We start from the raw sequence: 144179 nt of genomic DNA, 5'->3' as shown, positions 1-144179 counted from the left end.
TATATAAGTTTAATAGTTATTTTCTTTTTCTAAAAAAAAAAAAAAAAAAAAAAAACATTTAATTTTTAGTTGTAGGTGGCTCAGAGGTAGAACACTCACCTAGCAGGTGCAAGGTCCTGGGTTCGGTCCTCAGCACCACATAAAAATAAATAAGTTAAATAAAGGTATTGTGTCCAACTACAACTAAAAAACATTTTTTTAAAAAAGACAGTTAAAAAGTATTCATGAGGATATGAAAAAACTAGAACCCTCATAAAGTATTTATGGGATTGTAAAATGGGATAACAGTCAGGTAGGTCCTCAAACAGTTAAACAGATCTACCATACAACCCAGCTAGGAATATACAACCTCACCTAGGTATATATCCAACAGAAATGAAAATATGTCCACACAATAATTTGTGCATAAATATTTATAGCTGTATTTTTATAATGGTCAAAAAGTAGAAACAATCCAAATACTTATCAATTGATAAATGTAACTCATATCCACGTAATGGCATATTATTCTGCAATAAAAGGAAATGAAGAACTGATGTATGCTGCAATAATGAACCTTGAACACATTATGCTAAGGGCTACATATCGTATGATTCCATTTATGTAAAAGGTCCAAAGTAGGCAAATCTATAGAAACAAAGTAGATTAGTGGTTGCCTAGGGCGGGAGGTGATAAAGGGATTGAGGAATGATAGCCAAGGGAAACAGGGCTTCTTCGGGAGTCACGGATATTCTAAAATAAATAGCATTGGTGGATGCACAATTCAGTGAACATTCTAAAAGTCAATGAATTGTAAACTTTACGTGAGAGAATTGTATGTTATATAAATTATATCTTAATAAAGGTGAGCTTTATCTATGTGGAGCTTTCTGTTTGTATAGACATGACTGTCCCCCTCAGGGAAGGACTTACTGCCCAGCTGGGAGAGTTGCAATTGGCAGGAAGCCTCTAGCTGTCAGCTCCTTCAGACTCAGCCTTAGCTCCAAAGAGCCACCTTTCCAAGGCAGCCCACATCCAGGAAAGGCCCAGCCATTTCTGCTGGAAGGACAGTTCTGACCCAGGGCTGCACACTCCAGAGCTCCCTGCTGGGTTAGCCACAGCTTAGTCAGAGCTGCATTGCAGCTTGACTTCTCCCCAGGATCAATCTGCTCCCTCTGCCCTTCCTTTCACAACTGTTGATCTGCTTCCAGCGAGCACCATCTGCACCAATTTTTAAACATGGCAGATTGAGTGTACACGTATCTCCCATATCTCAGAAATACCACTAAAACGTTATGTTATGTGAATTATACCTAAAAGGTAATTACTATCTATCTGTAAAGGTAAAGTAATTTTATTCTTTAACTCATTGGGTTAGAGAAAATCAAAAAGAAACACAGTGGGTGAAGGAATAGCCCTCTTAGATGAAAAGAGGAAGAAACAAAAAAATGGTTGTAGAGGAGAATACCAATGAGTAGCTGGGTGATTTCTTTTGTAGAACCTCCAAAAGTTTCAGGACTTGAAAGTACAAGAGTCCCTGGGGACAGATGCAAAAGCGCAGTCACTGGATGCTGCCTCTATATGCAGAACTTCCAGTTTCATAGTTCCTCCTTCTTAAATATAAATGGGCAAGCAAAGACTCCACATATCTGAAAAAAAAAAAAACTTCAATATGAAAAACAGATCAAAACAAACATAAAAAAAGCATAGAGAAAAAAGGAAAACATGAAAGATGACATCTTTCCCAAGAACAAAATACTCATAATTTAATATCTGTGGGTAACAAAGAAGTTATTGCACTTTTCAAACAAAAATGCAAAGGAAAGAATAACTAGAGGCTAAGAGGGAACTTTTGGTAAATAAAAATATGATAATAAAAATGAAACAGAAGGCGTGAAAGACAAAGATAGAGAAAGCACTCAAATGTAAAATATATGACAAAGAGATGAATAATAGAAGGGAAAGGACAGGAACAAGACTCAGGCACCACGACTTATAGAAAATAATAGCATAAGAGAGAATTCTAAAAAACAAATCAAGTCATGAACAATTGAAAATCACTGGGTTGCAAGATGGTGTAGAAATACCTTCAAAAATCTAAGAGAAAATTCAGCCTTAAATTCTATACATAGTCAAATTATCAATCAATTACAAGTAGAGAATTTTTAGGCATTCCAGGACTCAGAACTGAACCTTCCATGGATCCTTCCTTAGAAAGCTTCTTGAGTGTGTGCTACACTAAAGGTAAGAGAGCAAATGGAGAAATAGGGGAAATTCAGGATACAGGAGACAAGAACTCCAGAACAGGAGAGAAATAGAGGATGTTAGTAGGGCAACCGGTCTAGATTGGGACAGGAGATAAGGGCAGAAATGGTTCTCATTGCTAAAACAAACAAGCAAAAAACCTGATAGGTTCCCCTATGCACTTAGCAATATTGAAATATTGTGAAGTGTTTTAAAAATCTGTGGGACATTTAGAAAAAAAACCCAACAGGTGTATAAGAAATGAAATCATTAAAAAACAGACAATTTCTTACTCCAGGAAAAACCAAACATTGTATAAGAAGGAAACATAATCAGTATGCATTACTACCTATACAGTGAACAGTATATTTATATTATCATCATAATACAAATGTTAAATATTAATTTGCTTAGAAATTATATAGCTTGAGAATATGGAGTGAAAAGGGGACAAAAGATAAAAGTATACAAAAGATAAATCCTCATTTATAAAAACAAAATATTAATAGTGTTTAAGACATCAAAACAATAAGAATCTAAGTATGTCATTTTGAAATATGAAAAATGCATTAGAATAAAAAAGGAAACTAAGAAAATGGACATGATTGCCTGCTAGGAGCAGTACCTGGAGAACAGAAGGAAAAGGTGGAGAGGGAACTGCTAAATTTTGTTATAAGTTTTATATTTGACTTTTAAAACTATATTCATATATTATTTTGACAAAAATAAAATTTAATTGACATATAAAACCTAGCTGGGCATGGTGACACTCATAATCCCAGCTACTCAGGAAGCTGAGGCAGTATGATCACAAGTTCAAGATCAGCCTCAGCAACACAGAAAGACCCTGTCTCAAAATAAAAAAAGGGCTGGTGATGTAACTTAGTGGTAAAGCACCCCTGAGTTCAATCCCCTGTACTGCAAAAATAATTAATTAATTTTAAATAAATAAAACGTATAAAGTTCCCCAACTTCCTAGCATAGCCAATTTAACCTACTTGCTATTCAAAGAATGGAAAAGAGAAAGAACATGAAATGTAGATTTATATATATTCTCCTATTAGCTGTGTGACTCTGGTCAATCTCTTTAACCCTTGAATTGTATCATCTCAAATAGGGTTCATAATACCTTTTCATATTATTGTGTGAAACTAAAATAAGATAATATATTATAATAAGTGTCCTAAACACAGAGTCCAACACACAACTGAGGATCGGTTAATGTTAGCTATCACTATTGCTGGTCTTCAGGAATCTCCAAGAGTTCACCCTTCTTTTCCAATCCCCACGTTAGGTCCTCTCTGCAACCCAACATGCCTTCCTTCTGTTTTAGCTGCTTCACTTTTGCCCATACTTGTTACTGGTTTTGTATAAACATCTATCTCCAACCGAAAAAATATCTCAAATTTTCTTTAAAATTCTGCATGTATTATTTCTTTTGAAAATCACTTCCCAGTATAGCTCCATGACTTCAAAATATGAGGAACATGGGTTATTTGGCAACATGGTCTGAAGGAAGTAGCCTTATCTTGAGGCTGAGGTTGCATAGTGTCCTCACTTTTTAAAATTTGAATTGCATTTTTATTGTGGTAACTTAGGTATGAGTGCTGATAGAGATTACTGGGCCTAAGCCCACCTAAATCACCACTGACACCATTTCTCTTCTTCCTGAAAACCATACCTATATATCCTCATCAATTCCTTTAGTCTCATGATTGTCCTGGATATACTGTCATATATAAATTTGGGACCTCATTAAAGGCTATTTTCCTTAGATCTTCTCATTCTTTGTCTTCCAAATCAATTTTGATGGCATAACTTTCTATTTATTTTGTATACCCCCATATTGTCTGATATAACCAGTACTCAAGAAATTCTTGATGACTGTTGCTTCTATTGAAACATGGAGAGTAACTAAGGACAGAGTAGGGACGAAGAGCAGGAGAAGAAGATTAACATTAATAGGGATGAGAGGGGGGAGGGAAAGGGAGAGAGAAGGGAAATTGCATGGAAAGGGAAGGTGATCCTCAGGGTTATACAAAATTACATACAAGAGGAAGTGAGGGGTAAGGGAAGAATAATACAAGTGGAAGAAATGTTTTACAGTAGAGGGGGTTGAGAGAGAAGAGGGGAGGTGAGGGGAGGGGAGGGGGGATAGTAGAGGTTAGGATAGAGAGCAGAATTCATCAGACACTAGAATGGTAATATGTAAATCAATGGAAATGTAATTGATGTAACTGATGTGATTCAGCAATCTGTATACGGGGTAAAAATGGGAGTTCATAACCCTTTTGAATCAAACTGTGAAATGATATATTAAGTTAGATGTAATGTTTTGAACGACCAACAATAAAAAAAAAAAAAAGAAACATGGAGTAAGGTCGTCCACCATATAGAGGAGAAAAAAAAATAGAAATTTAGGCATCTCCTTGGAAGAAATCCATTATCAAAAACTCATGGGAAAACACAGTAGGCCCTTTCAAAAGAGAAAATATATGGTTGGGAGAACAGGAAGGAGAGAACTAAGACAGGCAAATAGGGACAGCAGGGATCTGGTTGGAGCCACTCCATGAATGAGAGGGAGGGTGTGTAATCAGGAAAAGGACCACAGCTCTCCTTCAAGTGAAGCTCAGGTACTGCAGCAGCACTGGGGTTGGCAGCATCACCATAACTATTATTATTCAGATCCTTAAAATGTGCCCATCACTGAGCCCTGAGGCACATGTACAGAAACAAACACATGTTTCAATATTTACTCGCCAGGGCCTGAATCCATGATGGTACAGTTGTCGATCCTCCCACAGCCATCAGGCAAATACTTGACTAAACAGATGGCATTGCCAGCATTTTTTCATTTGGGTAGGAGGGTGGAGGTTTGCATAGCCAGAATTCATATTTCAATATGTCTTCCTAAGTATGATCTCTGAATAGGCCACCCTAGAACCACCTTGTGGAGTGGTGAAAGCAGTTAACAGCAGAGTGAAAGAAAAGATGGGTAACAGTAGTATAGCAACAACAACAAAACCCACAGGACTTGGAGACCAAAAATCTAGTTTCAAGTCATTTCTTGTCACTAAACCCCTTTGTGACTATGCAAACATCTCTTTGCCATTGTTAGTTTGGGTTTCCTCATCTGTGAAATGGCAGTAGTGCATCTCCTGCCTGTTTCTCAGACTCAGGCTAAGTTTAATTTGTGTCACAATACTTGGTAAACTGTAAAATATTATAGCATTATCTTACAGTACTCTCATGTCACTCAACTACTTAAACCTTAGTTTTTCCAAGGGAGAAAAAGAATTTTTTTTTAAATTTTAAGGATGTTATAAAAAATGTACTTAAATAAAAATATTATTTTACTGCCAAATATGTTTAAGTTTCACAATTATTAACATTAATGAGGAGAAAACTAATTTATTATTTTTTTAAAAAGATATTTTTTAGTTGTCAATGGATCTTTTATTTTATTTATTTACATGCGGTGCTGAGGATTGAACCCAGGGCCTCACACATGCCAGGCAAGTGTTCTACCCCTGAGCCACAGCTCCAGCCCCCTAATTTATTATTTTTAAATTCAAAAGAACATTCTGCCCCAAAATATTTTTTAAAATGAAATTGAACTGGGGTACAAATTTATGTAAGAATTTTTTTCATAATTCAATATTCTTATAACTGGTCCTAATGAAATGTCTACATGTGAATATTTTCATGCATGTGATTATTTCAAAATCATCCTACAGTTTAACCCATATATAAAAAGAACAAATGCATAAAAATTGATAATTGAATACTGATAAATATTGAGAAAAGATGAGAAGAAGGAAATCTTTTATGGAAGAAAAGATAAAGGACAGAGAAAATTTTCTTGTAGGCACATATTTGTTTAAAGTAGCTTCTGGAGACATTTATGCTATAGTCTGTACCCTCAGTTCCATAATTATTTGATACCTAGAATTTATAAACTGAAAGTAGTTTATCTCTTTGTGCTCTAAAATCAAACAGAAACCAGATTTTTCAAAATTAATGTATAACATGTATCACATACTACCAGGAACGAAACATCTGGATGGGCCTGGGCTCAGCTCGCCTATTATCTGAAACTCTGAATGAGCTCTGACTTCTCATTTATAAGAGTGAGGAATCCGTACCAGGTGCATGCACACTGCAGTTTCTTCCACCTAGGACTGTAGGCCATGAGGTTTCTTTTGACTCTGACAGCTTGTTTTCTAGCTTATTGCAAACCAGTAACAGTGCTATGTTAATGTTTCATTTCTGGATGGAAAGTGGGTCATGCAGATGTTTCTGAAGATTGGTATCATGTAGATAACAAAGGCATTTGGCTTTTTTTCATTTATAAGTTATTATGTAGACACCCCAGAAGCAGATAAGAGCCACCACAAATCATGGTACACATCAGTGATACCTAGGATTGAAATGTTTAACTCTTGTCATTTTATTGTGTGGCTTAACTCACTGACCTGAGCCAGGTCAAGTTTTAGCCACTCGAAAGATTCCTGTCAGAAAGTAATTTTTAGTTTTATCTCCTGTGGGCCAATAAAATTTTCTGAGAACCAAGGCAATTCACTTATATAAATACTGTTTGAAATAGATAAAAGATGAAATTTGGTCATGGTATTGAAAAACTAAGTTTAGTGTTTTTGCTTATATTGAGGAGTAAATATAATTTAAATGTGTTTGAATTAAAGACTATAATTTAATGATTTTTTTCTGTTGAGTACATTCCCCAAAGTAGTTATTCAATAGTTAAGTGACAAGAAAATAGGAAACATTCTCAAAATAGTCTGCAGGTGGGAATTTACAAAGTCTCACTGAAGGTGGAGCTTCCCTTTCTTTGTATATCCTTCCCCCTCTCTCTCTCTCCTTTTTTTTTTTCTTTCTCTATTGAGAGAAATGTGAATATTTTTATGCATGTGATTATGGCCATGCAATTTTGGCAATGTCTTCCTGACAAAGACCCTAGACTGTGTAGAACTTGGCTATTTTTTGTGGATAGGCTGGGGGAAGATGGCCGCTGTTGCCAGAAAGCAGTAACAAGGCCTGACATTGGGTGATGGAATTTCTTTTCTTTTTTTTTTCCTTTTCTTTCTTGCTTCCCTCCCCATTTAATATTCTTTTATTCTCACTCTTTTCATCTGGGCTTAGCCATTTAAATCACTGCTTCCTATTTCTCTTTTAAATGTTCAAGACACTAACCAAAAAGAATCAAACTAGGGAAGGAAAAACAACAACAACTATTTAATAGTTGAGGAAATAGGAAATCCTTAGTCCTAAAGGAGAACTGTTTTAAAACCTAATATATTACATACTCATATAGAAAATTACATATATCATAAGCATACAGTGTGATGAACTTTATCAATTTCAATATAACCATTTAACCAATACCAGGTCAGAAAGCAGAATATTACCAGCATTCCAGAAGCACCGGCTCTTCAAGGGGAACTACCACCCTTATTTCTAATAGCATGTATTTGCCTGTATTCATATTTTATATAATTTAAATTATATGTATTCTTTTTGTCTGTTTTCTGACTGCTCAATATTATATTCATGAGGGTTTTCTTTTCATTCTGTTGAACATAGTTTATATCTTAATTTTCCATGGATAATATTCCATTAGGTGAATATATCACAATTTCTTTTTCCTTCCTACTGTTATTGGACATGTGATAGTTTCCAGCTTGAGACTATTATAAATTGTGCTTCTATATGTTCAAATATAGACATATGCGTTTTAGGGGTATATACTTGGGAGTGGAATTGCTGAGTCACGTGATATGCACACATTTGGCTTGAGTTCTACCAGGCACTTTTGGAATTCTAAGGATTTCACACTCTGTAAGGGGAAGAAAACTTGTTTTTTTTTTTTTCTTTTTTGCTGTACACACATGACTTTTCTCTTTCCATACTCTTATAGTTACACTCACCCACATTCATATGTGTTGTTATTCCCTACATGAGACTTAATTGTTTTACCTAAGTTTACTCAAGTTAAATAATCTAAGCATAATGGAGACTTCTGAGAACAGAGACTGAAGATGTTATATAAAAGCTTCCACTGTGTTCCTGTTTTCCATTCTCACAACTGTAACAGAAAATTATCTTAATAATCTTCAGTGCTGTTTTCAGGGAGCTTTAAATATACAGTTATCTTCTCTAAGATCATGCAGAATTCCATTCCTTGATTATACTGGCTCTCCTTCTCCCTGTTCACCTTGTGGACCTCACATCTACTTTTTTAGCTGTACTGAAAGAAAAAGAAAAATCAATAGGTGACAGTCCTTTCAGTAATATACAGAAGCCACAGAAAATAATTTAAGGGCAGAGAGAAATCTTTCAAGAGACAGACAAAAAAAAAATGAATGCCTTACATTACCTTTGCAAACCATATGAACCAGGAGGCACTGCTAATCTTTAGTTTGTTAATCCAATAATTAATCATTTGATGTCTCAGGAGGGATTTCAGCAAAAACTAGGTCAAGGGATCAACCATGTTCAATTGCTGATTAGCCTTGAAACCCAGCTGGGATTTCTGGAATTATAGAACTCCACATGACTTCAGCTGGGTTGCACAATTTTAATGGAAAAAAATTAAATATAAATATTTTCACAGGCTTCCCATTCAGCCTATTTCAATTCAAAGTTTTGGCCTTCACCACCAATGGAAAGCCTTAAAACACTCTTTATCACACAGGTTTGTTGAGTTAATGCTGGCATATTTATCTTCAATTGAGGTTAGCTCCAATTCAAGCACCTGTTTACCAAATATTTATTGAAGAATATCTACAGTGCAATAATGTCAAATAATCAAACATACTTCCTTTGTCTTTTTAGAATTTACAGACTAGTGAAATAGATTATAAATAAATAAGAGGTAAATATACAAGTATATAAGCATAGTTTGCAATTAGACTAGGAAAAAAGCAAAAAAGAATAAAGTGAAAATAATGGAAAGAACATGGGGAAATGTCTTAGATGAAGATTCAAGGTCTCTGGAAGGTGATGCTGAAGCTAGACCTAAATGATAAGAAGGAATCATGGTGTAAGAAGGAACCATTGTGTAAAAAGGAGAAGGGAAAATGCTAGGCCAGAACAGTTGCAAAGAGGTCAAATTGTTTAAAGTTATTTAATTTTTTTTTAATTGACAAGTAAGATTGCATATATATCTATGTGTGTGTATACACATATATGTGTATACACACACACAATATGCACAATATGATGCTTTGATATATGTATACTCTGTGGAATGGCTAAAGTTTTTTAACATATGTATTACCTCACATACTTATCACTTTTTGTGGTGAGTACGCTCAAAACCTATTTTCTTAGTAATTTTCAATGAGGGTAGAAAGGGAGGATGAACAGAAGAGGAAAAAGAGAGATAGAAAGAAAGAAGGGGGGAAAGGAGGAAGGAAGGAAGGAGAAAAGAAAGGGCAAGCAGTTCTAAGGACCTTGTCAGGAGCAAGTCTCAAAGACAGTATTCAGACCAGAGGTAGATGCCTGAGAAAAGATTATCTAAGCCTAAAGAACCAAGATTAAAATTGGCTACAGGTTCTGTTACCAAAGGAAAGAGAAGACAAACAAAAGAAACAAGGTCCAAAAGAGCAAATAGCTGCATTCCATTAAAAGAAGCCAGCCCAGGTCTCACCAAAATATTTCCAAATATATAGAACAAACACGTTTGCTGTTTGCCTTTGTTTCTCTCAACCAACAGAATCCCTATGGAGCATTCCTATGAAGACTAGGTACCGGGCTGGGGATGTGGCTCAAGCGGTAGCGCGCTCACCTGGCATGCATGCGGCCCGGGTTCGATCCTCGGCACCACATACCAACAAAGATGTTGTGTCCGCCGAGAACTAAAAAATAAATATTAAAAAAAAAAATTCTCTCTCCTCTCTCTTTAAAAAAAAAAAAAAGTTAAAAAAAAAGACTAGGTACCGTTTCATAGAAGATAATTAGGGATCAATTTTGCAGAAGTCAGAAGCAATAGAGACTTCTGATTTCCTGCCTGTTTAACTTCATAGATCATTAGACCTTACTCTACACTCTTTTAGTCTATCAATTCTGAAACAAATTTAGATCCAGAACTTTCCATGACTTTAATGCATAAAAAGGATGCCAATTGGTAGCAGAGAGAAATTTATGGTACTTTCTGAGGAATTCTCAACTACTTTGAAGAATTTTGAAAATTGAGCAGGTGAGGACAGAGCTGGAGACAGAGTTTTATGATGAGTTTTATACCTTGAACTTTACCCTCAGGCAAGGATGATGTTATGGCTTAGGTGTGAGGTATATCCCTAAAATCTCCTGTGTTAATGTAGGGATGTTCAGAAGTAAAGGACTATGAAAGCTGTAACCTAATCAGTTCATCCTAGTTAGAACAGACTGGCTGGGACTGGAGTTGTGGCTCAGTGGTAGTGCACTTGCCTAGCATGTGTGAGGCACTGGGTTCAATTCTCAGCACCACATTTATAAACAAATAAATGAATAAAAGTCCATCAATAACTAATAAAAATTTAAAAAAAGAATATACTGGATGGGTGGCATAGCAAGGGTATGGCTAAAAGAGGTGGGTCACTTGGGTCATGATCTGGAAGGGTTCATATGCCCTGAAGCTGCTTCCTCAGATCTCTATCTGCTTCCTAACCCTGCCTTGAGCAGAGCAGCTTTCTTCTGCTGGGCCCTTCCTCCATTGTGTACTGGATTACCTTAAGCTCAGAGACCTCTGACACTGTGAACCCCAAATAAACTTTTCCTCCTCTAAATTGTTTTTGTTGGGTGTTTTTGTCACTGTAATGCAAAACCTAACTAAAACAAATGACTACATTAGCTTCATTACATTTATTGTAATTATTTGTTTGCATCACTATTCAATGGTCCTCTTTTCATCTTTGTATTCATAACACTAAGCACTGTTTGTATTGCAGAGAAGATACTTGATTCATATTTCTTTTTCTTTCTCTTTTTTTTGGTATCAGGGATCAAACCCAGGGATGCTTATCCACTGAGCCATATCCCATGCCCTTTTTAAATATTTTGTTTAGAGACAGGGTCTCCCTAAGTTGCTTATACCTTACTACGTTGTAGAGGCTGGCTTTGAACTCATAATCCTGCTATTCAGACTCCTGAGCCACTGGGATTATAGATGTGGGCCACCATGCCTGGCTCGTATTTCTTGAATAAAGGAATAAATGAAAGAATTTCCTCAATTCAGAGGTTTATAAAGTCAGGGGTCATACTCCAATTTGGTCCAACACCTGCCAATGAAACAAACAAACAGAAAGTCATTTCTGAAGTGGAGTACAATCAGGCTGAGAAGAAGGAAGCTTTGGAAATTGGTCCTAAATTTCCAGTTACATCCAGAGGTATCTATTTTAATGACACTAAAATTAAACAACTTAATGACTGTCCCCTTCAAAATATTTTACCTTCCTGTTATCATTGGTGATACCTGTATCCTCACTTTCTTTGAACACAATCCCAAATTTAATTTTCACTTTTTGTGTTTCATCCTAGTACAAAGTCCTGTGGTTTGTTTCAACCAACATCTTCCATATCTCCCCTTCCCTAACTAATCCCATGGACATCATTCTTACATGCCCCAGACACCTCACCATTGTATCTTCATGATGTCCTCCAGGACATTTTTCCTTCTGGTCTTTAGTTTTTCCTGGCATAGATTTCAAAACAAACTTTCCATCACATCATTCTGCTGCTTAAGAAATGTTAATTCAAGCCAGGCATGGTGGTGTGCAGTGTGGTCCCAACCACTTGAAAGGCTGAGGCAGGAAGATCCTTTGATTCCAGGAGCTTGAGGTCAGCCTGGGCAATATAGCAAAAACAAACAAACAAACAAACAAAAACCCCACTAATTTCAACTGCCTATTGTTTCAAATATTAGTAAATATGTAGATTCATGTGTATGTATTAATGTTTCCTCATTTCCTTGGTATTTTCTGCATGGTATGAATCAAAGTGTACCCTTATCGTTTTTCTTTTAACTCTTGATCATTCCCATTTTTGTCCAATTTCTTATGATTTTTCCTTTGCCCTGAGTTACTCTCAATATGTCCTCATCAATCCCTGGCTATCATTCAAATAATATTAAAGAGTTGCTTGCTACTGTCTTTGGTCAAACCTAGGACACACTGATGATCACCTTGATTTTCATTTCCATCTACTATAAGCTAAAATATATCTACATATATGAACTTATTTTTATATATGGTATAGTTTATTTTCTAAACTAATTTATATAAAATAAAAAGTATTTACTACTTTAATGTGTCCTCATTGGAAAGTGGGATTACATACAAACTAGATTATTACTAATCCTTCTGGAAGAAAGAAATTAATAATTTGGCTTTGAAAAATTGGCATTGCCACTTACTTTTTCTTCAAGAAGAGAGAGATTGCTTGAATCATTCATATATCATATATGCATTCGCTGATGAACTAGTTATTGAAAACCTACTTCTTTGTAAAACCTAAAGTGAGACCTGGAGATCTCAAGATGAGTAAGACACTGTCACCACCATCAAGGAGCTTACTGTCCAGCAAAGGAGATAGAAAAGAAATTAGATAGTTGCAATCATATCTGACACCTGGGAATCGGACACCTGGAATTGTCATCTTTTTTTTTTTTTTTTTTTTTTTAGAAATTGCTATTCTCCACTTACACAGTCAAAAAAGGCCATACAGCCTACCTTCTCTGAGGGCCATACAGCCCTCTCTGGTTTGTCAGTAAACAATTGTCTCATGAGTATTCTACATTTTTTTGAAGCAATGATTCTTCTGACCAATGAAACAAGGTTATATCTCCTGCATTTAAAATTTTATTTAGTTGCCAGCAAGCTAACTGCAGTTAGAACGAATAACTCACCAGTGGGGAAACTGGTCTAAAAAGAAACTAAAAGAGTTTGGGACTCAAAAAACAAGATTTAGTCTTTTGTTCTTTAAAAAAAAAATGTTTTGAATAAAAGAGCTCAAACTGAATTGTTCTAAACTGGATGGCCAGGAACTTCTAACTCAACCATTTGGTTATATAAGTTAATTCTGGATACCTAGCAACCATTTTTTTTTCAATAAAATCTATCTTTTCCTCTTCCCTGATGTTCTGTGGTGAGTGGCTCCTGTCTGGTTTTCAGTTATTGATTTCCTCAGGATGCCACAGTCTTTGTTCTTTTGCTTCTGTGCTCCTCAGTGAAACCTGGTTTCTCTCAGTTCCCTGTTGGAACATATGATTTAGTAGCGCCATGGTTTATGACTTTCTTAAACTGCAGTTTCAAGAACACATCTATTTGGTAAAATGAGATAAAAGAAAAAACATTGATAGTGACATTGATAAATGAGAAAAGAGAACAAGAAGATGAAATGCAATAAAAAAATTCCAGATAGTTGATTTGTAGACAGAGAACAAAGTATAAATACAAGATAGAGAGCAATACTGTGCCACTGTATAGAGCTCTGCAACTAATATGATGATTTGGAGAAAGGAAGAAGAGAGGGAGGATTGCATTCCAACTGCTTATGTACTTGAAAAATTTTAACAGAATGAGAGGGAGACAGAGAGAGAGAGAAAGAAGAAAAGAAAATTGGCTTAGAATCAAGAACATTATTTTTGCTTGTGCACCAATAAGACTGTCTTCACTATCAGAGAGATGAAATACTGAAAGGACATTGTGAAGTCTGTAGTCAGTCAATAAGATTTATTGCTGTCCTTGGGAAATCATCATAAAGAGAACAGAAAACGCCCTGAGCTGGAGGATTTGGTCCTTTGCTTGCTTGAAAAAAGGTAGCTGAGTAATCTTTCAGCATCTGCCTGATCCTTGACTACTTTCAAAAACATGATACAGGGGAACTTGGGAATCTATAATTTGAACTGTTTAGAGCTATACGTTGAATTAATCCCATGCTATTACCTAAATTTCTATGAAACAAGAGATATCTGTATTTTATATAGGCCCTCTTCCTAAATTTAAATTTGACTCTTCAAAATTTGCTAATCTCCATAATTAGCTGTGACTTGAGGAAATGGCTCCTATTTTACACAAGCATCACCCTCATTCACCTCTTAGGACAGACAGCTAACTCTTTTTTTGTCATTAAGTTCAGAATGTAGACAATGGACCAAAATAATGTATCTTCATTAGCAAAACAACTTAATCAAAATAGCCCATCTTGTAGTTTCTGAAATGTGCCCTGGTGAACCTATGCTCTAAGCCAGAACCTAAATTTATTTATTTTTCCTCCCCTGTCTCTTCCAAATTATATGCTAGTGATAGCCTTAAAGTATCCTGGATTCTAGAAATGTGAATACTGTGCTTGCATTCTTTGACTCAGAGGCCACAAAGAAAAGGACTTTGAGGAACACCAAAGGAAAGCCATTCAGCAAAGTAAGAACTGACTTACCTAGCAAGAAAGATTGACATATATTCTAATAGTTGGAACTCTCATTTCGAGTTCTAGATGTGTACCTCCTGGTAGACATATCATGTGAGTTATGTGTATAATTTAAATTTTAATGATAGCTGCATTTAAAAAAATCAAAATAGATGAATAAAGTTCATTTTAGAAATATATTTTGTTTAGTATTATCATTTTGACATGCAATCAATATAAAAGCATTTGAGATATTTGCAGTTTTTGAAATCTTATTACTTGTAGTTCATACTTACAAGATGTCTTGCTTTGGATATGCCTCATTCCAAGTGCTTAATAGCCATATATGGCTGGTGGAAACTGATTTGGATAAAGAAGTTCTAGGTTATATATCTGACTTCAACTGTAGGGAAAGAAGAGCAGAGTGAGAAAGGGTAGACTATCTCTGTGGTGTTTACTCCAGCACTTCTCTAATACTCTTCCCCTTTAGAACACAGAAAAAATACTTTGAGAGAGCATCAGATAGAGCATTGTCAAATCTGTTTAAATGGCAACCCTGACTACTTCAGATTGTAACTCATCCATCTCCTGATTCTCCTTTACATCGTGTTCCTTATGCCAAAGCACTATAACATATATATATAAAGGTTTCATATGTATATATATTAAGGTTTTATATATAATTATAAAATTATATTTATATAATTTATCCATTGTTATGTTTATTGTTCATTGTCTATCTTCCACTCCTATAGAATGTTAAGAGGAGGCCAGGAATATATGTCTGCTTAGGTCACTAATATCCTATATAACTGGCCCAGTGCCTTGCATACAGTAGGTACTCTAACAATAGCTGATGAATGTTGGAGGAATGAGTAGATCTTTTAACCTCATAATTTGAGGATACTGGATTCCACTGAAATAAAGTGACTGGTCAAGTTTAAACAAGCTAGTCAATGGCAGAGCCACTCATCTGATGATTTCACATCATTCCAAGTATAAAAAGAAAGATAGGCAGAAAAAAGTTGTTAGATATGAAATATAAGTTGTGCTTTCGACAGTGAAACAGATTTCTATTGGAGTGTAATTTCATTAAGGGCAGATGTTGTCTTGTTCATCTTTGAACTTTCCTCCCCAATCCCCATAGTTACAAAGAATGTTTAATAAACAGTAAGTGCTACAATAATCAAATAGAGAGTGGTCAATGACATCTGTTTGTGGTATGATATGTTTTTCTTTCACTGGGAAGACGATGGAAAGATGTTGCTGTTTTCATCAAGGTTTAGAGAGTTTGGAATGAGGTTGACATATCTTCTGTTGCTATTAGCCACCGACCTTGGAAGCCAAAACACTAATATCTTATAAAAGAGTAGAATATTCCAGTGGCAGATTTTGACAACTGTCTAGTGTCTAACTCTTCTTAAAGATTTGTCAAGGCCATGAGTTTTGCTAGCTTGAATCAAAATTGGTTTATGTTTCTGAGAATCTAATTTTTTAGACTAAAATCAATATGATGTTGATGAATGAGGCTAACTAAATAACAAAAACTTCCTATTGAATATACCTGTAATAAAACTCAGCTATTGTCATGACTTGATTTTATTTGTGAAATATTTGTGAAGTTTATGCAATAAAATATAATCCCCTTTTCAATAATGCTTACCAAGATGCTTAATCCTTTGATAGCCCTTAAAGAAGGGAAGTAGACTACTGTTATTTTCCTTTATTAGAGAAGAAAACAAAGATGAAAAAAGACATTTTTTTGGTTACTCAGCAAGTTACTAACCAAATCACAAATCCACATCTCTGCACTTTAAGGATCCCTAAGACACACTTTAGATAAGAGTCGAATAATCACTCATATCTGTTTGAACTAAAGGTCATGTCCTCATTTAAAAGCAGTTCTAGCAGAGACCCAGAGAAGTCCTATTTGCATAGGAAATCCACAATCAAAAGTTTACAGAAACATACTATTGGCATCCTAGTAACTTGCTCAGCTTGAACATATGCTATCTGATCCTTTTTTAGAATCAAAAAAAGAAAAAAAAAAACAGTGCTGGAACTTTGGATGCAGCTTAAAGTACTAGGGACAACTGGGAGCCATGCCCCAAGACTGAATTTGAAATTTGAGGGAGAATTTCAGTGCTTTTGAAATAAACTGTGGGCATCCCACTACCATTTTCTTTGAATTCTAAGTTTTCTTTAAAGAGCCACAGATGGAAAAGATATTAAAAATTGAACCATATTTTGCAGATTAATTTGGCTGGAGGTGGTAAAATGTCTTCATTTTCCCTGGCTGGGGTCCAGTACAAGGAGACAGTCACTCGAGGGCTAATGCTGGCCTGGGCTTGTAGATTTTTATTGGCAGGCAGGTGCTACACAGATGCAATCTGAGTTTCCATATGAATTCCATCCTATGTTAATATGACTCAGAAGCAAGCTGCTACAGTTAAGGGGGGAAAAACTATCTTGGGGATCAAAAGAATAGATTTAAATCCAGCTCAGTCACTTGCAGCATGACCTCAAGGAGATAATTCAGTTTCTCCAAGTCTTTGTTTTTCATGAGAAAGTGTGAGGGAGAAAATTCTAAATGAAGGGTCATATGAACAGAGACAGAAAGTTAAAGGTGACAGAAAACTCTGGGATTGACAAGAGCAGAGACTATAATTGAAGAAGAAAACAAAAAGAGGGTAGCATGGATAGAATTACATAAATAGGGCCAGAATAAGGATATGGGTCCAATTCAGTAGGACACTGACAACCAGGGTCTTAAGAAAGGGTGTGCAAAAGATTGGCCAAAGGTGGTGGCAGAATGAATCAAAGAACAAACTGCCTAGAATCAGGAAAGTTCCCCAGAAGTCAGCTGCAATAATTTGTGTGCAAGATGAAGAGGCCTGAAGCAGATTGTGGGAGAAGGAACAGAGGGAAGAAAACTCAGTATAACTTGATCTCTCACTTAAATATACAAATCAAAAATGACTAAAACGTTTAAGTCTGGGTGATGGCAAAGATGGTGATGAAATATACAGAGAAAGAAGGTGGGAGGAAAAAGTGGAAAAGGTTTCTGAGATGCTGAATTAAAGGGTGATGATGGCACCCTTCATCCGTGCGGAGACATTAACTGAGTTTTGGTGACGTGGAGACAGACAGATTCGGAGACTGAGTATGATGGTGATAGTTGACGCATTGGAACAGATGAGCTTCCACAGTGAATCAAGAAGAAAGCATAATTCAGGATTTAGGATGAAATATTGGAGAATTAAATGGGATGATGTATGGAAGGTACTTGGCACAGAGGCTTACATATAGTAAAAGATTTATAAATGGTACTTTTAAAGAATAGGGGATGGGGTATAGTTCAGTAGTCAAGTTCTTGCCTTTCATGTATGAGACTCTGGATTCAATCCCCAACAACAACAAAAAGAAATAAAAAGAAAAAAAGAAATGAAGGAAGGGAGGGAGGGAGGGAGGGAATGTTTACCTTGAAAAGATAAGGCAGAGAAAGAACTTCCTAAGGAAAGAGAGAGATACATGGTGATTTCCAATAACTCCTATTTCTGATAGGAGTGTGGTCTCAGTGGTAAGAGAGCCAGACCTCAGCATGAAAGTACTCCAGGGCTCCCAAGGATCATCTTCCACTAAACTCTGTACCAACTATAGAATAAAATGGAATATTAACAGCTTTATTGGTGGATTGAATTCCCAAGAGCTCTATCAATTGATCATTCAGGCATTAGCTAGGAGTGATGTGAAATATGACCCAATGATCTGCTTTTATTAAAACCAGAGTGTGTAAGAATCAACCATTACTCTTCTATTCACCATTTAAGATCTATCTTGGGACCACACAGTGTAGGTCCAGCTATTCTTGATTGGGTTCAGTCTATGGGTAGTTAGCATCAATTGGAATAAGGATCTATGCTATGTGATATTTTCCCACTCCAGCTTCATGGTCCCTTGACCTCAGATCTATGTATCTGGACAGCTCTCTAATCAAGCAGCCCTTACTTATAGCCTCTTAAATGTTATAATCCCCATGGACACCCTTATAGGAAAATACTACTATAAAATTATTCATCTATTTAACATATACTGAGTGTGTATTTTGATCCAGGACAATATCACCTGCACTCAAAAAAAAAAAAAAAAGAAGGGTAGAGAAAACAGAATGGAGAAAATATAGTTAATGGGGACTAAAGAAATACAGGCTGTTAATGAAAATGCCCCAAAGCATCTAACACTTCATCTGTCTTCATAAACTCTCTCCAGCTTACGGCACAGAAGACAATTAGATGTGCAGGCTACTCAATCCTAATTTCTGAATTCAGGAAGAAATTAATGGTTCCATAAAAAACAAGTTTTTCCACTTTTCCTGCACCAAGCCAGCATGAGCACAAATGTCTCTCTGTTAAGGCTGGGGGAGAGAGAGGGAAGGGAACATGACTACTGCCAGCACAAGCTCAACAGACAGGAACAGAAAAGAATTTTACTGGCAGAAATTAGAAATTGTTCTTTCTCACTCCACCAACACATAAGTAATAAACGCAGAACTACCTTCTGCTGCCTTTATAAGCTGTGTTACAAAAATGATGCCTCAAGGGATAGAAGTAGAATCTGCTATGCAATAAAACTCTACATCCAGAACACCTGAAATGATAACTATATATATATATATATATATATATATATATATATATATATATGATATTTTTTATATAGTCCCAATAGTATTAGTTAATAAATAAAGCTGAACATTTTTGGCCATAAACCTTTGCAAACTCTCCAGAACAAACTGAAAAATGTATGATGCAATCTTTAAAATGAATAAAAACTGTTACATGCACACCAGTTAAAGTGAGTGTTTCATGCATGAGACATGTAATGTTTCAGAGAGGACCAGCCATATATAACGTGATGTTAAAATGGGCCTCTGTTTCTGTTTGGCAGAGGCCCTAAGATAATGAATGCCAACCACTCCCACATTCCAAAGTGAGGTGCTAGATCCCCAGAGCAGAGCTTGCGGTTTTGTGACCATCAGTTGGTCATCCATCCTATAAAAATCCAGCCTATAAAAATAAGGCTAAAAATACTTACAGAATTTTTGTTTTGCTTTGATTTGTGATGTTGGGCATCAAACCTGGGGTTTTGTGCATGCTAGGCAAGTGCTTTACCACTGAGTTACATTCTCGGTCAATGAGAGCATTTTGGAGACTTAAAAAAAAAAAAATCCTTCTAGAATGAGTTGTGCAACTGTGGTGTTACTTTCTCTCCCTGTCTTGTTTACTTTGCACCAATGCAGAGCTCCCATTGTACCTCCAGTCCAGTGAGAGGGATATCAAGTAGAGGACCAGAGAATTCAGCTCGAGGCAACAGAACAGGGCACTGAATCTGGTAGATAACTATGTCTCCACCAGCAACAGGCCCAAGATGCTTGTTTGCCATAAATTAGTAGTGGTCAATGCTGGCTCTAGACTAGAACTGATTAGGACCAGAGGAGGTGGGTGGGACTTCTGTAAGAGCAAGACAACCTTCAGCAGAAGGAGGCTCAGAAGTCTCAAAAAGTGCAGAGAATGTAGCCATGGAAAGGAGCTTCAGTTATCACTATTAAAGGAATCCTTGAGGCAGTTCCAAAAGCACCCTTAGAGGGTTAATTTGCATCTCTGTCACAGCCAGAAGAGATTAAGACCTCCACAGTAGCGTAGATTTTTCAGCCCCATACCTCTCCTGTCTCCCTGTGCTTGAACATTAAAGGAGCCAGAGGGAGCCTAGTGAGGGAGCAGAAGAAAAGGAAACAGCCCACATGTTCCCACCCACACCCACCTGCACAGCAAGCCTCCAGCTGAAGCAAGTCCAAGCTGGGGAAAAGGAGAAGATGTAACTTTGAATGAAGTTCAGAATTTTTGCTTACATTGGATGAGATATATTAATTACTGAATGAAGACTGTTTTAGGAAATCAAATGGCCAGAGGAGACAGATTTTATTATCTAATTGTGAGTACATAAGCTGTGAGATCTGCCCAAGATTTCCTCTGAGAGCGGAGGAAGAAGTAACAGCACAGAGCACCAACAGAGAAAGGAAAGTACAAAGTTGTTTTCTAATTGCATCCTACTTTTTCACATCTGTTCACAACCTCTGCTGAAAGAAGCCATGTTTGTCTCTTGTGATTCTACTTCATTTCCTATTCCTGACCATAGGTGATTAGAATAAGGAAGGGGATCTGACCAAAGACGCAAAACTATAGACCAGCCAGAGACCTGTGAATACCCTTGCAGAAAAAGAGAAGGACAATCAGTTTCTTTATCATAGGAATATGAGAAAAACAAAGAAGAGAATTAGCACACTTAGGAATTGAATTAAAATATTCATTCATCCAACAAATATTTATTGAAGATACTACTATATTACAATGAAGAATAAGAAAAATAACATTCCTATTTTTAGTAAGGTAACATTCTAAGGTAGAAGAGGACAAAAACAAATGAATGGAATAATCCCAGATGATTATTGTTGCCATCAAATATTTGGATAAGAAATAGCAAGGGGGAGAGCCCTACTCTCTATATAAGGTGGTCAGGAAAGGGCTATCTGAGATACGATATTTAAACTTAGACCTAAAGAATGATATAGATCCAGATTTGTAAAGAGTTGGGGAAAGAGTGTTCCAACCCGAGTAAAGCAGATGTAAAAACACTGAGGAAGGAAATTGCTCAGCACATTTCCAAAACTGACAGACAGTCAGGACAGCTAGGAGTGAGCAAGAGGGAAAGATGAGATCAGAGAAGGAGGTAAGTGCCAGATCATGCAGAGATTGGGAAGCTGTTGTGAGTACAATGCTACCTATTGGGACAGGATGGAGGCCAGTGTGGACTAGGTGACATATACCTTTAAAAAGTCATATCTGAGCAGTAAACATGAGATTATCTAGTAAAATGTATAGCTAACAATACAGTCATCCTTGCATAATATCATTTGCGTATAATGCATGTTTTTTTTTTTTTTTTGGTACTGAGGATTGAACCCAGGTGTGCTTAACCACTAAGCCACATCCTCAGCCCTTTTTATTTTATATTTTTGAGATAGGTTCTAGATAAGTTGCTTAGGGTCTCACTAAGCTGCTGAGGCTGGCTTTGAAATTTCAATCCTCCTGCCTCAGTCTCCCAAGCAGCAGGGATTACAGGCGTGCACCACCCCATGCAAGGATCTTGTCCCATAAGATTATAATGGGGTGAAAAATTCCTATCACCTAGTTATGTTATTCATTACCATTGTAACATCATAGTACAATGTATTAGCCACGTGTTTGTGGTGATAGTGGTGGTAATAAACCTACTCCCTGCCTTTTACATGAAAATGTAGCACATACAATTATGTACAGAATAAAATACTTGATAACAATCATAAATGACAATGTTGCTGGTTTATGTATGTACTGTACTTTTTATTGTTACTTCAGGGGTACTCCTTCTACTTTTTATTGTTACTTCAGGGGTACTCCTTCTACTTGTAAAAAAAAATTTCACCACAAAACAGTCTCTGTGTTCTGCCAGCAGCAGACACATACCTCTGATTCTTACTGTGTGTCTTGATGGCATCAAGGGGTCATGTTGAGTTAGTGTAAGTATACTCTATGATCTTCACAAAATGAGAAAACTACCTAATGATGCGTTTCTCAGAGTGGATCCCTGTTATTAAGCAATTCATGATTGAATTGGAGTGACTTTTCTGCTCTACCCCATGTTCTAAGTCAGAGGTCAGCAAACTTTTTCTAAAAATGACAAGGTAGTAAAATAATTGAACTTTGTAGGCTATATACTTCCAGTCACAACTACTTATCTTTGCTGTGATAACATGAAAAATAGCCATAGACACTATGTAAATGAATTTGTGTCTGTGGATCATTAAAACTTTTATTTTTGGATACTGATATATGAATTTCATATAATTTTCATGTGTCAAGAAATAGTATTTTGATTTTAAAATAATTTAAAAATGTAAAAAACATTCTTAGCTCATGATAAAAACAAAAACAAAAACAACCCGGCAAGTAGGATTGGCCCATAAATCACAGTCTGCCAACCACTTTTCTAGATGCTTTACTTGCAGCTGGGCACAGTAACACTCACCTGTAATCCCAGTGATTTGGGGGGCCAAGGTAAGAGGATCCCAAGTATGAGGCCAACCTCAGCAATTTAACAAGGCCTTAAGCAACCTAGCAAGACCCTGTCTAATAATAATAATTCTACTGAGCCACATCCCCAGTCTTTTTTATTTATTTTTATTTTACAATTATTTGGACTGGGTTTAATCCCCAGTCAAAAAAATTAAACTAGATTCTTTACTTGCAAATAATTAATTTAATTCTTTCAACAATCATAAGAGTTACACTCTACTAATATACTCACTTCACATGAAAAGACAAAATTTGTGAGGCAAAAGATCACACAGCTAGAAATGGGCAGAACAAAGATTATGAACTCAAGCAAATATGGTTCTAGTTCAATGTTGATTTTGCAGCCCTGTCATAAACTAGTAAATAATTCAAGTGTAACATATTCAAAGAAACATTTCTGGAGAGGTAATGAGTAACTCCAAAAATCTGTTCCTACAAGCAATAAGAAAACTGCCAAAAAAAAAATAGTCAAAAATCAACTTTTTCAAAACCTCTGGAAATTAACCAAATATTTGCAATACCTAAAATGATATTTATTGAAGAAAAATGGTCAAAACTTGGTATGAACATTGGTTTGTATTGTTTTAACTAGACTATTGTCATCCCTCTCTAAGATAGTAGTCTTCAAAAGCAACAGTTGTACAAATATAATAACCATGAAAACAGCAGCCTAGAAGCCTATGGAAAGAAGCATAAATAGTTTGAAGCGTCCTCATTCCAGATTGTCATTATTTGACCCTATCTGGCTGCTCCCTGGAAATTCTACTCACAGAACTATTTGATATCACTTGGCACTCATTCAGTGTGACTAGCCTTTTCCCCTGGGAATTTGTCAAAAATAAACAACAGGAATTGTTTAATATCACTACTGCCTGAAGGAAAGAGAATTGTTAGAGTAAACAAGAATTTGACAAAAATAAACAAATTAAATTAAAAAGCTTTTTAAAATAAACTGGGGGAAAGAGCTATCCATAGGAAGTTTTAGAATGTTCCAACATATCCTCAAACATTGGCAATGTGATGTGAATGCCTAGGTAACATCTGAGATGGCCCTAATCTCTGGACCCTGGCTAACACTGGGGCTCTATCTATATACATAGTAAGTGATGGCTAAGGCAATGTTGAAAACTGCCAGAGAGGGCTGGGGTCATGGTTCGGTGGTAGAGTGCTTGCCTAGCATATGTGAGGCACTGGATTTGATTCTCAGTACCACATATCAATAAATAAAGTAAAGGTCCATCAACAAATTAAAAAAAAACTTCCAGAGAGTTGAAGGTGATCCCCAAAAGACACACAAAGCCTGTGAGCAATAGCTGGGAGACTTATTGGTTCAAGGCATTTAAGAAAATCATTATACAATAATTAGATACCTCTAAGATGACCAATCAGAGACTTCAGTGACTGAACATGACAAACAATGAAGAATTCACAGAATTAGTTCTGGAAAGTTAGTAAATAAAGAAATGGCAATAACAAGAGTAAAAACAACAAATTCCAGGAAAGGGAGCAATCTGACTTCCAGAGCTGCCATATTATATTATTTAAAATGCCTAGATTCCAACAAAAAAATTAAGACATATGCAAAAACACAAGAAAAGGGCAGTCAGTAGAAACTGTTCTTCAAGAAGTCCAGACATTGGGCTTTCTAAACAAAGATTTTATATCAGGTATTATAAATATGTTCAAAGAATTAAAGGAAACAATGTCTAAAGAACTAAAGGAAAGTATGATAACAAAGTCTTACCAAATAGGAAATACTGTTAAACAGATAGAAATTAAAATTTTTAAAGAAAGAATCAAATATAAAAAAATTCTAGAGTTGAAAAGTATAATAACTAAAATGAAAATTTTACAACTGTGGCTCAAATGTTAATCTGAACCGGTAGAAGAAAATAAAGTCAACAAACTAAAGATAGATCAATTGATATTACCCAGTTTGAGTAATAGTAAGAAAATAGAACCAAGAAGATGAACAGAGTGTCAGACACCTATGGGACACTGTTATAGTATGTGTCTAGAACATCCTCAAGAGGCTCATATATTGAAGGCTTGGTTCCCAGTGCAACAGTATTCCGAACTTTGTGGAAGTGATTAGAGCATGAGAACTCTGACTTCATCAATGGATTAATCCTTGAGAGTTTCATCATTTGAATGAACCTGTCAGAGGTAGTAGAAACTGTAGGAAGTGGAACTTATTTGAAGAGAGTAGGTCATTGGGGGCATGCCTTTGGGGTTCAAGATATCTGCCCTCACCTTTTTCCTTCTCAGCTGCCACAAGGTGAGAAGCTTTCTTCCATCATGCCCTTCTGCCAAGATGTTCTGCCACATCACAGGCCCAAAGTGAAGGAGCCAGATGAACATAGACTGAAACCTCTAAAAATATGGGCCAAAATAAATCTTTCCTCCTCTAAGTTGATTTTATCCGCTATTTTTCCACAGTAACAGAAAGCTTCCTAACACAGACACCAGCAAGCATATCAACATATATAGCAGAAATTCTAGAAGGAAAAGAGAAAGAAAAGAGTAGAAGGACTACTACTACAGCCAAGAAAAGAAAGCTAAAGACTAATAATAACCCCTGTGAACACAGAAGCAAAACTCTTCAACAAAATACTAGCAAGTCCAAAATTTGATGAGAAACATTAAATACAGCTAATAAGCTTAACAAACTCCAAGTAGATTGACAAATAAGACATATCAAAGAGATTGACAATAAGACATATCATAACCAAACTATTGGAAGTCAAAGACAATGTTGAAATCAGTAAGATAAGCAACTCATCATGTCTCAATAACAGCTGAATTATCATAAGAAACTATGAAGGCCAGAAGATAGCAGGATGATGTAATCAAAGTGCAAAAAGGAAAATAATGGTCAAAGCCAGGCATCGTGGCACGCACCTGTAGTCCCAGCTACTTGGGAAGATGAGGCAGGAGAATTGCAAGTTTGAGGCCAGCCTGGGCAACTTAGCAAGACTCTATCTCAAAATAAAATAAAAAGTACTGGGATTGTAGCTCAGTGGTAGAGCACTTGTCTAGCATGTGTAAGGCCCTGAATTGAATCTCAAGTGCTGTCAAATAAATAAATGATAAACAAGGATGCAAAAAATAAACCACACAAACAGTAAAAAAAAAAAGTAGAGCTGGAGTGGTTGTAATATTGTCAGTAAAAAGACAAAGAAAAATATTTTAAGTTATAAAAACATCAATCCAATAGGAAGACATAATATTTATAAATATATATATGCCCAAAAATAGAGCCCCCAAATACATGAAGCAAAACATATGAAGTAGAATTAATGAGGGAAATGGTCAATTCAGCAATAATAATTGAAGACTACAGTCCCTTATTTTGGTGGAGGGGGGGATACCAGGAATTGAACTCAGGGTCATTCAACCACTGAGCCACATCCCTGGTCCTTTTTTGAATTTTATTTAGAGACAGGGTCTCACTGAGTTGCTTAGTGCCTTGCTGTTGCTGAGGCTGGCTTTGTATTCATGATCCTCTTGCCTCAACCCCCCAAGCCATTGGGATTATAGACATGTACCACTGAGCCCAGCAGAATCTTATTTTTAATATTTTTAAATTTGTAGGCAGGGGACTGGGGTCATGGCTCAGGGGTAGAGTGCTCACCTCACATGTGCAAGGCCCTGGGTTTGATCCTCAGCATCACATAAAAATAAATAAATAAAATAAAGTTATTGTGTATAACTACAAATTTTTTTTAAAAAAAATTGTAGACAGAAGAAAAACAAGGAAATAAAGACTTGAACAAAGATATAAACCAACTAGACCTAATAGGCATCTAACAGCCAAACAACAGCAGAATACACATTTATTTGCAAGTGCACAAAGAATATTCTCTAGAATAGACCTTGTGTTGGGCCATAAAAGATTTTCAATACATATATAAAGGTTGATAACATGCAAAATATGTTCTCCATCCACAATAGAATGTAATTAAAAGTCAATAGCAGAAGGAAATTTGGAAAAATTACAAATATGCAGAAGTTAAAGAACATACTCATAGTTTGTGAATTAAAGAAGAAATCATAATGAATATTTGAAAATACTTTGATATGAATGAAAAGAAAAACATATACCAAAGGTTATAAAAATTTGGGGGGTATAATGAAACCAGTATTTAGAGAGAAATTTATAGCTGCAAATGTGTATTTTAAGAAAAACAAAAGATCATAAATAGTTTTCCACTTTAAACTAGAAAAATAAATGGAGAACAAGTAGAAATAAGGAAATAATAAATATTAAAGCATAAATAAATAAAACAGAAAAATCTAAATAGAGAGAAAAATCAACAAAAGTTTATCCTTTCAAAAGATCAACAAATTGAAAAATCTTTTGTCAGACTAACCAGAATTATTCAAACCACTATAATCATAAAACTACTAAATCATAAACAGAGAATATAAATTCTGACCCTACAGAAATTAAAAGGATTAGGAAGGAATACTTTGTAATATGAATGGTTGTATGCTAATAAATTATATAATGCAGATGAAAATGGAAAATTTTGGAAAGGACACAAGCCATTAAAAAATTATTCAACTGCAATTTGTATACGGGGTAAAAATGGGAGTTCATAATCCGCGTGAATCAAATGTATGAAATATGATATGTCAAGAGCTTTGTAATGTTTTGAACAACTAATAATAAAAAAATTTTTTTAAATAATAAAAAATGATTCAAGAAGAAATAGAAAAATAGAAATAGATCTCTAATCAGAGATTGAATTAGTAGTTTTACCCCCCTCCCCCCCAACACACACACACAAAAAGAAAAGCCTAGCACCAATTCTTGACAAATTCTTCCAAAAAACAGAAACAGGTGATCCTCTTCCAACTGATTATATGAAGCCAAGGAATGGAAACTGTAGACTAATAATACTCCCGGTGAATACAGATGCAAAACTCTCCAACAAAATACTAGCAATCTGAGTCATATATCATGACAAGATCGGATTCTTCTTAGGAACATCTGGGTGGTTCCACATATGAAAATCAGTCAATGTAATGCAACAAAGGACAAAACCATGAGACACTGAAGTACAGTGATTAAGAGCATAGACTCTGGGGTCGAATACATACCTTTTTGACCTAGCTCTACTACTAGCTGTGTGATCTGGGACAAGTCAGAAACTTTCCTATGCCTGTTTCCCCTTAGACTTTTTTTGAGCAATGAACTAATTCAATATATAGGACTTAGAACACTGCCTAATACATAAAAAAGTGCTTGTCAGTTATTATTTTACTATTTTTTATTACTGAAACTTGCCAAAGATCAGAAAATTATGACTAATGTAACTCCAAAAGTGTCTCAATTAACTTGCTTAATTTACTATCTTAAGTGCTATAGAAATGTCATTGAGATGAACAGATGATGCTTTCAGAGAATCAAATAAGCTAATCCATCTGAGAAAGTTTGACAAACTCAAAAATCAAATTTTTGATCTTCCCTACTTAAATCTGCTCTTCCCTAATGTTCTTCTCAGAAAATAACACCATCCAGTTTCTCAGGCCAAAAAAAAATTAAATAATCTTTTCTTTCTTATATCTCTTCATATTCAATACTGCATTAAAAGAAAAATCTTCAAAATTTATCCCAATCTGACCACTTCCTACCTTCCTTCTGCTCTGGACTAGCACCATCAACTCTGAATTACTATGCCAGCTTCCCAGCAGACTTCTCCTATCTGACTCCTACAGTCAGTCTCCACACAATAGGCAGAATGACACTTTTAAACTGTAAATTATATCTTGTTTGATTTTACCATGCCCCATAGGGATCTACTTAATCCGGTCCCTGAACAATATCTGTAAATTTGCCCTTCCAGCTGATTTCTGTGTTGATTCTAACACTACAAGCTTGTTCTTGCCTTAGGCTCATTGCACTTTCTGTTTCCTCTGCCAGCAACATCCTTACTCCATAGCTCCCTCTCTCAATTCATTCAGGTCTGTGGGATTTAGCCTCCTCCGAGAGGCTTTCTTGAACTAGCCTATCAAAAGTAACATCCTGCTATCCTCTCTCTGCTTTATTTTTCTTCCTAGCGCTTATTGCTACTTGACATTACACATTTATCATCTGTTTATTGCCTGTCTCTTCCTGTTAAAGTTTGAACTTCATGATTTTTTTTCTGTTTTATTCACTGTTTCATTCTTGGTGTCTAGAGCAGGACTCAGCACATGATAAAATGGGTATTAACCATTGATGGGAAAATACTAATGTAGAGCTGGAACTGCATCTTGCAGAGGTTGGAGAGTAGCAGTCAAGGAAGAGAGTCTAGTTAAAATGAAAGCAGGGGTAGACAAACTATGGCTGAGGGACCAAGTCTAGCCTTTAGCAACCTCAGACATTTCCAGCCATTTCGCTCTTTCTATAAATAAAGTTTTATCAGAACACAGCAGCAGTCATGGTACATGTCTGTGGATCCTTTTCTGCTATGATATCAGTGAAGAAGTTGCAACAGAGACCATGTACTCCACATGGCTGAAAAGGTTTGCTATCTGGGCCTTTACAAAATGTTTGCTATCCCTGGCTAAAATTAAGTGAGATGTTTCACTCTCTGACATTAATACAAGGATCTTAATCAATTTTACTTATATAAAATAAAAGTGGATTAAAAATTATCTAAGCTGTAATCACAAGAACTCAATAGCTGCATATTATTGAAGAAAGAACAATGTTGTTTTTCCAAAGTAAGAATTTTGACATTTTTCTCCAGAGACGTTCCTAGATTTTTGCAGTTTATTAAGTTTTCTCTAGAATCTGCTTTCTCCCTGTTATTATAGGACCCTTTCCTGGCTATTAGAGCCACTGAATGTGGACCTTAGCTCTGACAGATAATGGTAATATCCCCATCATCCATATTCTTGTTGCTATTGTTCTAATGAAAAGTGGAGAAATTTAATTTTCTTAAGTTAATGAATTTACTATTGAAATGAAGCATCAATGTGCAAAGCAAAGGAAAATAAAATAAAATTATCTTTCAAATTTCAGATCAAATGTCACCTTTTCTACAAAGGTTTCTGTGGTATGCTACATGGAATTAATCTTAACCTCCTTCTCCTATAGCGTATAGTCGGAATCTTTGTTGAATCTGTCACAATTTACCTTACTTTGTAGTTGTCTCAGAATAGATCTATCCCCTTCTCTAAAATATGAACTCCTTATTAAGATAACTTTTACATTGACAGCTTCTGATACCCAGGGTCCTGCACAATACCTGACATCTAACTGGTGCTTGATAAATATGGGTTGAATTCACTATTAGCAATCACCACATTTTTTTTCTTTTTTTTTCCATTATGTAGATTGTCAGGTCTGCCTCCACCCTACCTTGTTTGGGCCATCATGTTCTCTCCCTTGATGTGGTTTTAACATGTCCCTCAAAAGTTCATATATGTGTTGGAAATGTAATTCCCAAACTCAAATGCTTTAACAGTTTCGGGGGATTGGAAGACAACTTGAATTAGACAAGCTCATGAGGGTGGGACCCCCATAAAGCCATTAATGGCTTTATTAGAAACAGAAGAGAGACCTGAGCTGGCATGTTTGCTCTGCCTCAACATGGGAAGCCCTTCATTATGTTGTGGTATGTCAAAGAGGCTCTCATCAGATGCTGATCAGATGCAGGCACCATGCTCTTTGACTGCCCAGCCTCCATAACAGTGAGCCAAATAAGCTTCTATTATTTATAAATTATCCAGACTCAGGAATTTTGTTACAGCAACAAAAAATGGACTAAGACACTCTTCTTTCCCATCTCTATTGATTTGTTATTTATAGATTTACATAATATATTTATGTGTGAAGATGTATCTTTCACATTGAAAATTTCAAAATACTCGTTTTCTTCTATCTCTAAAAATTGTCATTCTGTGATACTTTCCTTCACTGGACGCTGTTTTCCCTGACTTCTGTCTCTACCCTAAGTTATGTTTATCTTCAAGCACTCTGTCAAGCAATGAAGCAGAAAAGAGGAAAAAAGAAGTTTTTTTCCCTACATTCCCCATCTCCCTTCCTCTATGCTTCATTGATCCAAAATACTTGGGATCTGTTTTGGCAAGAACCAACGGTCAGAAGCACAGCAGCATCCCTGCCCTGAATTTTAAGCCTCCTAACAAAGGAAGAGTCTCTATCCCCACCCTCATCAAAACATGGAGTCACCTACAAGGACATTTGATTTTTGTATTCAAGAAACAAACTCAGATAAACTTAATCATCATGAAACTAGAAACCCAAAGAACAGAGTCACCCATGATGCCTTTCCTTAGCCATGGACCAGCTCTGCCATTGTCTGAAAGGGGCCCATGGCAAGGGTCAAGAATGTGACCCTCTGGCTTCAGCCCTGTGTCTGTGGTCCTTTTTGCCTTTTATTGGTGCTGCTGCCAGGGCTGACTCTTGGCGTTATAGCTTCCCAGGCACCTACCAGACGCAACTGCCAGGCTGAAAGGGAAGAAGAATTGATTTCAGTTTCCAACTTGAGAATGTCTGTTCTGCTTTGACCTTGAACAGGGCTATTTCACTCTCTTGCCAATCCTCAATCCACAGCCAGAGTTTGCTCTCAGCACTGTTTTGATGCATTTCTCTAGAATTTTTTTATATTTTTAATTCTTCTCTGTGGCCTCTCATATTGCCTGGCCTTGTGCCGTGACCCTCTCCAAACCCAGCAGGGTCTCCTAGCCAATCAGGATAAGGATGGGTACTAAGAATCGTGGCTCTGACTTTTGGCAGGCTGACAGACTGAAGATAGGACCAGCACTGGAAGAGAACTGGGGCTGCCTGGTTCATCTTCCTGACCTGAGAATTGCTTTGACCCTTGTAAATGAAAAGAGACTGGTCCTAATTTGAGGTGGTGTGAACTTTGGCAGGATTTTTGCCTATTTGTGCCTCCTGGTTTTATTTATAAGATGAAAATAATACCAGGAAGGTACAGATATTCACAAGGAGAGATTCTCAATGTCAGAGCGATGGTAAATGCTCCTTGGGAGAAAGCAGTGACTGCTTTAGGCTAGTTCCATTAAAGATTTGAGAAAGTAGTGCAGGAGAACTCAAATTTGATCAGACTTTCCAACAATAAGATCCAAACTAGATTAGGTAACTCTGTAGTCAAGCAATTACACTTCTCTTTCCAATGAACATATCTTATTGCCAGAAGCTGGGCTTCTCCAGGAAATACTGATTCTTGCACAATACTGCTATTTTAGAACCTCCTATTTCTCCCATGGCCCATTCCTCTGCCCTGGGCTGCTTCCCAGCAAAGGTGGTTATGTGTCTCTCTCTGAGTAAAAATTCAGCCTTGCTGCTTGGAAGAGGCTTAATTTATTCTACAGAGTAGAAATCAGAAAGGGAGAGGCAGGAGATCTGGTATGGTTTGGATGTAATCTCATCTTATGGAGATTTGTGTGCTCAACCCTTGGTCTTGGGGCACAATGGTCCAAAGGGATTAATCTGGTCTTACAGAGTCCATTAGTTCCTGCAAGACGAGATTGTTATATAAAGAGAGAGCCTGGCCTCTCCTTACTCTCTTGATTATTCTCTAACTTTGTGATCTCTCCCTTTTGTATATGCTCCCTCCCTGATGTCATTCACTATGTTATGATTTACCCAAAAGATCTTCATCAGAGTCAAGCAGATGCTATCACTACACTTTTGGACCTCCAGAACTGAGAGCTAACAAACCTCTTTTCTTTATAAAATATCATCCTTGGATATTTTGTTACAGCAATGCAAAGTGGACTGAGACACAGTCCTACCTCCATTTGCTTCACCTGTCTGGGTCTCAATTTCTTTCCCCTACTAAAATAAAAAAAAAACAAAACAAGCTAAATCTTTCTTTAAAATTTCTTCCAGGTGGTACTAAAATAATTGATTCCTAACTGCATCAAGTACATCACAATTCTGAAGGCAAGAGGAAAATAATTCTCTGCTCCACTGACTTGTTATGATTTGGATATGAGGTGTCCCCCAGAAGCTCCTGCTAATGCAGTAATATTCAGAGGTAAAATTATTGAATTATGAGAGCTGCAACCTAATCAGTCCATCCTAGGTTGAATAAACTGACTGGGGGGAGGGTGGTAACTGTAGGCAGGTAGGGTATAGCTAAAGGAGGTGGGTCACTGGGGGCGTGCCCTAGAAGGGTGCATCTTCCCTGTAGCCCCTCCCACTTCCCCTCTCTGTGCTTCCTGACCCTGCCATGACCTAAGAAACTTTTCTCCACTGGGCCCTCTCCCCATGTCGTGCTGCCTCCCCTTGGACCTAGAGCAATGGAATCAGCTGTCTGCGGATTGAGACCATGAGCCCCCAATACCATTTCCTCCTCTAAGTGTTCTTGTTGGGTATTTTGGTCTCCATGACAAAGGCTGACTAACACTTCTCTTTGTAACCTGAATGGAAACTGTTACCTGCAGCCTTAGACACAGGAGGAAGGGGTTGTTATCAGAGAGCCTGCACTCCAGAGCCCCACACCCACTCATCCTGAGAGCAGAATCCCTGGAGACAATGTGTCTTCCTTAAGCATCATTCATGCCCTCCATTGACTAGCAAGCTTACTACACGAGGAATGAGCACTTTCATGTGCACTATTAGAAATACAAAAGTGAATTGGGTAGATCCTTCCCCAAATCAAGCTCACAATATTTGGCAGGAGCAAAGTCTCAGCAAGGCCAAAACCCAAGCATCTAGGCTGGACAGTCACTGGTACTTTTTCACCTACTCAGGAAGTAAATTAAGTAGAGGCTTGGAAAAAGACCTTTCAAAGCAGACACATTTGGATTCAAATTTGGTCATACAGGAGATCTGGTACAGTTTGGAAGGGATCCCACCCAATGGAGATTTGTGTGCTCAAACCTTGGTCTTGGAGCACAATGCTCAAAAGGGATTAATCTGGTCTTACAGAGTCCAGTAGTTCCTGCAAGACTAGATTGTTATAAAAAGAGTGAGCCTGGCCCCTCCTTACTCTCCTACCCAGTTTCCCCATCTTTATTTTTCTTTTAACTTTTGTGTGTGTGCAGGGTAAGAGGATAGTGGAGATTAAAGCCAGAGGTGCTTTCATGCTGAACTATATCGCTATTACTTCTCCTCCTCCTCCTCCTCCTCCTTCTTCTTCCTCTTTTTAATCTCACTAAGTTTCTGAGGCTCTTGTTAAGTTGCTGAGGCTAGCTTCTAATTTGAGATTCTCCTGCCTCAACCTCCCAAGTCACTGGGATTATAGGTACAAGCCACCATGCCCAGGTTCTCCATCTAATGGTAACTCTCTCAAAGGATTAATAATAAGATAATGCCCGTAAAGCTTCTTCACTTTCTTTCCACAAATACCTTTTGAGAGCTTCTTTTTGCCAATCATTTTGAAAAGTAACCGTGGATACAATTTTGAGCATAAATGTGGCCTCTCTTCTCATGGATTTTGCTTGTAAAGTCAACATTAATTAGACATTACACAAATAAATTTATAAGCTTAAACAGTGATAAGTGCTATGTGTCATTTGGGTGCCCCAGGGAGCAGATGCAGAGACAGAGTTAGAAGCATAAAATATTCATTGGGAGTTAATGTCTGAGAAAAGTTAAAGGTAGAGGAAGAAGGATTGGGCAGGAAGAGCCTCAGACCACAATGCTTTTGTCAAAGGCTTGGCCAATTAAAGAGGGACTTGGGAAAAAATATTACCCATTAGAGGAACCCCACACTGGGAAGTCATGACCAGGTGCTAGGACCCCTCATCATGCCTAGTCATTTTTTAGATTGGGGCTGCTCCAGAAGATTGTGGCCATGGCTGGAAAGCTAAGGCAGGTCCTGAAGGCACTGATGGCTGGAGGTACTCAGTCCACCATACTCCTTGCTGTTCATATCAAGGCCTTAGAGGGAGATCCACTCAGGGTACCTCCATGGCTGTCCATGCTGTGAAGGAAAATCAGAAGAGGGGAACATGCAGAGCTGAACTTGGGCTTCCTTCACAAAGTCATTTGAACAGAAACATGGGGGGACAAGGTGTAGGCAGGACCAGAAAGGGCACATGTGAAGCACTGAGCTGGAGACAGCAGGAAACTGAACTTCAGAGAGAAAGATTGGGTAGTGGGCAGAGGAAGGAACAGATGCTGCTAAGGAAGTGAGATTTAGAAAGAAAAGCTCACAAGATCATTGAATGAAGTTTCCTATGCTCCTTATTCATCTCCTTAAGAAACTCCAATAAAGACCTACATGTTGTTCTTCAGAATTTTCTGCTTTGAGTTTTCTTCAGTCTCCAAGAATGTGACTAATCTGGCCTCGAAATGAGAGCTAGATAGTTCAGCCCATTCAAATTTGCCCAGAGATAGAGTCTCCCAGGATTTTGGAGGGGTGTATGTGACAGGAATTAACTTTAGACAAAGAGTCACCAGTTTCTCAGGATCTAGTGAATAAGATGAGTGAAGAAAGAGGAGAAGGAAAGGGTTTTCTCTATGTTAAAGAGAAAAGGAGATTTTGAAAGAAAAGTCTTTTATGGAATGATGTCAATGTCATTTGCTGAAAATGAAAACAGGGACTTGGACCAGAAGCTTTAGAACCCTGAAGTTGATCAAGAAATCTGAAGGCTGAGGCTTAGCTAGACTAATGAGTGGAGGCTGTTCTGAGGCCACATTGAAGGGGAAGAGCTGGAATTGGGGCTAATTCTCCACTGTTCTTCCTCTGCCTTAACATCCTGGTCATTGATGTCTCCACCAACCCAGGGAACAGACTTTCCCTTTTTATCCTCAAGTTGCTGGTGGCAGAGAGAATGAGAAAGGCTTTGCTCAGAGAAGAGCTATGATAACAAAATAATTGTAATTAGTGTGTTAGGGCAGGTAGAAACACTCCATTCTCCTTCTGCAGAATTCAGGGCCTTGTTTGCATTTGAAAAAACAGTCTCATTAAGATAGCCTATCAGATTATAAAATATTTTCCAGGAAAATATTTCAGAAACGCCATAGCAATCTTTTGCGTTTGCACTTGTGCACACACAGAGATACACATATTCTTAAGGTTCCAATTAAAAGCATATACACACTTTGTCAATTAAAAAGCATCCAAAAGGTGAGAGAAATTGGTCACTAGAGGTTCCTTAATTTAGATATGGAAAGACTTGTGGGGGGTTAAAAAGAAAAGCTCTAGAAGCTGGAGGACTAGTCATTAGATAAAGTCATCCTGCAAGGTTAAGAGAATCATGGAATTAATGCTATTTTTAAATAATTGCATTAAAACTCTTTCTAATGAGAATGAGTGCATTCCATTGACTTGGGCAATTATAAAAGTAGCTCCTTTTTTCAGGAATTTTAATTGAGTGGCCACAACCAGATGCACACGAGGAGTCATTCCTGCTACTACCATTGCAATCTGCCTCCTCAATCCCCATTCAACAACCAGGCTCAATTCATCAATTGGGTCAATTCTACAGTCCAAAGGAGTTCCATATAGCTGCCCTGCCCATAAAATCATCCCCAACTGGTTTCCTTGCTTTCACATTCTACTCCTGAGTGTTTTCACTCTTGGTGAAATTCCTTCACATGTTACCCTGTCAGCTTCCATTCCCCCTCACCCTTACCTCTCAAAATATTTCAGTTTTCTCCCTTGGTTTAATAATTACAGAAAATAAAACTATTTCGATTGCAAAGGATTTTAATTATCATATCATCCCTTTATCTTGTGATATAGGTAAGAAAACAAAGCCCGGCTGGGTTAATTTTCCCAAGATCATGCAACTGACTGAAGGCAAGAATGGTAGAAGACCTAGAAGCCAGGTTCTTCTCCACCAGGCCTCCTGCTGTGCCACCTGCTCCTCAATAACTTTCATACAGTAGCTTTCTCATCTTCTAATTTTCTCTCCCTGGAGCCTTCACCAGCTCATTACAGTTCCCCAAGGCATGGAGATCAATATTACACACACACACACACACACACACACACACACACAATATGTTTATACAAGTGCCATCTCCTGTTCCCTGGTTTGTTTCTTTAACACATTTTGTGGCCTTTTGGCCTACTTTGTACATTGGGCATAAGTTTCACTTTCAGTAGGCTGGCCCAAATGTCTTCCCACTATGGGAAGGCCTAAAATAGGAAGTCAATAAGAAATCACTGATTTTTTTTAAAGAAAGTTTAAAATAATACAAACATAACAATTAGAAAGGTTCTGATACAGGTTAGAGCTATAGCTCAGTGGTAGAGCACCTGCCTAGCATGTACAAGGCCCTGGGTTCCATCCCTAGTGCTGCAGAAATAGAAGAAAGGCCATGACACCAACTCCTTACCCACCACTGTAGCTGTTATATGGTGTGCTTCCTCCAGGCTCTTCTCATAGGCATCCTTGCAAATAACATTGTTATTAACCCAACTCTGCTCAAACCCACTGTTGGAATGAACTATTAACTCTCTTTCCTGTCCTTGGAATCAATGAAAAGTGTGTTTGTCAGGTTTGCCTGTCTGAGACCAAAATACCCTACAAGAACAACTTGGGGGTACGTCTCGACTTTTCACATTAGGACCTTGGCAAAGCCAGAACCTCAGCCCTTGGACTCTGTGGGCTCACAGTTTTAGAGATTTAGTCCATGGTGGGCTGACTCCATTGCTCTGGGCCCAAAGTGAGGCAGAACATCATGGTGGAAGGATGTGGTGGCGGAACGCTGCTCCAGTTCATGGCTGGTGGAGAAGCAGAGAGAGAGAGAGAGAGAGAGAGAGAGAGAGAGAGAGAGGTGGGGCCACAGGGAAGATGATGCCCCGTGGCCCACCTCCTCCAGCCACACCCCACCTGCCTAAGGTTATGCTCATTTAGCCCAATCAAACTAGGTTACACCGATTAGATTACAGCTCTCACAGTCTAATCATTTTACCTCTGAATATTCCTCCATTAACACAGGATTGGGGGGGGGTCACATTTCATATCCAACACATAATAGAAAGACATCCTAAGAACACCAAAACTTCTAGAGGCTCACGTAATACAGAATTAGGAGTGGAAAATCTTTTTTTTTTTTTTTTTTGCCACTGTATGGTTGTGACAGAGATTACTATTTGCCTACTTAATATCCCTTTTACCTTACTGAAAGAACTCCATATTTAAGGAAATACAATGCCAAGCTTAAAAACTATATTTCCATACGGTGTTAGTCGACATTTTGTCATTATGACAAAATGCTTGAGAAAATCAACTTAATAAAGGAAAAGGTTTATTTTGGCTCAGTTTCTGTGGTTGCTTGGCCCTGTTGTTTGGGGGCCTGTGGTGAGGCTAAACATCATGGTGCAGAGCATGTGGTAGAGCAAAGTTGCTCACCTCAGGATAGTTGGAAAGTAAAGACAGAAAAGACCTGGGGTCCCAATATCCCCTTCCAGGGCACACCCACAATGGCCTAACTGTCCTCTACTAGGTCCCAACTCCTAACAGGTTCCACCACCTTATAATAGTGCCATCAATTGGGGAGCCTACAACACATGAGCTTTAGGGAGACATTTAAGGTCCAAATCAAACTCATATACTCTTTTAGTTAGAATTTGTCACATCATACAAAAGTGACAAAAAGATACAACTGGAAATCACATGGTGGAATACTGTAAGAAATACTCCTTAAAGGAGACTGGTTAACATAGTAGATAAGTATTTGTTTTCCTGCTGCTTCTTTCATTCTACCTACATGGTAGATGTGATGGTTGAAGCTGCAGCAACTAACTGTAACCATGAGTCAATCCTTAAGGTATTTGTATTTTATTTAGGGACTATATGTGAAGGATGTTGGCTTCTATAGGCTGGGGCATCAAAGATATTGTGGTATTACTATAGCTGCTCAGGACTATCAACTTTATGTTATTTGAAAGAAGATTTTATCTCCATCTTATTTAAACTAATTCTTGTTTAAGTCACTATCAGATTTCTTTTACTTGAAGCTGAATATTACTAGTTGAAAACAGCAGTCAAACAACCTTGAAACGTTCTCAGGGACAGCTTGCTTAGAATACCCTCTTTGGATGCCCTAATATTGCCTCTGAGTTTGGACCCTTTTGATAACTGAATTTCCTGATCCCCTCTGTGCATCTTGACTTTTCACATTAGGACCTTGGCAAAGCCAGAACCTCAGCCCTGGGACTCTGTGGGCTTGACTCTCTTGACTCCTGGTGCCGGGTCTCTTCCCCTGGCCATGCTGTTATTTCAGGTGTATTCCCTGAAAGTTCCCAGTGAAGCCAGGAATCGGCTGCTGTTTCTAAATCTCACCCCCATCCTAAATTAGTTGGTGCATCTTCTAAGGGTCATTCTGGTCAGCTTCCTACCAAATGCTAAACAGAAGATTTACATGTGATATTTGTTTGGAGACCCTCTTTTAAGAGATCCTCAAGATGATTTTTATCTAAAACTTTCAGATTTCTCTTCCTAAAAATATCTATTGAACTTAGTGATAGTCCCCCATAGTTCAGCGAGGGGCACCATGTCTGATGAGAATGAGCCCAAACTCTGTCCACAGGTGACTCATGAAGAAACTTCTGTTTCTGTAGAATTTTTTTTTTTTTGTGGGAGGGACCAGGAATTAAACTTAAAGGCACTCAACCACTGAGCCACATCCCCAGCCCTATTTTGTATTTTATTTAAGGACAGAGTCTCACTGAGTTGCTTAATGCCTTGCTGTTACTGAGGCTGGCTTTGAACTGCCTTAGCCTCCTGAGCCTCTTGGATTACAGGCATGTGCCACCACATCCAGCAGAACTTTTTTTCCCCCTAAAAGTTAGTCATAGAAATATGCCCTATTGGCATTATGTAAAATTGTGGATGTGTAACCGACGTGATTCTGCAATCTGCATTTGGGGTAAAATTGGGAGTTCATAACCCACTTCAATCTAATGTATGAAATATGATATGTCAAGAGCTTTGTAATGTTGTGAACAACCAATAAAAATTAAAAAAAAAATAAAAATTAAAAAAAAAGAAATATGCCCTATTGCATTTTATTCATTTTAACTTTTTTTTTTTTTTTTTTTGGTGGTGCTGGGGATTGAACCCAGAGCCTTAGTGCATGTGAGACCAGTACTCTACCAACTGAGCTATATCCCCAGCCCTCATTTTACCTTTTAATTTCAATCTTTTTTTTCTTTATTTTTTTTGGTGTTGCTAGGGATTGAATCCAGGGCCTTAGTGCATGCTAGGCAAGCACTCCACCAACTGAGCTACATCCCCACCCCCATTTTACCTTTTAATAAGTCTGAGTTAAGTTCCAGGCAACACCAAAAGATCTCCAATCTTTTGGTTCCAGATTTACTTAATAAATGATAATCCTCAAATCAATAAAAATAAGCTTGTGAATATAGAACTAGTGAATAGAAATAAGCAAAGAAACATAGATTATTAAATAACCATATTTAATCCTACTACTGGATCTTAATTGGTAAGTAAGGGTATCTTCCATGGGGGATATCTCAGAAACATTAACTGGTAACTATAAATTAGCTTGGTGTAGTATTTCCTCTTTGGATTCTGGTTGTCATCCTTAATCCGAATCGACAGGAAAGCAATCTTCTTGATCTAAAATCCTTAGGAATAAGGCATTTAGGGGATGTTATGGTTTGGATCTGGAATGTTCCTCAAAAATTCATGTGTTGAAATCATGGTCCACAATGCAGCAAGATTCAGAAGTGGAGCTTTTAGGCAATGATTGAATCATAAGTGCTCTGACCTCATTGGTGGATTAATCCATTTTGTAGATTCATCCATTTGATGAGTTCATCTATTAACAGCTGAATGGACTACTGGGAGGTAGTAGTCTAATTGGAGGAAGTGGGTCACTGGGGACTTGCCCTAGAAGGGTTTGTCTTTTCTCTGGCCCCCTCCTTCCTTCTCCCCCCACCCTCTGCTTCCCAGCTGCCATGAATTGAGCAGCTTTCCTCTGCCACATCCCTCCTTCATGAAGTTTCTGCCTTGGAGCTATCCAACTTATGGAATGAATCCTCTGAAACCGTGAGCCAAAATAAATCTTTCCTCTTCTAAATTATTCTTGTCAGGTATTTTGGTCACAGCAACGAAAAGCTGACTAACACAGGGACTAGTGATTCATGGGATTTAAGTTGGGTCACATGTATTCCCACTTTCAAAAGAACATGGCTGAGATAGAAAACATGGAAGAGACCACCCAGTTGCCCCTGGGAGGAATGGGTAAGAGGGAAGAATTACTTGGAGGCAGTAAAGGGCTGGATAAAGGGATCTTGGCATAAGCATTTCAGGATCAGCTCTCAGACACTTACAATTGCTCAGAATAAATTGGAAACTGGTAGGAAACATCACAAAGGTAATCAGTTCTAACAGGAGCAGTTCTCAGACTCAGGACCTTCCACAGCATCATTCTCTGAGAACTCCTCAGATCTAACCCAGGAGTTAAGTAAGTTCTCCTCTAGGGATTTTCATTTACCTTTTCCTTTTACTGTACAGAACAATTCTGCCTTGACCCACCTCCCTTTCTACTTTATCCCCCTACCTATGATGACTTGGCAAACTACAGGCATTCTAGCCACAAAGGCCTCCTTTCAAATCATAAAAAACAAAACATTCTTTTCTCTTATACATAGATGAAAGACAAAATGAAAATAGCTCGAAATCAGTTCAAGTGGTGAAACTATGGGTGATTTTTTTTGTTCTTTCTATTTTCAGTCTTACCATATTTTATTTGATTATAATACATATTAATAAGTACAAACATTTCCTGAGCATTGACTCTGGGCCAGGCACTCTGCTAAGCACAGTACATATTTTATCTCTCTTTATCCTCTTTTTAAAATCTGTGAATTTGCATATAAGGATAAATTAATTAATTTATCAGTGGGTAGCCTGCATGTGAGTTAAAACTCTTTGAGAACTACATTTATTTATCTAGTTGGTTAGTTATTATTTTTCCAGCATTAAGGATTGAATGCAGGATGCTCTACTAATGAGTTATATCACTAGTCCTTTTGAGAAAAAGTCTAGTTAAGTTGCCCAGACTGGCCTCCTGCCTCAGCCTCCTGAGTTGCTGAAATAATAAGTGTGTACCACTGTGCCTGAGTACATTTATTTATATAATGGAAAAAGTACATATAAAAAAGTTCATAAGATATTGAAATTAGAAACATTAGTCATGAGATTGTCTTAGGGAATTGAAAATTAGAGGATACATGGTATGGTAGTATAAATAGTATGTTGGTTAAAACCTGGATTCTAGAGCAAGAATTCATGAACTCAGACTCCAGGCTTGCTAGATCTGTGACCCTGAGCAAGTTATGCAACTTCTCCATGCTGTATTTTCGCAACCTATAAAATAGAAATAATAGCATCTATCATTGGGTAATTATGAAGATTAAATGATTTGCAATATGTAAAATACTTAAATAGGTCCTGGAACATAGCAAGTGCTATGAAGTAGTAGTTGTTGTTACTGCTGTTGTTATTCCAAGATATTTTGAAGATAGACTTATATTCTCCTTTGATATTGTGAAATACCAGGCTGGAGGTATAATTCAGTGGTGGAGTGCTTGACTAGCATGCAAGAGGTCCTGGGTTTTATCTCTAGCACCACAATAAATAAATTTTTAAAATATTATGAAATATATATTTAGTCTTCTTTCCCATTTTCTGGAATCTTTGAAGTTGAAAAGTGCCTTTTTGTACATTGATGAGCGATGGGTCTGTGTGTGTGTATGTGTGTGTGTGTGTGTGTGTGTGTGTGTAGTGGGATTTGGGAGATCCTGGATAGCCTCAGGATGGAGACTAGTTTCCAGGGAAATCAAGCATTAGAAGGCTGAACTTTCAGTACTACCCAAGTCCTCTGAGTGGGGAAGAGGGACTGAATGTTGAACTGGTTATTAATGGCCAATGATTTAATCAATCAATCATGCATGTAATGAAGCCTCCAAAAAAAAAAAAAAACAGAGAGACTGAGCTTAGAGAATTTCTGAGTAGCCAAACACATACATGGAAGCACTTGGAGAGGGCATGAAAGTTTCTCTTCCCTTCCTCTGTACCTTGCCCTATGTATCTCTTTAGCTATTTGTTCATTGGTATCCTTCATAAAATCCTTTTTAACAAGTGGGTAAATGTAGATAGCTGTTTCCCTGAGTTCTATGAACTGCTCTAGCAAATTAACTGAAACCAAGGCGAGAACTCCAATTTAACCAGTGGGTCAGAAGCACTGGTCACAGTGGCATCTGAAGTAAGGGGCGGTCTTAAAGGAATTGGCCTTTAACCAATGCTCTCAACTTGTAGGGGAGATGTCACTTTAATTTCAGGTAGTGTCAGAATTGAATTATAGGATACCAAACTTGTATCCACTGAAGAATTTCATTGTATGTGTGTGGGGGGGGGAAACCCACCCACATCTGGTGTTAGAAGTGCTCTGTTGAGTGTATAAGCGTAGGAAAAGTGCTTTGGTTTTTCTGATTTCTTTTCCTGAAAAGAAATTTGGGTTGTCATTCTCCTAAGCTGTTGGATCAAGGACTTTAAAAATGAGACTGCCTCCCTTTCCTAGCAGGAGAGCTTTAAGGTAAGGAAGATCTGGGACATAATGCTCAATCTTTGGGCCAAATAAATGCACTTTGCAGGAAGAAGTCTCCTGGTAACATTGTTAAGCCAAGCCTCAGAACAGAAATTTCCATTTTTATTTTTTTTATATTATCAAAGGTTTTTTTCAACATTTTTAAAAAACAGAGAAAAAATTATCTTGGAATTACCAAATGAATCTCAAAGAAACAAAAGTCTAATGTATGTAATAATAAAACCTTCTCTACAGCAGAAACAATAATTGCCTGATATTTGCCCCCAAAAGCAATGTTACCCCTTCTGTCATTAGGCAACAGATGAATACAACAGCTTAAATCCCACAGGGGGAAGAATTCCTAAGTGAAGAACTAGGTTGTAGGGTCAGGTGTCCCAGTATAGAGGCCTTTGCTCAGAAATTCATGGATTGTGTATCCTCAGGTCTGGCCCTTCAGGTAGCACTGGCAGCATCCAACTTGGGATACAAGTATATATATGTATTATCAGCTGAAAGAGAGCAATGGATCCAATCAGGGCACACCAGAGATGGTGGTGTTGCCCTTGATCCGGGGGAGCCTGCCTTCTTTAGCTTTTGCTCTTGGTCTAGTTCTACATCTTAACAGGGCAGAACAGATTCATTCTGTCTTTCACACACGAGCCTTTTAAATATTTGCAGACTGTGATCCAGTATTCATTGATTGAGTATTTCTATCAACTATTCCTGATTTCCTGACCCTTACCATCCTATTAACCTTACACTGGTTGGTCAATATTCCCCCAAGAATTGTGGTAACTACCACAGAACCCAATATTCTAGTGTGGTCTGACCACAGCCCACTGCAGTAGGACCAGGGTTGTCTGTAATCTTTGCCTCATTTCCCTTCATGCACTCATAAGATTGGTTTTTCTCTGCAGACACATTATAAAGTTGGCAAATACTCAACTGGTGGATAATTAAGGTCCCCAGTCCTTTCATATGAACAATCTCCGTCCAGGTAATCGCCTCCATCCTGAATTTATACGACTGGTTTTCTTTTTACCCTAAATATAGAATTCTGCAATTATTTCTGATATATTCTATCTTATTGAGTTAGACAAGACACTCCAGGCTGTCTAGACAATTTTGAAATCTGATTTAGCTCCATGGCTGTACTTTCCATCTTTGTGTCACCTGTAAGTTTAGTAAAAAATGCCATTTAACCTATTGATGCTTTGCAAAAAGTAAAGAAAACTTTTCTGACATTATTGAAAGTGTAAGCTTCGGTGTGTGATGCAGAATGACTTCTAAATTAGCTAGAGCAATTTATAGACAGTCTTTTTCAATTCTCTCCAACCCACCTGCGTGACATGTAATACAAAGCACACAAAGAAGAAAAAGAAGATTCTTTAATGCAGGTGGTGAGCACAGATGAAAACAGAAAGAAGTAGTGACACTACCTGCACTGCCTTCCCTCTTCTACCCCTGATCCCAGGACTGAACAGTTTTGCGATTTGGTCCAGGTATTATCCCTGGGATGATGTGTTTGTAGTTCCTCCAAGACCATGGCTCAGCCTTGCCATGTAGCTTCCCTGTCCAGGGGAATCAGAGGCAATAGGCTGCCATCAAGGTACCATTTGAAGAGTATGGATGTCAAAGGCAGCAGTCTCTGTCTCTACAGGACTTAACCCTTTGATGGTTCCCTATCTCCCTGTCAGTAACCATCCTTTCCTCCCTTCTCCTTAACCTCCAAGGGACTAGTAACACCCAGAAAAGGAGTTCTCTGTGTTGATTTCTTCTGTCCTCTTTAGACCCAGTCGAGAAACTGAAGTCTAACTTTTATGACCTTAATGTTAAGAAAACAAAGCTTACTACCAATAGTGAGGAACAGGAATCATGTGATGGCCAGGACTGTTAACCAGGATAATGTTTTCTCTGATACAGTTGGAATAAAAACACCCTCTGAACCTGAACACATACAGTAGGACTTACAGCCCCCCTCTGAAGGGAAATAATCAACAACAGACTCTAGAAAATCCCACTACAAAGGCTGAGCTCTCCTTTCTCCTCACATCCCAAGATCAGATCACTTCAAGTGGAACTTTAATAAATGTCCTATATAGTCATCACAGTAAGGGTCATAAAGCAAGAAAGTAGAGGATGGGACTCTATGGGACCTGGCCTAGAATCAGGCCTGGGTCTCACTACTGGCTTCTTCACTTACCAGCCACGTGCTCTTGGGACGATTACTTACCTCTCTGTTCCTAAGAAATGGAAAACAACAACAACAGTGGACGTATTACAAACTAGTCAAAATAAGTTAACTAGTTAGTATAGTCACTGTCATATATACAGTGCTCAATTAATAGTTATTATTAAATAGCCTTTCAATAAGTGTGTTCAGCTTTCTTTTTCTAGGCTTCAAATTCTATATTTGATCCATAATTAGGAAACAGTTGGTAACCGTTGTCACAGGTTCTTGGCATCCTAACATGTTAAAGACCTAATGCAACCCTTTTTACAGATGATGGAAATGATGTCCAGGAAGGAAAAAGGAATTTTCCAGAACATAGAACGAGTGAATTCCTAGTTGTGGCTGGAAGCAAAGCACCGCCTGGTGGCCTGGTGCTAGAGAGACGGGAACAGTGCTGCGGAGGCTTTGTCGTGAGTGGGATGGGGTCATGGTTCTTGGAGTTTCCCTCAAGGCCACTTGGGAGTATGAGGCTGTTTCCTAGAGCACATCAGCTTAGGAAGCGTGCCAAGACGCAGGCTTATTTACCTCAGGGAAACTGTGTCTGGATTGTTCAATGTCAGGCCTTGGTTTTCCTGGCTGGCCCAGGAGCTGTCTGTGCACCAGGCTTGTATATCCTAATCCTCAAAGTCTATTATCGCCTTACAGCAGCTTTTGCTTTTGGCACTTCAAGTGTCAACTGCCACAACCTCCTTTTCTTAAGCTTCTTTTTGCATTAAGTGTTTATAAACATTTATGGAAGGAAGGAAGGAAAAAAGGTAAGAAGAAAGGTTGGTTCAAGGATGTGACAATGATTGGCCCCTGAGAACTAGGAAATAACGTTTTGTTCTTAGTCAATCTATACAATCAATCCATAATGGATCAGATCAGAATATGCAAAGTCATCTTAAAGGGACAGTATAGGTTCTTATCCAAATAAGACTTTTATATTAGTGGTTCCCTGACCCGGCTGAAGAACAGCATCACTTGGGTTCCTTGTAAACATTCAGATTTCTAGACCCCTCCACAGAACTAATAAATTAGAATTTCGAGTAAAGCTAAAAAAGAAAAGTCTGCATTTCTTCACATGTGCCTGGGTGCTTTTGTAGCAAACACCCTCCCTGGTTGAGCAGACTGGCTTTGGAAAGCATAGTTCCATTGCACTCTGCAAAAGATTCATATATACAAAGAGCAATGTGTTGGTCAGAAGATTGTCCAGCAAAGAGAATGTGGGCAGTTGGCACTCTCTGGCCCACGCAAGCATGGTTTTAGAATGGGGCTCCCTTCCTGAATGCCTGAAACACCCAGACCATCTGGATAGTGGATTCCTATTGAGGAGACGGGCTCCAGATGAGGACAGCCTGATGTTATTAAACATTTGAATCATCTAACTTCCCCTGTCAAAGTTTCTTGCTCATTGAGCAACCTTTCAGTGATCTCTTCCCATATAACTGGTCTATAGGGAAAAAGGGGCAGATCAGGCCAAATGTTTCCCACTGTAAATTAATAAACTGGCGTGCCGATTATATATCAGTCTCTTGGGGGTTGGTATGAGTCAGCATCCCTGAGTCTGATCAACTCAGAGCCTCTGCCAAGATCAAGTTTCTGAAGCTGCAAAGCTAGGGGCTTGACCCTGGACCCCAGTGAATAGATCAGAGCAAATAGGTACCATTCAGGCCCTAGGAAGTCACTCAGCCTCTCCTGAAGAGGAGAAGTGAGAAGGAGGCCATTTCCCAGGGAAACACACTGTGGAAGACTTTCTTGATACTATGCATGCTCTATTGAGCACATAAAAACAGTTCTTTAAAAAAATATATATATATTTTATGTTCTTAAAGGCCTTTGATGTGTATTAGCTCATTTGATGCTTGTAACAATCTGGGAGGTATATTGGGCATATTTTTCCTAAAGATGAGGAATCTGAATACAAGGTCACTTACCAAAGATCCAAAGTAAATGGCACAACTGGGACCAGAATCCATATTTTTTGCATTCTTATACATATTCCTCTCAATGTCTTTCTTATTTAATAAAGAAAATATCCAAAGCAGATCCCTAAAGTAGCATTAGAAATGCTTGGGACAGAGTAGGACTGTGTTTGTATGTGTGCGAATGTGGGAGGGCTAGGTTAAGGACTCAAATGTGGAAGGGAAGGTTGACAGAGCAGCAGAAATCAGAGAACTTTTGGTAATAAAAAAAGCACAGTCAATTTTTCTTAGTTAAGAAAATTAGGAACTGATTCAATTGAGTTAAACAGTTGATTAACTGAACAACTATTGTGTGTGCAAGGCCTAGTGTATTGAATGCTACCAAGAGAAGCAGGGCTCAGAAAAGAGCATTTTAAACATGTATTTCAGTGTGGTGAGGAGTGACCCTGAAATTTTTGTCCTTCTTTAATGGTAAAGAGTACAATCTACCACCGTGACATTTAAGGGAAAGTGAGAAAGGAGAAAAGCTGTCTATGATTAGGACTCTGGCGGCCATGAGCATTTGGAAGTTAGGACTCAATGACAGATCATCAGGGATGAATGTTTGTGCACAATCCTTCAGGATGCACTTTCCCATTATTGTATTTTATCTTACTTCTTTAAGTCCTGGGCGACTTTACTAGTGACGGTTCCCCAAATAAATTGATTTTTAAAGTGCTTTATACAATTGCATGAAAACAAAAATCTAGATTCCAGAGGCCCAGGAACTGGGAGAGGGGCAAGTGTATGGAATCCTCTTTCTCCTGCTCTAACTTGAGGTTCAGCATGACCCACAGCTGGGACACAAGGCTCCAGCCAGACCTCTGTTAACAAGCCAAGACACTGCCCTAGGTCTCACTTCAGTCTTCATGTTTTGCTAAACTGGGTGATCTGTTTTTCTCTATAAATCTGTACATTCTGGTGTGAGCACTCTGGGGTGGCAAAGGGAGAGAGAGTTAGCTGCCTGTTCCCTACCCAATGGGTTCATGTCTGGCTAGATCAGCCTCCCACCTCCCTGACTGATTCATCAGGCTCAGTCTATTCAAACAGATGGAATTTCTATTTAGGTATTTTAATAGCATGTATTTAAGATACCCTATTGAGAATCTGATCTGACAGAGGTTTGATGAAGTGTTGATGTGCCGAGAAATCAGACTCACTAGGCAAATAACTTTGTCCCCCACACCCAAATAAATAATTTGAATCAACTCAACAAGTACTTATCTAAGGGCCTACTGTGCACCAGCCAGGGTGTGCTCAGCATTGAATTAAGAGAGACAGAAAAGAAGCAGAATGCTTGGTACATGAGCCCTTGGAAGCTTCTATTTTCTCTGGGGAGAAATAGTTCGTGGCTGACTGAACTTGCAATTTTATAAACATCTTTGACTGCTTACTACATGCAAGGGTTTTAAGTAAGTAAGCAGAACCATCAGTAGTGGCCATAACACCTTTTTTTATGTCAAACCTGCATCCATCAATTCAAGGGCAAATGACTCTCCATTGTTTCTTATGAAGAGAAAAATGAAATAAAAGGTCCAACATTTTTGAGCACCTCAGTTGAATGTACTGGATGCTCTTCATGCTCCTTCTTGACACCATGGTATTCCCTGTTATTGCCCTAACTTTAGGTGATATCTACTCCCCTACTCTGCCATGCTTATTCAAATCTGATTTTTCTTTTTTTAGGAATCAAATTCAGCCATCTCGGAAAAAGACTGCTCCCAGCCTTCAGGCAATAACACGATCTTTCCTTCTTAGCCTTTATTGTTATTACCATGCACTTTGGATCTTCAGTTTAGAACTAACAGCATATACTATCTCATATTGGTCTTAGTTCACTCAGGTTTGTGAGACTTAGATATTCACCAATACTGTAAGCTCTTTAAGGGTAAGCTCAATTTATATTTGCTCGGTTAATCAATATTTGTTCAACACCCACTTTGCACCATATCACAGTTGCCAGGGAAACAAAAATAAATAAGATTCTCATTTTCTTTTTTTTTTTTTAAGATTCTCATTTTCAAGGAGCTCACACATATAATATTCACTACTCTGAAATGGAATACAATCTCTTTCTAGAAAGTACTTAGCATAGTGTCATACACATAGAAAGTCTTTGTATATAGATACCATTATTCTTATTATTCCCTTGAGACAGGAAGGAAGAATGAGAAGTAGAAATAAATGTTGAGGAAGGAAGTTGAGACTGTCAAGATGCTTTTGAAAGCAGGTAACAGAAAATGCAGCTCCAATGGCTTAAACAATAAAAGGGATTTATTAGTTCTCCTAACAGAAAAGTCTGGAGGTAGGGTAATGATTGGTTATGTTTCAGTAGGGGTTTTGGCCTCATTTCTTTGTGATTGTTTTGGTACTATCCCTCTATGTTGGCTTTATCCTCAGGCTAGTAGCAATATGACTGTAGTAATTCCAGGCTTTGCATTTACACATAAGATCCGGTAAAAGAGAGAATTCATCTTTTCTTATGGCTCTCTTAAAAGAGAAAAACCTTTCTTGAAATCCCTACAAATTTGCCTCATCACCTCAGTGTACCAACTGAGTCACAAGCCTTTTTCTCAACCAATTCCATGCCCACTAAATGTTACAGACTGCTCAGCATAAGCTAGGTTCCAGGCACAGTTAAGAGGACACAATCACTGTACCAGTTAGAATGGTCTTAATCTGCAGTAATAGCCAACCCCCAAATCTCAGTGGCTTCATTCAGCAAAATTTTACTTCTTTCTCTCACTATGAGCCTGTAGAGGTCAGCAGGGGGAGCTCACCCATTAGCCGAGGTCCCAGAGTGACCTACGCTAATGGAGGCTTCATCTAGGCCCATGGCTTAGCAATCACTGAAGCAGAGGTGAAGGGAGCTGGTAAATTTAAAATCTTTTGCCTGGAAGTGATATGTATCATTTCTATTCACAGTTGATTGGTGGAAAACAGTCACATGACCATCCCTAACTTCAGCAAGGTGGGTAATGCAATCCTACCGTGTATCCAGGAGGGGAACTAGATTATTTGTGAATAATCCAAATTGTTACCATAATTATCCTTGACTCAATCAGGACCAACTATACAGAGGACTATAGAGTTAGCATCGCCTGAAGCATGTGTACTTCTTAGGAAGGGGAACCTTTAGCAAAAGTCAGGTATTATTAGTAAGGGAGTGATGGATTCTAGGTAGACAACCATAATGTTTAAGAAGTTGTATTAAAGCAAACTGTTCTCAGACATTAAAAAAATAGGAAAGCAAGATCATGAACAGATTGACAAAGGTCAAGAAGAAAACAGAAGCAGCCACTGTTAGGAACCACCTGGAGATCTGCAGGGCAGAAAGGGTCCAGGTGAAAACAGGCAGCCAGGATGGTAGAGTCTGAGGTAGTATCTTTGCTGCTGCATTCCCTAGCTCCAGAAGTGGGAACATAAATGCAGATCAGGAAGATATGAAGGGATGATAGATGATTTCAGGGGCTTTGTAGGACTTGAATTGTTAGAGTTGAAGAAGTCGAGTGGTTCTCAAATGAACACCAGGGCCAAAGTTAAATATAACTTGGAACAAAAGTCATATTCTCACACCAGATTGGTCCTTGAGAAGTAACACATACAAGTAATAAAGTAACACATATAAGTAATAAAGATTTGTGGTAGCTGGTACAGATGAAATGGAATCCAAATGGTGAAAAATGGAGGACAGCCAACCTAAAAGAGATATTGAAAGAAAGATGAGGCTTCTATCCCACAGGGCCAACAGGTGTTAGAGAACAGAGGTCTCCTCGGGAAAAGACAGTGTAAGTTTACATTAGAGCCATGTTTCTACCCAAGGGAAGCAACACAGTATCAAAGAAATAACTCCAGCTCTGCTGTCAGGAGATGTTGGGTTTGCATCTTAGCAGTGCCTATAAATAGCATGCTTTGGGCGAATCATAAAACTTTTTTGACTTGTTTCCTGAGCTGAAGAATGGAGATAATAATGCCCCCAGAACCTTCTTCAGAGCTTTATGTGAAGATTGTGTAAGATCTTTTTGGTAGACTAAAAAGCTCTAGTGTTTGTATGGCTTTCTAATACTGATGTGGGCTGGTGGGAGGAGTTGAGAAGGTTTAGGCTGCAAGGCATCTGCCACTGAATAGGGCCCAGAAGGAAAGACACAAGATGAGGTGGAAATATCTGTAGGCTGATAGGCATTGTTTTGGACAATACTTTTAATTGCAAGGGATGGAAACCCAAACTCAAATTGGCCTAAGAATAAAATAAAATGTATTGACTCATGTATAGAAATAATTGCAAAGGTAAAAATGGCTGCTGGTCTTGCAGGGTTCAGGGTCATGTGGGTGGCTACCTTTCTTTCTGTTGCTTTTATTTTCAGGCAGGTTGTCCTCAAATAGTGACAGAGACAGTTCCCAGGAGCTACCAGTTATGTCCCACCAGTTTAGTAATCACTGGGGAGAACGAGCACATTTTTCTTATTTCAACAAGAATCCTTAGGTAATTCAATGTCTGGCCTGGATCGATCACTAAGACAGGCATCAGTCCCAGATGAATCACATGGGCAGAGTGGGACAGGAATACAACTATGGGGAGCAAGTGAACCATGGAAAGCAGGCTTAAGAGTCTTGTTCCAGAAGTGATGATTGTGGAGAAGGGAATGCAGGACAGAGGAGGGGGAAATACCAGGGAAGGACTCAAGGCCGGAGAGTTATCACTTATAAAGACAGGTTAAGTTCAAAAAGGGACTTGAACTGTGCTTTGCAGGCTGAGGAGATGGCATCATGAGATAAATGGTGAAAGAAATCTGTGAGTCAAAGGGGAGGAGAGTAAGGGAATATTTAAAAATTCCCCAAATGGCTCCATATGCACTTTGAGAAATACTAGTTTTAGAGGGAAGAACAGCCACTGTCACATACTTCCCTTTAGTTATTTCCTTGGTGGGTGTTTTTGTTCCTGTTGTTGAGGGAGGGTGTGAGGGTGAGATGGGGGGGGTGAGAAGGCAGCATCAGTAGGAAGGAGCTAGACAGCTAGGCGGATGCCACAGACATGGACATTGGTGCCCATAGCACTGCAATAATTTTATAGCTTGATGAGTCTCAGTGGAAAAAGCAGCAGAGAAATTTTCCTAAATTTACTAGAAGTTACAGCCTGTCATAGATATGTGAAATGTGACTGACACACACCACATGGTAGGGCCTTTCCACCCACACATTAAACATAAAGGCCCACCATGTCTTGCCTTCTTTCCACCCTCCCACATGCACATTATGCCTGCACACAGGCACCTAACAGCAGGGAAGGATTCTCTTGGAACATTGTCAGAAAAAATTCTTCAGACCTCCCAGGTAGGTCACTACCCTGAAATGAAAAGCTACCAGCCTCCCATTTTTGAAGCCAGTGGAATAGGGCTGATTAAAGCTGATTTCATACTGAGCAAATACTGTGAGAAGCAATTTAGTTCTAGATCCATCCTCGTGATGCTGACAATTGCCATCATCCCCACCCCTGATCTTGGTACAGTTCCAAGCATGTTCAAACAGAATGGCCTCACCTCCATGCTTAACCAAATGAGGGTACTAGCCCCACCCTGACCCTGGACTTTAAGGCTTGACTATATGCCAGAGAACTGGAGCACAGACTTCACAGTTCCAGATTAGTCACTGGAAGGCCAGGATGAATCCATATTGTGACTTTACAGTCTGAATCCCAGGAATAAATGTAAAGGACAAATTAGAGAAGCCAGGAAAAAATGTCCAGAACTCCTGAATTCTTACCTCATATTCATACTTCCTATTACTCTATCCTCTGTAGTTATTGCCAGGAAAATTTCTCTAGTCACAGACCACAGAGTTCTGGTATTCTGTGGAGACTGCCATATCCAAAACAGACATCTTGGTTACCAGTCCCTGGATACTCCTCACTGAATGATAGTAATTATTGCAATGCAGGAAGAGATATTTCTTTCAAAAGAAATAGCACAAACCTAGAATAATTATGACCCAACAATTCCTAGGTATATACTCGCCTATTGAGTACTCAGTAGCATTATTCACAATAGCCAAAATATGGAAACAACTTAATTGTCCATCAGCTAAATGGATAAACAAATTGTGGTTTATGTATACAATAGAATATTATTCAGCTTTAAAAAGAATGAAATATGGATATATGCTATAGTATATATAAGCCCTAAAAATATTACACTAAGTGAAATAAACTAGACATGGAAAAGCACAAAGTGTATGATATCATTTATATGAAACATTAAAAATAAGTGAACCCATAAAGAGAATGAAGAGTGGTGATTTGGGGTAGCGGGGGAGTTAAGGGGAACCACTGCTAATGGGTACAGGAATTCCTTTTAGAGTAATAACAGCATTTTGGAAATGGATAGAGGTAGTGGCATCACAATTTTGTGAATATACTGGATGCCAGTGAATCATTCACCTTTAAATGGTTAATTTTATGTCACTTTACCACAATTTTTTCAAAAAAGGGAGAGGATACTGGCTCAGCTAACATATACAATTACCTCCTTCTCCCCTCCCTTCTTTCTGATGGTGAGGGTGGATCAGCCATTATGGTGCAACAAGCATTTGCTAAGGCAGGCTGAGCTTGAAGGTAAAAGTCATCTGTGTCTTTGATACCATGACTGTAACCCTGAATCACCAATTTTATTAGGAGAAAAATAAAACTCCTGGTTTTTTAAAAAATTAAAGAAAGCAACAGCACAATAGTTATTCTTTACAATTTTCCTCTGGTAAAAAAAAATGATCTTAGCATAAATGAAGTGAACAAATTCATGTGCAAGCCTTGGGTTACATGTATTTGTTAGATGTACTTTGGTTAGGTAGCTTCACCAGTTGCTGGGGAAAAAAAATGCCCTTTGCTACACAGATCAGCACTCATCTTCTGTAAGCATTTCAAACATGAAGTTCTGGAAAGATAATTAGCACAAAATAGCATCACAAACATTAGGTATACAAATAATGACAGGCAGTAAAAATAGGGTCACAGATAGCTCATGGTCTGAAGAAACGGTCACATAGTTGTTTATTTATTCAACAGATATGTAATGGTGACTACTATGTGCCAGGACTTGAGTCAGGAACGTGAACCAGAATATTACTGTAAGCAAAAAAAGATAAATCCTCTCCTGTTATGGAGCTTATACTCTAGCAGGGGTAGGGGAGTAAGCGCAAGATAGTAAACGCATGAGCTGTTCAGCAAATAATGTATATTAATATAATTCATACAGATCAACACATTGGGCTTCCAACTGTCCTCTGCTTTGGGACCAGCCCTTAGCTCCCCCATCTCTGGCATGGTTTCATAAGGTACACAGGTTCCTCTATTACCCAGAACTTAGCAATCTTTTTCAATATCATACCATTGGTCTCAGAAACTTAAAACTTTCTGGTTCCTTAATATAATCACTGCCAGTTTCCCTCCATTCTATTCTACTTCAGGAAAAAAAAAAAAACAAATGAACAAAACACCCCACCTCAACCACCCCCACACCTTGGCCAAAAAGAGAGAGAGAGAAAAAAAAAAAAAACCAACAACCAGAAGCAAAATCCATAATGGTTCCCAAGAACAAGGAACTTACCCACAAAATAAAAACTTACCCTCTGGTAGAGGGTTGGGGATAAGAAGAGGGTGGGCACAGCATTCAGGTCAGTAATGTGCATGTGGAGAAAAAATGCAAGTAATTATTAAGTCCAATACATAAGCTTACATGTGTAACCAGCCCTTGAGTTAGAACTGTCCAGTAGAAAAACATGATGCAATCTACAAATACGAGCCATTTATACAGTTTTAAATGTGCTAATAACCACATTAAAGGTAAAAGAGGTTAAAATATTTTTAATAGTGTATTTTCTTTAATCTAACATAGCAACAGTATTATCTTTTCAAAATAATCATTAAAAATTAAGACATCTTACATTCTTTATTTGCATGCTGAGTCTTCAAAAATTAGCATAGATTATATAGTTACAGCACACCTCAATTTGGACTAGATACATTTCACATACTCAATAGGCATATATGGCCAGTGACTACTTTATTAGACAGTGTAGCCCCAAAGTACTCACAATGGCTCCCAGAATTGAAGCTTCTAGATGTCTATCTGTGCTCTAGAAGCTATATTCCAGCACCCCCTGCTGATAGTCCTGGAGACACAGTCCTTGGTACCATGAACCACAAATGAATATGATTAACAGATTAAGAACATAATTAGCTAATTTGTAATTCAGGCAGGAACAAAATGATCAGCCTTGGTGGTGAAAAGTTTATGTTCCCCTAGTGCTAATTCATCTGTCCATCCATCCATTTCATATTTGAGAGCCTGCTATGCATCAGGATTAACTCTATATGTTAGTATCCTGCCTTCAAGGGGCTTATAGTTTTTTAAGGGGAGAAACTGATAGACATAAATAACTAATTAAGAAATTCTTTTCATAGAGTAGTTTTACAATAAATAAATAGCAGGAAAAAGGTTGGCCTATTTGAGAAACAGGGAGAATGTCAATATGGTGAGTAGTTAACAAGAATAATAGGAGATGCAGGTAGCCAGGGGTCAGGCCATGTAGAACTGTTGAAAGGGTAAACGTTTCAGAGGAGGGAGGGAGGGAGGGAGGGAGGGAGGGAGAGAGAGAGAGAGAGAGAGAGAGAGAGAGAGAGAGAGAGAGAGAGAGAGAGAGAGGAGGGAGGGAGGAAATGAAAGAGTTAGATCATCTGGTTTACATTTTTAAAAGAATCCTCGGTGGGGGGTGGGGGGCCGAATGGTTAAAATTCTGTATATAGGGTGGGACAGAAGAAGAGTGGCGGTGGGGAGACCAATCAGGGAGCTGCTGCAGTAGCCAAGGTGAGTTGATGAGGTTGAGATTGAGAATAGGATGGTAGTGGTGGAAGTAATGAGGGCAGATTTAGAATATATTTTCAATTTATCAGCAAGTTCTGTCAGCTCTATCTTCAAAATTAGGTTATATAAATTAGATTATATTTTGAGTCTGACAGGACTTGCTTATAAATTTGACGTAGGATGAAAATAAGAAAGGATGGCCAATTGTTAAAACATCTTAGCTGGAGCTTGTAGGTGAAATGGTAGTGCCATCTACTGAATCTGAAACAGGAACAAAATCTGCTTCTCCTCCTTCCTTTCCAGTCATAGTGAATGGAACCACCATCCAACTAGAAATCTGAGATTCTGCCAAGGGACTATCCTATCCAAAGTTACCAAATCCCATTCATTCTACTTCTTAAAAGTTTCTCAAATCTGTTCCCACCTCTCCATCCTCACTGACTCACACAGGTCTTTAGACCAAATTATTCAATAGAACTATTTATATGGCCTTAATAATCTTTGAGTTTAAACTGTAATCCAGTATCAATACAAGTTGTTCTTCCATTTAAAATTACCCAACAATCTTTTTGAAGAGCAATTTGGCAGTATCTACTGAAATTTAAATCAGATATGTCATTTGCTCTGGTTTGGATGAATGTGTCCCCATGGGTTCATGTGCTGAAAGGTTGGTTCCCAATGTGATGAGGTAGCAAATTTTAAGAGATAGGGCCTAGTGAAAGATTGATTAGGTCATCAGGGGGCATTGTCCTTGGCAGGAATTAATGCTGGTCTCTTGGAACAAATTAGTTCTTGCCAAGAATAGGTTATTATAAAACAAGTCCACTCAACATACTTGGCCTCCTGTGCACAGGGCCAAATACTTTCCACTTCTTTACCATGTTGTGGTGCAAAGAAGCCAGATCTTGGACTTTCGCCTCCAAAATGATGCATATGCCTATTTTTCTTACTGAAGTATCCAGACTTAGATATTTTGTTATAGAAACACAAAACAGACTAATATACCCTTTGTTCAGCTATTTCTTTTACGATTCTCTTACAGAAATAAATAGAATAAAAACATAAGCACAATTCTTATAGCACTGTAATAGTGACAATCCATCAATTAAGGGAATTGTTACATAAACCATCATACAACTACATCAAAAAATTCTATCTAGTCCTATTTTTTAAATAATAGGCATTTTACATCATGTTCATCAGCTTTCTGTTGCTGTGAGAAAATACCAGAGAAAACCAATTTTAAAAAGAAAAGGTTTATTTTGGCTCAGTTTCAGAGGTTCTAGTCCATAGTCACATGGCCTCATGACTTTGGGCCTTAGGCAAGGCAGAACATCATGGCAGGGAGCATGTGGTAGTGAAGAGCTCCTCATCTCACCATGGCCAGGAAGCAGAGTAAGCAAGGCCTGGGCCATGGAAGATACACCCTCTTCCAGGGTACTCCCTGTGATCTACTTTCTCCAATTGGGCTCTACCTCCCAGTTCCACAACCTCCCAATGGTCCAATTATGAACCTATCAATGGATTAACCCATTGACAAGATCAGAGCTCTCAATCCAATCACTACCCCAAAGGCCCGCCTCTGACCACTGATGCATTGGGGATAAAGCCTTCAACACATGAGCCTTTGGGGGACATCCCAAATCCAAACTATAATATTTTTGTAAATAATAATAATAATGTAGTATCTGTGCATGTGGGGGATCTAAAGGCCTAGAAGAGGTATAGGATAGTACATTAAACTATGTTTACCTCAGGGAAGAACATCGTGGCATGGTGGAAACTGGGGATTTCCAGTTTTTACTATATATATTTCTTATTGGATAAATAAGGACTGGGGAAGTGGCTTAGTGGTTAAGCACCCATGGGTTCAATCCCTGGTATCAAAATTATTTCAAAATAGTTAACATATTCATAGAAAAACAGCAACAACAAAGCCATACAACCATTTTGTATGTCATGATTCATGGCATTTTATAACCTGGCAGTAGCCTTCTTTCCTAATTTTGCACACGTATTTACATTAGGTGGGCAATGATACACTTCTGTATAATGGAATTATGGGTTGATTGTTGAAACTGGATCATGCACTGGTCTGCCTGCTTTGTAACTGGAATAGGAAAGGCTGTCTCTGGTTCTCAGAACGACATGAAGCTCTTTCTGAAGAGAAGCTAGGGTACTTGATCTTGCTCTCCAGGGCATGCCAAAATTAGTTCATCCCTTAATCTCAGAAGAAAATGAAATTGCTCTTCCCCAAGAGCAATTTTCTTTTCTTTTTCCTCTTCCCAAAGGAACATTTCATGATTCTTTTCTCTTCCAAACCCATTTTGATTTTACAAATTTTGAGAGTATCTGTACTTATCTAGTCCAGAGTTTGATTTTTTTTATAGCAAAAAGAACAAACAGAATAGATAGTGTATTTACCTTAGGGCTGGTTTCCTTCTAAAAATCTTCCTCATTTCCAAGATTTTTTTATTAAAAAAAAAATGACAGTAATCCACCTGTTAAAGATAATGCATGTGAGCCAGGCAAAGTGGCATATGCTTGTAATCCCCACAACCCTAGAGGCTGAGGTGGGGGGGGGGGGTTTGCAAATTCAAAGCCAGTCTCAGCAAGTAAGCAAGGTCCTAAGTAACTTAGATGGGGTGTCAAAAAAAAAAAAGACTGGGGAAGTGACTTAGTGGTTAAGCACCCCAGGTTCAATCCCTGGTACCAAAAATAAATAAATAAAGGTAATACATGTGAAATAGATTTGATGAAAACAAAATGCTATACAAATAGGTTACCCAAAATTATATCAGTTTCTAAATTCTAAAGAATTTCATATTAATCTTTTATCCTCATTTCCTAGATCTTTTTTAAAGCTCAGGAATAAAGAGAAAAAGAAATTGTCATTTCCTAGTTCCTTTTTTAAAACTTGGAAATAAAGAGAACAAGAAAGTACATATTTAAGTCTTTCTATTGTGGTCCTGGCTGGGAATCTAGCCATAGAGCCAACCAGTAGAACAGAAGAAAATGAACTTGCTCTTCCCAATCTTGTTCCCATTCACTGTCCAATTCTCTCAATACTAATAGAATCATAAAATATTCAATTATTTCTCCCTCATTCAGACAAGTAGAAGTGAAGTACTTTGGCAAGATGGGGAAAGAGAAACTTGAATTAACTGTTGTCTGTGCTTTAATTTGCTAGAAGTATTTCACCATGTTAGGATAAGAGTTCCATTTAATTTGGGCAACTGAGGCGGGAGGCTTACAAGTTAGAGGCCAGTCTGGACAACCTGAGACACCTCATCTCAAAAAAAAAAAAAATAGTGTTTCATTTAAATCATAAAGGTTTAAATTTAAATCGAGCAGCTGACATTTGAATTATACTAATATAGTCAACCATAATCAGAGAAACCATGTTCCTGGCTATTCATTATTAAAGGCTGTGGGGGATGATAATTTCAGTTGTCTTGGGGTAAAGAGACATTGCAACTACATGTATCTATCTCCTTGGTATATAAGTTTGCCCTTACTAAGAGCTTCAGAGTTTAATAATTGACAGTGTTACCATTTTTTTTGTTTTTCTGTCCTTGATTGGATTTCCTTATCAAATTACTGTCCAACTTGAGACAACCCTGACTGATAAATATCAAACTCTATTGTTTTATTATACATTATTGAAATATGGAGGTAACAGTCAAAATTTTACATATTAAATTGTATTTTCTTATTGAGTATAAATTCAGAGATGTTTATCTAAGGAAATGATTAGCCCAGGATCCAAAAAATATATAATAAAATAAAGCACACCAAAAAATCCTAACATTAACATAAAAAGAGCTTGCTTTTTACCACTCCACAATTTCTGCAGGTAATTTCTACATGAAATTCATTAAATGTCCTTTGATTCTTTTTTCAAAATGGAAATATCTTTTCCATTGTAATATTTAGATCACTGTAACTCTTATACCCACTGTAATTCTTATTTATTATTTTATATATATAAACTTACACACAAACCTCAAAGCTTTGCCAGAAAAGCTTAATTAACACATATAAAGGAGTTAAAACAGTGTCTGCACATAGCACTATGTTAGCTACATTTTCCTTTACACATACCCCTGCCCTGACCCCATTAAAAAAAAAAAAAAGAATCCCTATATTTAATACAGCATGAATATCTTTTCTTGTCAGTTCATTCTTTTTAGTGGCTATATGGTTTCATAGGAAAATATTTACTTCCTGATTAATGCACATTTAGTGAGTAAACTACTATAATGAGTACCCTTATTCATACCTTTACCTTCACTTATAACATTCTTTTACACTGATACAAAAAGTAAAAAAGACCATATAGTTTAAAAGTAACTATGTTTTAAAAATTAACATCTAGTTATCATTTTACTTAATTTGACTTCTAGAGCTATGAGAATTTAAAAAACAATTTTTTTTTTTTTTTAAATACTGGGGATTGGACCCAAAGGTACTAAACCACTGAGCTACACCCCCATTGGAGGAGGGGGAGGGGTAGGTACCAGGGATGAACCCAGGGGTGCTTAACCACTTAGTTCACATCCCCAACCCTTTTTATATTTTGTTTAGAGACACGGTGGTCTTGCTAAATTGCTGAGGCTGGCTTTAAACTCTCAATCTTCCTGCCTCAGCTTCCCAAGCTGCTGCATGTGCCACCACACTCAGCCATCAATTTTTAAATTTTGAGATAAGGTCTCACTAAATTGATGAGGTTGACCTTGAACTTGTGATAATCCTGCCTCAGACTCCTGAGTTGTTGGAACTAGAGTCACGTGACATTGCCATCCGGCATAAAGTTATTCTTATGGCAACTATTGCCAGAAAATTTTAGATTCCATACAATTGCACCTATTATATGAAACAATGATTTATAAGAGAAAAAACTTTAATAGGAAGAATACACATTTTAGTTGTACTCTAAAATGTTATGAGGCTAGAAAATAACAAATTCCAGTTAGTATAAAATAGGTTTATTGTCAATATTCAGTCATTAATACAACTCAGGTAAATGAAAGATCACTTCATACAAGGCTCAGATATTCTAAAATGCTGATTAATTTCACACATGGATTATAAAATGATAAATACTTACAAATTACAATGCAAGGAAAAATATTACAAAAAATACAATTGTTATAGATCCTTATATGAAAGTCCTTTATTTTAAAGTTCTGCCTTCAGGAATAATGCCATGCTACATATCAGAACCCAAATAAACTATGTTTCTTAAGGTTGTATTGCTCAGCAATATACTGAATGCACTCTAAAAATACCATATCTGACAAGAATCAAAAGCAAGACAAAGTCTTCAACGATGTTTACAAAGAGGGAGAGAATGTGTGTGAGAGAATAAACAATTATTCCATGCTTATTACTGGGGGAATGAACTTCTTAACTTACAGCAGTGGCTAGAGGCCTATAGAATGAAAAAAAAAATGGGACCAGTCTTAATTTTGTATAAATGATTTTCAAATCATAACAAACTCAGGCAGTTCTAAGGCACTGTTCCCAATACCCTTCACTCTTCGACCCTTTATGTGAAGTTTTTGTCCTTTGTCCATGTTTTTTTTTTTTTTTTTCTAATTTCTTAACAAGCATACTGTATTCTATCACCCAAAATCCAAACCAAAAGGCATTAAGCAAAACAAAAAAATCTACCAGTGTGGTCAATTCTAAAGACATGAATTCCAGATCAGACATTAATTACACAAGATTCAAGCACATCCTTCCCTCTTCTGCACACACATACTTCCTCACCTCTCCTTACATCTTGACCCCAACCTTATTTGGGGGGAAATAAGAAGTTTTGATATGTATCCCCTCATTAGTGGTTTGTCTACTAGCAATCTGCTCTGATTGGCAGCAATAAAAGGAATTGTTTGGAATAAATTTGGTCAGAATAGGTAAAAAGATGTCATCAGTAAATTATTGTAATTTATTGTAGTAGGCTTCTGAAGGCAGGTAAGATGAATTTACCTTATGAGCTTTCCTTACTCATTTCAAAAGAGAGAAAAATGTCTTTCAAAGGAAAGGAAAAAAATTAGAGAAGGAATACAGTAAAATATTAATACTGTAGTAATAGCAGGGAAGGGAATGCTTACAGCCAACCTACCTTTCTGAGAAGTTTCTGGTATAAAAATTGAACTTTTGTTTCTGTTATTCTTTGTGCAACATTAACAGTTGCTTAACATCAACAGGGACAGAAAGACTCTGAAACACTTTTCTTCAAGGGTGGGGAATTTCTTTTTGCAGTGAGCATTACAGAAAGGAGGAAAAGGTAGGGAAAGATCACTCAAAGAGGTCCTCAAACATGCGCTGTCCCATTGCTATGTATGCTTCCTTCTCTTCTGGTGTCATCTGGGCCACCAGCTCTGGCCGCTGGCTCACTTCACTGTAAGAGAAAGGACGGCCAGCCACCATGACAATGGGGTCATCTGCTACTTCCTCAAATTCATCTTCATCTTCCTCATCCTCTTCCCGTCGGTGTGCGGCCACAGCGGCTGATTGACGAGGTGGAGAGTCATCATCAGACTCACTGGTTTCACTCTCTGAGTCACTGCCATTGGCAGCAGACACAGGAGCAGCTGCCCCGACTGAGCCAGCTGTGGCAGAGGGAGTCTTTTTCTCATGAATGAGGAGTGCTCGCATGACCTCCTCATTATCATCAGGCCCTGAACGGCCTTCCTCACGCTCCTGAAATGCATCCATGTCTATGCCACCTGGGGGTAAAAACCCAGAAAGTTAACATCCTTAAATATAAAAAGAAATCCTTTATAGCTAATGAAATACATATTTTAATGTGTTATATTTAAATAGATAATAATATAATACCACAGACTTAACCAGTTTCATTTCTTGAGTTGCTATCCACAGAGTATTCAAAATGTTTCTTGCAAACTGCAGCTTAAGTAGTATAATGGCCAAGTACACAGATTTTATGAGTAATACACAATGGATTTGAATACTGGTTCTTCCATATGCAAGCTGTATCACCTTGAGCAAGTTATTTAACCTCTAAAGTTCAATATCTTTTCTGTAAAATAGGATGATAAAAGAATCTACCTTCTAAGACAATGGATAAAGATATATAAAATAATGTCTACAAAGAACCAAGTACAGTAGCTGGCATAACAGGATATCAAAACATGGCTTCTCACCTTGCTCAGAGTAAATGCCAAAGGCCTTGCAATGACCCATGAGGTCCTACACCATCTGGAACACCACCTGACCACCTACCTCTTACCTCTTCTTCCTCTTACTCATTCTGTGCCAGCTAGGGTGGCCTCCCTGGTATTCTTGGCATATACAGGCATACCTCTACCTCAGGGTATTGTAATGCCTGCTCCCTCTTTCCTGGAATAGTTTTCCTCTAGGTATTCATACAACTACTCCCTTACATCTTCCATGTTTTTAACTTAAATGTTGCTTTATCAAAGCTCTATTTTCTCCCAAAGCACTTATTTTCTAACATCATAAATAATAGGTATCTGATTTAAGGAATAAATATCCTCTCATCACAGATCTACTATTTTGTATGTACATTTTGACTGATATAATGTAGATGAAAAATTTAAGAAAGATATTTGTACTTTGCATTCTGATAATACCAAACAAATTATTTAAATATATAAGAGGATTAAAAGTATTGAATGGAACCTGATTCCTGATTCAAATACTAACAATTTATTAGCTGTATGATTTTTGGCCAACTCATATCAACTCTCTCTGCTTCACTTTCCTCAATACCTGAAGGGAAAAAAGTAATAATATTTACTTCACTGAATTATTGTGGCAATTAAGTTAATGTGAAGTACTTAGAATGGACCTGGCACTTAGGCCACCCTCAATAACTTAGTGAGATCTTATCTCAAAATAAAAAATAAAAAGAGCTGAGAATGTAGCTCAGTGGTAAAGTAGCACTGGGCTCAATTCCGAGAGAGAGAGAGAGAGAGAGAGAGAGAGAGAGAGAGAGAGAGAGAGAGAGAGAGAGAGAGAGAAAAGAAAAGAAAATAAGTCAAGTTTAACCACTTCAAAACATTGTCAAAGTTAGAATTTCTCTCCCAGTGATCTTATTTGCCAGTGTGGTATTTCAACAGAAAACAGTAAGGAATGCATTTAAGTATCTAAGGGAAAACTGCTAAGAAAAGAATGTTTCAAATAGTTACCAACACAGTGTTTTAATTTATGTTTAAAGTAAATATGAAATTAGCAGAATAACATTAGTTTCGTAAAAGTAAATGAAGTCATATCAAATCTAAGAGATTTCTAACAAAGTGGTTTGGAGAAGAAAGGAATTTTTTTTTTTATAGATAAAGAGAAAAAAGCAAGGATAAATGAAAGTAAAGTAAAACAGTCTTATTTAACAGTTATAAATTACTAAGATATATACTATAAAACAACTGAGATCACTGATGACAATAAACAATTCTGGGCTTAAAAGACAAGCTACAACAAAAAATATAGGAAAAGCCAAAGACTGTGTAAGTGAGCAGAAAGGCAGCAGATCTCTTTTATATAGAAAAGTGAAAAAGAAATGTTGTCTACAGAAAAATAATCTAAAATATATTGAAGACATGATCCAAGATGTAAAATACAAGAAAGCATTCTAAAAGGTACCTAAACATGTTTCTGAAGTTATTCATCTATTATATTTCCATAACCAAAGCAACAACCAAAATGTCAGGTAAAAATCAGAAAAATACGGGAAATAAAACTGAAATCATTAATGATTTAATCTATGTATTAATATTAATCTATAACATGTATCTGGTCACTACATCTCAAGTATATTAGAATGAAAATGGTATGAAAAAAACAAAGTAAAATAACTTCTGGCGGAGATGGCTCTGGGCAACAAGACTACTTGTAAGGAAAGTAGAATAGAAAGGAATTAGAACTTTCAGTACAGTAAAAAGGACATGATTGAAGTCTGTAACATTTGAAAAGATACCAACATGACTTGAAAGTTTAAAGAAAACTTAAGTATAGAATAAGCAGAACTCACTTCATACATGCACCAGTTAAGTCTGTTCTACATCATGAAAGTGACAGTCTAACTGCTATATAATCTAGAACATCCTAAATCAAAATAACTAAACACAGCAAACTAGTTAATGAGGAGGGAAGAGTAAAAAGTATGGTGGTCAAGGAAAACTTCTTTCTAACTGGAGTTAAAATATCAAAGAGAATCACACTAGAGGTACTACCCAAAACTCCATAGTACTTTTACAATCCCTAGAACATACAGTATACTAAATGTTCATTTTTAAAAGGAAAAGAGGTTAGGGGAAAGGCCAACATCAAGTGACTTTCAGTTACTGATGATTCTTCACCACTAAAGAACCATTCTCAGGTGATATGCTAACAACAATAAATAACCTGGGAATAGGTATTGATGAGATATAACCAGAGGTACAGAGACTTCCTGCCACCTGTTTTCCAGTTTTTGAGTAGTATTTGTGTCCAGTCTTAGATCCTCCCATTTTCTATATCACATTCTTGAATCCAGTACCCTAGACCCAAACTTAGAAAGCAAAATTTTGTAGTTCTCAAACTTGTGAAGATTATTATGCAATTCTCAACCCTTTCTGGCTCATGAAGATTTCCAAAATATTCTAGAATAAATTTTTATCAACATTGGACTGTGAGATATTCAATCCTTTACATATGTGACATCTTTGTATATATTTCAAATAGCACAAATACCTTGGTATTTTAGAGGAAATAATATTAAAATATTTGCACTAGTGTACAGTTATGGCTTTCAATTCAAAAAAATAAAAATACATATAAATTAGGGCTGTAGAAGATTAAAGGAGAGATGAATTTGTAAAACAAGTACAGTGAATTTTCCAGGTATTTGCCACTAAGTTAAGTTCATTTTCTACTGAACCCAAGACATAGACTCTTACCTTCCTTCATCTCTTCAGAACTATAGGCTCCTTGGACAGTACTCTCTCTCAACCAAATAGGTCTCTCCTTGGCAGATTTGCCCTCCAGCGATGTGCGATGAACATCATCTTGATCTTCCATGTTAATTACAACATTCTGAGTGTATAGGTCTTCGTAGGAGGGGCCTTTAGTAGTCCATGCTTCTCGGTGGTGCCCACCTGCCAATCCAGCAGCTCCAGCAGGAGTTGCTGAACGGTCCTTGCTATATAAGATTAGAGGAAAATACAAAAGAAGAAAACTTAAGTCTCAGTGTTGGAAAAGAAGAATAGCTGGAGATGGTCACTAAATTCTTATAAATAAATGCTTTTCAGCTTTAATAATTCTCAGGAATCTCTTCTGTAACTCAAGGAGAAAGCTGCATGGATTAGAACAAGACATCATATTTATTTTTTAAGTTCCTTAAACACCAAATCCTATGGTGTGTCAATGACTATGGTTTTATAGATTAAGATGGTTCAATAAATCTACTTAGGGGAAGCCAGGAATAATGGTGACATAATTCACTAAAAGATAAAAAAAATTAAAATTAAAAACTTTCCCAGTAACATCTTTCATTTTAAAAACAAAATATGTTGGAATTTAAAATATATTTTCTTAGCTCAACCCAGAATAATCCAAAATGATTTTGAGTGCTGACCACAGAGGTTATTAGAAAATTATTCTATAAAGTGAAACCTCAACTCAGAATTAAATTCTCCTTCTACAACTCACAAAGTATGATATATCCCTCTGCAAAGACCAGCCTATTTTCTATCAAGTTGAATTGTTCTATTTCCATACCTAATGCTGTCTCTTTGTATAGGTCCTCAACTGCTATTTCTACCCAACAGGGACTATGTTCTATTTTTCTCTCTATTGTTTGCTCTTTACCTCTACTTCCCTCTGACCTTTGTCTGTTAATGTAAGTGTGATCATTCCTCATCTTTTTCTCTGGTCACTTGTGTTCCCCCATTTCTGAGTTAGTCAAGTTTTCTGTCTTTTGGCTATTTCCTGCTTTCCCTACTTCTTGCAACCTATTCCAAATTCTTTTGACTATACTTGATTCTGTATTTGAGCTCAAACCTTGTCTTTCTGTCAACTACTACTGTTTTTTCTTTTTTGGCATCAATTTTTATGCAGGACTCCCCCTTCTCCTTCCTCTCTGTCTATGTGTCTACTGCAGTAGTGGGGATTGAATGCAGAACTCCTACATGCTGGCATTGTACCCTGAGGGACATCCTCAGCACCCCCTTGCTGTTTAGATAGCTATAACTGTATTCATTCTTTAAACATTCAGTTTCTTTTCTTTTTTTTTGGCGGGGGGGGGGGAAGTGGGAGGTATTTACTATGTATTTAATCTAGGGACTCTTTGAACACTGAGCCACATTCCCAGACCTTTTTATTTTGAGACAGGGTCTCACTGTGTTGTTAAGGGTGGCCTCAAATTTGTAGTCTTCCTGTTTCAGCCTTCTGAGTTGCTGGGATTATAGGTATGCACCACAGCGCCAGGCAAACTTCAAGTTTCTTGAACTAACTGCTGATTCTATCTATACCTTTTGCTATCTTCTTTTCAGTGTTCACTGACTGAATTTCTTGGCCTCATTTTTTTTTTAATTTTTTTTTTTTTTTTTTTTTTAGTTGTTGATAGACGCTCATTTCATTTATTTATATGCGGTGCTGAGAATCGAACCCAGTGCCTCACACATGCCAGGCAAGTGTGCTTCCACAGGGCCCAGCTCCAGCTCCAGCCTCATGTTTTTCCTTGATTCTCTGAGTCTTTTCCTTGGAACCTGGACTACTTTGTGTGTAAAGATTCTTGTTCTGATGATAATCAATCCTTTGTCTTCTATCCTCATAAGCCATTTCTTATTTTTCCTTCATTTTAGGCCCTTGTCTGTTCTGGAACTACATTGATCTACATTTCTTTCTGGGCCCACTTCATATCTACTCAGGCTTTCTGTCTTGTGCTTAGTTGAGGTTTCATCTCTGTCCATGTATCTGACTAGCCTGTTACATCTCTTTTGCAACACTGTATCTGACCTTCAAGAGGTACACTTGGACTTGTCCCATTCTTCCTGTCCTGACTCTGGATATTTACAGATCCAGTGAAACTTTTGCAATCAAATACCCACTTTCCAGTTGTTCAGTCCATCCTGACCCCATCATATAATTCATACCTTCCAGCTTCTGCCTCTTCTACCTTCTGCATTCTTTTCATTACACTAGTTGTACTCAGGACTACTTTGTAAACCTCTTTTACCACAGTCTTTTCTTTCTGGCACCTACTGTATCTGTTCCATGTCTCAGTTACTTGTTTTGCCTCCTTCCTATCTGCTTCCTGTTGCCCACATTCTAGCAGTTGCTTGTTCTCCCAACTCTGAGTCTTTCCAAATATATCTGATTCATCTATTTGTTTGCTGTATTCTGAGGTTTCATGCAACAGTTGTAAGTAACTGGTTTCTATCTTCTACTTCTTTCTGAATGCATGTGATATTACTTTTTGTACTATTAACTGTTTATCTCAATTGAACCATATCTGTCCCTAGTCATTTTTTAAAAAATTTTTTTGTAGTTATAGATGGACAAAATGTCCTATTTGTTTTATTTTAATATGGTGGTAAGGGTCAAACCCAGTGCCCCATACATGCTAGGCAAGCACTCTGCCACTGAGCTACAGCCCCAGCCCCAGTCCCTAGTCATATTTGTTCTGTTTTTTACCTATTCAATAGTGTCTTCTAAAAGGCTATGTAATCTGACTCTGCTTATTTTGGTGTGTTGGCTTTTTGAATTTTGGTTTCCCTTAGCATTCACTTTTCTTTTTCTTGGCCTGATCTGTTTGTGTTTTTGTGCTTACTCTACATTCTGAGTCTCTCCTCCCTCACCCATTTGTCTCCCTGAATCTTTTCAACACCTCTTCTATCCTCAGCCAACACCTTTACTCTGTTATGCTGAGCCTGTTCTCTATACCAGTCTACCCCCAAAATAGGTCTCTTGATCTTTGCTAGGTAACCCCACCTAAGAGAGACAAAGTTATCTTTCCTTCTCAAATGATTTGACCACTCTTTCTCAGTCTATTCTGTTTTTGTTTTTCCTTGCAGAACTGGGAATTGAACCCGGGGCACTCTACCACTGAGTTACACACTCAGTCTTAGTTGGGAATAAAGATATGAGCCACTGGGCCTGGCATCTGTTTCTTTATACATACTCAGGAACACATAATTTTCATATATGCTCCTCCTTTAGTGTTAACTCTGAAAACTATCTCATGAAGGTATAAGTAATACTTTAAATAGAGAAAAAAAAATAAGAAAGCTAGAAAGAAAGAACAAAATATTTAACATAAATGTTAACAAAAGACTGTGTTAAGAGTCTTGTTTTCAGTATTCTGTTATAGAAATTTAAACAGTGTGATACTCTAGAAAGACAGGTCACCATAGGCTAGCTTCCAAGAAGACAACCAGCATGTTAAGATCCTTTAGGATGTAACTGAGCTGTGAAATCAACCAATTTTGAACTGTACTGCCTCAGGGCTTCTGGTCATGCAAGACAAATTTTAGTACTGTTCAATCTATTTCTAGTTGGATTTCTGTTATTATAGGCAAAGGCCATCCTGATGTATGGTCTCAGATTAGAAAATTCACAATAACTGGTAGAGATGCAAAACTTTCTCTGGAAAACTGAATATATATTTTTTTACCACCCAAATGAAACTCAGGAACCTCTATCCTGTAACATCATGACCAGAAGGAATAAAATACTAAGAGTATTCCTAAAAGCTGTACAACCAGAACTTATTAAGCTCTACATCGAGTAGGTGGATAAAAATTTATCTTGATACTGGGAAGAGAGGAAAAGCACAAAGCAGTAGAATACTCACTGACACCAGTTCTTGTTTATGCTTTTTCAAAAAAGAATATAACCACTTTTTATAGTAGAACAAAGGCTGACTCTGCAATTCAGATATTAGTGCACAACGAAAAAAATGGGGAGCTATTGTCAAAGTATTAACCCATAGGTAACACTCAACTATACTTTCAAGGAAGTTACATTTAAAACTAAGGAAAGCAAGAAATGTGTAGCTAAAATGTCTTAAAAACAACAACAACAAAAAGAAAATGCTATATGGAAGAATTTCAGTCTTCAAAATCAGTCTAGGAAAATTCAAATATCCCCAAGAGGCACAACTAATTTAGGATTAGCTAACAACTGGCTGAGTTACTGCAGGCCTGAGCAGAGTGAGTAGCTGAGGTCAAACCTGAAATATTTAAAGATTTTTGCCTAAGGTCCACACTGTTCTGCTTTCAATACAAACAAATTTCATTATAAGCACAAGTGTACAAGAGCTTACTTGTACCCTTTCCCAACAACGGCCTTTTCACATATTACATACTTGGGACTACATCATAAGGAAAGCTTATGTAAAATTGTAGCCAGTAGTTTCCTGATAAATTACTTACCCACTCTTGCTCTCCAAAGTTAAAAAAGTGCAAGTTTAAGGGTCCTTGGTAAGGGCACAGGGCCTCCACTCACCTTTGTTTCAGGGCGGGGATTTCTGTGGGTTCTGGCTCAAGTATTTCATATGCCAAGTTCACATCCTCTGTCTCCCGAAGCAATTCATAAATGGGCTCAATTTGTTCATTAAACCTTGCCAAAAGTGTGCGAGCATCTTTTTTGGGCATTGCTGATTCATCCTCTTCTACCTCTGTATGGCAAAAAGTACAGCGGAAAGTTCCTACAGACAAAACAAAACTTTCAGGTCAGAGAGGTAAACTGCTTCAGAAGAGCCTTTAGCAAACAGTTTGTCTACACTAGTCCCCCAACATTTTAGTAAGACTTTCAAATATGCAGAACAGCTGAATGAATTTTACAGTGAACACCCATATACTCACCTTCTACATTCTACAATTAACATTTTGCTACATTTATTACATATCTACTCATCTCCCTATGCGTCTATCACTTTTCATGCATTTCAAAATAATTTCAACCACAATGGTTTTTAATCACGTTTCTAAGATATTTACATATATTTTAACTTAAAACCAAATTCTTTACAGCTTACCACTCTACTTGTACCCTTTCTCAACAACTTCTTTTTCACATCATATGGGTCTACATCATACAGAAAGCCAATAAAATACCTAAAACTAAAAGCTTCTGATCATCTTGTACATCACCACATGGCTATTCTTTCAAACTTATTAACCATTTATACCTAAACAAATTTAGATATAAATTAAAATTTCCAAAATTAAAATTCAAGAAACCTCTTATTTCTATATTCCTCATATCCAACTCAGAACTAAACTTCAGTAATTCCTTAGGAATGTCCTAGATTTTTCACATCTACTGTCATTATTCAAATCTAGGCCACCATTTACTCGTAAAAGGGCTTCCTAAATATGGCCTCTAAGTTCTCCCTTTCTAATTCCAAGTTTCCTATGCCACCACCTTTATCATCTTATCCTCTTGCTTTAAAGTATTTGATCGCTGGATTTCTAATGTACACAGCATAAAGCCTAAAATTTCTCATCCCAAATTCAGGATCTTACAGAATTTGGCCCCAAACCTCATAACAACCACCATCATCTATCTGTCAAGAAAATTAGTTTATTTGTACAGTGCTTTGTTTCAAAAATGCTTCCACATATTACTTTTGATCCTTCTATTAGTGCCTGTTATGGTTTGGATATGAGGAGTCCCGCTAAAATCTCATGTGATAAACAATGCAAGAAGGATACGAATCCTGGGAAGTGATATGAGAACTGAGTCTTTTAGGAATTTGGGATTTGCCAAAAGTCACATAGCTAATAGAAGAAAAAAACAGCAATTATTTTATGTTAAGATTTTATGAAGTGTCAGGTACTACCAACCCTCTGGATTTTGTATTATTATTGCCCATTTAAATCTATAAAATAAGCTGGGTTAGTGATGCACACCTGTAATCACAGCAACTCAGGAGGCTGAGGCAGAAGGATTGAAATTTCAAAACCAGCCTCAGCAATTTAGTGAAACCCTGAACAATTTAGTGAGACCCTGTCACTAAATAAATTATAAAAAAGGCAGGGGATGTGGCTAAGTGGTTAAGTGCTACTGGGTTCAATCCCTGGAACAAAGAAAGAAAGAAATCTATAAAATATAGTAGTTCTAAGGGGCTCAGTAATTTGCTCAAGATCATACAAATAAAATACTAGCTGGGAGGAAGGATAGGAATTAAATCAACCCAAACTGTTATGTTAAAACTCAAGCACATAAGTGTAATCTAACAGTCTACACAACTAGCACTGCACTTGGGTTTCCAGTTTATTCTACATAAGAACCATCCATCCTTTCTAACTCAACTTACCTGAGGGATTAAAACATATCAGATAAGTAATTAGTGCCTGTTATGGTTTGGATATGAGGTGTCCCGCTAAAATCTCATGTGATAAACAATGCAAGAAGGATCTGATGTGAAATGATTAGATCATAAACTGTGATCTAATCAGTGGACTAATCCATTTGATGGATTGATAATTTGAAAGGACACTGCACTGAGTAGTAAAACTACATGCAGGTAGAGTATGGCTGGAGGAAGTAAGTTATTGGAAGCATGCCTTGAGATTTTTGTCCATGGCTGCTTTGCACTCTGCTCTGTTTCCTGGCCACCACGAGCTGAGCAGCTTTCCTCTGCCATGCTTTCCATCATGATGTTCTGCCTCCCCTCAGGCTCACAGCAATGGAGTAGGCTGACCATGGACTGAACCTCTGAAACTCAGCCAAAATAAAGTTTTCCTCTTCTAAGTTGTTCTTGTCAGTGATGTAAAGCTGACTTACACAGTGCCTGGCACATGATTAGTAATCAAACATTCAGCTTTAAAAGGCTCCATATGTGATTGACATATAACCTCATACCTACCCTCTCTAGCCCAGATACAGAATAAACAAACTATGCATTTATGCTTTGATGGAACACTAAATTCCACCGATATATTCCTAGTGAAATAAGTTTCTTTACTGACCTGCCCTAGTGGCCAATAGCCTATCAATTCCTTGTTTACACACCCTTGTCTAAAACATTCTCTATCTTCCTACTATCTAAATACTACATAATTTTTCATGTCTATCCCAAATAAGTTAAAAAAAATAGGAGACTTCCTACTATCTAAATGCTACATAATTTTCCATGTCTATCCCAAATAAGTTAAAAAGAAAAAAAGAGAAAAGCAGCACTTCACAACTAGACTCACAGCTCACTAATATCCAATAAGATCCTGTGTAACCATGATGAAGTGAGGCAAAACAAACCACTGTGAAGTCCAAGGCAAGGACTTTGTACAAACCACTGGTGGGGGGAATGCCCAATGAGCCTCTTTACCAATTTCAGTTTTAGCTTTGTCCTATTCCTTGCACCTAGTAGGGAAGACTTATTAAGGTACCAAATTATAGAATTTCCCCACTTCTTGATAGCACCTAGTCTAGAGCAAACCCCACCACTTTCTAGACTCCTCCAGCAAACTACTCAACAAAAGCCCAAATTCTCTAAGTTTGTCCAGTGCCATCTTACTGAGACACTCTAGCTCCCCATGGGTCGTGACTACTCTTGCTGCAGAAAGCATCCAAAAAAATATCTTTGGTTGCTCTAGGTGCATATAGCATGATTCTGACTAAAGGTCATCAACATAAAGATTGTAGCATCATCAACTGCACAAGAACACCACTTACCAGGATAAAGAGAAAAAGAAAGTTATTTTCTTTTTGCAGGCAACAGATATCAAGGTGCTTTAAATTTCTGAATCCATGTTATACACTGGCCATTGAAATAGGTGTGTTAGATTCCCACTTTACAACTGCTTAGAGTTTCTAAAAGGGGAGTTTAGACTAGAAATTTAGATATGAGAACATAGAGATGATAACTGATGCCAAGGTAGATCAGAGTATTCAAAGAGAATGGGGAGAGTAAGAATAGGTTGTCAAGGTATAAGCCCAAGAAAATGGAATCCCTGAGAAACAGAAACAGTATCACCAGAGGGGCAGAATATGTTTAAAGGAAATGGTATGGTCCTAACTTTTCAAAGTCAACAAGAATGAAAACCAGCTTTAGTAACAAAGGTTAGTACTGAATTTGGTTAGAGAGGGTTTAGATGGCACACTATCTTAGATTATACTCTAATTCTTCTAAGGCTCTTCTCTTCAACAGAAACAAAACATAATCCATGTGGGATTCAAAAATAAATTATATAAAATAAGGTTGAATACAGCTCTCAAATACCTGCTGAATTAAAAAATAATTTAAAAAATCACATCCATATGGGATTTAAGTTGATTGTTTAAAGATAGGTACTAATAGAGATCACCAAGTAGGTGGTTGAAAAATTATACTACACTGAAATTTCAATAGTGAAAATATAGTCACCAGAGAGAATGGCAAAAAACAAAATTTATAAGAAATTAGGTGGTCATAAATGGGTCTTGAATGCTATGCTTCATTTTGACTTTATTCCTCAGTAATAGCAAAGCCACTGAAGAACATATTTACATACATTAATTCATCGTAGTGGAATTAATACTTGCCCTGCTCCAAATATACCAATTCAATTGGTCTGAGCAGGGCCCAGGAAAATAAATTTGAAGTATCACAAAGAATTCTGATGCACACGCTTGAAGGAGAATTACTGTTAAGTAATCAAAATGATAAATATTCCAAATCTTCTTGTAACTAAACTACTCTATGCTAAGATGTACATACAGAATTTACTACTCAAGAACAAGAGAAGAAATTGGAATTGAAGCTCAGTGCTCTGTACCATTTTTCTCACATATAAGATCAAGGCAAAAACCAGAAACAGTGACTCCAAGCCACATAAGGGAGTATATGTTAGCTATATTTGATGATGCAATAGCTGAGAGAAAATGAAAGCTACTAAGCTTCTGAAGCCAAAGACTGACAAATCATGGGATTGAGGGAAAAAATGAGTTCAAGGATAACACATTTAATACTCCAAACTACAAAAAAAAAAAAAAAAGAAATACAAATATTTTCATGTATTCATCAAAGACAAGTCTGACATATAAGGGAAGTTTGCCAGATCATAACTTGAAAACAAAATCCACTAAACCTGGATTCACATACAAATTTGTCTGACTCAAAATATTAAATTCATTTACCATCCTGAATTACACATCCCTTTCCCAACCTCCTCTCATCCTTGCCAGCAACTACTTAGCAAACCTTTCCCATATATATACTACAGGTCTCATCTTTTTGTTGTTGTTGTTTTGTTTTAATATGGAACAGGAAGAATTCACATGTCTGTATTTACTTTGCTGAGTCTTAACCTATCAGGTTTTCCAGAAAGATCAAAATATATCCAGTTGCAGATTAAAGGCACTCAAAATAGAGAGAAAAAAAAGACATTTTACAAATATACATTTTAAAACTATGTTATGGTTATATATTCAGTATTATAGAAATGCTCCTGTTCTATGGTTCAGGACTCTTCCAAGAAAGTTATCACTCCAAAGCAGAAGGAAAGAGATGGAGAACTAATTGTGAGGTGGGAGAGGGAGGAGTAGAGTGCAGGGAGAAAATTCTAGTCCATCTTAACTTTCTCCCCAAAAATGAAAAGTAAGGGGAACAGGTAACAAAAGAGAAAAACAACAAGTAAAGATCAACAAAATTGAGAAAACATAGAAATGGCATCTATAGTGTTGACCAAGGCCTTCAACTTCACTGCTTCTAGTACATTAATCATTTTAATAAATGTCACTTTAATTATAAAACAATACAAGACAAAGTGAAAAAACTGTTTATCCTTAGTTTGGCAAGAAAGTGCTTTGAAAATTTATAATTGAGAAAAGAGATACAAAATGAGACTGAGGATAGAAGACCTTAAGCATCAAGTCCTAAATAATCTTCTGAGCTGCTTTTCTAGAGTTCACATTTTAGTGAGAATCAGTCAAGACAAAAAAATAACATGGGGTGCTGTTAAGTATTATGGGGGTGGGGGGAAGATAGGAAAAAAGGATTTTTTTAAAAGGGTATGAAAGAAATTCATATATAGGAACTTCATGAGATGACTCTCTGAGACAGTCCTAATTAGTACTGTAAATCCTATGAGTAGGCTATAAGTTAATGCCCACAATACATTAATCAAGGATCTGTCAAAGATGTTATAGGTAACTGGAATATTATTCAGACATTTTATTCTTACAAATATAAAAATAATAATTAGCTGGATACAGTGACATGCTCCGGTAATTTCAGCAATACAGGTGGCTGAGGCAAAGGGTTTTCAAGTCCAAGGCCAGCGTTAGCAACTTAGTGAGACTTTTAAGCAATTTAGCAAAAACCCTGGATCAAAAAATAAAAAAGACTGGGTATGTAGCTCAGTGATTCTTACTATGGTAAAGCACCCCTGGGTTCAAACCCCAGTACCAAAAATAAAATGAAATAATTTTTCTTTCTTTTTTTTTTTTTTTTTTAACTGGGAATTGAACCCAGGGGCACTCCACTACTGAGCCATGTCCCCAGCCCTACTTTGTATTTTATTTAGAGAAAGGGTCTCACTGAGTTGCTAAGCATCTCATCATTGTTGAGGCTGACTTGAACACATGTGGACCACCCCAACCGCTCAGCTAATTAACTAATTTTAAGAGGACAACTGCTTTGTTATGAAGCAGTGCTGCAGTGCACATGGGGGAGAGTCAAGTTGCAGCCCAAGCCCTCAAGGCTGGCCAAGGAAATTGGAAGGATCAAATGTCTGTTGCTGCAGAGACCTCATCCCAGAACAGTGAGTAGTGGAGTCTCAAGTTTTCTGACATTCTGCTTTCCTAAGTCTAGCCAACCTTCTGACCTCCTTTCCAGAAGTGTACATTCTAGTGGAAATCAGTCAAGACAAAACAATAACATTAGGTACTGATAAGTATTATGGGGGAAAAAATATGAGTGGAGATTGAGTAGTGGAGTCTCAAGTTTTCTGACATTCTGCTTTCCTAAGTCTAGCCAACCTTCTGACCTCCTTTCCAGAAGTGTACATTCTAGTGGAAATCAGTCAAGACAAAACAATAACATTAGGTACTGATAAATATTATGGGGGAAAAAAATATGAGTGGAGATTTTAAAGTAAAAAACACAGAAAGCCATGCAGAGATCTGGGAAAAGAGCATGCAAAAAGACAAGAAGCAAAGACATGCCTGATGTTTGCAAGACATAAATAAGATGGCTCCTATGAACATGGGAGAGTGGTAGAAATAAAGTCTCTTAAGTTTGGAGGTGGTAAGGTTGAGGAGACTAGATAAGAGACCTTATAAAAGAACTATGTAATGTTTTGAACAACTAATAATAATAATAATAATAATAATAATAAAAAGAAGGCTAATGCAACAAATAATCTACGGGCACCAAGGGTAAAAACAGAACTGGCTAATGAAAACAAGGAGACTCCCTTAGAGTAGTTTAAAATCAAGCAAGACATAGTAGCTTGGAAACTTTTTTTTTTTTATTTTATTTTTTTTTTTAGTTCTCGGTGGACACAACATCTTTGTTGGTATGTGGTGCTGAGGATCGAACCCGGGCCGCACGCATGCCAGGCGAGCGCGCTACCGCTTGAGCCACATCCCCAGCCCAGCTTGGAAACTTTTCCAGACAAGATTACCAAAAAACCCTCGAAAAGCCAGGCACGTGCTTATAGTTCCAGCACTTGGGAAGCTGGGATAGGAGAATCACTTGAGCCCAGAAGCTCAAGACCAGCCTGGGCCACACAGTAAGACCCCAACTCAAAAAAAAAAAAAAAAAAAAAAAAAAAACCAACTATAAACTTTAAGACATAATATTAACATATATGATTAATTTTACTGCAATATAAAAATGCTATCTAATACTTTAGGAAACACATTTGGATACTGTTTCCACCTTACATTAGAATATTTTGTAAATTATGTATATTGGTAGTGAAGTGGGGAGCTTGGTAAAATAAGACTGTCTAAAACTGAAAACATCATTCTCCATTATGTCACAGTATGTTTCTGAAGATGCCATAATTAAACAGAGCATATTTTCTATATGAAAACTACTACATATGGAGGTTGTAGGTCCTAACCAAGGCTTCCAAATTAACTCAGTGATTACCATCATTCTCTAAAAGCAGGGATAAAAACAACCCAAGCTTCTCCATCCTTTTAAAATGTTAACTATGCTTCAAATTAGAGTAGTATGAAGTTAGAGTAGACAAAAACTATATATGGTATACAACAAACTGAAGTTAATTTTACACAGGCCTCTGAAATCCCAACATACTATTATTTTACTGTCTTAAAGCCACTGCTTTAAAAACAAAAACAACAACAAAAAAAGCCCTCTGGAAATGACATGTCTACTGAACACAATGATTATGCAAAAGGATGCCAGGTAATAAATGTTCTAAAAAAACTGATTCTGTGAGAAGTTGACCAAGTATAATAACTATAAGCTGTTATAACAAAATATTTCACTAAGAACCACTGCCTTGTTACATTTCAAAAGCGCTTAATAGAAGGTGGAGAAAGGTATGCAAGGTAAAAGTACTGGAAGAAGGACCACAAAACTTAACAGTTAAGACTGAGAAAGGTGGTAAGAATGGGGACTGGTTGAGTAGAAGAGCCACAGAAAGGAAAACTTAGATTTGTAATTTTAGTATACATTATTTCCTACCACTTCACATATGTAAACAAGTTTATATTCATATGTTACTTACATATTTTTGAAATGAAAACCAATTTTTGTTTGTTTTTGTGGTCCTGGGGATCAAAGTGCTTTCCTCATACATATTAGGCAAGCACTCTACTACTGAACTACATCTCCAACCCCAATAAATATTATTTTGAACAGTTCCAAAGCACTCAATTCCTTCTTACTATGCAGAAGTTATGTAGTTATTTCCAGGCTACTCTGCCAGAATTTCAAGCCCTTTGTTACAAGTTTTATAACTCAGAACATTCAAGAGAATATATGTTAAAATATTTAGTCAAATGCTAATTAAAGTCTAAGAAAGTCATCTTTTATTCTAATTCCCAAACTTTATTTTCATAAAGCAAATTTCTTCAGTTAAATTGGACAAAGGAAAAATATAAGGAGAAAAATTGCTATTATCTAATAGTATACAAGACAGCAACAAAGTTGTACATTCATATAATTATTTTACCTAAAATAAAATTTTGAAAAATTATCCCTTAATAATTCACTAAAGAACACATAACACTGCAATAATATTCATGTGTGCATAAAGGACAAGAACAGAGAAGGTTTAATTTGTGAAATTCATAAGATTTCGAATGTATTATTGATGTGCACAATATAACTCCCAATCCCTGCCACTGCAATTCAATTTATCAATGAAACTGGCTACTGTTCTGTTAAACTGGTCTAGCCATACATTATTCCTAGATCTTGAAATGTATCATAAAAGGAAAAAAATGTACTACACTTGGGGGCAGGGCAACAAATGATAAATTCAAGGAGGGTACTTGGATGAATACTTACTTGCAATAAATTCTCTAAGTTAGTCTTAAATCAAATTCATCTCAACATGTAGTAGACAAGCAAAAAGTTGGTTTTGATATGAATATTCGAAAGACAACATCAACTAAACATGTATGCCAGTATCAAAACTAAAAAGCAAAAGCAACTCTTCACAAAAAGTCTTCTTTTATGTCAGCACCAAAATACAAAAAAAAAAAAAAAAAAAAAAAGAAAAAAGAGAGAAAAAACACAAAAGTTAAAAAAAAAAAAAAAAAAAAGAAGCACTCAAATTCTCAAGATCATCGGTGGCAAAATTTAAGAAGCAGACCTAAAGGTTTGGGAGATAGAGAAGGGTAGATGAGGGAAGGCACATATTCCTTACTATCTTTCCATAACTTGTTTTCATATATTCATTTAACTTATTCTTCACCTCTTCCACATTTACTATCACCACCCAAATCTACAGTTTTCAGTTTTTCTATAATTTTCTAATTAACTCATTCTGGGCAAAATTCCAAAGATGACTGAGGAATCAGCAATTAACTAAATGATCCTAGATTTCTTTTTGTATTTGTCTCTGCTTTTAGCATTTTAGGGATTGAAAATATTGCTTATAAGATATCTCCTGTCCCAAATATTTGGAGATGAAGACAGGAAAAGTGGTCTGACCTAAGATGGCAAACATTATTAATAAGTCTTGAGAGTCTCACAAATGTAGGACTCATAGTTTGTAAATGTTACAAAAAAAGGAATGCAAAAAGAATTTCAATGATAAGGATTCAGATAGTTTATTTATCTAAACCAAAAAGCTTTACTTGAAGTCATAAATCAAGAAGGACCCATGATCAAACCCCATGCTTACATACAAATATCAAGTAGATACCAAGTTTACTTGAATATTCCAAGTAATTAGGAACTTATCACTAGAGATCTATTCCCTTTAGTGGTAATGTTTAAGAGTTATTTATTACAGACATAGTTTAGTTATTAAAGATTTCTTTATGCTAATCCTTAAACCTAGTATTTCCAAGTCTTTTCACTGGAAGCCACAAAGTAAGCTGAATCTCCATGAATGCTATCATACTCTTCCTTAATCAGTCTAAAGCATCCTAGCAATTTATATATCCCTAGACTTACATAAGATCATCCAAATCCAAGAACACAGACATGGTATATGTAGTAGCCACACATATCATTTGAGGAGTGGAACCAGATAATCTCTAAATTCCTATTTTTAAGACTTTATTAAAGATTTATGATTCCTTTTTCAAAAATTCAAAATTTCTCTATCACAGAGTTTACCTAAAATGGGATTTTGTGCACTCTAGATAAATTTAGTAATTTAGGTCTTCCAAACTATTTTTTATTCCATCTAACAATTTTATTTTATTCAATCCCCATTAAAACTACAGTACCATATATGCTTTTACAGAAGTTGTAAGACTACACTCTTTTGGCCAATATGTCAAATACTGAGAATTCTTAAGTACCAGTAAGTTATTTTGAATACCTTTGTACACATCATATTTTACCTTTGTACATATCGTAAGAAAAACTTAAGCAGAAATAAAATACGATATGTACAAAGGTATTCAAAATATCTTATATTGTTACCAGAAAAAAATAGATAAACTCAAAGTACCCAGAAGGGGTACAAAGGAAAACAGGGGAAATCATACAACTATTAAAACATATTTTGAACACTAAACAGAAACAGTTTGATAAAGAACCAGGAGAACACAAACTATTTTAGGCTATGATCACAATTATAGGTAATACATAAAAGGCTAGTAGTTTTGTGGGTGATTTTTTCTCTTCACAAAATTTTCTGATATTATGCTTGCATATTTTTAAATAAAAATGGAAAACATAAAGCTATTCCCATATTATCTAACCTTAACAACTAAAAAAAAATGTAAGACATGTTGCTGAGCTTAACTTAGAAGTGTCACTAACTATGTATCACCCATGGCTGAACTAAAATAGAAATACTAAGTCTATTTACATTGTCAGAAAGCTTGCTAAATCTAAAACATGTACTTTTGAAGCACAAGAAGCTATATTGCTGATTTGAAGGATTTCGTGTCCTATTGTCTCTGTTTTGATTATATAAATACCCATATTTCAGTAATAAAATAGTTGCTTTTTTCCGATGAAGCTTCTGAAACTATGGACTAGTAGGCAAAGACTAAGCTATTCTGTATTAATGAAATAATGAAAAAAATTATACATACCAAGTATCAAACATTTACAGAGCTGAACCCAGGAACACCAAATGCAAAATCTGAATGGCAAGTATGGAGGGAATCTACAATCTTTAGGAGAGGAAAGACAGGGTAGGGAGAAAAAGCTGTAAACTAAAAAAGGAAGACACTGGCCCATGCATGAATTAATGGTGATAAAATGATACTTGCTGGACATAGATCTCAGGTCCAGAATTTTCAGGTGCTCCTCAGGAAATCACTGCTCTTTGTCGAGTGACAGAACTTCTTATCAGAGAAATAGAAATCTTCAGTCTAATTCCTGAATGTTCCCCCAATTGTTAAGATAAAAGATAATCCAACCTAAGAACTGTGGAGAAAGAAATGGGGAAAGAGCCCAAAGTTGTCCCCATCATCTAGTCAGAAATATGGTTTTTTAAAAAATCAATTTTTTATAGCAAACTGGAAATAAGATACATTTGTACAAAACTAAGGTTAGAATGAAAACTGCAGCCTACCAATTCAGACTGTATTTAAGCATTACAGGAGAAGTTACCTCCTCCCCTGCTACATACACCAAATGTTTCCTAGATAAATAAATGCAGAGACAAAGAATAAAAACTGAATAATCAGGAAGCAAACAAAGAGAAAAAGACAAAAGATTTCTCAGGAGAATGTATAGCTCAAGAGAAGGTATTAGTAAAAGAAAAACAAAAACAACAACAACAAAAAAAACCTGATAAGTAGACTGGGGCCTAATATATCAACTAAGCAGCATATTTTGTCCTGAAAGGGAACTCAACAAAGGTCAAGTATATTCTCAGAAAAAGGTCACTTATAAAATTTTCAATCAAGATAACTCAAGCTTCATATAGGAGAAAAACTGCTAATTGGATAATAGCATCCAAGATGGTCAGGATACCCTCCTCTGAGTAACATCAAGGTTAAGTGACTTTTTCTTGCTTTCCTGCACCTCCTCCTTTCTAACTTCATGCTAACCATAACTCTCATGTTAAATACATTGTTCAGACTGGACACAACATACTTGTCTCAGTTGTAGCTTTCTTTCATAAAGTTTCCAGGCTCTTTTTTATCCTATCTCAACTCACTGACTCATATAACTCTGGCTATATCTGGATATTGGGCTAGCTCTTCTGTAGGCAACTGATTGATTATAGCTAGTTTTGTTCAGACACTAACCCTGGATAAAATTCAAAAAGCATCATGGATCAATTGCCTAAAAACTGATATATAAATAGGGGAATCACCTCCTTTTAGAAAGTTTCATAAAATTAAGAGACTCAAAATGATGAATAAATACAGTAGAAGCATATTACTTCTGATTATCCTCTCTGAGGGACTGGATAACACCTTCCACTGCAGTCAAGAGTGATGAAGACAGGACCACTGTAACACCAACATCTGCAGAGAATCACAAAACCAAAACCCAGAGCTCTTTTAAGAAATATGTTCGAGTAAGTGGCAAAAATCACAAGACTCGTTTAGTCTATTTTGAAAGAGCTCCAGATATAGTCTAAAACCTTCCTCTGTAGTATACTCAAGCAATTATACCAGGATAGTTAATCTTTTCTTATAATCAAGATCTCTCCTAGTTAAGCCCCACCGGGGTATAAATAAGTAGGTTCAGACAAGGAGAATTCTTTAAATGATTTTTCACCCAAAATAAACATCTCACAATAAGAATAAATAAATGTTACAGGCTCTCTTTGGTTTTATTTGCTAATAACCTAAATTGATGGTGGGATTATTTCCCATTTTAGGTTTTTAAATTCTTTAGAATGAACCATACATAACATACACAAATATTAGAAAATTAAGCACATATACAAATATGTAATTTTTCAAAACAAAAGGTTTCACATGAAAAGTTTAAAATTAGAAACTTCTCTCTAGTTATAAATTATAAAATGTAAAAAAAATTTAAACTAAAAAGTAATCTATGCTCTTGAATTCCAACATAACAAAAGAATAATTTAAGAGCATTAACTCCTTATATATACATTTTTATCTCTAGAAAATAAGACAAAATGAATCCATGGAGTAATTATTAAAACTAGTCTCTTTTCTAGTTTAAAAATAACTCTCCATAATCCAGTATGATAAAGTTAAAACTTCTCATGATAATGCTAGATACATTGTATTTTTGGAAAATACATGCTTTGTAAATTGTGTTAAGAAAAATTCTTAAAACCAAATGTTGGATTAAATGAAGTGAGTTAATGTTGTTGCCAACCCTGTTTTATTAACACGTGACTGAGACAATAATATCTATCCTTTAATTAATTTGGAAAGGACTCCCTTCTTATTTCATCTGGCTCTCAGCTGCTAACTTTTTATGGAGGCTTTCCTCAAATCCAGATTATACATCATTGTTATGTACTCCTGAGAGCACTTTATACTTCCACTAACAAAATGTTCAAAGACATTTTGTTAAAACTATGCACAGTGACTGGTTAGTGCTCAAATATTTTTTAAAAGAAGAGATCAAAAGTAAAGTTGTCAGAACAGCCTCAAAGTGGTATAAAAAAAATTAATCCTTTAGGCCACAACTGTAAGTCAGGGGTAGGGATGGGGGCAGAAGCAAAAGGGTCACTGGCAGGAAACCCCATGAATGAGTGTACTCTCTTGTGAAGGAGAAAGGTTTTGTAAAAGATTCTCAAAGTACTACAGACAGCCAACCAGGATAGCAAAACTACTTGCATGCTGAGTCACATTAATCCATTCACTTTTCTGATAAGGTATGATTGGTTTAAAATTTAGAGAAATTAAAAGAAAATGGGCACATATTTTAATTGATTCATAATCTGGAATAAGTCTCACCTGTCATTGGATCAAAGAGTTGATTAGCTTCTAAGTCTGTGAAAGTATTACTACAGACTGGACATTTGAAGGAAGCCCGGTTGGTGGAATCTCTCTCATCTGTTTCAATCCTCCTTCTCATGTGGTCCAACTTATATTTTACCACATTAACAAGAGTTCGATAATTGATAAAGTAGTAGTTATGGCGAGTGGTTTTCCCATCTGCAGCAGTCTCTACCCTCATTCTGCATTTGATGAATTTGTCTCCCTTTAAATTGTTCAAAACTGATCGAAGTTGCTTCCGATCAAACTTGAGCAACTCCAGCATGTCTTCCTCTTTCACACAGGGGTTCCGGATCAAAATGTCCAAGGCCAAAGCGTGCTCAATGCCATAAAACCCCCGAATCACGTACTTGGCTAACCTCTTCAATGCTGCTGGAACCTCAGTCAGGACATCTGGGTCTGCCATCTTTAGTTTAGCAGCAACCTTCAACTTTAAATATACTAAATTCAGAAACAAAACAAAACAGGATTAGTAGGGAAGAAGACATGGTAATCATTTTAAATGTAGAAAAATCAACCTGCTAGCCAGTACCTACTACTATTCTTGGAGTGCCTAAAGGTACTCAAACATTATCTTAAAAGGCTTCTAATACCTAGGCATCTAACAGGAAAGAACAGGATTTGATTCAACAGAGTACCCAAGATCATAGCTAAAAAGCTTGACATAGTTCCTACATGTTTACTTTCATGGCCAACAGTGCTCTTGATTCATAAAGAGTGACTTGTTATTCATAACAATGAAATATTACATTAAATCCACGTTATTTCAGAACAAGAAACACAAAAATGCTCAATGAGGTACTAACAATTCTTAATGATATAGATCTTTGGAAACCCCCTGAGAAACCCAGCTGTTAACACATACTTAAAGGGTCTTTATTTCTTGAGTTTAATTTTCTACTAATACTATAGGATGTTTGACTCAGTCATGCTTTCACAATGAAATCACAACGAATCAATAAAGTACAAGTAATTGCCCGTTAGAACGTTTGACAAAAATCTATTATAAATTTGAAAGAAATTAACCCTTAGATCCAGACAGCTTTACCAACCTGAAAAGTTAAATCTGACAGTTAAGTAAATAACCCCAGTCTTTAAAAAAGAATAAAACGGGGAGAGAAAACAGACCAACATACCCTACATGTTGAATCCATTATAAGTCAAAGGAGAAGCTAAATAGATCTAATGTCCATGGCATGGCCCAGAAAGCTGTCCTCTCAAAGTCCAAGCTGGCATTTCATTCTTACACTTATACTGTCAAAAAACCTGTGCTCTAGACATCCTGTGTTTGGTAGCTGTGTGAGCATAACCAAATCCTTTAAACAACTTCAAGCGACAATTTATTCTCCAAGAAGGGGATGTTGTGATTAATAAATGAGAATGTAAGTAGTGGTAGTAGGGACTTATTAGCAAGGAGAGTTTCCATATCAATTTGATACATTCCAAATTAAAAGTAGCCAGATTATCCACAACATTTTAGATATGGTGAAATTTCCTTATGGAGTAGAGAAATTTCTGACAGAGATATGCCACTGAATTATATCATCAAAGAATAATATTCTGCTATTAAAACTAGTTTCAACTGAACCTTTTATTTGAAATTATTATCAATACTTTCAGACTTAACATTCCTTTTATAATATTTTTATAGCCACAATCCTATATTGTTAAAAAATTCCTAAATAACCAATATACACACACATTTTGGGGAAAAAACATAAGGTTCTACCGTAACAAAGGAAAAGATTCTTACAATTGCAATAAAAGATATACTTTAGATGAATCTCAAGCCTAACTATATACAAGGTAAAATAAGAAAGTAACATCTCAATCCAAACCTGTGGTCCTAGGGCCTTCAGGTCACTCCCCAGGGCTTAAGAATGCCATAGAACCATGGCATATTCCTAGACATAGTGTTTTCCCTTCCAATTTGGTATATACACTGTACTTAAACTTAGTTCTGTTTTTTTGTTGTTTTGTATGTTCTACAATAGACAGACTACATTATGGCTTCAGAAACATCCAAAGACCAAAGAATGGCAGACAAATGTCAACATAACTCATTTTCCAATATTGCTTTCTATTACTGTTTTCTCCTTTCCCCTACCCCATACACTAGATCATTGATTCTCAACCCAGGTTGTAAAGTAGAATCATCTGGGGAGCATCTTAAGACTACCAATCCTGAACCCCACTCCCAGAAGTTTTGTTTCAACTGGTCTGGGAGGGCCAGGTTAGGCACTAAATTAATTTTAAAAGCAATACACACCAAAAGTCCCTAACTACTTACCCTACCAACACACATTTCACAATGGAGAGGTACCTGTGCCACTTATTTAGCCTGTTTTCTTTGCCTCAAACACTCTACTTAAAGTCCTAGAGATGACAGTAATTGAGTGTCTTGAGGACTCTGCAATCCAACAGACCTCAGTAAATACTCAGCCTTAAGTTCTGCATATATAAAAAGTGATTAACAATGCCTTTTTCATACAGATGAAATAAGTAATTAACATAAAGTGTTCTGCTTTCAGGACTAGCAGGAGGAGTTCGATTTAAGTATGGCATTCATAATAAAATCCCTTATTTATAAAATTGAGTCTTGGAGCAATATGAAGAATGATCTGAAATAAAGGTGGAGGCACTATGGAAGTATAAGGAGCTGTAGAAATAAAACTGAAACTCAGGAAGAAAGCAAAAAATTCCAAGGACAAGATGAATGTAATTTAATCACAGAACCAAAAGCAAAAGGACCCAACAGTACTTAGGAAACAGAATAGGAAAAATCTTAAACAGCTCTTTGCTTTGAGTCACTGTAACTAGGAAAAGTAGTACAATGACAAGTGGTAACACCTGAACCAGTGTTTGGAAAAAAAACGAGGCATTCACTTTTAGTAGCATGCCTTTGAGAAAATACCATATGCTAATGCTCTAATGATGGCCCAGCAAGTAGCCTGACAAATAAAATTAGAGCTCAGGAACAAGAACAAGCTGAGCCATCTTGTTCAAATCTCTGTATTTTGAAATCTTCCTTCCTGATCACCATCTTCTTTCCTCCATCACTTCCCCTTCCCCACTCAATGCTCAATCTCCTTACTCAATCGCTGCATTTTAGTTACTTATGAAATGCAAAGATTAGCCATATACATTGTTTCACCCAAAGAATGTTATGAACATTTTCTAAATTAGTTGTCCAAAAAAATTAGTCAACATTTTAAAAATCATGACTTCACATAAATTTCAACTTCCAGCTCCTCTGGAAAACTGGAAATGTCAGGGGGGGAAAAAGGAGACCATATCTGACCATGTCCTCACATAGGAACAAGCTGAAGCTGAACAGCAGTTGACACGTCTAGACAGGGAAGAAGCTTGGTCTCTGGAGACAGTTGAGTGTGTGCTCTCAATGCCCTCCTTTCCTTTTTTTATTTCATAGTTCATCAGTCATTTCCCAGCTTCAACTACCTCCCTACCCAGTCCAGACCCACATATATCCTAATTATGCACACATTTACGGACTATTAGGCCCCAGGCATGGAACTGGAGAAACAAAGTTGAAAAAACACTCTGCTCCACGTCTACCCTTGTAAACCTCATATCCAGCACACCGGCATACTCAGGACTGCAAGAGCCACACCGGCTTTCTCTACTTGCACCTATTGTTCACTTTGTGTCCACAGCTAAGCCCAAACCATTTTCTCCTAACTGTCCTTCAAGTCACATCCTTCTCGAGTCACATTTCCTCAGAGGCGTCCCAGATTCTCTACAGCAGCACAGAATGACCTCCTTTCATATGTTTCCATAGCTGTTCCCCTTCTAGTACTTTCTCCATGTCCAAGTCCAGGGACTTCATCTTGCTCACCAATTAATTTCTAGCATCTAGTCAAGTGCTTACATAAAACTTTCAATGCTATGCACGTGTTCTTCCCACATGCCTACCCTGCCAGCTTCCCCGTGATTCACTTCTTCCACAAAAGAAGGCAGACTCTTCACTATCTTTTTCTTAGAATGGTTTTAAGCAAGATATAACTAGATCAAATTCGCGACTGTGAAAGGTTATGCCGACTGGGTACAGAATAAAAGAAGAATGAATGCAGGGCGTCCAGCTAAATTATTCCAGCATACTACTGCTCAGTTCCAGAAGAACTTGGATTCCACACGTATACCTGCAGTTTTCTCAGTCACTGTATTTCATGGCACGCGCCACGCCTTCACGTAAAGCGGCACACTACCGGGAAACCTCGGGACCCCGCGGCCCTCCACGAGCCACGTTCAGTAGTGTTCAAACCTCCCCCCTGCGAGACCCCGAGACCCCACATTCCCTCAGGCTCTTCCTGTTGGGTCCAGGGCCACACTCGGCGCAGCCACAGCCGTCCTACCCGAGGTCGCAAACGGGCCTCTCCGGGGTCAATGGTTCTTTGAAAGATTAAAGATAAAAGGTGGCTAGGGAGAGGGGGACAGTTAAGAAGAGCGGAGCGAAAAGGAGAAGCTGTGAAAAACGACGCCGAGCCACAGGGAACAAGGAATAGGGAATTAGGTTTACCGAAGCGAATCCTCGAACACTCCCACTACAGCTTCCCTCAGCACCTGAACTACCGGCTTAAACAAGCCCACGCCACTGTGCGACAAAGAAAACGTCTTATTCCTGCGACCGGCGTAGGAAACCACTCGCTACCTTTAACCAGACCAGCCTATCAGCATAGGTTAGCCTTCAATCAAGAGAGTCACACTGCGACCGACCAATGAAATTGAAGGCCGTGCCCTCCCTGTGCCGCTGTGATTGGCCTAGAATCCCGGAACAGGCGTTGACCCCAGCGAAAGCAGTGACAAGATGGCGTCCCTGGATCGGGTGAAGGTACTGGTGTTGGGAGACTCAGGTGAGCGGCTAAACCCTCCTCTGTGGCTCCCGACACTTTTCAGTTACCCAATACCTCTCACCCTTCACTGCTGTCCCCAGCTTCCTGGCTTTTCGGTCTGTAGCTGAGTTCCCTTTCGGAGCCTAAAGACTACACTTCCCAGAGGACTTTGCTCCATTTGACGAATCGCCGTCGTCGCGTGGTGGGGGGCTGGTAGTGGAGTTCGCGCCTTGGTCTGCTGTTGCGGTTTTCCACGTCCGGCTTCCGAGCGACCACAGCTTAAGAGAATTGCTTTATTTAAAATAATAATAATTTTTTATCAATTGACTTATTTTAAAAAGTGCTGGCGCTGTTGTTTTATTGGGAGCCGTGTAAGGGTATAGAAGTTAGTAGGACAGTGCCTTCAGGATATTTTGTTAAGTCTGACGTGCACCAAGAATGACACTGGCGAGCGCTTTGGTATATTAATTCATTTAATTCCAAGATTAGTCCTTTGACCCCATTATAGAGGAGAGAAAAGCGAGTAGCGGAGTTGTAAATGACAACTGGTTTGAACCCATGAGCTTAAACACATATGTTACGCAATGAAATAGTGGTAATCCTATTTCACTTTTAATCCAAAAATGTATTTACATATTCTCATTTAATCTTAACTGAAAAACCTATTATGTTCTGAATTGTAGGAAATAGAGAAATTAAGATGAAGGCCACACTCAAAAAGTGACTAGGACTTAATCCTGAGCCCAACTTAATCCTAGTGTTAAAATACTTCTTTTGACTCCCTGGACATTTGAAGGTAGTTACCTTTGAAATCTGCACCATCGCCCCAACTGGACCCCGCAGCCTTACTCTCTTTCCCACATAACCTACGACTCTCCTAAAAACTTGAATAAATGCTGTTATAGATGTGCTATTCTGGATTTGATCTTTGTGTGCTGTAAGCAATGACATTATGTTACATGCTTGGAGACAAAGAGGACATACCCCAAAGAGCTTGAAAGCTAGCCTTACAGAGAGTATATCAAATTATGGTGGGAGAGGAACATCGTCACATTGCATGGGAACATTTGCAATTCAACATATCTTACAAAAAGTATTATTTAATATTCCTCAAGTATTATTTAATATTCCTGCATTATGAAAATCTATAAATATAATCCCAATGTATGTGAATTTCATTTCTTTTATTGTGGAGCTTAAATGACATTAAGTCAATAAAATCACTTGGTGTAACTGATGAAGAAAGTAATGGTGGCCTAAAGGGACTTGGCAATACTCATCATCAAATACAATTTAAGGCTACAATCCAGAGTTAACACAGATCTTAATGGTATATAAAGTAGATGTTCTTTCTACTAAGTAATTCCATTTTCTATTGTATCTAGCAGTCCCTTCATGTTACATGCTATTGGAGTTAGTTTATTTATTGTGTTTTTCAGTAGGTATATTGTATTAGATGCTGGGATTATAACTGTAGAATCAGTGCATTGCAATAACAGGTAGAAGTGGCTACTGCATTAAATGTGGAAAAGTAGTCAGGCAGTTAGTAAGTTTTGCCTCCACCCACCCCATTTTTCATTAGTTTTAAAAGAGACATCAGGGCCTACATAATGCCCACCTGGAAGGTGATTGATCCTGTCACACATTCACTATTAGGTTTTATGTGCAAAGTCGGTTATTGTCTTTTTATCAGTTTCCTCTTAACAGTGATTTTCTAATTAACAGGTCAGAATACACACTTTGCACTTCATGTTCAAACTTCAAAGTTAATTTTGAATAAAAGGTTTATTTCCTTTGTGAACTTTTGAGAGTTTTTCAAATACATAAAGGAATGACTTGAGATTCGGAGACTTCTTTTGTATCCTACAGACAGAAATATTTCATAATCTATTAAGAATCATGAAAGACTTAATAACATAAACATACTGTTTTCTCTTTGTTCTTTCAGAGATTAGGGATGAGCTTAATACATTACCAACAACTGTATTTGGAGCTGACATTTATTTGATTATATTGGGCCTTTTTTCCCCAAAGCAAATCAAGTTTATTCTTTTGATCTAATTTACTTCAATGGCAGAAATATAGAATCAGAACCTCCTAAAATTTTCAAAAGAAATAAATAATTGGCCTCTATGCCTAGCACTTCAGCCTTTCTTAACTATTAGTTTCATCCATTGTCACTAATACTTACCACCTAAAGCTGTTTGTTCATGGAGAGATATACAATATTACTGCATAGAGATATTTACCCTGACACAGTTAAGCTAAACAAGGACTTAAGCCTTGCATGAAGCTGTTAACTAAATGCTTTGATATGTGCCTCCAACATAAACATTTGTAAACACAATGTTAACAATATGCCCTAAAGATTAACGATAACATGCAATTCAGTAATGAACATATGCAATGAAATGAAGTTTGAGTACTCAGAAATCTTAAATGCTGATATGTTAAAAAAGAAGAAGAAGAAAAAAAGAAAACCTTGGGAAATTTTTCAATTATATTAGATTATTAATATCTTCAGTGCATAAAGAGGTCATATAAATTAATACTAAAACCCAGTAGATAAATGGGCAGGGGAAAGATGAACAGAGATGATCATGATTTATATCTTTCCCAGAAAGTAAAGCAGACTAAAGCAAGTCTCAGGTTTTTTTCTCTTATCAAAATAGCAAAGATAAAGAAAAACAGCTACATGTTCATATGTGTGACTGGTGACAGTGTAATCAGATGAAAGTAATTTGCCAACATGTATTAAGAACTTTTAATTTTTTTCCCTTGTATATGTTGATGTTCTTGGAAGACATACCAAGGAAATAATTTTAAACAAATATTTAATAGAAATAAAAACTCAGTGTAGTGAAATTTTTTAAACACACTAAATCTATAATAATGATAGAATAGTTAAATAAATCATTATATCTACTATATAAAGTACTATGGAAATATTAAAATGTTTATGAAGATTCTATAACAACTTGCAAATTGTCCCCTACCATGATATGGGGATTAAACCCAGAGGTGCTCTATCCACTGAGTTATACCCCTATCCCTTTTTATTTTTTATTTATTAATATACAGGGTCTTGCTAAGCTGCTAAGGCTGGCCTCCTAGTTTGATGCTTAAAGAGTACTTATGTATCACAGACATAATACAACCATACCCATTCACATAGAAACTTTTAGTCAATAAATACTGATTAAGGCCCTGTTCTGAGTACTGTGGATTAAAAAAAAAAAAAAAAAAAAAAAGGAGTAAAACCCAGCCCCAACACTCAAGGAACTTAAACAGTGAATAAAACCTAGAAATAAGAGTAAAACTGTTTAAAGTGCCCTATAGGAAAATATACAGGGTACAGTGGAAGTGCATTGGATGGTGTGCTTAGTTCTACCTGTATGGAGTCATACTTTTTAGAATGTTCCTGAGTCTTGAAAGAGTAATTGACCAGGTCAGTGGGGGAGGAGAGAGGATGGATAGGCTGTTTGTGGTACAACAAGCTATGTAAGCAAAGGCTTATGATATTTGTATTATTTTAAAGTATACCATGCATGTCATCACAATATAAGGAATAAACATAAGTGATGGATTTATACATAATAATTCACACAGAGATTATCTAAATCATTGAGGTAGCTAGTGATTCATAAAGATTCCCCAACTATACCTGTCATAATGGAATCCCAAGATGCTTTTAAATGAATGAGTGACTCCATAGAGGTATAGGGGAGTGTTCATTCCCTTTCTTCATACAGATCTCCCAAGTGCCATCCTTAGCATTAATAATTAGATTACCTTAAGACCAGAAGGAGATCTAAAATGAAATAAAATGCTGCTTCAAAGTAAAAGACCATGATGTAGAAGAAATTAGAGTTGCTCTTTTGATTCAAAGGGTAAATTTGTGCTGCTTTTAAAAAATTACTAACTGGGAGAATTGGAGTGCCTGAAAATGGATTTGTTAGATGGTAAGTCCTGCTTACTGACAGCATTCAGTAACAGGGTAACAGGGTGCCATGAAAGGGACCCTACCTCATCATGGGTGTACAGGGTAGATGGATTACCTCTAAAATCTGTTAACATTCTGCAATCCTAAAATAGGCTGAGTAGATAGTCAAATATTTACCAGGAAAGGGGTTAGTTATTATGAAATTGCCCTACTCCAGTGGTTCAAAGTGAAGCTCCCAAACTAGTAGCATCAATATCACCTGAGAACATGTTAGAAATTTAAAAATCCTGGATGCTATTATAGACATGCTATATTGGAAAGCCTGGGACCAGGATCCAGCTCTCTGATTTTGATGCTAAATTGAAAAGGATCACTGCCCTTAACTATCTTCACTTTCATTCTTATTTCAAGCATATATCGTTGATATGATCTGAACATACCTTTAAACATACTGCGCTTTAAATACCATTATTTCTGCATATTCTTATTCTTACTTTGAACATAGAGATTTCAGTATGTCTTTCATATTACTATAGTTCTTGTATCTTTTCCAGGTGTTGGAAAATCTTCACTAGTCCATCTTCTCTGCCAAAATCAAGTGTTGGGAAATCCATCATGGACTGTGGGCTGCTCAGTGGATGTCAGAGTATGTGTCTCTTATGTTTTATATTTTTAGTAGTCATACTAAAGATAATGCCTTCAAATTACATGATTAGATTATACTACAGTAAACATTAAGTAATAATAAAAGCTGGCATTTGTTAGGCAGCTGGTATGTGCCATGTATTATGCTAAATGCTTTACATGTCTTAGTTTCTATTTAATCTTTTTTTTTAAGCTGTGCTATATAGGTGCAAAATAGAAGGCATAGGGACTAACAGGTGTTGCTATTAATTAGAAATCTTCTGTCCACCTAATTACATTCTTAAGTTAATTTCTAGTTACTTATGAAAGATGTGGGTTTTGGGCTGGGATTGTGGCTCAGTGGTACAGCGCTTGTCTAGCATGTGTGTGGCACTGGGTTTGATCCTTAGCATCACATAAAAAATAAAGCAAAAGGTATTGTGTCCATCTACAACTAAAAAAAATATTTTTTATTTTTTTTTAATCTTTGATGTTGTGCAGTTATACTAACCTATGTTTAGGTGCAAATGAGTTTTTGTTCATCACTCTATTCAGTACGTCTCATATCTTCATTTTTCAAAATTTTAAACCATTATCTGTTTGTCTCTCCTCATTCACTCTCTTCCTTTTGAATTTTTATGTATTCCAGATGATGTACTCATATTTTTCTTTCAATTAACAAGAATTTCTTCAGCTATATTTAATCTATTTTTATCATATCTACTCAGTTTTTCAAATAAGTATAATTTTAAATTTCTAGGTGTTCCTTAGGTTCTTTATCAAATGCCCCAAATTTTCAAGCTGTACTATTTTTTTCAATATGGTTTACACTTTTAAAATAATCTTTATTTTATTTATTTATTTTTATGTGGTACTGAGGATCGAACCCAGTGCTCACATGTGTGAGGCAAGTGCTCTGCCACTGAGCTACAACCCCAACCCTGTACTTTATAAGGAAAAAAAAAAAAAAAAAATATATATATATATATATATATATATATATATATGTTAGTTGTCAATGGACATTATTCATGTGCAGTGCTAAGAATTGAACCCAGTGCTTCACACATGCTAAGGCAAGTTGCTCTACCACTGAGTCACAGCCCTGTGGTTTGCACTTTTTATTGTAATAATTTTCAACATACTTGCTTTATAGTTTATTTTGGATTATTCTATCTGGAGAGCTATAGGAGAAGATTCCTACTTGCTGTGTATACTACTCTACTTTGTAGAAATATACCTCCTTGTATTGTTTGTAATTCTTGGAAAATATTCACATTTTCAGCAGAATTTTTTTTTCTTCATCCTGCTGAAGTCCTACCATGTTTCTAAATTCTTAGATGTTGTAAAATTATCCTTGTATAGTGCCTTTTCATATCTTTTGTTCCTACGGCCCACTGGAATGTTCATGGTTCTTATAATTTCTCAGCTCAGTTTTCATGTCATGTAAATAATGTAGATTTCCCCCAACATCCATTTGTAGCTCAGGCCTATGATTTTCATTTCTGTTAGACCTTTTGCCTGTTCTCTACCACCCGCATCTGAAGTCCTTGACAAAAAGTTTTTTTCTGTTTCCCTGAATCTATAGACACAATTTTTCCAACTGTCTCTTTGACTGACTAGGTGGCTCATCAAGAGTCCAGATTTCAAGAAAGAAACCACAGTTTAGGGTTTATCACTTACCTGTACACATGCTTGCCTTAAAAGCTGGAAAATGGGCCTGCTATTCCTGGACAGGCACTAAAATCCAGTCACCAGTCCCTGAGCTACATCTGAATTTGTTTCAGTTCTGGTTTCTTACTCGTATTTATATAAGTGCTGTCTTCATTTCTAGCCTCTGAAGATATCCCTTTCTTTCTCTTGACTTTCTTTTGTGGTAATTTATCTCTCTTTGTCTTTATCTTTCTGAAAATATTTTTGTAGCATTTCTATGAGTTTGAAGTGGAAAGCAACCTATCTGTGTTATTTCAGCCTACCATGTTTCTAAATTCTTATGGAAGTTTTAGATCATGAATTCAATGGCAATTTTTTTAGGTTTAAGAGACCATACAGCATATGCTAAACAAAATTTTTCTTTAGACTTTTCTAGGTCCCTTTCTACAAAAGGTGTGGCACATTGAAAAGAAACTTAGATGTAAACAACCACTCCCTGGGTCAATTGCATTTGCTTCTTCAAGAGAGACTTTGGACTAATCAGTTTACTTCCTGAGGCTTAGTTACATCATCTACAAAACAGAAGTAAATAACAGTATCTGCTGTATCTAGTCTATAGACTATAGGTTTATAAAGAGAATCAGAGAAGCTTAATAGATACACATTTATACTCTAGTGCTTTACAATTTGAAGTTGAAATTGAACTTTTGTCAAATTTTGTCCCTTCCTTTATCCTTTACCCTACCCCCACCTGGAGCCCTGTCTGCACATATTCTACCTTTGCCTTGCCCCCTATCTTTGTCGTATTGAGTCAGCTAAAACTCAGTACCAGGTGAAATCAAAGTGTCAGTAATATGCATCTTTGTTTCATTTTCAATCTTGGGAAATTTTTAATTGTACCATGAAGTAAAGTGTTTGCTGCAAAATTTTTTTGTAGGTATAAGTTATTAAAGAAATTCCTTTTAGTCCCATTTTGATAGAAGTTTGTATCATGAGTGGGTATTGAATTTTATCAGTTGAATTGTTATGATAATCATGATTTTCCTGGTTAATTTTTTTGTCTTGGTAAATTATGTTAGTTGGTTTTTAAATGTTAAATCAAACTTGCAATTCTGGAATAAATCCAACTTGGTCTGATAAGCCTGTCTTTTGATGTATCACTAGATCCAGTTTCCTATTTTTTTTTCAGTTTTTTGCATCTAAATTCATGAGAAAGGTTGGCCTATTATTGTCCTTTCTATAATCTCCTGTAGAATTTTGTTGTTGTTGTTGTTGTTTTGTAGATGGACACTATATCTTTATTCTGTTTATTTTATTTTTATGTGGTGCTGAGGATCGAACCCAGTGCTTCACATAGCCTAGGGAAGCGCTCTACCACTGAGCCACAACCCCAGCCCTCCTTGTAGAATTTTGATATCAGGATTATATTAGCCTTATTAAAAAGTTGGCAAGGGCTGGAGTTGTGGCTCAGCAATAGAGCATTTGACTAGCATACGTGAGGCACTGGGTTTGATCCCCAGCATCACACATGTACAAAAATAGTTGACGAATATTGTCTCTGAAAGAGTTTATAAAAGATTGGTATTATTTTCTCCTTAGATATTTGAATTCACAGGTATAACCATTTGAACCTAAGTTTTTTTTTTTTTTTGAACCTAAGTTTTTCTATGTGGGAAATTTTTCAATAACATTTAGAAAAATGTATTTTTTCTTGTATCAGTTGTGGTGATTTATGATTTTGAAAGAATTTGTCTTGCTTGTTGAATACAGTGTTCTAAGTATGTCAATTAGCTCAAGATTGTTAATTATTTGTTTAATTGTTCTATATCTCTACTGATTTTTTTTCCTGCCTGCCTGTTTCAACAGTTACTAAGGAATGAGTATTATAACTCCTACTATAAGTATAGATTTGTCCATTTTTTAATTCTGTTTTTTGTTTATGTATTTTGAGCTTATATTACTAGGTGTATGCTAATTTAAGATTGTTTAAACTTCCTGAAGAATTTAATGGTGTATTATTGTGATATGGCCCTGTGTATACCTGGTAATACATTGTACCTTGAAATTTATCTTCTGTGATATTAAAATAGCAAAAACAATTTATGTTAGTTAGCATTTGTGTTGCATATCTTTTTCCATTTTTTCACTTTCATATTTCTGATGTCTTTATATTGATGGTGTCTCTTATAAATAGGATATAAATATATTTTGTTTCAATGACCAGTCTGACAGTTTTCATCTTTTCATTTGATTCTTGGACCTTGCCCCTGTATATTCTTTTTCAGAGTACCCTGGGATCTGCATTTTACAAAACATCTGTGATGATTCTGGTAGAGGTGAACAGTATTTTGAGGAACACTGGGGAGAGTGGGGTATTGGTTTTCCAGGTGGACATAAAAGTGGTTAATAGAAGGATTTAAAGCAGAGTTGCAAGACTAAGAATCAGATGCTGATAAGAAGCTGCAGGGTATTAACAATAAGGCAGCAGGAAAGGGGGAGTATAGCTGATTGTCCAAAAACTCTGAAGAGCAAGTTTCTTTTTTTTTTCTTTTTTTAAAGTTATTTTTAGATATACATGACAATAGAGTGTATTTTGACATACATATGTGGAATATAACTTCCCATTCTTGTAGTTGTACATGATGTGTTACACTGGTCATGTGTTCATAATGAACAAAGGAAAGTTATGTCAGATTCATTCTACTGTCTTTCCTATTCCCATTCCCCATCTTTCTTTCATTCCCTTTTGTCTAATCCAATGAACTTTTACCCTTCCTTCTCCACCCCCTTATTGTGTGTTACCATCCGTGTATCATAGAGAATATTCACCCTTTGGTTTTGAGGAATTAGTTTATTAGTTTATTAGTGTATTATTTATATATACTTAGCATGACAGTTTCCATATCCATCCATTTACTGGAAAATACCATAATTTCATTCTTCTTTATGGCTAAATAATATTCCATTGTGTATATATACCACATTTTCTTTATCCATTTATTTGTTGAAGGGCACCTAGGTTGGTTCCATAGCTTAGTTCTTGTGAATTGAGCTGCTATTAACATCGATGTGGCTTCGTTACTATAGTATGCTGATTTTAAGTCCTTTGGGTGTATACTGAGGAGTGGAATAACTGGGTCAATCTCCACACTGTTCTCCAGACTGGTTGCACCAATTTTTAGTCCCACCAGCAATGTATGAGTGTACTTTTTTCTCCACATTCTCACCAACATTTATTGTTACATATATTCTTGATAATTGCCATTCTGACTGGAGTGAAATAAAATCTCAGTGTGGTTTTAATTTGCATTTCTCCAATTGCTAGAGATGTTGAACACTTTTTCATATATTTGTTGACTCATCATATTTCTTCTGTGAATTGCCTGAGCAGTTCCTGTGCCCATTTATTGATTGGGTTATTTATTTATTTTTTGTTTGGTGTTTAGTTTTTTGAGTTCTTTGTATACCCTAGAGATTAATGCTCTATCTGAGGTTCAGGTGGCAAAGATTTTCTCCCATTCTGTAGGCTCTCTCTTCACAAGAACAGATTTCTTACATAAGGTGGAAGAATAATGTATAGAAGTAACGTTGGAGAGTAAGCAAGTCATTTCCTGTTTCTCAACTTGAAGGTAGAGTGTTGAAGAGTGAATGGCATATATCTGAGAGGCTCAAAGAGAAATGCATTAGGGGTAAAGGTAGGCACTAGAAATAAAATGAGGTTGAAGGTAGGATGAATTTTTTTTTAATTTTTTTTTAATAATGGAGTAAGTTTCCAGGAGAAAAACGGAAATATTTGGAGATAAGAAACCATTGAGGGTTAAATGATGTGTGGAGAAAGCAGAGAGCAGTTTGGGGACAAAAATGTGAGAGACCAATTGAGGACCCAACCCGAAGAGTAACTGAGGGTAACAGATATGTAAAATTTCCTAAGTATAACTAGTAGCAAAATTTTCAAAAGAAACTGTATCAGTATCCCCTTATGTTAGAATGGGGACTTGATTGTGTTTGCAATTAATACTTTTATGCAAATCCCGGAGAGCAGGCCAACATGAAATTAGTTCTCAAGACTGAACAAATTTTAGAAGCAACAATAGCAACTCCCTTTGGAAACCCCCTGCTTTTGAAGAAAGTAATTAGGGTTCCCTAGCAATTAGCTTACAGTAGACTGCAGATTTTTGAACTCTTCATGTAGTTCTAGGAATTCTTGAAAGGATATAAAATTAAACAAGAGGATACAGGAGTAAAAAGTACAAATAGTCAAAGAAAAAATGTTATATAATAGTGTGACTGATTTTGTTGGCATGAGTGTGGTACTAATTGATTCTTTTAAAGCCAGTCTCATCTGAATTACATTTGTGTAGATGAATGGGTCATGAGAAACTGAAAATGACCTTGAGTTCATTGTTATCTTAAGCTAGTTGATCTGTCTTTCTTCTTTGAAAAGAATACATTTTTGACAACATAAATAAAAACCATTTTATGATGGTGAGATATAGGTAAAAAGACACACTCATTCATTGTTGGTGGGACTGCAAATTGGTGCAACCACACTCTGGAAAGCAGTATGGAGATTCCTTAGAACACTTGGAATGGAACCACCATCTGACCCAGCTATCCCACTCCTCCGTCTATGCCCAAAGGACTTAAAATCAGCATACTATAGTAATGCAGCCACATTGATGTTCATAGCAGCTGAATTCACAATAGCTAAACTGTAGAAGCAACCTAAATGCCCTTCAGTAGATGAATATATAAAGAAAATGTGGTATGTATATACAATGGAATATTACTCAGCATTAAAAGAGAATAAAATTATGGCATTTGCAGGTAAATGGACAGAGCTGGAGAATATCAAGCTAAATGAAGTAAGACAATTTCAAAAAACCAAAGGCCAAATGTTCTATCTAATAAGTAGATTCTGATCTATAATTGGGGGGACATGGGAAAATGGAGGAACTTTGATGGGACAAAGGATGGTGAAGGGGAAGGGAGGTAGGAAACATGGTGGAATGAGATGGACATCATTACCCTAGGTACATATATGACTGGACATGTGGTACAACACTACATCATGTACAACCACAGAAATGTAAAGTTGTGCTCAAATAGTGTACAATGAATCAAAATGCATTCTGCTGTCATGTATACCTAATTAAAATAATTTTTTTAAAAAGCATTTTAAAATTAATCTTAAATTGTCATAGACATGTAAAACACTTTTACTGTTATTATAGTAAAATAAATAGTTCTTCTCCCTAGGGAAAAAAACTGCTTAAAGCTTATAAAGACTTTACCTAAATAGCTAGGATACTGTCTATGGCAGCAACTTTTATATTACAATTATAGTTCCTATATTATTGAGACTTGTGAAAGGGAATCTCCAGAACTAGTGTAGATACATGAATACCCCCTCTTCAAAACTCTTGGAAACAGTTGCTCAATTTAGCTTGTTTAAGATCTGGTAATAGCCAACTAAAAATAGAGATGATAAAGGTGATAATATAATTGTTTAATTTTAGGTACTGGTTGAAGCTAATGAGTTTATATGTAGGTACTCAGTAATTAACATTTTGGATTCAGTATTTAGCATAGAGGTGTTTATAAGTGAATTGAAGATAAAAGAAGGAAAAGTTGGGGCTGGGGTTGTAGTTCAGTGGTATAGTGCTTGCTTAGCTAATGCATGAGGCACTGGGTTCGATCTCAGCACTACATAGTAAGTAAATAAATGTATTGTATCCATCTACAACTTAAATTTTTTTTAATTTTTAAATGAAGGAAAGGTTTTGTTTTGTGGTATTTTTCATTCATTTCTCTTTTGTTGTTTTGTTACCTCAAGTCTAATGGAGTTATATAAATGCATGACTATTCCTAATTATAAAGACTTTCAAAGTTTAATTTTTTCACAGATTATAAATAAGAAAATTGATTTGCCATTTCTGATTCATTTTAATGGGATTTTAACTCTCTAATCACACATTGCATACAATCAATATATATTGATGTCCTCTTTGGACAACAATGCCCAAACAATGTACAAGCACTGGAGGGGAAATAAGAAAAGGCATAGTCTATTCTCACTAAGAATATGAAGTAGATCTAACAGAGGGAACAAGATAGATAGATAGATAGATTGATTGATTGATTGATTGATAGATACACACACACATATATATATATACACATACATATGTATACACACATGTATATTACATTTAAGATCATATGTATGATCATTTTAAAGATCAAAGTAAGGTTAACTATCATTATTAACATTATTTTAAAGTTATATATATGATATATTATCTGTAAAGTAGGGTACTATTAGTGTCCCATTTGACGCATGAATATGTTGAGGCACAGAGATGTTAACCTGACTTTTCCAAGGTCACATTGCTAGTAAATTATGGGGTTGAGATTCAAACCCAGGCAATCTGCTTCAAGATTTTGTATTTTTTATTATTACTTTGTACTTGATATTAAGAAATAGGTATTCTGATGGTATTTGATATAGTGACCATTGCCCCCATGTGGTAATTTAAGTTTAAATTAACTAAAGTTAAATGTTTAGTTCGTCAGTTGAATAAGGCACATTTCAACTGCTCAGAAATAATGTTGCTATTGGTTACTATATTGGACATTTGCTTCATTGCCGAAAGTTCTATGGGACAGCACTGATGTAGAATATAAATATTAAGTAGTTCCAAAAGGGTGGTGTGCATGTGAAGAATATAAAATTCTGCTAGGTATTAATGATTAAATGGGTGGCCTTGGTAACTGTTCCTCAGGAAGGGAGTAACATCATAGGTAAAAGAGAAGAAAATGATAAGTTCAGTGCTGGACTTGGTGGAGGGGAGGTATTTCTGAGTTTTTCAACAGAAATTGGCCAAAAAATATTTGAAAATAAAAGTTTTTAAAACTCAAGAAAGAACTCTGGAGTTAGAATCATCTTCATAGAAATAATTCTAAACCATAAGAACCAATGAGGCCTTTGTTTTTTTGTGTGTTGTGTGGTATTTTTGTAAGACAAAGTCACACTGTGTTGCCCACACTTGAGTTCACAAGCTCCTGGGCTCAAGCAAGCCTCCTGCCTCAGACTTCTCTGTAGCTGGGACTACACTCACGTGACATCACATGTGGCTACAAACGTGGTTTTCAAAAAGAAAATTTAGACAAGAAAGAACGTTGGAGTATATCTGCAGAGATGAGTGAAAGGGATCAGGGAATGATTGATCAGGAGTAGGAGGTAATGAACTACCACAAGAACAAAAAGAAATTAAAATCTCATGAAGGATAGATTGATTTTTAGTATGAAATGCTGTAGAGATATAGGATTAAGAGAGAGAAACAAATACTGGATTTGGTGATGATTAAGTTAATGTTGTTTCTTGAAAGAACAATTGTGTATTTATGACAGAACAATTGTGTATTTGTGATATATTTCACTGGCAACCTAGGCCAAAGGCCTGACGCTGGGGGTCTCAATAAATCAGGTCCAACCACTTACCCCAAAACCAAATGAAAAAAATAACAATACAAAGTGGGAAAGAAACATTAGTTAGTATGGCTGTATTGGGGAAGGCTAGTGAGATCAAGCATCTCAGCCCTGTATTCCTGGGTACTGACATGAGCTTCAGCTTTAACTAGAGGGAAAATAGAATAGGGGGCAAGAGGTATGCATACTGAAGTAGTCTTGGTCAAACTGTGATCTCGTTGATCATTATCTCATTTCTGGTCACACAAGACTTACAGGTGTCAAGGATAGGGAGCAATCTTCATTTGTTTCACAGGGCATTTATCAGATCTGTGATCCTGGAAGGGGGCACTTTGGTTCCCATGAGATAATTGTTTTTGCTTGGATTGGGGCGAAGGGCAGTTTAATCTGCCTGAAAGGTTCCACTGTTTGAAGACTTCCAGGCACCACTCCAGGGGTCTGGAACAGGAATTTGCAAAAGCTGGCAGTTGACAATCTTAACTTGGTAACTCTTATACCTTAGTTACTCTTGTCTTTGTCCTTGAAAGGGGCAGATTAACATTTTGGGATGAACATTCCTTCAATGGTTAACATGACTGTATGCAGAGTTGAGCAGGAATCTGACCCAAAATTTAAGGTAATAAAAGAGACAGATACAAAATTAAGGCAAAGATGCCAAGCTTTTATTCTGCTTTTAGTTACCTATCCGGCATCCCTGGCCTCAAGTGAGGAGGTGAAACAGAGAGCTCCTCCTCATGCTGATAATAAACACTTCCTTGTGCTGAGGACAGACACCAACGAAATTAAGACTAACATATTCCCTGGCTAACACAGCCTAGCTAAAATGATGTATATCACCTAGCTTTTGCTTCTATAAATTGTAACTGGTGCCAGCACAGTGGCCCACACCTGTAATCCTAGGGGCTCAGGCAGCTGAGGCAGGAGGATCACAAGTTCAAAGCCAGTCTCAGCAAAAGCAAGGCGCCAAGCAACTCAGTGAGATCTTGTCTCTAAATAAAATACAAAATAAGACTGGGGATGTGCCTCAGTAGTTGAATGCCCCTGAGTTCAAGCCCCCATACCAAAAAAAAAAAAAAAAAGTAACTGCTTCGGTGGGACTAGCAGCTTAATCAAACCACATAAAATTCATTTCCCCCTTTTTTATCATTTGCCTATTTTTTATTCTTTTTTTGATTTTTTTAAAAACATAAATGATAGCAGAATGCATTACAATTCTCATTACACATATCAGCACAATTTTTCATATCTCTGGTTGTATATAAAGAATGTTGACACCAATTCGTGTCTTCATACATGTACTTTGGATAATGATGTCTATCACATTCCACCTTCCTTGCTAATACCCTGCTCCCTCCCTTTCCCTCCCACCCTTCTGCCCTATCTAGAATTCATTTATTCCTCCCATGCTCCCCCTCCCTACCCCACTTTGAGTCAGCCTCCTTATTTCGGAGAAAACATTTGGCATTTGTTTTGGGGGGGATTGGCTAACTTCACTTAGCATTATCTTCTCCAATTCCATCCATTTACCTGCAAATGCCATGATTTTATTCTCTTTTATTGCTGAGTAATATTCCATTGTGTATATATGCCACATTTTTTTTATCCATTCATCTATTGAAGGGCATTTAGGTTGACTCAACAGTTTAGCTATTGTGAATTGTGCTGCTGTAAACATTGATGTGGCTGTGTCCCTGTAGTATGCTATTTTTAAGTCTTTTGGGTATAGATTGAGGAGAGGGATAGCTGGGTCAAATGGTGGTTCCATTCCCAGATTTCCAAGGAATCTCCATCCTGCTTTTCATATTGGCTGCACTAATTTGCAGTCCCACCAGCAATGTATGAGTGTGCCTTTTCCCCACATCTTCTCCAACACTTATTTTTTATATGGGCTAGTGGCCAAACCCAGACAGCTGAGATCCAGAAAGTCTCCCTAGTTGGGCTGCCTGTATACCAGAGTCAGTGCTTTTTGGCAGAAGCAATCTCTCTAAGTCTGGGCAAAAGAAGAAATACAGAAAGAGGTTTAAATCAGTCTTTCACAAAGTTTAAAAGTTAAAGAAATTGGGCTGGGGATGTGGCTCAAGTGGTAGTGTGCTCACCTGGCATGCACGGAGCACTGGGTTCGATCCTCAGCACCACATAAAAATAAAATAAAGATGTTGTGCCCACCAAAAACTAAAAAATAAATATTAAAAAAAATTCTCTTTCTCTTTAAAAAAAAAGTTAAAGAAATTAATGGGTACAGAATAAAAGGGAAGGGTTTTGTTTTGTTTTAAACATAGAGGACACAAACTTGATAAAGGCAAAGAGAAATTACTAGAAAGGAAGAGGCAGTTAACAGTAACCTCTATATTATCCATTTATTTGTTCATTCACTGTATGTGTTGCATACCTATTAGCTACCAGACCTGGTTGAGGCACTGGAAGCATAGCAGTAAATTAGGGAAATAATTCCTATTTCCCTAGTTTCTCTCTCTCTCTCTCTCTCTCTCTCTCTCTCCTCTGGGTACTGGGGATTGAACTCAGGGGCACTCGACCACATCCCCAGCCCTATTTTGAATTTTATTTGGAGACAGGGTCTCACCGAATTGCTTAGCGCCTTGCTTTTGCTGAGGCTGGCTTTGAATTTGAAGTCCTTCTGCCTCAGCTGGGATTACAGGTGTGTGCCACCACACCCAATTTGTTTTTGCCTTTTAAAAATTACAATGAGGCAGGCCTAATGGTGCATGCTTGTAATCGCAGTGACTCAGGAGGCTGAGGCAGAAGAATCAAAAGTTTGAGACTTATTAAGGCCCTGAGCAACTTAGTAAGACCCTTTCTCAAAATAAAAAAAATAAAAAGGGCTGGGGATATAGCCTAGTGATAGAGTGCCTCTGGTTTAAATCCTCAGTACCAAAAAAGAAAAAGAAAAATACATATGAAAAATACTCTTCAAATGAGACAAACCATTTATACATTGTCTTAATTTGATTTCTAACAGAATACATGTATGATGTGAGGAGGAAAAAAAAAGTGTGTCACATTCGATTGGGTAGAGAGAAATGATGGGAGGGGAGGGGAGGGGAAGGGGGGATAGGAAGGGCAGCAGAATAAAATAGACATTATTATTGCTGTATGTATATAGGTGACTGTATGACCAATGTGATTCTGCAAACTGTACAATCAAAAAAAGGAGAAATTATACCCCATTTGATTCAAATGTATGAATTGTCAAGATCATTGTAATGTCATGTGTAGCTAGTTAAAAAAAAAAAAAAACTCTAGAGATGAGTAAATAGAAAGGTCCAAAGTGGCAGCAGCATTGAGGAGTGTGTTGCCTTTTCCCATTTGATGATTGGCATATACTGCTGCTTCCCGTAGAGCTGTAAGGTCTTGTATGACTTTTAAGTATTAGATCCTTGATGACTTGATTTAAATAAAACACACTTCTTCAGTTTGGTATAAATCCTTCACCATGTTGGGCTCTTAGTATAACATGAGGGTGCCACTTATTGTGTCAAGAGCAATACTTGTTATAATGTCAGCCTTTCCCTTGGAGATTATTCACCAATGTAAAAGATATAATACCATAGGTAAAAGGTATAAGCTACTGATTTTAGGTTCTTGGGACTCATTCCATGTGAAATAAGTTAAATTTAGCCAGTATTAGAGCAAGTTTGAAAGAAGAAGGATACCTTCTCTTCTAATTCTAGAAAGAAACATGAAAAGATTTGATTAGGGAAGGTTTTTTTGTGATGGAGAGTATAGATGAGTGGGGTCATCTGGCCCACAGAAGGTCCTAGCTAACAGACTTGATACATTGTAAGACTAAGAGGGCATGCTCCCCAGGAATTATATGATGAGGATTTTCAGAGAAGTTATAGTCTTGTAGGGGATGCAGTGTTAGGGACTTGAAATAATTTAGAGAAAAAAAAAATGTGTGTATTGCCATGGTTTCTAAACTTTTGTATAAAAGTTGTGTAAGGAGCTTTAAAAAAATATGTAGACGCCGGCGACAGCCGGCCCATTGCCCCTGGGACTGAGCACCTGGAAACCGGATGCCCGCCGGCAACCAGTCGCCCGCCGGCTGCTTGCGCGACTGGGCAGCTAGAGATCGCCCGCCCACCAGCGACAGCCGGCCCGTTGCCCACCGCACGCCCGCCGGCGACCGATTGCCCGCCAGCTACCCGCGCGACTGGGCAGCTGGAGACTGCCTGCCCGCTGGCGACCGACTGCGCGAATGGGCGGCTAGAGATCGCCCACCCACCAGCGACAGCTGGCCCGTTGCCGCTGCGACTGGGCGGCTGGAGACCACCCGCCCGCCAGCGACAGCCAGCCCGCTGCCCGTGGGACTAGGTGGCTGAAGACTGCTCACCCACCAGCGACCAATCATCTGCCCACTGCCTGCGTGACTGGGCGGCTGGAAACCTCCAGCCTGCTGGCGACCCACCCCGCGACTGGGCGGCTAGAGATCACCTGCCCGCCAGTGACAGCCCACCCGCTGTCCACGTGACTGGGCAGCTGGAGTCCGCCCGGCCACCGGAGTCCGGGAGCTGAAACCAACCAGAGACAGTCCAGTCCCACCCCCCCATTCGGAAACCCCGGCAAGGAGCCTGGGGCCCGCCATAGCAGAGAGGTGACGTCACTGGAGCTCGGCCGTCGGAATTCCATCCCAGCAGAATCCACTTTAGCAGGCATAGTCTACCAACACAAAGGAGAGACAACAGAGATATAAAAAAACAAAATAAATTTATAGAAGAGAGCAGAAACACAGCAATCAAATAGAGCTGGAAAGTAGCGTGAACATCATGAAAAAAACAAGGGAAAAAAGGAGTACAAACAATGCAGGACAACTTAAATCTACAGGAGGACCTAGAAGCATCAGAAACAGGGATAGGGAAAGAACTCAAGGCATACCTAATTCAGATGGAAAGGAATATTAGAGAAGACATGAGACAGCAAGTCCAAGCAATAAAAGTATATTTTGAAAATGAATTAAACAAACAAATTCAAATGGCAAAGAACGAGCTTTACCAGGAGATAGAGATCTTAAAAAAATCAAACAGTAATCCTAGAAATGCAGGAAACTATAAACCAAATTAAAAACTCAAACGAGAATATTACAAATAGACTAGATCAAGTAGAAGTCAGAACATCAGAAAATGAAGACAAAGTTTATCAACTTGAAAAGAATATAGTCAAGGGGGGGATCCAACATGGCGGCCGGCGAGCAAGCAGCATTTTCTTTACCTCCGCAGTAACGGGATCAGAGAGACACATAAATACACTTGCATGGGACCTGCTGAGGATCTTCTAACAATATTCCACTGAAATGAGACCTGCCGATAACTAGTAAGTCTGTGTGAGGGGTCAGTTTGTCCCAGGCGACTGAATCTCGGCAACGCGGATCAGGGACACAATCCCGCCGGTCACGGCGGCAGCTGGACTGGGCCCCGCAGGGCTGAGTCTATGAACGGCCTCTGGCGGTTCAGCGCTAGGATCCACACTCCTACCACCCCACCCCCCTCCAGCCGGTTCGGAGCAACGCGGAGCAGGGACACAATCCCGCCGGTCACGACGGCTGCTGATCTGGGCCCTGCAGGGCTGAGTCTGTGAACGGCCTCTGGCGGTTCAGCGCTAGGATCCACACTCCTACCACCCCACCCCCCTCCAGCCGGTTCGGAGCAACGCGGAGCAGGGACACAATCCCGGCGGCTGGACTGGGCCCTGCAGGCCTGAGTCTGTGAACTGCCTCTGGCGGTTCAGCACTACGATCCACACCCCTACCACCCCACCCCCCTCCAGCTGGTTCGGAGCAAAGCGGAACAGGGACACAATCCCGCCGGTCACTGCGGCGGCTGATCTGGGCCCTGCAGGGCTGAGTCTGCGAACTGCCTCTGGCGGTTCAGCGCTAGGATCCACACTCCTACCACTCCACCCCCCTCCAGCTGGTTCGGAGCAATGCGGAGCAGGGACACAATCCCGCCGGTCACGGCGGCGGCTGATCTGGGCCCTGCAGGGCTGAGTCTGCGAACTGCCTCTGGCGGTTCAGCGTTAGGATCCACACTCCTACCACCCCACCCCCCACCAGCCGGTCTGGAGCAACGCGGAGCAGGGACACAATCCCGCCAGCCACGGAGGCGGCTGGACTGGGCCCCGCAGGCCTGAGTCTGTGAACGGCCTCTAGCGGTTTGGCGCTAGGACTTTGGCAGCACTTAGGGCTGAGTTTCAGCTTTGAGACAGAGGAGAGAAGCAGTCCAGTTTGGTTCCAGACACTGGGCGGACCACAGAGGAGGACAGCAGCCGCCATTTCGGAGAGATGATGTAATCATCCCCATGTTCTACCGATCTCAGCTCATTCAGCTACGGAACAGGTGATTTCAGGCTGGTAAATTTCAAAAACACAACAGTTGCACCAAGCAGAGAGAAGCGCGAGCAGTATGAAAAGACGAGGAAAGAAAGGACCACAAGCAATGCAGGTCAACTCAACTTTAGAAGAGGTAATAGCTGCAACAGATGGAATATCAGATAAAGAGTTAAGGATATATATGCTTCAGATGATCTGGAGTCTCAAGGAAGACATGAGACAGCAAAATCAGACAATGAAAGATCACATTGACAAACAAATCCAGGAAGTAAAAGATCAATTTCACAGGGAGATAGACGTAATAAAAAACAAACAAATAGAAATACTAGAAATGCAGGAAACAATAAACCAACTTAAAAACTCAATTGAGAATACTACCAGCAGAGTGGATCACTTAGAAGATAGAACATCAGACAATGAAGACAGAGTATTTCAACTTGAAAAGAACATAGATAGCTCAGCAAGTCTACTAAGAAACCATGAGCAGAACATTCAAGAGCTATGGGATAATATCAAAAGACCAAACTTAAGAGTCATTGGGATACAGGAAGGCACAGAGCTCCAAACCAAAGGATTAAGCAATCTATTCAGTGAAATAATACAAGAAAACTTCCAGACTTGAAGAATGAGACAGAATCCCAAATCCTAGAAGCCTACAGGACGCCGATTGTGCAAAATCATAAGAGATCCACACCTAGACACATTATAATGAAGATGTCCAACATACAGAATAAGGAGAGAATTTTAAAAGCTGCAAGAGAAAGAAAGCAGATTACATTTAGGGGTAAACCAATCAGGATAACAGCTGATCTCTCAACACAGACTCTGAAAGCTAGAAGATCCTGGAATAACATATTTCAAACACTGAAAGAAAATGGGTTCCAACCACGAATCGTGTATCCGGCGAAATTAAGCTTCAGGATAGAAGATGAAATTAAAACGTTCCATGATAAACAAAAGTTAAAAGAATTCGCAGCTAGAAAACCATCTCTTCAAAAAATCCTTGGCAAAACATTACAGGAAGAGGAAATGGAAAATAACATTGAAAACCAACAATGGGAGGTAGGACAGTAAAGGGGGGAAAGTAGTCAAAGAGGATAACAAATCAGGTTTAGTAACATCAATAAACAAATATGGCTGGAAGAAAAAATCATATCTCAATAATAACCTTAAATGTTAATGGCTTAAACTCACCAATTAAGAGACACAGGCTAGTAGAATGGATCACAAAACAAGACCCAACAATATGCTGCCTACAGGAGACGCATCTGATAGGAAAAGATATTCATAGACTGAAGGTGAAAGGGTGGGAAAAATCATACCACTCATATGGACTCCGCAAACAAGCAGGAGTGTCCATACTCATATCTAATAAAATAGATTTCAAGCCAAAGTTAATGAAAAGGGATAAAGAAGGACACTTCATACTGCTCAAGGGAACCATACACCAAAAAGACATAACAATCATAAATATATATGCCCCAAACAACGGGGCTGCTATGTTCATCAAGCAAACGCTCCTCAAGTTCAAGAGTCTAATAGACCACCATACAATAATCATGGGAGACTTTAATACACCTCTCTCACCACTGGACAGACCTTCCAAACAAAAGTTAAATAAGGAAACTATAGAACTCAATAACATAATTAATAACCTAGACTTAATAGACATATATAGACTATACCACCCAACATCAAGTAATTAGACTTTTTTCTCAGCAGCACATGGAACCTTCTCAAAAATAGACCATATATTATGTCACAGGGCAACTCTTAGACAATATAAAGGGGTAGAGATAATACCATGCATCTTATCTGATCATAATGGAATGAAACTGAAAATCAATGATAAAAGAAGGAAGGAAAAATCAAGCATCATCTGGAGAATGAACAATAGGTTGCTTAATGATCAATGGGTTCTAGAAGACATTAAGGAGGAAATTAAAAACTTCCCAGAGTCAAATGAAAACACAGACACAACATATCGGAATCTATGGGACACATTGAAAGCAGTTCTAAGAGGAAAATTCATTGCTTGGAGTTCATTCCTCAAAAAAAGAAAAAACCAACAAATAAATGATCTCATACTTCATCTCAAAATCCTAGAAAAAGAAGAGCAAAACAACAGCAAAAGAAGTAGAAGGCAAGAAATAATTAAAATCAGAGCTGAAATTAATGAAATTGAAACGAAAGAAACAATTGAAAAAATCGACAAAACTAAAAGTTGGTTTTTTGAAAAAATAAATAAAATTGACAGACCCTTAGCCATGCTAACGAAGAGAAGAAGAGAGAGAAACCAAATTACTAGCATACGGGATGAAAAAGGCAATATCACAACAGACACTTCAGAAATACAGATGATAATCAGAAATTATTTTGAATCCTTATACTCCAATAAAATAGAAGATAGTGAAGGCATAGATAAATTCCTTAAGTCTTATGATCTGCCCAGATTGAGTCAGGAGGATATAGACAACCTAAACAGACCAATAACAATAGAGGAAATAGAAGAAACCATCAAAAGATTACCAACTAAGAAAAGCCCAGGACCGGATGGGTATACAGCAGAGTTTTACAAAACCTTTAAAGAGGAACTAACACCAATACTTTTCAAGCTATTTCAGGAAATAGAAAAAGAGGGAGAACTTCCAAATTCGTTCTACGAGGCCAACATCACCCTGATTCCAAAACCAGACAAAGACACTTCAAAGAAAGAAAACTACAGACCAATATCTCTAATGAACCTTGACGCAAAAATCCTAATCAAAATTCTGGCGAATCGGATTCAAATACATATCAAAAAAATTATACACCATGATCAAGTAGGATTCATCCCTGGGAGGCAAGGCTGGTTCAATATACGGAAATCAATAAATGTTATTCACCACATCAATAGACTTAAAAATAAGAACCATATGATCATCTCGATAGATGCAGAAAAAGCATTCAACAAAGTACAGCATCCCTTTATATTCAAAACTCTAGAAAAATTAGGGATAACTGGATCATACCTCAACATTGTAAAAGCCATCTATGATAAGCCACAGGCCAGCATCACTCTGAATGGAGAAAAATTGAAGGCATTCCCACTAAGATCGGGTACAAGACAGGGATGCCCTCTCTCACCACTTCTGTTCAACATAGTCCTCGAAACACTGGCCAGAGCAATTAGACAGATGAAAGAAATTAAAGGCATAAAAATAGGAAAAGAAGAACTTAAATTATCACTGTTTACAGATGATATGATTCTATACCTAGCAGACCCAAAAGGGTCTACAAAGAAGCTATTAGAGCTAGTAAATGAATTCAGCAAAGTGGCAGGATATAAGATCAACACGCATAAATCAAAAGCATTCATGTATATCAGGGACAAATCCTCTGAAAGGGAAATGAGGACAACTACTCCATTCACAATATCCCCCCAAAAAATAAAATACTTGGGAATCAACCTAACAAAAGAGGTGAAAGATTTATACAATGAAAATTACAGAACCCTAAAGAAAGATATAGAAGAAGACCTTAGAAGATGGAAAAATATACCCTGCTCATGGATAGGCAGAACTAACATCATCAAAATGGCGATATTACCAAAAGTTCTCTATAAGTTCAATGCAATGCCAATCAAAATCCCAACAGCATTTCTTGCAGAAATAGAAAAGAGAATCATGAAATTCATATGGAATAATAAAAGACCCAGAATAGCAAAAACAATGCTAAGCAGGAAGTTTGAATCAGGCGGTATAGCGATACCAGACTTCAAACTATACTACAGAGCAATAGTAACAAAAACAGCATGGTACTGGTACCAAAACAGGTGGGTGGACCAATGGTACAGAATAGAGGATACAGTGACCAATCCACAAAACTACAACTATCTTATATTTGATAAAGGGGCTAAAAGCATGCAATGGAGGAAGGATAGCATCTTCAACAAATGGTGCTGGGAAAACTGGAAATCCATTTGCATCAAAATGAATCTGAATCCCTATCTCTCGCCATCCACAAAAGTTAACTCAAACTGGATCAAGGAGCTTGATATTAAATCAGAGACATGGCATCTGATAGAAAAAAAGTTGGTTATGATCTACATACTGTGGGATCAGGCTCCAAATTCCTCAATAGGACACCCATAGCGCAAGAGTTAACAACTGGAATCAACAAATGGGACTTACTCAAACTAAAAAGTTTTTTCTCAGCAAAAGAAACAATAAGAGAGATAAACAGGGAGCCTACATCCTGGGAACAAATCTTTACTCCACACACTTCAGATAGAGCCCTAATAACCAGAATATACAAAGAACTCAAAAAATTAGACAATAAGATAACAAATAACCCAATCAATAAATGGGCCAAGGACCTGAACAGACACTTCTCAGAGGAGGACATACAATCAATCAATAAGTACATGAAAAAAATGCTCACCATCACTAGCAGTCAGAGAAATGCAAATCAAAACTACCCTAATATACCATCTCACTCCAGTAAGATTGGCAGCCATTAGGAAGTCAGACAACAATAAGTGCTGGAGAGGATGCGGGGAAAAGGGCACTCTTGTTCATTGCTGGTGGGACTGCAAATTTGTGCAGCCAATTTGGAAAGCAGTATGGAGATTTCTTGGAAAGCTGGGAATGGAACCACCATTTGACCCAGCTATTCCCCTTCTCGGTCTATTCCCAAAAGACCTAAAAAGAGCATGCTACAGGGACACTGCTACATCGATGTTCATAGCAGCACAATTCACCATAGCAAGATTGTGGAATCAGCCTAGATGCCCTTCAATAGATGAGTGGATAAAAAAAATGTGGCATTTATACACAATGGCGTATTATTCTGCATTAAAAAATGACAAAATCATAGAATTTGGAGGGAAATGGATGGCATTAGAGCAGATTATGCTAAGTGAAGCCAGTCAATCTTTAAAAAACAAATACCAAATGACTCCTTTGATATAAGGGGAGTAAACAAGGACAGGGTAGGGACAAAGAGCTTGAGAAGAAGATGTACATTAAACAGGGATGAGAGGTGGGTGGGAAAGGGAGTGAGAAGGGAAATCGCATGGAAATGGAAGGCGATCCTCAGGGTTATACAAAATGACATATAAGAGGAAAGGAGGGGTAAGACAAGATAATACAAAGGGAAGAAATGATTTACAGTAGAAGGGGTAGAGAGAGAAAAGGGGAGGGGAGGGGAGGGGAGGGGGGATAGTAGAGAATAGGACAGACAGCAGAATACATCAGACACGAGAAAGGCAATATGTCAATCAATGGAGGGGTAACTGATGTGATACAGCAATCTGTATACGGGGTAAAATTGGGAGTTCATAACCCACCTGAATCAAACTGTGAAATATGATGTATTAAGAACTATATAATGTTTTGAACGACCAACAATAAATAAAAAAAAAAAAAGAATATAGTCAACACAGAAAAGATGCATAAATCCCACGAGCAATCTATTCAAGAGATTTAGGACGTCATAAAAAAACCAAATTTGAGAGTCATCAGGATAGAAGAAGGCATAGAGAATCAAACCAAAGGAATAGACAACCTATTAAATGAAATAATTCTAGAAAACTTCCCAGAGATGAAAGATGGAATGGATTGCCAAATCCTGGTTGGGAAAAATCATACCACTCACATGGCCCTCGGAAGCAAGCAGGAGTGGCCATACTCATATCGAATGAAATCACCTTCAAACCTAAGTTAATCAAAAGGGATGAAGAAGGACACTATATACTGTTAAAAGGAACCATCCACCAACAAGACATAACAATTATCAATTTGTATGCACCAAACAATGGAGCTGCAACGTTCATAAAACAAACTCTCCTCAAGTTCAAGAGTCAAGGAGACTACAACACAATAATTATGGGTGACTTCAACACACTGCTCTCACCATTAGACAGATCCTCCTGACAAAAGCTGAATAAAGAAACTATTGAACTCCATAGCACAATCAATAACCTAGACTTAACCGACATATATAGAATATACCAACCATCATCAAGTGGATACACGTTCTTCTCAGCAGCACATGGATCCTACTCAAAGATAGAGCATATATTATGCCATAGGGCAACTCTTAGTAAATATAAAGGCGTGGAGATAATACCATGCACCATATCTGATCATAATGGAATGAAACTAGAAATCAATGATAAAAGAAGGAAGGAAAAGTCCTACATCACATGGAAAATGAACAATGTTACTGAATGATCAATGGGTTACAGAAGACATACAGGAGGAGATAAAAAAATTCTTAGAGACAAATGACAATACAGACACAACATACCGTAATCTATGAGACACAATGAAAGCAGTTTTAAGAGGGAAATTCATTTCTTAGAGTTCTTTCCTCAAAAAAAGAAAAAACCAACAAATAAGTGAACTCAAACTACACCTCAAAAAGCTAGAAAAGGAAATGCAAAACAACAGCAAATGTAGTAGAAAACAAGAAATAATTAAAATTAGAGCAGAAATCAACAAAATTGAAACCAAAAAAAACATTGAAAAAATTGAAAAAACTAAAAGTTGGTTCTTTGAAAAAATAAATAAGATCGACAGGCCCTTCGCCATGCTAACTAAGAGAAGAAAAGAGAGAACTCAAATTACTAACATCCGGGATGAAAAAGGAAATATCACAACAGACACTACAGAAATACAGAAGATAATTAGAAAGTATTTTGAAACCCTGTATTCCAATAAAATAGGAGATAGTGAAGATATCGATAAATTTCTTCAGTCATACGATCTACCCAGATTGAGTCAGGAAGACACACACAATATAAACAGACCAATAACAAAGGAAGAAATTGAAGAAGCCATCAAAAGACTACCAACCAAAAAAAGCCCTGGACCGGATGGGTATACAGCGGAGTTTTACAAAACCTTCAAAGAAGAATTAATACCAATATTTTTCAAGCTATTTCAAGAAATAGAAAAAGAAGGAGCTCTTCCAAATTCATTCTATGAGGCCAACATCACCCTGATCCCGAAACCAGACAAAGACACTTCAAAGAAAGAAAACTACAGACCAATATCTCTAATGAACTTGGATGCAAAAATTCTCAATAAAATCCTGGCAAATTGAATACAAAAGCATATCAAAAAAATTGTGCACCATGATCAAGTAGGATTCATCCCTGGGATGCAGGGTGGTTCAATATATGGAAATCAATAAATACTATTCCCCACATCAATAGACTTAAAGACCAGAACCATATGATCATCTCGATAGATGCAGAAAAAGCATTTGACAAAGTACAGCATCCCTTTATGTTCAAAACACTAGAAAAACTAGGGATAGCAGGAACTTACCTCAACATTGTAAAAGCTATATATGCTAAACCTCAGGCTAGCATCATCCTAAATGGAGAAAAACTGAAGGCATTCCCTCTAAAATCTGGAACAAAACAGGGATGCCCTCTATTCAATTTAGTTCTTGAAATACTAGCCAGAGCAATTAGACAGACAAAAGAAATTAAAGGCATAAAAATAGGAAAAAAAGAACTTAAATTATCGCTATTTGTGGATGATATGATAATATATTTAACAGACCCAAAAGGGTCTACAAAGAAACTGCTAGAGTTAATAAATGAATTCAGCAAAGTGGCAGGATATAAAATCAACACACATAAATCAAAGGCATTTCTGTATATCAGCAACAAAACTTCTGAAATGGAAATGAGGAAAACCACTCCATTCACAATATCCTCAAAAAAAAAATAAAATACTTGGGAATCAACCTAACAAAAGAGGTGAAAGATTTATACAATGAAAACTACAGAACCCTCAAGAGAGAAATAGAAGATCTTAGAAGATGGAAAAATGTACCCTGTTCATGGATAGGCAGAACTAACATCATCAAAATGGCGATATTACCAAAAGTTCTCTACAGGTTTAATGTGATGCCAATTAAAATCCCAATGGCATTTCTTATAGAAATAGATAAAGCAATCATGAAATTCATATGGAAAAACAAAAGACCCAGAATAGCAAAAGCAATTCTAAGCAGGAAGTGTGAATCAGGCAGTATAGCGATACCAGAGTTCAAACTGTACTACAGAGCAATAGTAACAAAAACAGCATGGTACTGGTACCAAAACAGGCAGGTGGACCAATGGTACAGAATAGAGGACACAGAAACCAATCCACAAAACTACAACTATCTTATATTTGATAAAGGGGCTAAAAGCATGCAATGGAGGAAGGATAGCATCTTCAACAAATGGTGCTGGGAAAACTGGAAATCCATATGCAACAAAATGAAACTGAATCCCTTTCTCTCGCCATGCACAAAAGTTAACTCAAAATGGATCAAGGAGCTAGATATCAATTCAGAGACACTGCATCTGATAGAAGAAAAAGTTGGCTACGATCTACATACTGTGGGGTCGGGCTCCAAATTCCTTAATAGGACGCCCATAGTCCAAGAGTTAATAACAAGAATAAATAAATGGGACTTACTTAAACTAAAAAGTTTTTTCTCAGCAAAAGAAACAATAAGAGAGGTAAATAGAGAGCCTACATCCTGGGAACAAATTTTTACCCCTCACACTTCAGATAGAGCCGTAATATCCAGAATATACAAAGAATTCAGAAAATTAAACGATAAGATAACAAATAACCCAATCAACAAATGGGCCAAGGACCTGAACAGACACTTCACAGAGGAGGATATACAATCAATCAACAAGTACATGAAAAAATGCTCACCATCTCTAGCAGTCAGAGAAATGCAAATCAAAACCACCCTAAGATACCATCTCACTCCAGTAAGATTGGCAGCCATTATGAAGTCAAACAACAATAAATGTTGGTGAGGATGTGGGGAAAAGGGTACACTTGTACACTGCTGGAGGGACTGCAAATTGGTAAGGCCAGTTTGGAAAGCAGTATGGAGATACCTGGGAAAGCTGGGAATGGATCCACCATTTGACCCAGCTATCGCCCTCCTGGGACTATTCCCTCAGGATCTTAAAAGAGCGTACTATAGGGATACTGCCACATCAATGATCATAGCGGCACAATTCACAATAGCTAGACTGTGGAACCAACCTAGATGACCTTCAATAGATGAATGGATAAAAAAAAAATGTGGCGTCTATACACAATGGAGTACTACGCAGCATTAAAAATGACAAAATCATAGAATTTGCAGGGAAATGGATGACATAGAGCAGATTATGCTAAGCGAACCTAGCCAATCCTTAAAAAACAAATGCCAAATGTCTTCTTTGATATAAAGAGAGCAACTAAGAACAGAGCAGGGAGGAAGAGCATGAGGAAATGATTAACATTAAACAAAGACGAGTGAGGGGAGAAAGGGAGAGAGAAGGGAAAGCATATGGAAATGGTAGGAGACCCTCAATGTTACACAACATTACATAGAAGAGGTTGTGAGGGGAAAGGGGGGGGGAAAACAAGGGAGAGAATTGAACAACAGTAGATGAGGTAGAGAGGGAAGATGGGAGGGGAGGGGAGGGGGGATAGTAGGGGATAGGAAAGGTGGCAGAATACAACAGTCACTAATAAGCCATTATGTAAAAATGTGAGTGTGTAACCGATGTGATTCTGCAATTTGTATTTGGGGTAAAAATGGGAGTTCATAACCCAATTGAGTCAAATGTATGAAAGATGATATATCATGACCTTTGTAATGTTTAGAACAACCAATAAAAAAATACTTAAAAAATATGTAGATTGCTGATGAGCCCCATCTTAGAAGCTTCAGAAATCCTGGGTTTTTTTTTTTTAACAAAGTTTCTGGTGGTTCTGATTTAGTTAATTCTCAGAAATGTGCTTAAAAAGAATCAAAGTACGGTAAACTAATAAACTAAATATAATAAAACCTTGAAGGCTGAAATATCTGAAATGTATTCATTTACTGAACAAACATGTCTAAGCATCTGTTATATGCTAGGAATTATGCTATTTTCTAGGGCTACAAAGATGAATAATACATGGTTTCTGCTCTCAAGCTTTGACTCTAAAAGAAGAGAGATCAGTAAACAAGACAGTGTGGTCAGTGAAAAGATAGAAATATATAGGATGTTATGGAAGCAAATAGAAGGAGGAGCTAACCTGTCCTGATTGGTTTGTGGAGGAGGGAGGCAAGATCAGAAAAACTTTATGGAAGTAGCTGAGCTCTTCTATAACTTATTCCTTATACCATCATGTATTACCTTCAATTGTTTTTCTTAGAAATCTTTCTAAAATGTGTTATATATTTCTGTTTCCTTAAACAGAACTCACATAATGTATCCTTTCTATTGATTATTTGGCAGGATCAATGTTATCACATTGCCATATAGCAAAATAATATACCTTTTATTTCAGAATACAAGATTAATTTTTATTATCCAAAATGGTCCCCAACTACATTTTTGCTATTCTCATTTTTACTGTCCAATATTGTCTTTGGCATCAGTCTGATTCTGGTTTTCTTAGTGTCAATGTGGCTGTCTTTAGAGTACTACATTTACTTAAGCTTTTCCTTGGCCAACATAATTCAGACCAAAAAATTGTGAATAAAGTAAAAGTAGAAAGTATTCTATTGAATATGTGAGTTTTAGTCTATTTTAACTCCTAAGTTGTCTTTTTTATTATTCAAAGCTAGTGGATACTTTAGAAATCATATAATACATCTCCTTCATTATATATACAAAGAAACTGAAGCAAAATATACCTCAGATCCATTGCAATCAAAAAGTAGAATCTAGGCCCCCTGATAATAGAAAGGTTCCATTCTATAAAATAAGCCATTCTTTTTTTAAAATAAAATTTCTTTTTTTAACTTTGTTTTATTTATTTATATTTGATGCTGAGGATTGAACCCAGGGCCTTGCACGTGCGAGGCGAGTGCTCTACTGCTGAGCCATAACCCCAGCCCTAAAATAAGACATTCTTAACTAGAGAGTTACAGCAGAACTATCTGGAGAATTATTCAAAATATGCCTTCTTAGGACTCACCCCTATGATCCTAATTCAGTAAGTCTAGCATATATATTTTTAAATTAAAAAATTCTTGGAAGATTCTGATATGTACTCCTGAACCACCACACTTTAATTTGGCACCATATGTCAGAATTTGTTTCTGAGTGGTTAAATAGGCATTAAAAGTCTAAATCATGAGAAAGAAACTTAGGAGTTTACTGTGAGTGAAAAAGTCATTAGAGAGTTTTGTGCAGAAAGGTAATATGATCTAAATTTGACTTTTTAAAGGATTCCTCTACTGTGTGGAAAACAAATGGGGGATGGGTGAGATACCTCTAGTGGAGATATAGGTCAGGATACAGTACATTAGCTCAGGCAAAGAGATGTATAGAGACTTTGACCTGAGTGATAATAGAGGATGTGGTGAATAATGAATAGATCTGGGACATATTTTTAAAGTAAAAGCAACGGGATTTACTGACAAATCAGATGCACAGTATGAAAGGAGTCAAGGATCATTCATTCTTAAGTTTGTGGCCCAGATTGGAAAGATGGAATTGCCTTTTTCTGAAACAGAAAACTGAAAGAGAAGTAAGTTTGGGAATGAGATTGGGAAATTATTTTTGGATATGTTAAATTTGAATTGTCTTTTAGACGCCCAGATTATAGTTTGGTGAAATTGGTAGTCTGAAGTTCCCAGATGAATATAAACTTGAAATTCATCAACATAAAGATGACATTTAAGATCATAAGAGTAGATGAAATTGCCAAGAAAATGAATGTTGATAGAGAAGATAAGAGGCTAAAGAATATTTCAACAATTGTAGGTCAGATAGGGAGAACCAAATGGAGACTAAGAAGAATTAACCAGGAAGGTGGGAAGAAAACCAGGAGGGGGTAATAGCCTGGAAGCTTTAAGTAGTATCGCAAAACACAGGAATGATTAGTTGTATCAAATGGTGGAATGTAATAAAAACTGTCACTTAACCTTTGGAGTTAGCCATGGTTAACCTTGACCAGGAATAGTTCAGTAGGATAATGGGGCAAAAGTTTTACATAGGCATGAGTTCAAAAGAGAGTGAGAAAAAGAGTTGAGAATAGACACTCTTTGGAAGGTTATTCTGTGAAAAGGAATGGAAAAGTAGCATGATAGTTGGAGGAGGTCTTGAAGTCAAAAGGTTATTTTGGAAGATTGGAAAAATTGCTGGGTGTGGTGGCACATACCTGGAATCCCAGCTACTCAAGAGACTGAGGCAGGGGGATAACAAGTTCAAGAACAGTTTGAGAAACTTAGTGAGACCCTGTCTCAAAAGAAAAAGGGCTGGGATATAGCTCAGTGGTAGAGAAACCCCTAGGTTCAATCCCCAGTATGGGGGGAGGGGAGGAAGATAAGGAGGGAGGGAATGAAAGAGAAAGAAAGAGAAAAGAAAAATGGTATGTTATGCTGGTGTGAATTATCCAGAAAAGAAAAAATTGGAGAGAAAGGGGAGAATTGGTATAACTACATCTTTAAGTAAGAAAGTGGGGATAGGATTTCATGCACAGAGGAGGATTTAGGATTTATTCATAGGGATATGATCTTCTACAAGAATAATGGAAGGGAGAGCAGATGATATAGGTGCACATGCAGAGAGGTAGATAGAGATGAGAAGAGCAAGTTGTAGAAGTACTTTTTTAAAACCTGATTCCATCATAGAAAGCGAGGATAGTAGCTCTTATTAAGTATGGGAAGAGTTATTTGAAGTTCAAAAAAGAAGGGAAAATATGAAATAGTTACCTGGGAGAAGAAAAGGGTAAATGGACCACAAGATTGATAGAAGGGCAGTTCCAACGGCATACTTGAATTTAAAATAAATTCAGTCAGCTTGAATGTGAATTTTTCTAAGCTCTACATTTAGATAACTGGATCATAGACATGGAATAGGGGAAATAACCAGCAATGGGATTTTGTCAGAATACAATGTGAGAGGAAGGCAAAGAAGTAACTGTAAGGATAGATCATGGAATTTATGCTTAGTTAGGAAAGAATTGAAGCTGGAAGTAGAAGAGGGATCTGTGACAGATTTTAGAATCAGTTAACCGTAGGGTCTTCTGGGTCAAAGACTATTAGAATTGAAGTATTTGACAGAGTGAGCTTGAAAGACAGACGGTGGTGATTTGAGAAGGACATGCTGAAATGAAATGTCCAGTGCTTTAAACTGAATGAGGTGCCTACTAGTTTGTTCAGTGGCTATAATAGTTATTTTAATTTATTAATTTGTTAGGTTCATGACTACAAAGAAGGAACCCCAGAAGAGAGGACCTACTATATAGAATTATGGGATGTTGGAGGCTCTGTGGGCAGTGCCAGCAGTGTGAAAAGCACAAGAGCAGTATTCTACAACTCTGTGAATGGTAAAGCGTCTTTTATTTTTACCCCATTTTAATGGTCTGTGAATATATAATACCTTATATGAAATGCTAATGGCATGCCAGACTCAACTTAATTTGAGAAAGATTTAAAATACCACTTTTGACTTAAATATTCATATTACATTTCAACTTATGTTTCTAGATTCTAACCATGTGATTCAGAAGAGTAAACATCTGCTTTGTCTAAGTCCTATTTATATTATTGACATAAACAAAATATTGAGAATTAAAATTTTATTTTGGGTACTTGACATAAAACAGAACTTTCAAAACACTGTCCCTGGGAATGCTGTTTCTCTAGTCAGTTGAGTGGAATCCTATGGTCTTAAGCCAGATATCCAGAGATGCAGATTTCTTTCATCTGCCCCTTAGAGAGAGACCTATGTAATTTTAAAGAGCTGCCTGAGGGTGTTTTTAGGGATGCAGAAGTTTCATCCAGTTATAAATATTCAAGTTTTAGAAGCAGACTTTCAGATGGAGGTGTGTAATAAAGGACATAATTGCAGTTCATGGAGTCCTTGTCAAATTCTGGCTACCCTACCTACCTAAGGCTAGTTACTCAGCCTCATTTCCTCAGGTGTAGAAATATATAATAATATTTCATAGGATTGTTCCAAAAATTAAACTAGATAACATAATTTAAAAATCTGACACATAAGTGCTAAATAAACATTAACTATATTCTTTAATAGTAGTTCTTTTTTTTTTTTTTTTTTCTCTGTGTTCTTGATCCCTGTGAGAACCTCTGTGAGGACAGTTAGATAGCGGGCAAGTGTCAGATCTGTATTTGCTCAAGACAGCAGAAGTACAGGTTTATCTGAGCTGGTTGGAACAAATCTACTATACAAGCACCTTAGTCATACAGACAGCTGAAAAACTAGAGAAGCCAATTAATTCTGCTTCTTCTGTCCTTATTTTTCAAGTTGATGTATCCCATATTCAAAGATGGACAAATCATTAATTTTGCATTCTCTTTTTACAGTAGAATCAGGCTAATATACGAAAGGATTGGGAATTTTAAAACCTGTAGTTTTGACCACAAGAGACTAAGCATTAAAGCCTTTCTTCTTTTATCTTTATCTTATTAAAATAATTACCTACTTTGCCTTTCTGTCTAGGATCTTAATTGATTCAGTTTAATTATATGTCTGAACGGTATTACATTTCGTTATTTTTCTCAATGTCTCAAAAGTTAGATATTTTATACTATTTATATGCTTCATTATCTCTTCCTACTCTTTCCTGGTGGCATATTTCTTTTGTCTATTAACTAAATCTCTTATAGGTAGCAAGATTACATAGCTAACCATTAATTCCAAGAACTAGAAAGTGTCAAGTTGATCAAGCCCAAATATCTTTAGGGCTGCATTTTGTCTGCTAAGGAAAAGTGTTTGTGCAAATTAAATCAATACCACTTTACTACATTCTTATTGTATTTTTAGTGAGTATAAGTAAAATGTTTGTACTGATATCTGTTGCAGGACTATATACAGTGCAGAAACAATGTAACTTTGAATGAATATAGTTTCTAATTATACTTTAGTTTTGATGCTCTTGATTGATAAAGTGGTTCTGCAAGTAGGACCAGACATAGAATAGGCACTCAGGAAGTGTTGAATGCAAAATAGGAAAGACATTAGAAATATTTAAAGATATTTTGCCAGCCCTTCTAGAATTTTTTTCATTATATAACTGACAGTTTTATAGCTAATTATTTCTAAGTATTTGTAGAGAAATTTTTTTTAAATTGTTTTGAGATTGTTAGTCATACTATAATATTAGATTGATTAAACCACATAATGTTTGGACTTACTAAGCTTAATTTTGTCAATTGCAATATGAAGAAGAGTTATTTACAATACTAAGATTATTATCTCTGATTATTTTAGGTATTATTTTAGTACATGACTTAACAAATAAGAAGTCATCCCAAAACTTGTATCGTTGGTCTTTGGAAGCTCTCAATAGAGATTTGGTGCCAACTGGAGTTTTAGTGACAAATGGGTAAGCTTGGAATTACTTTACAGTTGGTTTGAAATGTTATAACAATCATTTTTGATTTTCAAATTTTCTCCTAGTCTATAGATTATCTTTTCATTCTCATTCACTCTGTGTGTGTGTGTATGTGTGTGTGTGTGTGTGTGTGTGTGTGTGTCTCTCTCTCTCTCTCTTTCTCTCTCTCCTGGGGATCGAACCCAGGGCACTTTATCCCTGAGCTACACCCCAGTCCTTTTTATTTTTTATTTTGAGACAGGGTACTGCTAAATTGCTGAGGGTCTCACTAATTGTTGAGGCAGGCCTTGAACCTGCAATCCTTCTGCCTCAGCCTTCTGAGTCTCTCTAGGATTATAGGCATGCGCCATACACAGTTCTTTTCATTTTCTTAATAGGGTCTTTCACAAAGCATTTGTTTTCATTTTGATGAAATCTAATCTCTTAGTGTTTTTTTTTTTGGATTATGTTTTGATATCATGTGTAAAAACTCTGCCTAATCCCTGATTATGCAGGTTTTATAGTTTGGGGTTTATATTTAGATTTGTAATCTGCTTTAAGTTAGTTTTATAGAAGATGTGAAGTTTTGTCTGAGGTCAATTTTTGCATTTGAATGTCCAGTTGTCCCAGCACCATTTGCTGAAAAGATTATCCTATGATATCAAAATGTACCTACACAGCAAAGGAAACAAGAATGTGAAGAAAGAACCTACACAATGAGAGAAAACTGATTTTAAGCAGTTATCAGCTTTGTTTGAATACCAATAACAAAATTTCCCATCAGTTTTTTCACTTAATGGTTTAAAAAAAATACTGAAGATCAAATTGGAACTAGGATTTTATGAAAGAAAATAAGAAAAAAAGGAAAGCTAAAAAGAAATAAGAGATATATATATATATATATATATATATATATATATATATATATATGCTTTACATATACTTTAAGTGACAGAAATGTAGAAATGTATGTGTGTCAAAGATGATATCTGCCTGGGCATGTAGCTCAGTGGTGAAGTTCTTGCCTGACATGCACAGGCTCTGGATTCAATCATCCCCACTACTGCAAAAAAAGAAAAAAAAAACTTGATAGAATATATACAAAATTTTTATGAGAAAGAATTGGTGAATTCCTCAGACACTCTGAAATTTTTCTAATAAGTTAAATGTCAATTTCAAATTATGTCCAAATCAGGATTGATGCTGGTAAGAAAAGTTAAAGGCCTTAAACTTGAGCCATTATTGGCTTTGATGCAGTAAATAGAAGAATAATTTTTGAATGAGATAGAAGATTATGTAGTTGAAAACAATTGTGTTCCAAGCTGATTGTGAAGGGCATAAAGATTTAGTAATTTTGCCCTCCACCCCAATTTAATTGCTCAAAAGAAAGAAAATTGGTATTAAAGAAAGAAAAGAAACTATGCTCAGCTGGGTTTTGTTGACTGGATTATATGATATTGATTTACTGTCGTAAATTCTTTTTAAATATTTTTACTTATAGATGGACACAATGCCTTTATTTTATTTGTTTTTTATTTTTTTATATGGTGCTGAGGATCAAATCCAGTGCCTCACACATGATAGGCAAGTGCCACAACCCCAGCCCCTGTCCTAAATTCTTCAAAAGCAGATTTTGGTATTATATATTGAGCTTGAACATATCAGAATTGTAAGTCTTTTAATTCTATGAACAGACTTTCAATTAATTCAACAATGGACTTTATATTTCTTTCAAAAATATCATTTATATCACCCTATCCTTTAGATAAATAGAGAAAAAAATGTTGTAATAGCCAGTGGCCCAAGGCCACTAACCCTAAATGATTCTGATTGCCTTGTCTCCCATAATCTCATGTCAGAACAAATAACTATTTGGTAATACATTTTTTGCTCTCACTATTCATTTTCATTTCACTTGTTTTCTACCATTTCCTCTTGTTTAATAGATCTTTCTTTGGGCTATGGCATCACCTACATTCAATTTATTCTAGCCTTTTGCTTCCCTACTTCTTCCTTTCCTGAAGTGATCTCTTCTTTATTCATAGATAGAAATATGCATGATACATTTAGAGCTTATGCATACATCAAAAAGTACCCAGGAGCTTGCCATCTTCCTCTCTGGCATGAGGCCTGAGTACCATGTTAGGCTCCTACATTTTTCTACCCTGAAGTTTGAATCCATTCTTTGCTTCTACAATGAAAAATTTCTGAGTCATTGGCCGTAAAAGACAGACCTTGGGGAAGTCAAGTCACATGTCTGTGGTATACTTGATGAGCACTCTCACTCAGTTGTTCAAGTAGACTATTGTAAAGACATACAAAAACAAATGTTGAATAGTTAAATGAATAGTTGGACCTTAATAGATGATGGTGAAGGATTGATAAATGAACAAATAAATGGAAGAAATTGGAAAAAAAATAATTTGTATGTGATGGGTGAGCCAGGAATCAATTATCAGTGAAAATAGTGTAAATTACTTGTATTTAAATGTTGCACATCTGCATTGGGAAGGTAAATTCTGTTCACCTCTTCCTTATTATTTATCACAGGGACTATGATCAGGAACAGTTTGCAGATAATCAGATCCCACTTTTGGTAATAGGCACTAAACTGGACCAGATTCATGAAACCAAGCGTCATGAAGTTTTAACTAGGACTGCTTTCCTAGCTGAAGATTTCAATGCAGAAGAGATTAATCTGGTATGTATTTTCACTAATGTATGTGTATTATTACAAGGTAAAGGCAAGATCAAAGACTTATTTTCAAATCATATATTTTAGTGAAAGAGGCTTTATACTTGAAGTCAGATTGTTGGAGTTCTAGTCCAAAATGTAGACAAGATTGGAATCCACATATCTAGACTAGGTGGTCATAGTCAACTTTAGCCTGGTATATTGATATGTTGAAATGTTCAAACTTTTCTATAAATAATATAATCATGAGCTTTCAATTGAGAGTACTATTTTTTAAACCAAACCAAAATCAAAATAATTAAATTGATGAAGATGAAACTAGCTTGATTATTCTTGCTTTAGAAAAACCTCCTAGCTGCTTAAACAACAAAATTTATTTTAAAGGGCAAACTATAAAGTAGGAGTGCATTATAAAGACTAATTTATATAAATGTACGCATATAGAGAGGATTGAGTCCTCCCCTAAGATAGCTAATTTAATTACAACTGAGGGCTAAAAGGGCTAAGAAACTGTTCTCCTATAAGCCAGTCAGCATTACTCTGATAAGGATCCTGGCCAGCACCTTTAGTCATGGTTGTCGTTGTTCACAAGTAGGATTTCTATAACATAATCACTGAGTGCATTGCATTCCAGATATGCCGTGGTTGTGGTTTAATAATACTAATGGCCAACATTTGTTGAGTACTTATTATGTGCCTGTTCTAGTACTTTACAAACATCATCTCACATGTATCATCTTCACATCAACACTGTGAAGTACATAATATTACTATCCCCATCTTAAACATGAAGACAAGAAGGAGAAAGAGGTAACTAGGCCAAAATCACACAGGTCAAGTAAGGCGTTCTCAACTCCACAGCCTATGGTCTACAGTTAAGCCCTTCCTCACTTATTTATCCTCCAACTAATATTAACAATTTTGGAGTTGAAATAACTCTTGGAAATCATGTGGACCAATAGTTACTCAAACCTGACTGGATATTTATATTGCCAATAGTACCTGTGAAAAATTTTTGATTACCTGCCCAAATAGCTGGAGATTTTTATTCATAGTATCTGGTGGTAAGTCCAGGATGCTTTAATTTTGCCTTTCTTTTTTAAGTGGTACTGGGGATCAAAGCCAGGGCCTGACACATGCTAAGCATACACTTTACCACTGAGTACAGTACACCCCCACCCCCAAGTCTGTAATGTCAACAGATACTTCAGGTGATTCTGATGCTCTTGCTCTGTGAATCAGTGTTTGTGAACACTGCTTGATTTAACCCCATCTCTGTCCCCATAACTGAGTCAGCTCTTGCCTGCCATTCCATTGTTTCTTTACATTCTGCTATGCAATAGAAAATACCTTATTTTTCTCAGCTGACACTATGGAATATTCATTGTGACTACTTCAAGTAGTCGGTGCTGCCAGAGGATTCGTACTCTAGAGATATGTAATATCCACATTGAAGAAGTGCTGGGGTTACTTCATTTAAACATTATTTCCAAAGGGAAATTTACCATTGAATATACTTATTTTATTCCAGTGATAACATGTAATTTATTTCTGAATATATCTGTTTCTAGTGCCCATGGATTTCTAGACGTATGTTATTCCTACTTGCCTTACAAAAAGCAGGGCTACCTTTATTTGTTAGCAAGATGTAAAGGTATGCAAATAGTGGGACTTCAGCTCACACAGTCTCCAAAGAATTTAAATTACATCATGATTTTAGCTTTTATCAGTGTATAGCTTCAGAAACAAAACATAAAAGAGAAGAGACGGTGATCAGGATATAGGAAACAAAAAATGAGAAAAGTTGGGTGGAAGAGTTTCAAAACAAAAGGAGTCAAAAAGATTCAGCAAGTAAATATAAGACCTCAAAAACTAATGTAACAATATTAGGATTAGTGCTGGTTCATCAGTTATTATATGAATTTGCTTAAAACTAAATAAAAGTGAGAATATAACAAATATATACATCAAAAAGCAGAATTAAAGTTCTGCCTGAGTAAATGCAACTTGTTTATAATTTAAATGATTATATGGTGGAAGATTACTTATGTTTATAAAATCTTGTTAGACTTACTGTGTCTGGTACAAATTTTTCTATTAAGTATTTATTTCAAAGTGATCATACTGAAACATCTTCCCTACTTAATAGTCCTTTCTCAAGCTCAGATGAGCTATTTAGAGCTATTAATTTTCAAGCTTTGCCCTCATCCATGATCAATGACAGATGGCTCTTTCAGCTCTTAATATTTTCACCCAAAATCATAGGGATTTAGATTCTCTAGGCAACTTGAAATTGTGGGTTTCTAGAATTAAGGTTTGATGTGGTTTGTTTGCTGTTTGATTTGGTTTCTGTATTTAGTAATTTATCTATATTTTAGAATCATCTCTGGTATCTTTGACATTCTGATGGCTAGGTAATCAATATCATTTTGCAAAACATTTCTAATTCAGGTCTAACATTTTTCATTTTTATGCCCCTACAGCTGTAGAAATGTGCTCAAACATTATTTCAAATATAACAATGTGAATGATGATGTTTTAGTACATCTAATCCATATACAGAATTATCTTTATTGTGTTAGATGCTTTTGTGTCTGAAAATTCAATCAGCATTTTCTTAGAATGGGGAAGAGAACTAATATTACAGTACCTGCTAAGTGCGAAACTTGGATTATCTCATTGATTTTCACAAAAATTGTATGGAATAAGTAGTATTATTCCCATTTCACAAATGAGTAAGCCCAACATTAAAGGCTTAGTCACCTAAGCAGCATTTTACGTTGTAGAAATATTTTTTCCCTTTAATTTTTATTCATGGTTGTTCAAAACATTACATAGTTCTTGACATATCATATTTCACACTTTTATTCAAGTGGGTTATGAGCTCCCATTTTTACCCCTATACAGATTGCAGCATCACATCAGTTACACATCCACTGTTTTACATATTGCTATACTAGCGTCTGTTGTATTCTGCTGCCTTTCCTATCCTCTCCTATCCCCCATCCCCTCCCCTCCCATCTTCTCTCTCTACCCCATCTACTGTAATTCATTTCTCCCCCTTGTTTTTTTTTTCCCCTTTCCCCTCACTTCCTCTTGTATGTAATTTTGTATAACCATGAGGGTCTCCTTCCATTTCCATGCAATTTCCCTTCTCTTTCCTTTTCCCTCCCACCTCTCACCCCTGTTTAAAGTTAATCTTCTTCTCATGCTCTTCCTCCCAACTCTGTTCTTAGTTACTCTCCTTATATCAAAGAAAACATTTGGCATTTGTTTTTTAGGGATTGGCTAGCTTCACTTAGCATAATCTGTTCTAATGCCATCCATTTCCCTGCATATTCTATGATTTTGTCATTTTTTAATGCAGAGTAGTACTCCATTGTGTATAAATGCCACATTTTTTTTATCCATTCGTCTATTGAAGGGCATCTAGGTTGGTTCCACAGTCTTGCTATTGTGAATTGTGCTGCTATGAACATCGATGTAGCAGTGTCCCTGTAGCATGCTCTTTTTAGGTCTTTAGGGAATAGACCAAGAAGGGGAATAGCTGGGTCAAATGGTGGTTCCATTCCCAGCTTTCCAAGAAATCTCCATACTGCTTTCCAAATTGGCTGCACAAATTTGCAGTCCCACCAGCAATGTAGAAGTGTACTCTTTTCCCCACATCCTCGCCAGCACTTGTTGTTGTTTGACTTCATAATGGCTGCCAATCTTACTGGAGTGAGATGGTATCTTAGGGTGGTTTTGATTTGCATTTCTCTGACTGCTAGTGATGGTGAGCATTTTTTCATGTACTTGTTGATTGATTGTATGTCCTCCTCTGAGAAGTGTCTGTTCAGGTCCTTGGCCCATTTGTTGATTGGGTTATTCATTTTCTTATCGTTTAATTTTGTGAGTTCTTTGTATACTCTGAATATTAGGGCTCTATCTGAAGTGTGAGGAGTAAAGCTTTGTTCCCAGGATGTAGGCTCCCTATTTACCTCTCTTATTGTTTCTTTTGCTGAGAAAAAACTTTTTAGTTTGAATAAATCCCATTTGTTGATTCTAGTTATTAACTCTTGTGCTATGGGTGTCCTATTGAGGAATTTGGAGCCCGACCCCACAGTATGTAGATCGTAGCCAACTTTTTCTTCTATCAGACGCAGAGTCTCTGATTTGATATCAAGCTCCTTGATCCATTTTGAGTTAAGTTTTTTGCATGGCGAGAGAAAGGGATTCAGTTTCATTTTGTTGCATATGGATTTCCAGTTTTCCCAGCACCATTTGTTGAAGATGCTATCCTTCCTCCATTTCATGCTTTTAGCCCCTTTATCAAATATAAGATAGTTGTAGTTTTGTGGATTGGTTTCTGTGTCCTCTATTCTGTACCATTGGTCCAACCTGCCTGTTTTGGTACCAGTACCATGCTGTTTTTGTTACTATTGCTCTGTAGTATAGTTTGAGGTCTGGTATCGCTATACTGCCTGATTCACACTTCCTGCTTAGAATTGCTTTTGCTATTCTGGGTCTTTTATTTTTCCATATGAATTTCATAATTGCTTTATCTATTTCTACAAGAAATGCCGTTGGGATTTTGATTGGCATTGCATTAAACCTATAGAGAACTTTTGGTAATATCGCCATTTTGATGATGTTAGTTCTGCCTATCCATGAACAGGGTATATTTTTCCATCTTCTAAGATCTTCATCTATTTCTCTCTTTAGGGTTCTGTAGTTTTCATTGTATAAATCTTTCACCTCTTTTGTTAGGTTAATTCCCAAGTATTTTATTTTTTTTTGAGGATATCTCTTTAGGGTTCTGTAGTTTTCATTGTATAAATCTTTCACCTCTTTTGTTAGATTGATTCCCAAGTATTTTATTTTTTTTGAGGATATTGTGAATGGAGTGGTTGTCCTCATTTCCATTTCAGAGGATTTGTCGCTGATATACAGGAATGCCTTTGATTTATTCGTGTTGATTTTATATCCTGCCACTTTGCTGAATTCATTTATTAGCTCTAATAGTTTCTTTGTAGACCCTTTTGGGTCTGCTAGGTAAAGAATCATGTTATCTGCAAATAGTGATAATTTAAGTTCTTCTTTCCCTATTTTTATGCCTTTAATTTCTTTTGTCTGTCTAATTGCTCTGGCCAGTGTTTCAAGAACTATGTTGAACAGAAGTGGTGAGAGAGGGCATCCCTGTCTTGTTCCAGATCTTAGAGGGAATGCCTTCAATTTTTCTCCATTCAGAATGATGCTAGCCTGAGGCTTGGCATAGATTGCTTTTACAATATTGAGGTATGTTCCTGTTATCCCTAGTTTTTCTAGAGTTTTGAACATAAAGGGATGCTGTACTTTGTCGAATGCTTTTTCTGCATCTATCGAGATGATCAAATGGTTCTTATTTTTAAGTCTATTGATGTGGTGAATAATATTTATTGATTTCCATATATTGAACCAGCCTTGCATACCAGGGATGAATCCTACTTGATCATGGTGCACAATTTTTTTGATATGTTTTGTATCCCTCTGCAGGTTTCTGGGCCTGTTCTGCCTACCTTGCAGGCACGCGGCTCTGCCCCTCCCCCAACTGTGTTTACCACACTGGCGGGCCGCTGGTCCTGTTCTCCGGTGTAGAAATATTGGCACAGATTTTCAAATATAGAACTTGCTGGCTTCAGAGACCCCTGATTTCCCTGCTCTTTTGTGATCTTTGAAATTTTTTGTTGTCTCTTCTTTTTTGTGGTTTTGGAGAATGTAGTACAAGTTCTTGCTGAAATTTAAAATGTGATCCTTGAAATGTTCTGTTTAGATAAAATATGTAATTGTTACTAAATTCACTAGAAAGGAACCATGTAGATCTAAAGATTACAAAAAAGTAATTGCAGTAGTTTTTCAAGGGGCACAGACAAATATCCTTGCAAAGGAGCCAACATGATATCCTCATAATTTGGTTTTAGGTGGCATTTGAGGTCAACATCAAAATACACTGCCTTTTGAGGTGGCATGTCAGTGGCGACAAGTACAAACAGTATATATAACACTGAGTTTCTAAGAGAAGGATAGTAAGTCTTTTAAGGTTTTTATAAGTTACTGTAATGATATAATGTGCCATTCTCCCCCTATTTTAAAGAATCCTACTGAATAATAATAATAATGTGTTTATTTATTAATGTCAAAAAGGGTATATCTTTGTGACCTACCACAAGATGGAGAAATCCTTGACAACTCTTCTGTTTATTCTGTACTTCTCTAAATCCTTATATTAATGCTTCATTCTGTTTTATAAACTGCATAGTATTTAGTTGAGCACTAATGAGTACCTAGTCCTAAAATATGAGGACTGTTTGTAATGGATCTATTTCCGGTTTTCAGGACAAATGCAGACAGGTACCTGATTAGTATCTTATTTTTTGTTGTTTTGTTAGTAAACAGTTCTGTCTTCCTTTATGAATCAATGATGAATTGATTCCCTATACTCCAAAATTGCTTAAATGACAAAGAGTAAGTAGCCTTCTCTTTGATACCTTCCTTTTTGCTTTGTGCATCATAATTTGAAAATTATTTGAATATTTTATTAGAGTATCCTAATAATTTAGTATAGAAATGTGCAACAGGAAATTCAAATTAATGAACTTTTATTTGTGGATCTTATGTTTTCTAGGATTGTACAAATCCTCGGTATTTAGCTGCAGGTTCTTCCAATGCTGTCAAGATCAGTAGGTTTTTTGATAAGGTAATGGCTTCAATTAAGTTATTTTTAAATGTAATTTATATATTTGAGAGTTTAAAGTCTTTGTGGAATGCCTTGTCCCTTTATTCCTTCACCCCAAACTTCACAGCCTGAATAATACCTATTTTGACCTCTCTTATCTGTTGATATAATTGCTCAAGGCCTGCTGACGTATTTATTCCATCACCAGTGTTCTCTAAGCAAAGGGTGAAAACTACTGGATTCAAGTGGAGTTTTTAAAAACATACCTAATTCCTCTCCTTGAGACAATTTATGCTTACTCATTTTCTACTCTTTTTGTTACTTCCTCATGCCCCCCCCCAAAAAAGGCACTGCACTGAGAAGATTCTGCTCAGTACAAGCCTGAGTTCTTTCTGCTTTTTGAGCTATTAGTATTCTCCATTAAGTTAAATGTTACTCTAACTTTGTAAGGTTACGTTGTTTTTTTGATTCCATAATATTTCCAGAATAGAAACTTTTGCTTTCAGGTTATTGACTCTTTGCTGGTGTCATCTTATTGTCACTGAGCTAGAATGAAACTTTAGGATGATTCAGCATACTGGTCTTTCCTTCACAAGACCAAATACCTGCATTGCACGTAACATTAATCAAGTTTAAGTTGTTTGCCCAATGTTGACATTGGATAATAAAATGAAACAGGATGTTTTCCTGCATGTCTCATTGAAAAAGATTAACTTCTGTATCATATTTCTTTTTAAGTATAATCTCCTAAGAAAAACATTTTCCTCCTTGTAGGTCTTCTTTATGAAAAAATTTTTTTAACTATTTAGAGATCATAACAAATATTTGTTTCTTTTTTTCAAGGTCACCAGAAGAGAAACCATACTCCCCTCTGTGTTTAATATTAGCCCATTAGGAAAATTTTGCCTCACTCAGAACTATGTGGTAAATAGGGTACAGATGTGTTCAGATACTGATTGCCACAGCTCTCAGAGCATCCAGAACCTACAGACAGGAGGTCTGGGTGGTAGGGGGTGTGCTGTACAAATATTAGCATTTTCTAATTATGCCACAACATGAAAAACATTGGAGAACACTGCAAAGAACCAGATTTTCTCTCCACATTGTTTTCAAACCTAAAGCATAAAAATTTCCATTTGGTTTAGATCCGTTGCACCCATCTCATAAAAAATTCTGTCCCCAAAGAGCAACATCATAAATGTCTGTATCTGGCCCAGAATGGTTCCACAGCATATTATTTAAAATTTTAAATTATTAATTTTGAAATTAAAAAGGAATATATAGAGAATTAATGAGTTATAAACTAGAATAAACCAGGTTGTTGGGCAACATTTATTTTTAAATATGAAGAAACAATTTGATTGTCTTAAGACAGTAAGGTTTAGTAAGAAAAGGACATTACAAGTTGGGGGTAAAGAACTATCAGCAAAAGCAAAAAGTGTCATTTCTCTCTTTGTTGCCTAAATCTCAATAAAATATATGTAGATTTTGAGATTGACCAGACCTCTACAGCCTGATATGGTTGCCTAAATCCTAGGCATCTAGCAGTAAAGTTGTACCCAGTTTCCTATATGTCAAATCTTCCAGAAGTTAATGTAAAGATTTCTTCTCCAAAAGGGAGTCTAATTCCTTCTTCAGACTTCCTTGGATAGTAGTAATACTACTCTAGCATGGTAATATTTTCCTGTCATGCAATGGACAGAGGAAAAGGAAGCAGTTCCTTATTTTTGTGGCATCAAGTATTTTGAGATATACACCATTCCAGAACCAGCGTTTTTACCCCTGAGCCAATGAATGCAACTTTGCTTTGGGTCTCTTGTGGCTTAAAATAACCTAACCATAGGCTCCAAGATTTAAAAAAAAAAAATCTGGATAATCTGGCTCTCAGGCCAGTCAAAGTACAGGCCAGGAAGAACATGCACTACTCTCATTCTGAGGAATTCTTTATGAATGTATTAGAGCTCATCTCCAGGTAACCTGTGTTCTTATTTAATTAACTTTCCTTATAACAGCTGCTCTATGTAAAGAAAATAGCACTGCCTCTACAACTATTGCAGTTTCTCAAGTGTTAGAACATATTTCATTATTTTTTTAAAATGTTTTTCATCATCTGAAAATATGGTGTTCTCAAGCTCATTACATTAGAACGTATATTTGAGAGTTTCTTTTCAATAGTAGAGATAGATTTGTGCAGATACAGCCACTGATTTAACTTATTTCTCCTACTTATCAAATACAGACAGTTCAGAACCCCTGAACTAAGGAAGCCAATGAAGTCCATAAAGGAAGCTAATTAACTATCTTTGTTATCATCTGTCTACATTAAGGATATACAGAATTTATCACTATTTCCTATAGGCATATGGCAATTCACCACATCACATAGATGTCCTCTTTAAGGAATAGCTGTACTATTATAATGGGCAAGTGCTTTGCTTTAACTATGGATTCTGTTCCATGCCTTTTGAGATCAACAGCTAGGAAACTTAGAGCCAGATTTACTACTATGCTCTAGAAATTGCAGGGATCTTATCTTATTCTGTCATTTAGTTGTTTGTTTGTTCATTTATTGTTTTGATCTCTCACGCTTTTTGGAACGAAACAGGCCTTTCTGGAAATACTCTCACAATCCTGATCTCATTGGCACTGGATTTTAACTCATTGTACAAAATGTCTACATCTGTTAAATGAAATCCTTAATTTGGATACATTCCTTTTAGTCCCATCACCGACCCATTACAGTTAGCTGCTTTTTCCAGATATGTGTGCAAAGTCTCAAACTCTTGATTTGTTTCTTACAGGTCATAGAAAAGAGATACTTTTTAAAAGAAGGTAATCAGGTTGGTATCTGTCTTTTCTTGATAAAATGGGTTCTCAAATTTGGAGAGAAATGGTTTCCAAATTTATTTTCAGAAGCAGTTTTTTTAAAAAGTTGGGGAAGAGCCTTTGTAGGCACAGGCAATTTATTTTATCCTGTCTTATTTAAATTTAAAAGGAGAAAATCAGAGCAAAGGGAAAATAAGGATCCAAGATACAAGAAGAATTCAAGAATAAGGTTATATTACAAATAATAGAGGAAAATCATTTGCTTGTGACTCTAAAGGTATATGTCTGATATACCTCTGTTTGCCACAGTATAGATAATTCACATAAAAGTCCACTAGGTAAGTATTAGGAGATTTACCTTCATTCTTTCTGATTTAGTTGACATTATCACCAACTTACTGGCAAATGTTTTTCATTTTAGTAGAATTTTCTTTATTATTTAATCTGTGGTTTTCTGAGTAAAATCTCAGAAAGCTAGTTCTATAATGAACAACAGGCTGACATACAGAAACAAAAAACAGGGAAAAATTTAGTATTAGCATTTGAATTTTTCTGCTTAAAACTTATATATGATTATTTTTCTTGCCTGCAGATCTCAGGCTTTCCTGATCGAAAAAGGTTTGTGGGAGGAACATTAAAGAGCCTTCATTATGACTGAATTACACTCATCTTTTGGAAGAGCAAGCAAGCAGTGGCAGTTTTCACAGCTTTCCTCTTGCTGTGTCAATTATTAACATCTTAAAATGCTCCTTCAATCTCGCCCTTTAATGGAAAAATGAAAGGAAGTGACAATATGGGAGGTCCAGACTTTGTCCCCGTTCTCTCTGTTCCTCACCTTTCTGTCCCTGTTTATAGGTTATATAAAAGCCTTGTGGAAATATGAGACATTGTCAACATGATGCAGTAAATGAGCAGTGACAGTACTGCAGAGAAAATTTACTCTTGACTGGAACTGGAGGGTTTTTATGGCTCTGTAATTTTCCCACATTCATTGCTGAAGCCTTAATTAACTACTTCAAAAATGTATCTCTATTCTTTTTATTTTCTTGAGGGAAGAGTTTATGTTAACCAGCTCTGAGTTGTTCACCCAAAACAATCTATGTCATGTTCAAAGATGCTAAATGGTGTTATTTAATTGTCTCCCCTTCATCACACACTGGAATACCTAAGAATAGCAATCCTTATCTCCCTATACTCTTCCTTGCAAATGGCTTGGTGGCTGGGAGAGGCAGACTAATAGCTGGAGTTAAATATAAATACAGATTAATAATACATAGAGAACAGCAGTACCAAAAAGAAGAAGAATTCTGTGAGAAAATGACAGCTCCTTCACTCTAGGTTACAACTGTCTGCAGTCTTCTACTGTTTTCTCTTTGGAAATAGGTATCGTGAAATCTAAGACCTTCACAAAGACAGTAAGAGATTTACAAACTCTTCAGTGTTTTTTGTTTGTTTTGCTTTGTTTTTAAGAAAATTAAGCTCCTGAAATGTTCCTTAAATATAGTTTACTGACGATATTATTCTGTCTTAACAATGTATGTATGGAGAAAAGTAAAAATAAGTTTCACAGCAACACATTTACATGAATTATGAACTAGGATTCTTGGATTACACAATCACTCCAGAGCTTTTAAGGAATGGCGTGTGTGTGTTCATGTGCATGTGTGCATAATTGTCCATCATTTTTTATCTGTCTCTTTTGCTTGTTTAATTGTCTCCACTCTATTTCTTCCTTAGTGCATAAAATTGGTTTCAAAAAACTATACTTTGTTGCTTTATTTTATTACTGTATCATCTATATTCCCTGTTTCTGATCTTGTTCCAAATTTTTTAAATAATAATAAATACACAACTTCAGCTCTCGTTTTTTATTCATTTTAACTAAATTTCAAAAATAGTTTTGAAATCAAGATATTCTGAAAGAGGATATTAAAAAATAATGTTAGTGAGTACTTTTAGAAGGCAGTCTAGGGAATTTGAAAAAGCATTTTTTTTTTTAAAGAGAGAGTGAGAGAGGAGAGAGAGAGAGAGAGAGAGAGAGAGAGAGAGAGAGAGTGAAAAAGCATTTTTAAAGCACTTTTCATCAGCTAGATTATTGTCCAGTTCACTTCCTCACTGACAAGACCTAGCTCTGGTTTCTTTTTCAGTATAAAGGAGAGTAATGCAAATCATGATCTGAATATGGAATTTGGTATAAATGTGTTATGCCATAGGCTGTGCAGTTGAAAAGTAGAAACCAAATGCTACACAAAGCCTAAATCAGCTAAAATATTTTATATTTTCCTTTTATAAAGGATAGCAACTTACATAGCATATTTAAGACCCTTGGTTTGGTCCCCACCATTGCCAAAATTTTTAAAATGTCAAAATTCCTTTTCCTCTTCTTCCTTTTCTTTAATAATAACTTTTAAAACCAGCCCAATTTATTTTCTCTCTTATTAAGAAATAAAAGTTTGAAGTAGGAGGATTGCCAAGTTTGAGTCCATTTAGTTGTCATACATAATATGGTCAAGATAGTGAGACCCTATTTCAAAAAATAAATTAATGCATAAAAATAAAAGTAACCCATTGCTGATGACTACAGGTTCAGGCTTGAAAAGTTAACAGTTTTATTCAACTACATTTGTTCTTGCTACCAGCTTGATTCCTTGAATTATAGTTTTCTAAGAAAAAATAATTTTTAATAATCTAAGGTAAATTTGATAGGTTAGTAGTAGCAAAATAAGGCTGTTCGCCACAATGGATGTTAGTAGCCATTCTTACAAGGAATGTTTTGAAGCATAATTTTTGCAAAGAATTAATCTTAAGAATTGCTTATAGATGATAAGTATAAATACAAAAATAGTTTTTAGAAAGTATTAATTTTCTTACCTTTTTGATAGAGCAAGTTGCTTTGTTCCCCCAACTGAGCTGTAAACCAATATTCTCACCCATTGTAGGGGTGAGGAGATGTAAAGGCATATTGCCATTCATCTGTCCCTCAGGTGGGCAAGACCCTTAATTGGAATCCAATTAAGGATTTAGACTGATCTCTTCACCTTAATGCTCATGGAGTTCAGGACACGTTACTCCAAAATATAGCACCTGGGTATTTGAGGAAACAGTGGGAAGGTCACTCACACCTCCCCTTCACTCTTTCTGTCCTGAAGCAGGTCATAAAATCTAGTTAACCTTCTCTGTGATTTAGGTCATAAACCCTGTATTCCAGAGATACCCTCCCTATATCTAAAGGAAAGGAACATTCTTATCCTCCAAGACAGAGATAGATACCAAGCAGAACCTGAACATACAGACCTTGCTAGTTTGATTAGTATGAACTGCCAGTCATACTAATGCACAACTGTCAGTAAAAACAGATTTCTCTGTTTCTCTGAGTCTTAAATTCATATTAAATAAGTTTATTATAAAATAAGCATCAGATAAATGCCTTTCTCCTGTCAATCTGCCTTTTGTTATAGGGGCCTCAGCCATGAACCTGGCCATGAATGAGAAAAGAAGTCTCTCTTCCCCTACACTGCTCTTAAAAAGAACTACTTCCAAAGGGATTGAGTCATAATAAGGTCAGCTCAGGCTCTCATAATTTTCCTTCCTTGAAGCATTCATGATATAATCCAAGGGTTCCACACACTGTTTTCCTGTCCATTCTCAAAATGTGCTTCATGGAACTGATGTTCTGAGCCATTAAACTGAGATGAAGAGCTCTTAATTGCTGCCATTATGTTTTGGAGTCTTCATTTCAGTAGTGTGTATGATAGCACCCAACAAAGGTAGGGCTTTATATGGGTATTTAATAGATGGTGGTTTAATTGAATTTTTTAAAGCAGAGGTAGCATTCTATTTTAAGAAATTTGAAGGTCTAACAGGATGTTTGCATTGATTTAGTATCTGTTGAAATTCAACTGAGGATATTGTTTTGGGGAAAAGAGGAGAAGGAAATTAAAAATTTATTTCTCCATAGTCACACGACTGAGCTAAATCATTGTGGTTGGAGAGAAATATTCTGGGAAATCTAGCCCTGGGCCTCAAATATTCCACAGTATGTTTGCCTGTGTAAAACATGGGGAGGCAAGAGTTTGCCAGGGCTGCTCCCTTGAATACGAAAAAGATCTGACTTTCCATTACAATTAACCTGCAATTTCATATAAGGACTTAAAGGCTTTCAAACTCAAAAGGATATAAAAATTCCCTGAAGTGTTCATTTAAAATACAGATTCCAAAATTTCTTCTCTGCCTCATTCCCCAGCCAATTCTTATGTATGAAATAAGGCCAGGATTTTGTATTTTTAACTGACAAACCAGGTGATTCTGATGCAGGTAGTCAAAATCCAGGCTTTCAGAACACATCAAAAAGAAGAACATGTGTAGACTATAGATTCTACTTTTATGAGCACTGTTATAAAAGAGTTCATCAAAGTTCATCTTTGCTGCTATGTGATCTCACCTTAAGGAACTGATCTGTTTCTTCCCTCTTAAGGTCACACATACTAAGATGAATGTGAGCTCACATCACCTATTGGCCAAACAGGAAGAGTTGGCCTTTGATGTACTACTATTTTTGTTGTCGCTACGTGTTTCTTTCTAATCCAGGTGCCTTCTAATCAGTGCCTTATCATCTTAAATAAGCCACCTCTCTTTTTTCTCAGTTGTCCAACCACTAAACTTTACCAAGGCTATCAATAAGTAATGGTGAAGAACAGAACTTCTAAACCCCAGTCAAGATGCAAATCCTCACTGAGACCCATCTTTTATTTGCAGCTGTTCTGCAGTTCTCTGTTGTCTAACTTTATCCTAGAGGGATTGCTCTGTGATCCTACTTCTTATTACCCTCTAAGAATCCCCTAACTTCTTAGATATGTTTTCCATTTTCTTAGTGTGAGTCAGTGGCCTTCAAATTGGGATAGATACAAGTATCCATTTTGAGGGGTATATAAGCCACAGATAGTTTTAAGGAGATCATTTTCCAGATCATCAATTTCCATTTGTATATATCTTTGTCGATAGTACAACAATATATTGTCCAGGGTGCAAATGTCTTCAAGATACCAACAATAGGACAGTCCTAAATATTTTTTTGATTTAAGGACTTTACCTGTCCCACTCCCCATAATTTTTTTTATAATTTCTCCAAGCAAAGAGGAAAATTTTGATAAGAAATAGCCAAGGCTGTGACACGTTCTTCCATAGCAATCCTTAGTCTATAAAAATGTCAAAAAATATCAAAAATATTACATTAAAAAGATCTATTAAATTAACATTTTTATTTCCCCAGCCCCTTCTGAATAAATGAGTTAGACAAAGTACCTCTAAGTGAAAGTGTAGTATTTAAAGTAAATGGTTCCAATAGCTGAGTAATAGTCTTTCCAGTCAGATTTCCAATTACTTGCTTCCAATGCAATTAAAGAATAACCTAATTGAGTTGTTGATAGTAGATCATTTAAAATAATATCTAATGATAAATTACTATGATTTTTGATGTTTAATTGAGAAGTGAAGCCATCACAAAATCTCTAACATTCATACCTTCTTATTTATGTGAACAAATTTTCTCAACATTTACGTATGTAAAAACCACAAAGAATTGGATGAAATGATATTGAATTCTGAATAATACTGAATTCTCATTTCCCTTTAGAAATAATTGTTCATTTATAGATATGTGAGTTAAAAGAGAGGAACATTCACTTCATTAAAAAAAGTATCTCCAGAAAATTTTCATTTTATATTTAATAATATTTATTCAATTGTATAGTATTTCCAAGTCGCTGTCCTAAAGACAAATCTTCCAGACTCATGTCTGGAGAATAAAATACTTGCTGATAGCATTCTGGAAATACAGTGGGCAAAGGAGGTCGGAGGTGTTTGTTTTGGTTTTGAGTCAAGGTTTCTCTGTGTTGTCCAGACTGGTCCCAAACTCCTGGGCTCAGTTCACTCTTTTGGCCCAGCCTCCTGAGCACTAAGCAGGCTGGAGGTCTCATCACTGCTTATTACACTTGTTTGGTGCTATCCTGCCCCCAACTCCCTGGTCTTTGTGAGTTTGGACATTTTTTTTTTCAGAGTTTCTGCAGAATTAACCTCCTATCTTGCATTAAAGCTGAGAAAGCTGTCTGCTGTCTCCAATTCCTGCTGCTTTTCAGGTTCTCTGCCCCACATGTCCCCACATTGGCTCACCAAATTCATCCTCCTATGCCTGGATTTTAGCAGCTTTGTTGTTGTTGCTCATTACTTTGATATTGTGACTCTGCTTGGGTCCAATATGCTTTTCAGTTAACTCCATACAACCTACTCCTACCCTGATGCCTTTTTGAAAGCTGATCACCCCATCCAGAAGGTCATCTCTTGACTCATCTCTATTTTTCCTGCCTTAAATGCCTGCCAAAACTTTTTCCCTTCCCAGAAGCCTTTCTGACTAGATCCCTCCACTCTTCTAATTTTAGTCAGAGGGCCCTTAACACAGTTCTCTGAACACACTGCACTTCTGCTTTTCTATCTTTGTACACATTTTTCTTCCCCCTGTTCAATGCCCTTTCTGTACAACTCCCATTCTGTTCGATGTGGCTCAGACATCACCTACTCCAAGAAGCCTTCCCTGACCCTGCTGGTCTGGGCTGTGCTCCCTGATACCTCCGATGTGGCTCTTCACTATTACAGTACTTACTGCAGTCTGTAATGGTATGTGTGATTATATTAATTCAAATAGAAACCCATTATAAAATCAGAACTATCTGTACCTATTTTATTTAATCTCACATCCATTGGGTGTATATAGCACAGTGCCTCGAATATAGTAGTTATGAAGCAAATGCTTCTTTCATTTAATTGCTGTAACAAAAATAGAAAAGGACAGGAAATAAAGTTAACTTACCTAGGAGGAATCCCTAAAGTCTG

General features: G+C 36.9%; 2 protein-coding genes across 3 annotated transcripts; one reads left to right on the top strand and one right to left on the bottom strand.

Annotated features, from left to right (window-relative positions):
* Positions 1-61293: 61293 nt before the first annotated feature.
* Gtf2e1 (general transcription factor IIE subunit 1) lies at positions 61294-89455 on the bottom strand. The gene is made up of 5 exons (XM_077794728.1): positions 89374-89455; positions 84795-85277; positions 70806-71007; positions 66257-66498; positions 61294-63064 (listed from the first exon to the last, which is right to left on the bottom strand). Exons 2-5 carry the CDS (start codon positions 85240-85242, stop codon positions 62634-62636), a joined length of 1323 nt encoding a protein of 440 aa, XP_077650854.1. The 5' UTR covers positions 85243-85277; positions 89374-89455; the 3' UTR covers positions 61294-62633.
* Positions 89456-89640: 185 nt separating this feature from the next.
* On the top strand, positions 89641-138599 carry Rabl3 (RAB, member of RAS oncogene family like 3). 2 transcript variants are annotated; one of them, XM_026394267.2, is made up of 8 exons: positions 89641-89707; positions 94184-94275; positions 122940-123069; positions 124977-125091; positions 127630-127780; positions 134418-134489; positions 137270-137308; positions 137887-138599. In XM_026394267.2, exons 1-8 carry the CDS (start codon positions 89662-89664, stop codon positions 137950-137952), a joined length of 711 nt encoding a protein of 236 aa, XP_026250052.1. In that variant the 5' UTR covers positions 89641-89661; the 3' UTR covers positions 137953-138599. The 2 variants fall into 2 exon arrangements, with proteins under 2 accessions (XP_026250052.1, XP_026250059.1); XM_026394274.2 differs by lacking the exon at positions 134418-134489.
* Positions 138600-144179: the final 5580 nt, after the last annotated feature.

The sequence above is a fragment of the Urocitellus parryii genome, chromosome 2 (genome assembly GCF_045843805.1).
Source record: "Urocitellus parryii isolate mUroPar1 chromosome 2, mUroPar1.hap1, whole genome shotgun sequence".
Classification (NCBI taxonomy): Eukaryota; Metazoa; Chordata; class Mammalia; order Rodentia; family Sciuridae; genus Urocitellus; species Urocitellus parryii.
Note: the sequence above shows the minus strand (reverse complement) of the source record. Positions and strands in the feature narration are given on the sequence as shown.

Excerpts from the sequence above, each read along its gene's own strand:
- Gtf2e1 (XM_077794728.1), bottom strand. The coding sequence starts at position 85,242 with ATGGCAGACCCAGATGTCCTGACTGAGGTTCCAGCAGCATTGAAGAGG. Across the intron at positions 71,008-84,794 it reads ACTCTTTGATCCAATGACAG|GAACTTTCCGCTGTACTTTT; the intron begins GTGAGACTTATT and ends TTTTGTCTGTAG. Across the intron at positions 63,065-66,256 it reads TTCTGAAGAGATGAAGGAAG|GTGGCATAGACATGGATGCA; the intron begins GTAAGAGTCTAT and ends TTTTACCCCCAG.
- Rabl3 (XM_026394267.2), top strand. The coding sequence starts at position 89,662 with ATGGCGTCCCTGGATCGGGTGAAGGTACTGGTGTTGGGAGACTCAG. Across the intron at positions 127,781-134,417 it reads ATGCAGAAGAGATTAATCTG|GATTGTACAAATCCTCGGTA; the intron begins GTATGTATTTTC and ends TATGTTTTCTAG. Across the intron at positions 137,309-137,886 it reads TTTTAAAAGAAGGTAATCAG|ATCTCAGGCTTTCCTGATCG; the intron begins GTTGGTATCTGT and ends TCTTGCCTGCAG.